At 41.1% G+C, this 144179-nt stretch overlaps 1 protein-coding gene across 1 annotated transcript; it reads left to right on the top strand.

Annotated features, from left to right (window-relative positions):
- Positions 1–27512: 27512 nt before the first annotated feature.
- On the top strand, positions 27513–138131 carry CRHR2 (corticotropin releasing hormone receptor 2). The gene is made up of 12 exons (XM_010561240.1): positions 27513–27630; positions 27773–27892; positions 63577–63662; positions 69994–70100; positions 86548–86665; positions 90960–91113; positions 94651–94711; positions 101695–101767; positions 118230–118315; positions 121510–121645; positions 123403–123444; positions 137686–138131. Exons 1-12 carry the CDS (start codon positions 27513–27515, stop codon positions 137824–137826), a joined length of 1242 nt encoding a protein of 413 aa, XP_010559542.1. The 3' UTR covers positions 137827–138131.
- Positions 138132–144179: the final 6048 nt, after the last annotated feature.

The raw sequence follows: 144179 nt of genomic DNA, 5'->3' as shown, positions 1-144179 counted from the left end.
GCAGACTCTGTGAACAATTTCATTTTTAAATGATTCCTGTCTTCCTGGAACTTTATTCAAACAAAATGTAGCTTTCTGGGTTTGTTTATGGAGGATTTATCTGTGCTACTTTACTGGAAAGGGTTTTCTCATCTGTGGCTAGAAGACTTTCTTTTTCATCCAGACTATTTGTACTGTGTTCATTTCTAACCCAGAAGCAACACAGGTCTTTTCTCAAGGCAATATTCATGCCTATTGTAAGGGTAGTGATCCTATGTATGGCCTGTTTGTGTGGGGGAAAGATATTCAGTGTTAAGTTGTTCAGTTCAAAACTTGGTAAACAGCAATTAACTTGACTACCTGGTTAGATTTTTCCCTTGGTTCACTCCTTATATCTGATTGGAACTTGTAGTGATCATGAATCTCTGCAGATCAGACAGGTGTGACCACCTTAGGCTTGCAGATGTTTTAGTATGGCTTTGTGTGCTGGTTATAATACCATCATCCTGATTTGCTATTAATACAGGCTTGATTGGGTAATTTCTGTTTAATGCGTGTATAGAGGTCACCTCTGTGAACCAGGCAGGTGGGACTGAACCTGGAGTTTCAGAGCAAAAGCTAATAGCTGAAATTAGAAGTGCTTAGGAGCCACTGCACTGTTACTGGAGGTCTTGTGGATTTATAGGCTGGGACTGGTCTCACAAATTGCACATCTGAATATTTGTGTTTACATGTAAGTCTGAGCTCCTGTTATTGTCAGTGGAACAGGATTTAGTTGCCCTTACATCAGTGCCCAGTGCCCTTTAAGATGCTTTAGGGTAACCAAGACCTGCAGGGCTGACAGATGTGACACAGAATCTACAAGAGACCTGTGCCCTCTAGAATAGCCAGTGCTGGCTAGAGGGATATCTCAGGGCAGTAGTGGCAATAGGTGCCTATGTGTAGCCATCTGAATCCTTCCTTAGATCTTCAATGACTGCACTAGATGAACTAGATGAGTTGAACTAGATGTTCAACTCAATCTAGATGTCCCTATACAGGCACTTCCACACAGGAGTTTCATAGAAATCTTCAAACTGAACACCATATAGCATGTAGTCTGCAAGATGGGAGTTAAATCCACATTTATAGCTCAAATGCATATATGAAATATTCTCTGACAAGGTGATTTAATCACAGATGCTTAGGCCACCAAAAAAAAAGTTATGAGTGTTTTGCCTTGCTGCCCCTACTGCTGAGTGCACACGGGCTGTAGATTTTGCTTGGGTGACTGTTGTTAATTTTTAGTAGTCAATTTCAATCAATCATTCTTTTAGTAGTTGAAAGTTTCATGACAGACAAGCATATCTGATAACTTGCTTTCTATCCAGAACTGCAAAGGTGAGGCACTCACTGCTCTAGGGGTTATTTATTTCTGTACATTGCACTATTCTGTTTCTTGGAAATGGAAGATTTGGCTTCATTACATCTCTAAATATCCCTCCACAGTAATGGCATGGCGGCAATTCTCACTGTTTCCCTTCTGATTTTCCCAGCAGGTCACATCAATGAGCACTTCCATTTATAATGATACTTGGATGAGCTATTCATTTTAACGTATGCTTTGCACTCTCTTGGCGTCAGCCTGCTGGCTGAAGCTACATACACTGCTCCTGCAGCTGCCTGTGGGGCACATAGGAATGTGCTTTCATCACATCCACGCAACCCAGTTACTGCTCACAGGCTTAAAGTTAACCTTGAGCATCAGCATTTGCATGATCAAAGCTCAGGCTAGACACAACCAATCTTCCTAGCGCTTCCTATTTTCAGATGTTGCAATAACACTATTTAAATAGAGGTGATGATGTTGGTTTGCTTTCCCAATGCCTCAAATGACATACCAGGCAGTCTAGCATTGCTTGCTTGTACTTCCCAAAATAAAGCTGACTGTGTTGTATGTTGTTGCACAATATATATTACTGCCACAGGTTCTTATAATTTAAAAAGTTGCATTTCTTAAGTCTGGTGCATTTCCAAGCTGAGGATATGGAAAAACTCTCATGTATTAAGAAACTTTGTAGACTTGTTGGACAACAAGTTCTGTGGTCCACTAGAGACGATTATTTAGAATCATAGAATTATTTAGGTTGGAAAAGACCCTTAAGATCATCAAGCCCAACCATTAACCTAACACTACCAAGTCCACCACTAAACCAAGTCCCTAAGCACCATGTCTACTTTGTACGTTTGCTATACAAAGAAAATATTTGTGATGGTTTGGGTTGGGTTTTTTTTGTTTGTTTGTTTGTTGGTTGGTTGTTTTTGTTTGTTTATATAGTTTATGAATGAAATATATAAACATATCTAGAGGTCCCCACATTTACCCTAGGTGTCCAGAGGTTGACAAGTTCTTCCAAAATTTACAGCAAAAAATCTCTAAGCTGTGTAAACGAGGCTGTAAAGTGCTCAGCTATTATAGTGACAAGAGCCACACAGGGAGTTTTGGGTTTTTTGGGGGGTGGTAGTTTTTTTTTCACAAGTAGCTATTGTTTCTCATCTGGCTATGTGTTGTGATTCTGCAAGTGAAATGTTTTAGTAAGAAGTTGCTGCAGTGGCTTGCTCCCATGAATGGATGCTTTTGCAGAACCTCAGGAAACTACCAAATGAAGTAATCTTGGCTTAGAAGAGGGACCAACTACACCAGAAGTGGTGCTAGTGATTTAGGATGTAATATCAACTCCCCTGATACCAGTAATTACTTTCCTCAGACTTCACATTATTCAGGAAGGTAACAACCCTCTAAACATCTTCATCAAAATGGTCTCTCAATGGCATCAGCTCTGAACTTTCTGAAAATCTGTAGCCCGTCTGTCTGGAGTCACTAAGATTTTGGGTATATGGGTCTGAGGGAGGACTGGAGAACAGGATTGCTGATGGTGTGAAGTCAGGGCAGATCCCATGATCCTGTTAGATACTAGAAGCATTTACAGTGATCAACCTGATGGCGTTGTCGTGGTGGTTCCATGCTGCCAGCCTGGGACACTGTGAAGAGTAAGGAAAGAGAAAAGTGAACAGTGTAAAATTTTAGAGGAATGCAAATAAGACAGGCATACCTCATTAAAAAAATACGTTACAGTGGGAACATGCCATTGAGTTTCGTTTCATATTTCAGAAGAGTGGCACACCTCAATCCTGGATCTGTCACTTCTGCATGATATGTTCTCAGCAGACTCTCGGTAATGACTGTTACAATGCCATACTTCATCAAATATACTTAAATCTTTGAATTTATACGGTTGGTACAATAAATACCATTTGCTGAATGTGGTTTCTAAATTAGATATAATTTTTTGTACACTTGGCAGATAAAAATATACTCTGTAGAACCTCTCATTTTGTCAAGTTCTACTAAACAGATGGAGTGCCTTTTCTGTTCACATGGAATCACGTCAGTGAATCTGGTCTTAAACGAAAACACCTCCTGTCCTTTAAATCAACATTTCTCTCTAGGTTTGTGGGTTGATGAGCCCTTCAAGAAGTGAAATAATGCTGTGGCCAATGTAGAGAGTAAACCCACATAACAATAGTGTTACTACAAACTGCACTGTTTGGAAGGATGGGTGGTTCAAGAGGATGTCTAAAATACATAGTGCTGGAGGATAACTATTATTAGGAATGGGAGAGACAGGCTAGAATGGGAAATTTTTGTTGTTGTTGTTGTTTCCGATTTCAGTAAAATGCTCAAGACCTTATGACTGCATGACTGAGTTGGCTATCCAGTTTAGGAATGAACCTCTAGATGTGCTCTTGTTGACATGCAGTAGTTTTCTTGCCTTTGTCTCCCTGCTTTTGACAAAATGGCTGTTTCCATGCTTCTTTTGGAGGAGTGTCCCTGAGCTGCACTCAGAGCCAGATTCACCATATAGACAGACCAAGGTGAGACTGGGCTCCATCCATTTCTTTGTGAAGCTATAATTGTAAACCTGTGTGTCTTAGGCCCCTGTGTATAAAATCATGCCTGCCAGCACTGTCTTACTTCACTAGTGTCTACTGAAAGCAAAAAAAGTGGGTGACCTTCTACCATCTATTATTAGTACGTGCTCAAAGCTGTTTGAGAATCCAGTGGATGGTCTGAGGAAGAGAAAGTGATAGGATGCTTCATACTTGCAGATGCATGGACTTGAATGAGAACACAGACAATGGGTCAGAGGTTCAGCTTGCATAAATCACCTATTGTAAAGTTGCAGCTGGCAGCTCATCCCTGCTTGTTTAGCTCTCAATTGCATCACTTGGTCAACCTTTTCTGAATAAACTCTTATGCATAGAACTGATTTGCCTTGGCCTCCAACCCTGAGGTGGGGACATCTTATTGTATAGTCCCCTGTATGAAAAAATAGTTAAGCACTAAAGCTAGTCAAAATGCAAAGCTGACCTGTAAAATTCCAGCTCTGTATTGTTCAGCTTTCTTATTCCATTACAAAATAAGAACTGTTTGATTTTTTTTTCCTCCAGGCATTCATCTTACTCATTAAACTGTCAAAGTGCGGAAGCTGGCTCTGTAAGGAAAAGATAATGGAAAATGTTAACACAGTTTATGTAAGCCACTAGGACCTGAACTGCTCAACCACTTCATGCTGTGTATATCTTTACTTGTATGAGAAGACTCATACACTGCAGTGATACACTCCACTGAGTAACGTTACTCATGTGCATAAACATGTTAGACAAAAAGTTTGTTTATGGATGCAAATATTTCAAGTGCACATACCCATAGCTAAAAGAGACAAATGAGAAACAGATTCCTACAGGTGTAAATGCTATGTGGTATCTCAACTGTATTAATGTGCTACAGGAACTGGATGTTGTGATTCTAAATAGCACAGCTGTAAAAAACCTTCTAGCCTATCTGTGGATTTGTTTGCCCTCCCTAAAACCCTCTGAAGAACACCACAGGGAACTGTACCATTGAAAAGCTCTGTCTTCATCCTTTTGAAACTCCATCTTGTGCAGATGTCCTTGGTACATAAGGCCAAGCATTTAGAAGCTGATCTCTTGACTGCTAACACTGTTAAATGCACCGAGGTTTACCATACCAGAGAAACCTTGTCTTGTTCATGAAATCCTCTGAGATGAATATGAAGGCTGGGAGAGTGCTTATGTGTCTCCTGTTCCTGTGTTCTTCCCTAAGCATCCACTTACGGCTACTGCTGGAGACAGGAAGATGTAGTAGGTGGACCTTTAGTCAGAACCAATAGGGCCGTTCTGGTATTTTTAAACAAGCGTATTTTTTTATTGGGTATAGAGACAGCCTAAGGCCCACTGAGCTGCAGATGTCTACTTTGCAATATCTAGAGTTACAGGAAATTAATCATACTCCTAAGAACCTTCTCTTTGAAAGTATCCCTGAGGTAATTTAGCAGCATGTGGAATACTATTACTTTCTGCCTTCTGTGTAAATAAAGGGGAAAGAGTTAATACCAGAAGGGAGTTATAGTTGCAATTTCATTATTAACCTGCTCAGAGAGACTGCTCGTGAGTTTATCACTGTGAATGTGGGTATGAAATCTTTAAATGAATCCTCTATGTGTAGCCACATTTGAGTGGGCATCAGGTCTTTGAAATTTGTATTAGCGAGCTGAACCCAAGATTTCTGGCTAAGGTGGGTGGCTTCTTATCTGAGCAATTCACTGTGGTTTTTTTTAATATACATATATGTATAAAAATATATACTTATATAAGTATAAATATATATAAATATCTGATTATGTTAAGAATAAAAAGTCACTGTGCTGAAATTGTTCTTCTTCCAGTAGCCACTGGGTGAACTTTGAAACATTTGTGTTCTAGGATTTTGGAGTATGATGGGTGTTTTTTTGCTGTTGTTTCTCCAGAAAAATATATCCTGTTCTCTTGTTTGAGTTAATTTAAAACTTTGCACAAATCTCCATTTTCTTCATGGATAAATAAACTCAATGATTTATGCAGGGTGCTCACCAATTTTTCCCCCCTGTTTCTCCTAGAGGTTTTGAATTCTTGAGTTTCAGATGAGTGAAATGCTATTGTAAATGCCACAGTTGCCCCCTAATGTGCTGTCATTTCTGCTTGGGAGAGACTGCCCAATTCACTCAGACCAGGCTGGTGTTCTCTCATGTTGCTTTGATTGATTACTGTTCTTCTTAATTTCTTATGAAGCCTTCTCAGATCCAAATGTAAAATTCTTAGCAGAAAAGATACATTTTTCCAAGTTGATATAAACCAGCTTGTTATGCTAGTTAGGATACAAATCTCTGAGATAAGTGATACAGAATTTCACCCAGTATGTGTACTTTTTAAAAAAGCAATGATTTTTTTTATGAGATGACAATCAAAATTAATATAGCTATATATGTTATTAGACTTTGGCTACTATTTCCCTAACCTGGAGGATAAGATTATATGACCATTTTCAACAGGGAGACAGAGAGCTCAGGGGCATCAGTGGAAACATGCACAGTAGTAATTATTATGCCTTCTATTTTTGTGTTATAATAATTAGATTTTCATCAATATCCACAAGAAAATGAAATAAATGTGTCCATTTTATTTGAGAAAACACACAGTTGAGCAAAAATGTATGCAGCATTACACAGTATCTGTTACTTTGTTTTTCTGCAATCCCTTAGTCCACAGATGAAACAAAGAAAGAATACTTGATTTTTTGATCTGCATTGCAGATTTCGGAGCACTTTTTAGCTCTTCATCTAATTTCAGGAGGCCTGACTGTTATGGATTATTTTACTTTAAGTCTACCATTTTCAGTTACTTCTTGTTTCCAGTGTTACAACAAATAGGAATATTTTGTTCTATTTAGCTTTCCATAATTTAAAATTTAAAAAAATAATAACGAAAACATTCTTACAGAATCCATGGAAATTGAGGAGTAGATATTTTTATCTCTGTTTTATATATGGTGAAAAGTTAAATGGTTTGCCAAGAATTCAAAGCCAATCACTGGAGGAATATTAGAACTTGAGACGTTCTCACTCTGCAGCCTGCCTGCAGTACTTGGTTGGTACTAAAAACATAGCAATTAAAAGTAAGCAGCTGACATTTTTGCATTGCAAAAGTTTTAAATATCCTATGGTAGCCTTGCAAGCCCACATGCAACATGAGAACTTTCTAATTGATTGATATAACTGTTCTTGCTTTTAGCTGGAGCTCTTATGTGTTGATATTTTCATTTGATCTTCTTCAGAGATCTTGGAGGCCCAAAGGTGAAACTGACACTTATAACTCCATGGAAAAATAAGGGATTAAATTTGGGTTTCGGTGGCTGGTGTGAAGTTCCAGGGAATAGAAGTAATGGTTTTAGGGAAGGGAGTGCTGAGGTGTTCACAATGAATAATTATTCAATGCCTATTGGAAACACACATAGGGCAAGTGAGATAACTTGTCCAAGATCACAGCGTTAGCTAGAAGTAGATTTGAAATTCCTGTCTCTCTGCCCCATGCTCTAATAACTACTCTCTTCCCTTATGAAATGTGGTACTTGCATATTTTAATGTAGAGAAAACAGGGTATACACATGTTAGCATGACACTGACAGTGGCTGGCACGTTACATGCTGTAGAAACACCTTTATGCCACACTAGCCCACAAAAGACCATGCCTGTCCTCTTTATCTGTTCCATGTATACAGCTCTTGATGGATATGTAAATGCTACTGATGGTTGTTCTGAATTGTCATGGTTGTTGGTGTGTTCATTGGATAAATATATTAGCTTAAGTAAATAATGGTCAACATAGACAAAACTGTTGTGGAGAGAGTAATAATGTGGGCAAGCCAACAACTACAGAAGTCTCACCTGATCATGTCCAGCCTTCATTTGATATATAAAGTTGGCTTTGAACAGTAGCTGGAAATTCTCAAACACCTGAAAAACTCCTGGCAGGAGAAAACAGAAACACAGGCCAAGTGACCTGAGTTAAAGAAAGCTGTTGAGTCACTCTGGTCCTGAAGGACCCCAGTGAACTTTTTCAGGATATTCTGGCACAAAACCTAAGAGACGGTCAACTGTGGGATTTACCTCAGAGAGAGATGTGACCAAACACCTCAGCACATGCAATTATAGAATTTAATAAGAGACAAAAATGCTTCTAGCCTTGTTACCATGACAGCCTTGGGTGTATAGAGCACTTTTCTTCCTGGAATCTCTTGGAGTGTCTGTTAATAAGCATCAGAAGTGCTACAATCTTAAGCTCTTTTTTTATTTCTCTTCCTGTCAATGCAGTCTGAATCAGTGGTTTCCTTCACCTACTATACTCTGTTCTTGGTAGCTCATTTGTCATGCAAACATGGAGGCTCAGTTCTGCTCCCTTATAAACAACAGTGTGGGCCAAACACTCTTTTCTCATTATTGTTTCTTGTACTTCTGTGGCTGCCAGCAGACTCCATCTTGGAGTGCCATCGCCTCTGGCTTCGGGTAGTGGAATACCTCTCCACATGCTTTTTTTCTCCTATACTTTCTTTATTATTTTCAAGGCCAAATTTAAAACATCTCTTGTTTTCAAGTGTTATTTTTTTATTTGACCTTTGTCCCATGATTGCATTATACCTTGCAAATAACAGTTCTGCTTTGTAATTACTACCCTCTGCCCTCTCCAGCTGAGCTACCAGAGGGTGGAGGAGATGTGGCCCCATTAGCTAAGTACTACCAAAGACTTTTTGTGGGGAAGCAATGTTTTTCTTTCCCAGGCTGTATTATCATGTTGAGTAATTTCAAGTCAGTGTTGTTTCAATTCCTTCTTCCCAGTGCTTTCCTCTTTATTTATTTTTTGAAATCAGGAGTAGTTGTGAGAGAGTGTCTGCTTGCAGATAGGTGTCCTTGTCCCTCACAACTCTGCAGCTGCTGCATGTGTTGCATAGCTGTACTTTATTACTCTGGATTGTGTGATTGTGATTGCCTGTGGTGAAATAAATTTGCTGTTCCTTGCAAGTGAAGAGATTAGGCTGAGCTGGTTCCTGATAGAGAGCAGAGAGGGTTAAGAGTCAGTGCTAATTTGGCAATTTCACTGCGTAGGAAGGGGCTGAGAAGTTGGAAGATGGATGGGCTATGTATCTTTCCTCTCTTCTCTAGGCTCTTCCTCTACTTTCTCTCCTTTTTCTTCCTGCTCTTTCACGGACTCCTGAGATAGGATATCCTATCTCTCACTCCAACCTCCTCTTTGGACCCGCAGATCCTCCTCTACATCCTCCTTGTTGCAGGTGTCTAGAAATCCCCACCAGTCCTTATTCATCCTTCTGACCCTGTCAAGCTCTTCGAAAGATGGGGGTGATGGAGATGAGATAGAGCAGGATCTAGAGCTGGGCTTTGCTCTTAAGATCAGGGCTGCCATAAAAAACTGAGAGATGTTAAGGTTTTCTTCTGGTGCCATTTCTGCACAAGTTTATTGGTTTAAGACTTAATGGAGAAGCAATTGTCATGAGATATTCCAAACAAGATTAAAAAAAAAAAAGTGCTTTTAAAACTTATATTTGTATTTATTGGATGCTATGTCAAGGTCAGTTTGAATCTGAAATCTTTTGATACATCTAGAAAAGCGGTATTTTCAGTACTTGTTAGCATGCCAGAGTATTTAACAACAGACACTCTTTATTAAAAAGTGTCAAGAAGCACTTAAACATGAACTTGTTAGTAAATTAAATATGACCTAGATTAAAAATAACAACACATAGTAGCAGAAAAGCAATATAAAGGTAGTAGTGAGAGTATGCACCTAAATTCAGTGCCTTTTCTTTCAGTTCCCCTAATGTACTGAGGGGTTCCCAAACACTAAATATAATTACAGTTAGAGTGTTTGCTGTTCCTGTCTGTTTAGGAATTTCCAACACAAATTCTTAAGGCAATGATAATATAAAATTTCCCATAGGCAAAAGCAAACTTAAAAAAACCTCCAACACTTAAATTCATAATAATTCTTTTTGCTAATAGATGTTTAAATGAGAATAAAACAAATTTTACCTTTAGGAAGATTTTTACTTTATAAGATATTGAAAATATTTTGGAAACTACTTTCAAGAGTATTAAAACTTTCAGAAAAGATAAAATAGACCTCACTTAACTGGCTAATTTTTTTATTAAAAAAAAAAAGAATGTTAGCCTGGAAGAAAAGCAGAAGGATGTTTTATTTAGGGTACAGTGGTACAGTCAGATAAGTACTTGTTATCACAGCCCATTTTTAAGAAGACATTTCTTCCCTCTCCTTCTTACATGCTGAAACTGATGTAGGCAAAGACAGTTAGGTCCCAGAAAAGACGGAAACTTCTCAGTCTGTGCTACTCTTATCATAACTGACCACATATATTTTTCAGTAGTTGTCTCATCAGTTGACAGCCGAGTCCAGTAAGAGTATAAAATATATGCAGTGAAGACCAAACAACCCTCAGGGGGATCAATAATAATCTTATAGCCTCTTCTTTTCCAGGCATCCATTGGGCATTGGTGGGTGGTGGAGCTCCCTCTCCAGCTCACCAGTTCCGTTCTAGACTCATCCCAGAGGAGAAACCTGCTGACTCCTAACACCATTTAGAACAGGGTGAATGTTTTCCTTTAATATTCCTTTCCACTCCAAATCATACAGATTTTGACTTTAGGAATGTGTTTAATTTCAATGATTACTGCCAGAGGAAAAAAAAAAAATACCTGGTTTTACATAAATGTAAATGTTTTCTTTTGACAAAGTAAAAACTTTGACATGTTTGGAAAATCCATGTATTAAAAAATCACATTAAATCCATAAATGAAACAAACCTTCTTCAAATCAATTTCTTTGAGTTATGCCTAATCAGAAAATGGAGAGGCTTGTCTGAGTAAATTCAGACATTTCCACACTTTAAAATAAGTAGGGTAAAAATCACCCTCCACTGTGGATGCCTGAAATTAGGTGGGATTAATTCTACCCCACTTGTTTGTATAATGAGGCCTTTTCTCTGCTTACATTGATTTCAGTGCTATTAAGGTATCATTAACATTTTCTTTCTGTAGCCTTTGGCCTGCATTTTTGGGGGTTTATCTCATAAACTGAATAGTAATTATCCAAGGAAAATTCTGTTCTGAAGAACTATGGGGTTCATTTAGGGAAAGCAGCAAACGCATTTCTCAGAATGGTCATAGAATCATAGAATCACTTGGGTTGGAAAAGATCTTTAAGATCATCAAGTCTAACTGTAAACCTAACACTGCCAAGTCCACCACTAAACCATGTCCCTAAGTGCCACATCTACACGTCTTTTAAATATGTCTAGGGATGGTGACTCAACTGCTTCCCTGGGCAGCCTGTTCCAGTGCTTCACAACCCCTTCAGTGAAGAAATTTTTTCTAATATCCAGTCTAAACCTCCCCTGGTGCAACTTGGGGCTGTTTCCTCTCATTCTATCACTTGCTACTTGGTATGTAACTTTTCTTTTCCATTGCTATGGGCTTCTGTGCTGCTTCCACAATTTGTGTACCACTAAGGATCATTTTCAATGATTCATAATGAAGGAATCTACTTTAATGGTGAAAAGACACCATTTTTTTATCATCAGCACACTGTGGTGTAGATTATGTAGTTCAGAAACATTTACTTCCTCTTGGGGTCACGAAGGTAGGGGCTATTCATGCTTTTGGCTTCTGAGAATTGAAATGGTTGTTAAAGTGCAGATAGGCTTCTTTGAAAACGTTACAAAATGCCTCTTTTAGCAGTAGGGAAAAGGACAATTTGAGTCACAGTATAAACACAAGGAGGGCTGGTTATGTTGCTGGAGCTGGGAGAGGAGGATGCGTGATATCTGAAGGCAAGAGAATAGCTTGTAGGTAATTGAACAAGGACAGGAAAGATGTAGGGTCTGTTTCTCACTTGTTAGGGCCTTGCACAAAACACTTTGCCTTCCTGGAGCAGTACAGTTCACCCAAGTGTCCATTGACCTCTCAACTTGTCACTAGTCTTTACAGACCAGTGGTGCAGTCAGTATAGAGAAACAGGCACTTCCAGAGGGGTAGTTCCCATTATGAGCAAATCATAGGATAAAATGAATTGATCCATGGAGGCATTTTATTCCTCTGCTGAACATAAATGGAAGGTTACCAGCTTTGTCTTGGAAACCTTAATTTTCTATACCTCACTCTCTGCAAATCCATGTACACTCTGTGTACGTAGATTCCCAGCTGCTTTCTAGAAGAATAGTTTTTCCTTTCTTTTTATTTTTTCAGCCCATTAATGAAAGCTTTTAGGAGACCAATGAGTTCTCATTTTCTGGGGCACTTCTAATCTCAGAAATGAAAACTCAAAGTCTGTCTTGTGGTTATAAATCATATTGTTATTGTTATTATTAATTTTCTTATTATGATAGTATCTAGAAGCTAAATCAGATCAGCATGTCTCTTGGGATAAACACTGGGCAGATCTCAACATACTCAGAAAGGAAGAGGTTTTTATCCTTTAAATAGTAAGAGTTTATAGTTGCTTGTTTGCTTCCTTCCTTCCCTTTGTATTTATTCTGGAAAGCATGGGCTTCAATGAGATTTTCTACTCTTAACTAATGCTCTTAAAATTACCTAAGTCCCAAACTGATGGGCTGTATTAACAGTAGAAGTGTAAGCTCTGAAAAAGAAAAATCTATTTTCTATGCAAATGGAATCTGTTCAGCAGAAAATCTGCACACTCAGCACATTGCAGTAGCTGGATATTTTTTGAGTGCTTTGTATGAATCTGGCATTTTCTCCAGCAATGCCAAGTTTTTAGTCCTGAGCAGTTCAACTCCTACTGGGTCCAGAAAATGGGGCAAAATGGGTTGTTTTGGTGCTTTGTTTAGCTGGTTAGTTTGTTACAGCCTCCCACATGCTTGATCACAGACCATTAATTTGTGAAGTCAGCAAGTGCAGTTATGGCCATTTACAGTATATACATATATGTATACTGTATATATGTATATATAACACACCATATATGAAGACAGCTATTGCTTCAGCTTTTCCACAGTGTGTTTTACTGGGCTGGGTTGTAGCATGAGACAGCGTTGTTTCCAAATTCAATTAATCTTAGGCTTAAAGCAAATCACAGAAAGGTCAATCTCACATGAAGGGTGTACAGCCTACTCTCACTCAGTGCTACAGGTGCTGAACACATTAAAGGCGCAATCAAGACACCTTTTCATTCTGCCTGTGCCCACAGTTGGGCATGAGCAGTTGTCAGCTGGCTTAAATCATTTTAGTTTGATCTCTGCAAACTCCTATGAAGAACACCAATTCTTCTGCAATATAGATAATTATCTGCATGAGTACTTCCTACTTCAAAGACCCTGGTGGTTATTTGGGGGAGCAGGACACAGCTACACATACCAATGAAAGGAAAAAGTGCACTTGGTCTCACGGGGCAATGCTGGTTCTGTTGTCTGGTTTGTCAAGGCCTATCCATCAGAAGGCCCCAAATGATGGCTAGTATTAGAGATTAAAAACCCAAAGTCATGCTGTTTGAATTATGTGTGAGTAAAACTGTGGAAGTTATTTCTAACTCATTGTTCACTTCTCTCTTAGTTGGTGCTATTGGTTGGTGAAAACCAAACATTTGTTAAATAAAGACACTGTGATTAGGAACAGGATTCTTATGTAGCCATAATAAAGATTGTCATGGAAAATTGTACAAAAATGAAAGCAAAAGCAAAGAAGGCCCCAGTGGAAGTGTTCAGCTCTCCACAAATTGAGGCTATTTTTACAGGAAAGATTTTCTAGGCCTGATTTTTCTTTTATATTCCCTACAGATGGGATTCCTGTCCCGCTGTTTAGACGTTTATAGTGCAGACATGTCCCAGTGAGCAGGTCAGCCCAGGTTGCCTTTATAGTTAATGGTAGGAAAGAGAAACTTTTAGAAGACAATTTATCTGACCCAATTTAAGTACCTTCTTTATGATGACAGAAATCATCCCGTAGAGTCCACTGACTGCACTGACTAGATCCCTCTTGACTTTTAGCAGAGCCTAGAGATTTCTCTGCCACTGACAGCTACTCTATAGACTGTTAAACTAAGACAAATGATCCCATCTGCATCATCTGTAACTGAGAGGAGAACTGGCCTGAGCAATGCCCATCTATCAATTCTTTTATGGACTACTTGGTTTATATTTTCTGCAGATATTGCCTCCAGCAAAGACTTTTAGGGAACATAATCCATAAAAACAAGTACACTTCTTCTGAAGAAGAGTGTTGTTTTCTTCTAAAAAATACAAATTGCTTCTTATTCTCAGAAGTTTCTTGTAAGGAGGTTATTAATTTTTATCTGAAGTGGGTAAAATGGGCTGTTCTTTCTGATGGTTGGACTCAATGATCTTAAAGGTCTTTTCCAACCTAAATGATTCTGTGATTCATCTCCATAAAGTAAGGTTATTTCAAATGAAACCATGGCTTTCTTGGTGTGGAGGAACACTCAGCTATTGATTTCAGTGGGGTCTGGAATTTTAACGTTAAACACACAGGACTGTATTGGAGGAATTACCTTTGCTCGTAATCAGAGGTGGAAAAAGAATTCATCTCACCTAACTTCAGATATGCATAGTGTAGACAGCTGCAATTAAGTCAGACACCTCAGGCTCCTCTTATGAGCAATTGCTACTGCTGTACCATTTATACATTTATCTGATTTAAATGGACACATTATAATGAGATGTGCCTGGTTCTTTCATAGGCTGTTAAGGGAGTCCAGGCAGTTAATCTTGCTGGCAGAGACTGCTTGCACATCCACGTGATATGAGTCTTCTCACCCGGAGCTTCCAGTCTTGTTTGCAGATGACCTACTGCAGGTCAAAGCACAGAAATATTATTATTAACTGTAATACACCAATGATATCATAAAGACCTTTAGGATAAGCTAATCAACACCTAAAATTTAAGGATCCCAACCATTTATTTCATTCAGGAAACTGCAGTTTTCAAAAAAGTCTAGGAAACTGATGTAAACTCCTGCTCCGGATTTTACACCTTTGTTCTTCTCCTATCTACATTTTCTGTCACCTGGCAAACTAAAAATCCCATGGAATTCAGACCAAGTTATTGAAGTGTAATTTAAATGACCCCTAGGGTGTTCCAGCCCAACTAGCTAATCTAATATTCAAAGACAGAAGCAGAGTTACAGAGGCTAAGAAAATCCATTTGTCCATTATCGTAGGTAGCTTTTCTGTCTGTGTTAGAGTATCTCAAAGGATCTGGGATAAAATGGTCACAGTCAGGACTGTTTATTCAAGCTGGGGTCCTTCTGGAGGTGGACATCTTCCCATGAGGCCTGTGAAAGCTGCTGTGCTCTCTGCATGTAAATAAAGTTCACTTTGCTGGGGTCAGGGAAAAGAGAAAAGAGATTTTGATTTAGGATATACCTAAGAGTTTGGCTGAGCAGTGAGTGACAAAGGTATGGGGCAAAACTGAGTGAAACAGGTCCCTACAGCTGGTTTTCCTCATGACAAGGGAAAGTCCACCCTTGGGATGGTCAAAGCTACTTGTCTTTTATTTTGACACTGGAAATACTGCCCTAAGAAAAGATTTAACAAACTATTCTGTTTATACAAGACAATTGAGCTTTAACTAACTCAGTCCTTTTGATCACAAAAAAAAACCCCAAACAGGAAAATAGAAACACTTTATCAGAAATTCTTAACTGGCAATAGTTTGTAAGTACTCATGGCAGCGTGGACATAGTGTGCCTCTGCCCATAGGGGAACGGAAAGCCTTACATGATCTCCTCTTTCCACAGGAGCAGCATTAATGTGAAAAGGATGATTGATCCATCAGTGTTTCCATCAGGAGCAAATTGAAACAGCCAGGGAAGTTGGTCTCGAGGTGGGGAAATAAGTTGGAAATCAGATGACAGAGGTCTGAAAGCACACTTACTTGAAAAATGAATTGAATTGTGCAGTGATTTCAGAGTGAAACGATGTGGTGATGAGGACAGACCTTGTTTTCCATCTCAAACCTGTAATCTTTTGTGCAGCTGACAATCTTGTGTGTAAAAGGAAATTTTCTGTTCAGTGAAATTAATCTCTTACTGTAGTGACATTTTTGCTGTTGAAGAAGAAGGGGCAGTAATATGCACTTTGTCCACATGCAGATCCTTGTATGAACTGGTTAACTCTCCTGTTTTGGTTGTTGGGGTTTTTTGTGTTCAAGTAACTATAAACAGGTTTTCTTTTATTATGTTTTAAAACTCAATCAAATGTTTCTTTTGCATTAATGGAGAATTAGGAGAGCCCTCCAGTGGTCAAGCAAAAGAAACCAACATTGCTCTGGCAGTGAGCCAAACAAGTCTAGAAACTAGGGGGAGAAACATGTGCTACATATTTCAAAGGTAGTAACTTCCAGTCCTGTTAAGAATGACTTATATCCTGCTTACATTGGTCCTTTGATCCAGAAGAATTCCATAGCACTTGACAAACTCTCTGTCTATCCCTGAATGAAATAGTATGTATTTATTCATTCATCATTTCTGTCTAGGAAGGGCTGTTTGCGTGAAGGGGAAAATACTTTAGGGATAAACTATTAGGTTTTATATTTAATAACTTTACAGGAAATGAACATGAAGATAATTTGGGCCTCACTGAAGTAATTCTTAGCATTCGGTCTGCAATAACTGCAGAAAAATCTTTTCACAAAAAATAATGATTTCTTCATTAAATAGCCCCCGAAGGCAAAGTTGTGATAACCAGGTGCTTGTTGCATGTAATATTGCTGTAAATGATGAGTCTGATGATTTTATTAGCTGGGGAAGGGAAGAAGTGCTGAAAAAGAATATCTTTTCCAGGCATCAGTCTGCAGAGTTTGACATCTACTTATGACAACTGCCAATTAGCAACATCATAAATGGCTACTGTGGTTGGAGGTAGGAGATTTTGAAAGGTTAATGAGGAGATTTGATGAGTCCATAAGAGAAGCAGCACTTGCTTAGCAATAAGAGGATAAGTTATTTTCTCTTTGCAATTGAGTGTGAGAGCATATGAATGACAAAATGTTTAATCAGAATGTTACATGTTTTCCCAAAACTCTTTCTTTAATATTCATTGGGATGAGATGTGCAGTTTACCAAATACAAAACAGATTAACACGTTATAGGAAAAGAAATCCAGCTGTGCTGTCAAGCAGATTGGAAGTGCCACACTTCCCAGGATTAATTTTTTGCTGCACCTGTTATTAAAATATCTATCTCAATATCAGCTATTTTATTTTAATTGATGACAGTTACATGTATTTTACATCTATGCTGAAATAAATCTATTTTAATGTTAGTGCTTATTTCAGTCTTCAACTGTTTTGCGTTGAATTCTTAGGGACTGATCCTTGGCTTTTGTAAAAATCCACTGTAATCAATGCTGATGTAACAAGTTATAGATTGAGCTCTCCCTATCTAAACACTTGATAAGAACAGAAAAACATTGGTTTTGAGGCTTTAAACTGTTTTCCAAGGTTTATTCTTACTGTGAAAGTTCTCATCCATAAAATGGATGCAGTTAGTTTACAGGTGGCTCAAAATGCATGTTTCAGAATGAAAGATTCTATAAGCTTTATACAAGACCAATAAAATTCAAGGGAAAACATAATATATGCACAAATATGTGTGCATTTTAACAAAGCAGCATTTAAGTCCTAGTTCAACAAATTACCTCTATTTACCAAGCCACTCAAACTCCTCCTTAATTCCTGAAGTCAGCGAAAGTTAGGTGTGGGTTTAAATTTAAGCAGTGTTTAAGCACCAAAGAGCCCATCAATGAAACTGAATTTGAACAACAAAACAGTCTTTACCAAAGAGCATATCCCCCAATGATGGGCATGCTTAGAATAAAACCCAACAAAACTAATGATAACCCTAATGCATATGTTTCAGTATTTTACAGTGTGTCACTATAATGTGAACAGGGCATTTTTATTACACAAAATTTTAAGCTGTGTGACCTGAATGATCTTAAAGCATTTTTCTATTGCGCATACTGTGCAACAAGTGAATATGATCACATGGGCTACTTTTTTTCAGAAACTGCTGTACGTGAGCATGAGTGTGTGTGTGTACAGTGGTTCCCCAACACAATTCATAGTACACAAGGCTGAATGAAATGGAGGTGTTTCTCTGCCTTCAGTGGAACTCTTCCCCATCAAACTACCTCTACGAACAGTAGTTAATATAATTTATCTTGTCACGATAGCTTAATGTAGGCATTTTTGTTTTAACTTTGAAACTGCTGCACTGCATGATTTGTCCTCTTCAGTTTATGCCTAACTTATATCTACAGCTCCAATATCCATCTCAGATATGTGCTGTGTTGGCAGGAGAGAGCTCTGTCTAAAATACAAGTGTATCTAACCATCTCTTGGGCTGAATTACATCCTACTAAATAGAATATCTAAGTGTTATTAATTTTCAAATTAAATGAATCATCATTCTCTGAAAGTGGCCATTTCCCTGGAGACTGTTAGAGAGCCTGGATACCTGGCTTAGTCTAGACACCCAAATTTGAGAAGGCTGAAATGAGGTGAGATGAATCCCTCTGCTGCTATGGACTTCTCAAATATCCAGCCTATACCTATGCAAGACCTGAGGTACCCTGTGGTACAGAATCAGAAATAGTGGCCCTGGTAATAAAAACGTCAAAGGGTAGTGAGTCAAGCTAGGGAAGAGATCTGAAGGGAGGTAGATGGATTTGTTATCCCAGGAGGTAGCCAAAATGACATAGATAGCAAGGGTCACTGATTCTAGACAGAGGCACAAATTAATGCTACAGAGATAATGTCCTTCCACCCATTCTGTTCTTTTGGGGCTGCAACCTCATATGGTAGCTGTTTGAAAGCGCTTTGCAAATCACAAATCAGGGAGTCGTTATTTTTCCTCAGTTATAATTGCCCTAATAATATTATGATAATCCATTTTCATGCCTAATCATTCCAGCTTCTGTCTAGTGTGACTGGACCCTACCTCACTATCTGTTACAGAATGATGCTCTTGAGGACTACTGTCTCACTTCTTGAAGTTGGCATGACTGCTCATGATTTCTTCCGTTTAATTTCCAGGCATTTTCTCTGGTGGTTGCCGACTGTCCTAGAGTCCTTATAATAATCAGCTGGCTAGCAGAGAGCTCCAAATCTATTATACAGTGTTTGTATTGTATTGGTTTCCTCTTGTAAATAATTACGTTAAATTTAAGACATGGAATCTCTAAGCATAATGATATGTTGCTAGCATTGTGCTAGTCCTATCATAACAGGACATTTTTATTCTCGGTATGGTTAAATGAAAATATTTCTGTTTGATCTCCCATGAAATGATAGGCCCAAACTCATGGGATTACAGTTGCCAAATGCTCTAGGGAGACAAGGTACTCTGGGGAAGAGTGGGGAAGAGCTCAGCAAACAATTCAATCTTTGTTCTAGGCATCTGGAATGGGATTCACTTGACTAAATGCAGACATTTACATCAGTCTAAGTTGTTATATGTTCCTCTTACAGACAGAGATCTACTCAGGGTATTGGATGGAACTGAGGGCAAAATTAATCTCATCCTAACATAGGTGATTACAATAGATCTGGTGAATTGTATTTTAAAAGTTCCTATTTCTTTCCACTAGCTGCAAAGGAAACCTAGGTTGATTGGCACCTCTGGAGGCATCTGCACTGGAGATACTGTGAGAGATGTGACATGTCTAGAATTTCTTTCCTCTCTGAGAGGATGTTATAAGCATAACAGTTCAACCAAGAGAAGAAAATTGTCAGGAAAGCTTCATTTGCTCTACAAGGCTGCTACTTGTGCTACTCTTTGTTTGTGTTTTAGGAGGTTTCCCACATTTATGAAGGATTCAAGTTTGGTAACATAAGGAATAAAAATCTATTACATAGGGTAAAGCCTAATAATAGTGAAATACTCTCCCTAGCAACATGCTGATGGTGGGCTTCTTCCCTTCTGTGGAAGGTCCAGTTTTTGCTCAGTCTAATATCCAGTAGCCTGAGTGGAGTGAGTTACATATTAGAAGACGAAATGCTTATAAGAAAATTTGTTATTGTTGCTCCTTGTTGAGTTTGACAATGGTGAGGCGCTTGTGGGGATTTAGAGGAGCAGTGTGCACTGATACTGTCCTGCTAGCTGGAATTCAGATTAAGTCTTCAAGGTTATGTGCCCATGCATACATATCTTCGAGTGAGATCTGATCAGCCCTTATAATCAATGGATATCTGAGGCTCTGTTTGGTTGCTTAGATACGGGTGTCCCAGAACATTTGAGATGCTTGAGGTCAAAATCCCTGGCCTCCAGCTGCTGCTTCAGAAGGGGTGGGTCTTCCCTAGGTCCTGTGTTTATCCGCCAGCCTCAAGTAGCTATCTCAGATATGCTAGAGTATCTCAGATGGTGCTGGATATGTATTTTTGGGCAGTTGAATCAAAATCTAGATCCTCCCTGGCTATAATGGCAGCTTAGATAGATACCTCATGAAAAGCAGAGTGTCAAAGCAATCTGAATCTGAGAGCTGGCTACTCTGCAGTGTTTAAATTTGTTACGATTCCCAGATTTTGCACCTGAGTTGGGCAGAGATGCCCAAAGGAGTACATAAGCCACTAGCCCAGGATCTCAAAGCCAGACTGCTGATGCTTCTCAGAAAAACAAGCAAATGTGAGTTGGATGGTTTAAAACTATGAGTTACAATACTGTAGCTACAATGCTGTATGCTGGGCAATAAAGGCAAGACCCATAACCCAAAGAATTAATTATCTTACTGCATATGTTAAGGTTGTTTAGGATGCCCCAGTAATTAGATCATGGCAATTTGGAGCATGCTGGTTTTGTTGGTGGGCTAAATCATTTTCTGAAGCATCTGATTTTGGTCATTGTCAGAGATAGGATACTGGGCAACATGATCATATGTTATTTCTACCTTGTTCTCTGCTTTCTGAGCTATATGATGTTTCAAAGTCAGTTATCATGTAGAGTGTCTGTGTGTTTCCAGAGGAAATGGGGGATTGACCTCTGAACATTTTATTACCCTCTACCTTTTCTTTCTCTGCTTCCTCCTAGCCTAAGACCATATGGGATGACTGCTCAGATCTTCCCAGCATGCACTGAAAGTCAGCACAATGAAGCAGAGTGGGAGGCAGAGAGAGCAAACCTTGACTGGCAGGTCCTGAATTAAGCCACAAGAAACCTTGTTGCCTAATGTATTGTAAGGAGGAGAGCAGGGCAAGACTGCTGATTCTATACATCTTATTTGGCAATGGTCCCATTGTACGTAACAGAAAGGAAGTGGGACCAATGAGACACATCATCATGGTCATCATTTGTTCAGATGTGACCTAACCCCTCTTTTTATTTGTTTTATTTTATTTGTTTATGCCATAAACAGAGGACCGGGCCATTGCCAGGCATAAATAAATGTATAAAATGGGTCCTTTGTGTTCTTGTATGTCTGTGAAGCGCTGACCCTGAATTTGACAGTGTATAAAATCACAGTTATTCTGGAATGCATATTTCTGTGCTCTCATATGGTAGATGGTGTTCTGCACATTCACCCAAAACACTTCACTTCAAAAAAAATAACATTGGCAGTTTATGAGTGTGTCAAGGTTGGTTCTTTTGTGTGTTCTTATAATCTCCCTGCAATGTCTCATCATTTGTCTCATGTAACATGATTCACTCGTACAGGTTTTATAGCTGTAGAGAATAACAAGTGTATTAATGTGCTGAAAGACATATATTAATGTGTAGCTACAAGCCATTTATTATTTATGTTGTTGATTCTTTTTACACCCACAGTAAATATTTTCTAACATCAATAAAGATGCAAAGATTCATCACCACAGACCTGCATTTTTTAATTTTATCTCTGCTCACTACAGCCATACTTCATTTCTAGCATCATAAAGGATGTCTCCCGTTTCTAACAAATGAGTTGACCAACAGAAACAAAGATCTGTATTTATCTATGTCTCATATTCCTCTCCACATACAACAATTTGCAACTCTGCACATGCTGTGTAAATTTCAAGTACATGCAGTAAGGACTAGATTTTGATTAGAAGGGTAGTACTCATTTGAGAAGTGGTTTTCTTTAACAATCTACTCATGTAGCAGAGTATAATTCATTGTGAGAAGCCATAGCATGATGTGGCAAAGATAGCTGTATATGACATTCCTATGGTAGTTCTAGAGGTGTACGGTCTGGGAAGATCTTTAAGCTGTTGTCAATCTCTTGCTGCTTGAACTGTCTTGCTCCATATGGTATGAGGCTGTCTTGTTCCCACTCTGAAAATTGTGCTTACATTCATTGCCGGCATACCTTGAATGAGAAGGGAAGATAAGTGTTTACCAGGTAATGATCATGTTGTCACTGCATTTGAAAGTGCAGTCAGATCAGTTTTGCAGTGCATGTTGAGAAGGAGGGCCTTCAGGTTTATGGTTCAGAAGCCACTCTGGTAAATTAGTACCTTCCTTAAAGTGTATGGTCTTGCATTCCTTACCTAGCTGAATAGTCCTACTAACTTTAAAGTCAGATGCTGAAAGATCATTGCAATAATTATGGATTACTGGGAGACATTTGTCAAACAGAAAAAGGAGAGATGAGAAAACACTTACTGTGCCATTTGAAACCCTCCTGCCTCATATTTAAAGGTAACAAAAATGTAGAGGTAGGCAAATGCAGAGGTAGACACTAAACTCCAAACTAGATCAGCTGGGCTGTACAATCAATTAGTTTATGACCCTGTCTTTCTGCCCTCAATCTTAATTCTGCCTCTTGATTGTCCTCTGGGGATTTAAAGACTTCATTTCTACAAATAAGACAGATGTTTCTTTCTCCTCTTCTTCCTTCTCCTTCATCTATCTCTCTGTCTGCCATTTTTCCATCAAAACCAGGGTAGGGAATCCTTTCTTTGAAATTCACCTCACTTTTCTTTCCCTCCCTGAGGATGTGATAAACATCATAAAGTGCTCATGGCATTTCACATGAACCTGTATTAACACCATAAGGGCCGGACAGAAGTGAGATTGAACCAGAAGGTGTTGTACTTGGCCTGCAGACCATAGCGCACTTTTGAATCAGTTATTTGGCTAGGTAGCTGTCTTGCTTATCTCACGCTCCAAACACAGATCCATGTCTGTGTTAACAGACCAATTTATAGTGTTAGATGATGAGTATGGATGTGAAATTACTTGGATTAAAGAGACCTAAAGAGCCAGTACTCAGACCGTGACTCCATTTGTTACTTCCATATTGGTGAGGTAAATCCCTGAAAGCCAATGGAACTGAAATAAAAAGGGTATTGGCGTAACCAGGTTGTTTGATGAGTGATGTGCATTTCTTGTCCTAAGCTTGTGTTGTATACCAGAAGAGATGGTGACTTGTGCCTAGAAACCATGAGCTTTTCACATCAATGGATAGGGAAACGGGTGATAAAACCATTACTGCAGTGGGAAAAGAAGGCTGGATGAGGTACAGTGGTCTTTTCTTTCTCTGACAAAGGGAAATGAGGAGAGAACTGGTGCTTTTTTTTCTTCTTTCCTTTTTCCTTTTTTTTTTTCTTTCTTTTGTTTCAGTACCCATCTTGGGTATTGAAATATATAGTGATCTCTTGATTTTGTGGAGGTTGAGTGTCTGGGGAGAAGAGGTCCCTCTAGCAGACATGACCAAGGATCAGTCGGCTGGTTCTGGAGGTACTGTCACCCCACACAAACACGTATGTTGGCTGCCTGAGTTGGCATAGAGCCGAGTTTTGGTGTTGCTGGTTAAACAGCACAAGGTCATCCTTGTTAGTCACTGTTAGTGGGGCAAACTAAAAGCCATCCTCTGGCTAATTCTACCAACCGTGGGTTGGGTTGGAGATAAGAAACCAGCTGTGTAACAGTGGTGCAAGGGCTGGCATATAAAAAGGGAATATTGTATCCCATTTATGAGCAGAGCTCCTTCCTTTACTAGAAGAGCTATAGATCACTTTGCAATATCTCTTCTGTAAAAGAGGTTTACTGAGCTGTGTGTGTGTTTACATGTTTATTTGTCTGTCTTGTTCACTTCCATAACCTTGCATATTCAGATGTTCTTATACTGATTGGTTGTGCTTATGTCTTGCATATGCACCCAAACACACCAATGAATACCACCACATAGAAACAAGCCTACTTTTAAGTTGACAAAGTTTTTCTGCCTGCCAAGTGCAATTACTAGCTTTCTTGGGTTACTCAGTAATTTTTAAGGTAGACCTCTGCTACCTAGTTACATGCATCATGGAGGCATACTGCACCAGCAGAGAATCAGCAGTGTCAGCAGCTACAATATTTCTGTCAATCTTTCATTTCATTGCGTTTGCTTCTTTTATAAAGAGCAACATTTTCACATCAAATAAGTCAAATTGACATGGTCAGGATTTGACTAGATCCAGCCAGAGAGAAACTTTCACTAAGTAGTTGATTGTACCCAGGGAAAGTTGCAGAAGTAGCTTTTCATCAAGAGGCTACAGTAGAACTGGGAAGGGATTATTAAAGAATGGTGCTAATTCATTGACTGAGGAACAATACATTATTTTCTTCATTCAGACTTACTCCTAGACAATTTGTTCATCACCTCTATATTTATTTCTGAGGTGGGTTTTTTTGGTTGTTAAGTATATGGAATGCAATAGTATTATCTGTGTGATATGTACTGCTTCTGATTTTCTAAAGTTAGCTGAACTGAAAAGAAGGCAGGAAGAATTAGTTTAGACTGAAGATTTTCTACCTCTTCTCACTTAAATGAAGAAATCATTCTCTTAATCCTGAAAAAATATTTAGTTTAATCCAGGGCTGTTGTTTCAGGTGTTAACCACTATAAAGAACAGTTTTGAAATGAAATCCAGCTTAGTGTTCGACTCTGTAATATCTGAACCATTTGAAAAATCTTCAAGTGTTTATGCTGGAAAATACAGGGCAGCATTTAGGAACATGAAACATTTACCACATTTAAAAGTAGTTGATTTTTGAAACAGTCTTTCTTTTTGTAATTTATTAAGTGATGGATTCCTCCAAAAATTCAGGAAACTCTAGTGCCCAAAGCCTCCAGCCAAGTTTTTGATTCCAGTGTGGTAGGTGCTGCACAAATAGTGTGATAAAATAGACAAGGCAGACAGTAGGTGAGAAATGAAGACTTTTGGCCAGACTATGTGATTTGTCCCCTGCGGAGAGGCAGCAGAAGTAGAAAAAGATTATCTTATCAGCATCCTGGACAAGTGCCCTACTCACTGATCAGTTCTGCCTCAGTTGAAATGGCTGCTGGGCTCAGTGATGCCATTGGGCACTGACAAATGCTGTCTTCTGAGAAGATCTCATAGCCATCACTGAGAGGCTCTGCTTGAGGAACAAAAATAAATTTTCTGAACTCAACTGCACTGTCAGAAAGAAGCAAAGGAACTTCAAGTGTAGAGTTGAAGATACTTTGAGGGATAGATGTCTGTGAATTGTTTAGAGGTTTAGAGCATCCTTTATCTCCCTCACTTTAAAGTTCAAGAAAAAGTTTTTTTTCCTTAAAGCCCTGGTTAAAGACAACTAGTATGTTGGTGGTGGTCATGTTGTGTGAATGATGCTAAAGAAATTTTCTTTCCTGCTTTTGGGGATTATAGCGATGCATGGAACAAAGACATCTCGTGGTGTTGACAAGGGTTAATTTGTTGAAATGCAGATTTCTCAAGAAGGGGTTGCAATTTTGGGAACATTCACTTGGGAAAGAGATCATGGCTCCAGAGAGAGAAACAGAGAGATGCAATCACTTGCCTCAGAATATCATGCTGCCTAGAGAGTTAGGGCACTTGTTATCTTCGTGGGGTTTTACATATTTAAAACAAAAATACTAATCCCAAACTTATGATGGCACTCTTCCCTTCTCCCCCCATTGCAATCTGAAAAAGTTAAAAAATCTCCAGATTTCCAGATGGCAATAGTGTCCTGGCTAGTTCTCTCATCAGCACATGTTGTTAATTTATTTGCCATTCTAACCCAGTGATTTTTTCTTTTTCCTTTCTTTGGATAACAAAACTCTTTTGGTCCTTGAAGAGTAGAAAATAAAGCCCTTCAATCTTACATATAAATAAAGGGAAAGGCCAGGCCATTGCAGGGTGGGAGGTAGATGTTATAGGAAATCCTATACCACTGCTTTGAACTCAGTGTAAGCACCATGTCCGGTCTAAAGCTGTGAACACACACTGTAAACAGGAGTTCATTTCTGGATCACTTTCTTTCTGTCAAAGCTTCTTTATTGTCCTTGCCTTCTGTTTCTGCATTAATCTCATATCCTGATGCAGAAAGTCAGAAAGGCTGGTTAGGTCTCAGCTGCTCTCCAGCATGTCCCAGAGTGCAGAACTTCACCCAGTTCCCATTGTACTGAGCTTTGATTTCCCAAAAGATGACCAACCACCTGAGCAGCTCCTTCCAAACTTCTTCTCATCCTTCCCCTTCCCCAGACCCTTCTCATCATGTTCCATAATGACCTCAGTTTGTCAAGCCCTTTATTCTTCCCTCTCTCCCCCCATCATGGTTTCCTTGCTTAGAGGCTCTTCCCCTTGCTTCTTGCATCAGTCTGGGTGCTCATCCTTTGTGAAATGCTTTCTCCCTCCTACCACTGGAAAATGAGAGTGGCCTTTTCTTCCTCGTCTCCTGAACGATCCTCCATTCCAAAGCTCTCCTCTGCTCTCTGTGCTTTGCCCTACTCTGCTGTCCACCCCATCCCATCTGCACGAGTGGCTAAAAGATGTGTTGCCTCTGTGCCTTGCTTCTCCCAGGCTGGGTTCCCAACCCTTCTCTCACTCTCCCCACTCTGCCTCTCCTGTGGGTCATTACTTCAGATTCCTTTGTTCTGATGCCTCCCTTCTATCAGACCATCTCCCTCATCCCAGCTTTTATTTCTTTTCTTTCTCAAGGCCTGCTCAGGATCCAGTACTGCAGCTACTGGACTGGCTCCCTTCTTCTCCCTCCCTGTCCAAGCATCTCTGCTTATCCTCACTTCCACACAGTAAAGGCAGGAATTGCTTTGCTTCACAAAAAGCAAGAGGAGTTTTTCATCCGGTGGCTTTTCCTTTTCTCCCTGGCTCTAATTTGCAGTATTTTTGCAAAAGTACTCATCCCCGAAGCCAACAATAAAACTCTGTGTGTGTGCGTGTGTCCGCGCGCGCATGTGTGTGTGTGAGAGAGAGAGAATGAGAAGAGGGAGGGAGAGAAAGCAATACAACAGTCTGGCAATGTGAGGCGGCATTGGAGAGCTGCTAGACCAGGGAAGCTGGCTAAGAGACGCAAACCCCTTACTCTGGGCTCAGCGTGATCCCATTGGTTCCTGAGCTGCTGTTTTAAAGCAAAGAAGAGCCTGGAGGATTGAACTGCACAGCCAGACGCAGACTCTCAGCCAAGTTGTCAGCACGCTGGGAGGAAGAGAGGCTCGCACACACAAGATTGCAGGGTGTCCGCAGCTTGATGTTCATTTGTTTCCAGAAAGGAAGAAAAGAGAGGGGAGAAAAAAAAAAAAAACAGAAAAGGGGGAAGGAGCCTGATCCAGTCCAGCAGTCCCGGGGCAAATAATGGATGTGACCATATCTCAGTTCATCTTAGAAGAATTTGATGTCAACTGCAGCCTCCTGGATCGTTTACAAGAGACTTTTTTAGAGAGTTCCTCTATCCCTTTCCTGGGCTTTAACGGTAGGAAACGTTACCTAGCGCAGGGCTCAGAAAAGCTTTATAAGTGTTAGGATTCAGTTTGCTTTGTGATGCAAAGTGTGTCACTTTTGTATTTTCTCAACTGCTTCTTTTTCCCTTTCTGTCTCCTTTTTTAATGCAAAAGGTCCGTACTGCAATGCCACCACTGATCAGATTGGGACCTGCTGGCCCAGAACCTCTGCGGGGGAACTAGTAGAGAGACCCTGCCCGGAGTTCTTCAATGGGATCAAATACAACACCACGAGTAAGTACAAACTCCTTTCTTTCTCCCACAGATCTGGTGTTGAGAAGGCGCCTGGGGAGATCCAAAATATATTTTCCATTTAAAAAAAAAAAAAAAAGAAAAAAGTGTTTGCCTGGGAATCAACATTTCCTCCACATTCCAGCCTGTATATTCAAAATTCCTGCCTGGAATGATGCAGATTTCTCAAAAGCACAGACTTTTGCACACCGATTCTTCTTTACTTAAGCGTATTTAAGTAGATCTGGGCAAAAATATCCTCTGCAGTCTAAGGAGAGTATACTGTGCTTTGTATGCTTGTTCATGTGTAGATATGTATAGCTGAATGTATTTGTAGCAGTGCTTCAGCCATTTGGATAATTAAAGATCCTTTGGCTTGTGAAGTACTTAGTCTTAACACCTAAGAACTGTAATTTGAAAGGACTCTCCCTTTGAGAGGCTGTTTGTGTGAACAAGGGGACAAACTGGGCTGGAAGTTGTATCTAACAAACAGAAGGGTGAGGTCTGGAATCTGTTTAGCAACTTCATCAGCAGTTGGCTTATGAGGCTGGAGTGGCTGCATCATTACTGCAAGGGAGACAGTAGAAGATATTATAAGGGAAATAATATTCAAAGCAAGGGAGCATGGGGGCTCCTTAGAAATCTCTTGGAACTGATGCTTTATTCTTAGAAGTAAACAATCGTGATGACTCACTAAAAATTTATTATTCAGGCTGTTGGACCCAGGCACTCATTTCCTTTTCCTTATCTGTCAATACTGTTTGGACCTTTCATTAAGAGTTTTTAACATATTAGTTCCAGGTATGTGTACCCACTTGCCTGTCGCTCATTTTTTCAGACTACTCAGTGTGCTTTTGACTGTGGGGACATTTCATTCTGTGTTTCACTCTGAACTGTTGCTCAGGTGTTAGTAGTCTAATTTTCAGGTAGTATTAATTTTGTGGGGCTAGCATTCTTATTAAGTCCCATAAAAGAATGACCCTGTCATCTTAGACCTTGTTTTTTAGCTTGTTGAAAGTGAATTTATTCTTTCCCCAGCTCTAGGTGTCAAGGGTCAGATAACTAGACAAAAGGTCTGTGTATTTGCTATGCAAATCAAAGCCCTCTTCCAGATTTGCTCTTAGGCACCAGCTTTTGTCATCCTTGACTTTGAGAAGAGTAAGGAAGTTACCTCAGAGAACTGCAAGATCATCCTCAAACCCTATATTCTCTGATCTGTGCTCTTTGCAATAAAATAGGTGGGAACATGCAAAGGGCTGGGTTATGCTGTCTTTGATTATAGCAGGTAGTCCACTACCTTTACCGTCTCGGCTGAGATCAGAAGAAAATTTCTGAGAATTAAGGACAGCTCAGATAAGAGCAAGTGTATCAGAATAGACCCTAAAAAAGCAGCCATATAAAAGGTACCTCAAAGAAGCATGACCTTTTTTTTTCCCATTTCCTTTTTTTGGTAGGGGATGTCAGTATTTCCACTGCCTTATTTTATTTTTGTTTCTCCAAAAGGAAAGTGAGAAGGAAAAAAAAAAAAAAAAAAAGAAATGCATTATCGATGATTCCTTGTTTATATCATAAACACAGTGGAGAGAATTTAAATGCTTTTCCTGTGCATGGAAGAAAAAAAATCTTGAATACCTCATTTTATTTTGATAAACTCTGTTAATGCTTTTAGTAGTTCATCAATGACCTGATTTAAAGTTCTTCCCTGATCCTCTTCTCAGTGGTGGCTAATGCTTGTATTACAGTGCTAATAAATTTTCTTAAATTCATTGCTCTTAAAACAATGGCATGTTAATTAAATTAAAGACTGATGAAAATATATTATTGAAATACTGAAGAATTATTTTGTTGTAGTCTGGGGAAGTGGACATTTTTCTCCTTTCAACATAAAATGTGAGTAGTCACATTGAGACAATGTATGTCTACAAGACTGATTGGTAGTGCATACTGGCGCCCAGATGTGGTAGCATACGTAGCTTGCAACAGAGAACTAAAGTACACTGAAGCCACTGTAAGCGGCTTTCAGTTGATTCTGTACTCTTCCATGTAGCTCCTCCAAGTTGTGGCGCGGAAAAGGAAGGGAAGGACTATACCGAGATTCGAGTCAACTTGTAAAACCAGTAGCTTCTTGGGCAATAGTAGTTGGTGATTAAGGCTTGGGAAAGCGGTAGGACAGCAGGTTAAGATTTGAATACAGAGGTGCAACTTCTTTTGTGATTTGAAAGATGTGGCAATTAGTACATGCAGAACATGTCCAAATTTTGGGAAGGCCAAATACTGACGTGGTCTGACTACTTTTACTTGCATGGTTTCACCAAGTTAGTTTGTGGGCTGACTAGAGGGCCATTTGTAATGAGACTCAATGTGCTTAAAACCTAGACTGTGCACCGCGTGCAGATAATGAAATAAGCACAGGAAACTGATAAAAAATGGGAAATGGTTCTTGCAAATTTCAGACGTGAATAATCCAGCTGCAAAGTGAAGGTTTGATCAGGAGATGGCTTGGATCAATGAAAGATTTCTGCCTAGGATCTGTCGTGTAATTTTGTCCTGTTTCATTTTGCATTTTGGTGATGCAAAGGGAGAAATAATGGTATGTAATATTCTACTGAACTGTACTGAAATTAGACAAGTTTAGAAAAAGCACTGTGCAATGCCTTTCTTCTACTAAGGGCTTATCCAGTTCTAGGTTGTAACTCCGCCATTTATTATACTGTCATTCATCCTGTGTTTGCAAGCTGCCATCTTTTAGGAACTATAGTGTATCTTTACTTTGGTTCTCTATGGCTGTGACTATATTACTCATTCTAATGCATATAAAATTTTTGGATCAATTTCAGTGATTCTTTTGTTTTGTTTTAGAAATAAAGATTTCAAAGATTCCAAGTTCCTACCAATTTCATAAAAGTAGCTCATCAGCTGGAGGGAATGAACCCAGTAGCATTCCCCATAAATGAAAGCTTTTGCATTGTAGACACTAGAAAATCCAGACTTGGAAGTACCCAAACTATATGAAAAACTTATACCAGACTCAGTCAAGCACAAGACGCTGATCCATGACAAATCAGGCAGCCCAGGTTCTGGTACTCATGGGGTTTCTGTGCCTTCTTGTAGTCTCTGTGCACATAGTGTATGGAATTCAAGACAAAATGCGACAAGTAGTTCACATCGCCACAGACGAGCTCATCAAAGGCTTTGGATGGACCTACCCTGGCTTGGTATCCATCTTGTCAACTGTCATGCTTTGATTGTTGCTCTAACGCAGAACCCCTGTGCTTGGATGGAGAATGCTATCAAACCCCGCAATATGCCAGCAAAGTTTAATGAGAGAATATTTGAGTCAAAAAACTTAAGAACAAGAACTGGTACGTAAAAAATCCCCTCCTTTTTGCCACTACAGAATAAACTGTTTGTGTAAAATATTTCTATTCTAACTGCAAAAAATTCCCGTGGTGATTTTGTGCCTGTGTCTGTGTATCTGTATGTCTCTTGGGAACTGCTGAGTGACTCAGATAAGTTTCAGCTGGATTCGTAACACAAAGTCTGTCAGTCTGTGAGTATTTTTCATCTCTGACATTTCGTTGTTTTGGTGATTTTTTTTCTCTCTCTTTATTTGAGAAATAAAGTTGTGCTGACAAATCAAGACCTGGTTACCCTGCAGTATGATTTGTGAATATAGGCAAAATATCCTTTGACCAAGGATCTGAAAATGATGCCATCCACTTACAACTTTGCAATTTTGCAGCAAAGCTTATGTATTATTCTCAAAGAAAAAAAAAAAGAAAAATGTATGTATTGGTGCAGTGCGTGGCTGTGCACTTGTCTCTGCTCAGGCTCTATATTTAGCTAAAGATGACAATATCATTGCTGCCCTCTAGATGTGTTTATGCCTTGGCAATGTGAAGCTTTTATTCTTGTTTTAGGAAACAGATTAGTTCACTTATTAGGATATCCTGAAGCTTGCTTAATTCAGCAAATGGGCAGTAATGAAACTCTTTTTGCTGCTTGAAAAAAAGTGGTGGTACATGCAAGCACTTACAGCATGTTACAGGCTAAAGTTTGTCTACTTTAACTCTTTCCTTTCCCTACAAATTGCCCTGTGCAATGGGGAAATCCAAGATTAGATGTTCGACTGATGGACGATAAGTGTTGACTCCTGTAGCCTTAGCTCTCTGATTTGAGTTTGTCTACAACAGCCAGTGCAGCAGAGAGATATTCTATGGTGAGACTTGTCTGTCAGGGGCTGCTCAGCTTGGTTTGTGCTGGTTGCAGGTAGGAGGTGGAATCATTGGAAGGTCTCCATCTTGCAGATTAAGACACGCAAATCTACATATTTCCAGGTAGGTATCAACAGCTAATTTAAGCTGTAGTACAAGTTAGTGGAGCTCTGATTGATACAGGGGATGAAGCCTACAGAGTTACTCAGCTCAACCTAAATGTACAGATCAGTTCAGTAGCCCATGCAAAAGTGCTAGTGCCATTTGATATGTCCAGGTATATTTTGCCTGGTGTATAGTTCCTGTTTCGGAGGGCCCAGGCCTTGTGTAGGTTTGTGTTAATCTTCCAGGCCCCATAGGTGTTGCAGATACTCTAAGGCAAATGATACGATGCCTGTGTTTAAGCAGCTGAATTCATCCTTGGGTGACTGTCGAGCTGAACTGAATCCACACCTGGAGATTGGGGTCAGACTGCTTTTGTGATCAACAGGAAAAAAAGGTCTCTATAGCTCTAACTCCCTCTCTGCGAATCTTACCCACCCTCCCCCCCCCCCCCAGGTATAGGAAAACTCTTTGACTGAGATAGATAGCCACTTCAGATGAGTGTTTTGGGTACTGCAAAAAGCATCCTCATCTTCTCCAGGGACTATGCTGCTGAAAACAGGCACATAAACACTGCTAACCTTGCATTGATGGGGATTTGGTGCCTCCTTGCCTACTTCTTCTTCTGAAGGTGTGTACACCATCTTTTCCTTGATGGCCGTGTAACCAGCTGCCTTGGCGAGAATGATTTGGAGAGGGTTGGTGACTTAGCAACTGGGCTGTTGTTCATATGGATGGACATGGGAGAAAGAGCCACTGGCAAAAGTATCACAGTTGTACCTATTCATATGGCTTACTCCACTCTGAAAGAAAAATCCCTGCAGTTCTTTATTGTCTCATCTTGAACATGGGCAAATGATCTACAAAAGATTGCTGAGGGAAGGGTGAAGAAGTGAATTAATAGCTTTTCTGTTTTTCATCCCCCCTCTTTTGAAAGGGGTTAAAGAGATTATTTAAGTTTTAAAAGAGCAAAAGAGCTAATTTTCATAGGTCAAACAGCCATTCTTTTATCAAGATCTAACCTCTGCTGCTTTTCTTTCTGCTTAATTATTGTTCAAAGTTCTTCTGGAGTGATGACTTCAGCTTGCATATAAAACCTGAGCCTTGCTTGGAAACCGTTGGTCACAGAGTCTTGTTCATACTATATGGGTAATACTTGTCCTGATAATTACAGAAATGTGCACTTTTATGAGTGGCTAGCTTAGAGGCTCAATTAACATTTTCACTTGTGTTTTTATCTCATGTATTTTAGTGTCTTGAGCACTTCTGTTGATCCCATTCACATGACTGACTTACTTTTTCCTCAGAGGTTATTCTGGCTTGATTTCTAGAGGGCGCATTTTTGAAAGCTGTCCCTTTGTAAAAGACAGAGACCCTTTATGCTCTAGTGGCCTTTCATCTTTACTGGAGAGAGAGAGATAAAATGCCCATCAACACAGCCTTGTCAGCATGAGTGGTGATTCCTAGATGTACAGCTGGATGCAGCGAGGAGATGCAGCTGAGGTGTGGGCTGGGGAAAAGGACAAGGTGAGAGGAGGCATCCTGGTCTGAGAGGCAGCAGATGCTAAGAAATTCTGGTGCACTGCCATTTGGATTCAAGGGCTCTTTATATATTTAAAACACATTTCTGAAAGAAGAGTTTCAAGATCAAATACACGACTTTCCTTTTTTGTTAGGCAATGCATGCGTGTTTTCAGACTCAGAAAAGTACTACGAAGCCTTAGAACTAATCCCACCTCATCCCTCTTCTGCAACCTTGTTAGATGTCCAGAAGGCTTTTATTCCACTGGACTGTTTAATGACAGAAGGACATTTGGGGTAAGAACAGATGTTTTGTAGCCAATTTTAATTACGGACTCACTGCAAAAAATCTGTTAAAAAAAAGAGTCTTCTCGCAGAAGCCATGTTTTAGCCATCCTGGGGTGACCAACACAATATTTGTCAGCTAGAGAGTTAAGAGTACATGAAAGTTAAAGAAAGGAGACAGATGAGAAACAAGTAAAGCAGAGGAAAAACAAGGCTGGAATTGGAATTCTGGGAGAGGGAATAAAACATAATGTTTAAGCTCATAAAGCTTCTCTCCGAGAAGACCAAATCTGCAGTTGATTAGGCCAGCTTGACTCCAATAGCATTGTATCCAGATTAAGATTCAACCATCTTTGTTCATTTTCTCTTGCTAGTTTAGGTTGAATTCTTCCACAGATACAGCAGTGGGAGGTTCTTTTTATTTCAGTGCATGCACAGATGGGAGAGGCTTTACTTTTTTTCCTCAAGTTTTTATTTCTTTTTTCTTTCTGTTGTGAAGCATAATTTGTGGTAAGAGATCACTCTGATTTTGCAGTTTGGAAGAAGAGTGTTGAAAAACATATTTAAAAGGAGGAATGAAAATAACCCATCTTTCTTTCTCCCACTACTATCATCCTGTGAAGTGTGATTTCTTCATTGAGCACAGAATAGAAGTTAATTGCATGTATTAAAATAAGAAGATTGCTAATGTTACTTCGGTCATGTTCAGGGTCCTTTTCTCCAGCTAATTAAACACTAATTAGTATTTTTGTTCTTCACTAGTAAGTTATGAGGTGGCTTTGCTATGATCCTGTTGTGTCTGATTGGGATTCTCCTAAGTTTAGGCTTGACTTTTGAGGGAGACTTCACACATTTCCCAGAGCCAGGAATTCCTGCTGCTATTCTGCACCAAGCCCATCTGATCCTCCGCTGAAGTCAATCAGACCTGAGAGCAGTAGCAGGAGGCCCAGTCTCTTGCTTTGCCCTTCAGGGGGGCAAACCTGAACTTGTGGCAGAGGGGTCATCACCCAGGATTGCTGGAAAAAGTGGCTTGTTGCAGCGAGAGAGCAATGACAGGTCTCTGAGAGGGCTCTGAACCTTGTGGGCTTCAGCAAACACAGGGTTGCCCACATTATTTTTGGAGGCTTCCATGACCCTTTCTCTAAGGAAGGTGCCCCATCCACCTCTCTGTCACTTGCATGAGATAGTGAGCTGTTGTCTAAGCTGAGAGCAACTACCAGCTGGCAAACAGATGGACTGAGGTTCATTTTCTTCCCACAAGTTAGGAATTAGAAGATACTTGCAAAATCATGTGCTTCTGGGGCCAGGGAAGGAGTGGAAGAGGGTATGGCTCAGGAACATATGGGGAAGAGAAAGAATTAAATATAACACAAAGGGAGACAAAGCAGGAAATCCTCATCTCACAATATCAAAATGAAAGGAAAAAGTCCCACCCAGCTACATCTAGTGTGGGGACTTTCTTGTGGATGTGGGATTTCTTGTTTTATTCTGCTTTATGACCCATTTTCTGTCCAGCCAAGCTGTGGGAGGTCTGAAACCCTGCTGGGGAAAGTGGAATGAGGCTGTTCTCTCCAGTCGCTGAACACCTGAGACTATCTGCGATTCACTGGGTTTCAGCCTCTGTGTTTATTGTCGCAAAACCTTAGGTAGAGTGTCACGGAAGGAACGGTCACCCGTAATTCCTCCTCTCAGCCACAGGGTGTCACTTAAAGTGCAAGTAAAGTAAGTGTCCACAGGCATCTGCACCGAGTCACTTGGGGGTGGAAATGATGGATTAGGTAAAAGAAAACTGGTGTGAATAGTGGTCCTGGACTTTGTCCTGCTCTAATTACCGACAGTGCTGCCTCTGCAGCTTCGCCGTCCTGCTGGGTGGTAAAAGAGACTGTTGTGGTTTAACCCCAGCCGGCAACTAAGCACCACGCAACCGCTCGCTCACTCCCTCCTGGTGGGATGGGAGAGAGAATCAGAAGGGTAAAAGTGAGAAAACTCATGGGCTGAGGTAAAGACAGTTTAATAGGTAAAGCAAAAGCCGCACACACAAGCAAAGCAAACCAAGGAATTCATTCAGCACTTCCCATCGGCAGGCAGGTATTCAGCCATCTCCAGGACAGCAGGGCTCCATCACGCCTGACGGCTACTTGGGAAGACAAACGCCATCACTCCAAACGTCTCCCCCTTCCTACTCCTTCTCCCAGCTTTATAGACTGAGCATGATGTCCTATGGTCTGGAATATTCCCTTGGTAAGTTGGGGTCAGCTGTCCCGGCTGTGTCCCCTCCCAACTCCTTGTGCCCTCCCAGCCTCCTCGCTGGTGGGGTGGGGGGAGAAGCAGAAAAGCCCTTGGCTCTGGGTAAGTGCTGCTCAGCAGTAACGAAAACATCCCTGTGTTATCAACACTGTTTCCAGCACAAATCCAAACCATAATTCCATACTAGCTACTATGAAGAAAATTAACTCTGTCCCGGTCAAAACCAGCACAGAGACTTACCAAAGTGAAGTAGGGACAAAGACACAGGGGAGGAGAAGGTGGAGGGTGTTCCACAAGGAACCCTACTGTCCCTGCCTTTGCAGAGCGCTTGCTTGGGAGCAGGTCAGTGGCTCAACGTAGGTGGTTGGTGGTGGTTTCACTAGGGCTGTTCTGAAAGGCTAAAGGAAGGGAAGTGCTAAGTTTTGTTCCGAAGCAGGTGTGTGTTATGTTAGAAGATGTGGAAGCTATAGAAAGCATAATATAGCCATTCAGGGGCAAAGTAACTCTATCAAAGAAGCTTAAGCAGTCAACAAGAACCTGCATTTGGATGATACAGGGATTCCTCCTTGCTGTACACACCATGTCCGTTGCTGTACTGCTACCTATTGTATCAACATGATCTCTCATGCCTGAGTGCTGTCGCCTGGCAGGGACTGTTAAATTCTCCCTGTGGACCCTCAGGTACTTGACAGATGCTCTAGGTGCTCCCACTTAACAAGAATAACAAATAGGTATATTAACAGTGGGACAGCCGTGACTGCTGAACTTGCCTGTTGCACATGGGAAGGGTGTTCTGCAGATCAGTAAGTCCACTGACCAGTTTTAGATTCTTTGTATTTTCCTCTGTGTTCTTCAGTGACATGGAAGTATCTTTGCTCTTTATGTAATGGTGAATCTTTGCAAATTCTGTGGCTCGGAAGACTAGCACTTTAAGCCATGTCCTGGTCCGGGTAAAGTTCTCAGACTCCAAAAGTCATGCAAGACTTTGCTCACAGTCTGCTGTCCTGTGAAATGGAAACTCTTACTTAGTTTTGGACCCCAGCATTGCTTATGACTTGACATCCAGATTAGAATAGCCATTCTTAGTAGCTTGAGAAGGTGATGAGAAATATGGTTTCCCATGGAAATTGGAGGAGAATGCATTTTTAGTATATATTTTCCTTTTTCAGTGCAGTTTCATTCCCCTCAGATGTTATTCATGGAGTTTGTAATTGGTAGCTCTTGGAACTAATTCATAAAATCAATAAAACTCGGATTGCTTTATACTGACTTCTTTGTCTGCAGTGCTGGAAATAACAGAGGGCCAGATGCTGCTCTATATGAGACTTGTGCAATGAGAAGCAATACATTGAAGCAAATGATAGGAAGAGAAACTCAGTATTTAAAAAAAAGGCAGAAAAACCCTCCAGATCTCATGAAGAGTTTTCCCTGGGAAAACGGAAAAGAAAGAACCATTCCCAATGAACTTGCATTGTCCAAAACCCCTTGTGGTTAGAAAGCACTGACCATACAGTGACATAAGAATTAATGCAGTTCCTTATCCTCCTGAGTCAGCCAGGGAGCAAACAGACATTTAGAAAACAGAAAATGTGTTATGGAAATGAGGCAAACAAAGAAAATAGGAAATTATTTTGCTAGTGCATCATCACCATTTTAACTAAACTTAGATGTGAACTCCTAATGATTCTTTTTCTCATGGCTAAGAATTTGAATTTAACTTAATTATTGCTGAATTATTCCAGTAATACCTGAAACATCAGCATTTGTGTGTTTCAGGATACACGATGAGCAGTCATTACTACTTGCAGAATCTCCAGGTTTGCCACATTGATTGCAGCTTTAATTTGCAACTAGAGCAGCTAATGCAGAGTTCGGAAGCACAGAGTATTTTCAAGGATACTAGTTTCTGTGTTGATCTTAATACACTTGACCAACCGAATGCTTTGAGCTCTGCTTGGAAACCAGTGGGGACAGCAGGTGTTTAGTTGCTGGAAATGGATTTCTAGGTATCATAAACTGGGGACACCCTATTCCTTTCCAAGACAGAGTAAAAGGCAGGGGATGGTGGGGGTGATGAGAAGCAGGGGCACTTCAGAGAGACCTCCCAGTGTTAGGCTTGCATAGAGAAAGCACCTAGCAGGTTGCTGCCTGGTAGGAGTTTCTTCTGTCCCAGGAGCTATGAGGGGAGAGAGAGAGAGACACCCTGACTTGGGAAGCCCTTTTCTTCAAGGGCTTATGTTCCTGTTCTGAGAGCTCCTTGCCTCAGGATGTGGATGGTGACATCTTTGGTGGGAAGTTGCAGGGATTTGCACAGTTGTGCACCTGTCCTCTGAGTGGCATGGGACTGTGTGGGAGCCAGGTAACTCTGCTACCTGCTCACAAAACCTCTGTAGAGTGAACTCCTTTCATTCTTCCTTACCAGCTCTTTGTACTAATGAAAGCCAGGATCCCATAGATCCACTTTTGGTTCATTTTGGCCATCTAATCTGATCTGAATTTCCCACTTCACATAAACCTCATATATAAACTCAACCACTTGCCCCATTACTGTGCCAATAGTTAACAAATGTCCCCCTTTCATTAGGCCTCTCTAAAAATGAACATTTCCACCTGTCAGCTGGCAGCACTGCGCCAAAGCTGACTGTGACTAAGGAAGCCTTCTTTGCAGCACTAAAATAACAAGGCTTTCGGTTTGTTTTGTTTGAGAAGTGAGGGAACAAAGTTCTATTTGGATCTGCTTTCTGTTTCAAAGCCTAAGTCTCAAAAAGGACAGGGATGAATCCAAGTGCAGCTATGGTGGTGCATTGCATTGCCCAGTCCCAGGGAGAGAGGCTGTAGCGGTATGAATACTGAGTTTTGCTGCTGCTCTTGTTCTTTCTTGGGGAAGAGCTAAAAGGTCACCACAAAGGTCTTATCTTGTAATGAAGTCATCCTTATCCATCTACAAACCCATTCTCATCCTGGACTTGTCTTTTTCATCCTAATCTGTTCTTAACCCCTTCATCTCTCCTGTATTCATTGCACGTTTCTCATGTAAAATAAATTCCAGCAACAATAATATTAGTAGTTTTATTCTTACTTAAGCACTTTGTTTTATTCCTTCAGTGAATGCTGAGGGCAATAGAAGGGTCTCTGAGCTGAACCGGAGATGTGAGTGTGTCAGAAAAGCACAGGTGTCATAGTGGTGTGTTTCAGTTTATAATGGCATGGGAGTACGTAAAATGCTCTCCTGTAACTAGAGATATGATAAATAATAGTTGGATTTTTCAGCACATGGGTATAAAGTATTTCCTGAAGATTTCTATTTTACTGATTCCCTGTTAGATCTCAGCTGCAGATCCATGACTGAGTTACTGTGATTACACTAGCACACAGACAAGCAGAGGTGTAACACCTAACCACACTCGTTCCAATTACAGAGCCTCAAGAGAATTTGTGTTGTTATTTTTCATCACTTCTTCAACTGGTTAGATAACTGCATGCCTCCTGTCTGCCTTCAATGCGTTACCTCTTCTAGGCTCTCTATCAAAACCCCAGTGCCGTTTTCTCATTCCCTGCAATAACCTGACTAGGCACAGAAAGTACCATGAATGGGGTAGACACATGAATGAGTCACTGATGCTCTGGGACCATATGGAAATCGACTGCGTGTTCACTCAGCTTCTGGTAAACCTGAGCTAAAATTCACCTTCTGAAATCTCAGGGAAAGAAATTGATTTCACTGTGGTAAGTCAGTTATGTGTCCAAGTCCGTAGGCTCAGGAGTAGCTTTGAAAACTTTACTCTGATTTTACCAATACCTTCTGGAAACAAAGTGTTTCTACTGATTCTGAGCACTGAGCTGAAGAAGTCTTTGCTCGGTGAAAATAAACATGGTGTGGCAACATGATATATTGCAAGTTGGACTAGATGAACTCTGCTGCTCCTTCTAACCAGCATTTCTGTGGTTTTATGATAGCCCTACAGATTTCAAATGGATCCTTCAGTCATCTCTATCACCAGTCTTTTGTTATTCATGGACACCTGTGACATGGCACTTAGTGGTGGTGGGTTTTAGTTTCTAGGACACTTGAGCTATAAGCAGAATATGAAGAATTGGTATTACATGATGTGCAACAGAGTGAGAATAATCTCAGTCTCTTGTTTTGATTCCATATACCTATTGATGTGTAATGTGCAATTTTTCTCCACCATTTTACTTGTTTTACTTCATCCTTTGCTTGCTTTTAGGGGAATCAAGTGAGAATCACAGGGCACTGACCTTTGTACAGTTGCCTTGTTACTTTAATGAAAATTAGCTGGAAAAGGCAGGGCTAATTGCTTTGATTTAATCCTGAAATGTTGATGACTCATTGATGCCTCATCAGAAAAGCTATCTGCTCAAGGTAGAAGGACTGGATAAAAATAGGTTCCTTGAGATGAACTTAAGCAGTTTTAAGTGCTGGAAGTTTCAAATGTCTAGGCCCTAAGCACTGCATACTGCTTGCTAGAAACTTGAATTCTGACTTTGGTATCTACATCCTCCTCTACCTCGGGGTAAGAGAAATAAACCTGCTGCTCAACTCTCAGAAGACAGCACCAGTGATTTGCTTCAGATGTCCCTCTGACAAGCCTGGAGATGCAGCCAAGCAGTGAGCTTAACGCCTGATACAGAAGCCCTGCCACACCTGAAAGATGGCACTTTCTGAGACCATCTGGGAAATGTGTAGAACAATTCTCAGAATTAAAAGTTTTTTCATCTCACTGGGACCAGCTGGCTTCCACTGCTAATTTATTTCTCTTCTGCAATCACAAAGGTTGCAGGAAGAGTGGAAGTATGAGGAAAAAAGGATAGAGGAAGAGCAGAGCATCAACCAAGCAGACTGAGAATAAAAAGGGAGGTTACTGGTTAAGGTGAAAGTGAGCAGAGACAGAGACCTTGTGCCTGGAGAAGAACGTAAGTTAAGAGTCGCTGTGGGAATGGGTGAGGGTGGAGTTCCTGCAGAAGACTTTAGTGAACAGGTTAAGTGATTTAAAATGTAGAAATGCCATTGTGCAGGAGCAAGACCTGGTAGTGTAGCATGGCAAGTTGTGCAGAGGTGAGAAGCAGCAACCAGCTCCTAGACAATTAAGGACAAATTGTTGTGAGGTTACATGGAAAGATGGCATAATAGAATACAGGTGGGGAATTGCTCAGAAGTTAGTGCTGTCAGAAATGCAGTGCATGAACCCTGACAGAGGGATGGGGCAAACATCAGGAGACATGCAGAAAGCATTTGTGGGGAAGAACTGGAGTGCCATGCAAGCTGGCTGCCAGCTGTGAGGCAACAGGTAAAAATCTGAGCTGCCAGCAGGTGAGAGAAGGGAATTGTTGGTTAAGTACCAGATATAAAGAATGAGTAATACATGCTGTACTGCATTGAAGGCAGGCAGCATAGAATAACAGACACAATTACCAACAACAGTGCCACCAGAGTCTCTGAGCAAATTAAAACTCAACAGAAGAAAATGTTAGAGCCAGCGTATCTGTCTTGTAAATGAAAAGGTGATGTGCAGCTTGATTTTTTTTTTTTTTTTTTTAGCATGTTTGGCCTCAGCACTTTCTCTCTTTCCATGCTCCTATGGGAAGAGATGTTCATAGACTAGTTTCCTTCATGATCTTTTCTTGCTGTCTCTCCTCTGGCTTTCTTGTTCCCTGAGTCAGTGGGCAGGCATGTGACAGGACTGCAACCTTACATTAGAACTACTTAGGTTCTGACTATGTTGCCTTGAAAGAGCAGCTTTCAGTGTGAATGCAAAGACTTGCCTGACCATGGCTTGCATTGATCCGTCTGGGACATCACTAACACGTCGGGTTGTTCTGGTACCCTGCTGCAGTCAAGAGACAGCGTTTGTGGTTGTGCCAGTTTGAAGGGGATGGGACTAGGGTGGTTTCAGGCCAAATGCAGCTTGTAACTGTCAAAACAGACAGTAAATGAGACCTATTTCATACTCTGCAACTGACCACAGGCAAGCTGCTTCTGTCTACTGTACTTTGGTCTTGCCCTTTGTAAAGTAACTCCAGTAAATCAGGAACTCTGAAGCCTTTCAATTCTATGAAGACTTCTCTGCTGCTTTTTTGGTTTAGAGTGCAAGAAGTTCCCTGTTAGTATGGTACCTCTATTCCTCAGTGTCATTAATTTCTTTGGGGCTGAGAAGGACAGTTTTGAGGACAGAATCTGTGTTTTGCAGTCCTTTATAAGAGTTTTCATACAAAGACTTTCAGACATACAAAGTGCTAAGCAGGCAGTTGGATTTCAGTATCTTAATATTGTTGTCTCCAGCACTCTCTTTCAGCAATAAAAATCTTCTATTCTCAGCCCAAAAAAGTGAACTGAATGGAAAGCATCCCTTTATGTGGTCTGGGAAAACAGGTTATTGTAATTAACATCTTCAGAGTTGCAAAAATATCCATGAGCTTGGGTATTTAATCTGTGTAAGTGATTGCTACAGTTACCAATATATTTCTGTGTTTAACCATATGTTTTCACAGCTCACCTGTATCTCTTTATTTTCATGCCTTATTGTCTCGGTGCAGATCTGCTGGTCTGTAGCACCTGCGATTTTTCTGTGTGCCAGAGGAAATGCTTAGTTATCAAAATCATGTTTATTCAGCTATTCAGTGCTCTTCTCTGCAATGCAGAGTTGTTTCCTAGGCTACATTTGCTAGTATAATACATATTCTGTTGTCAGATATCCCATCCAGTGGATTTTGCCTTATACCTTGATCCGGTGAAGATAAATTATTGAACCCTCCTGCTTTATCAGTGGAGATTGTCTTCATTTTCCATAAGCTGAGTTTAGTTTTTCAAATATTTTTTTCCTCAAAGCACACTTCAAATACATCAAGCAACATTATAGCACAAAGGAAGAAGAGGAATTCAAACTCTCAGGCAATGATGTGAGAAAGTATATTAGAAGAAAACAGCCTTTGATCAGGCTCTGCATTGCCTTTTCATGCTAAAACCAAAGTAATGGTATATGGATTCTCTGAAGGCTTATTGTCTGTTTGATATCAGCCCCATGAATGCAGTTGGAAATTGTCTGTCTGTGAGCAGTGCAGGTGTATGATAGAGGGTCACGAGGGTCTGGGCAGCCCACAAGCATAAGAAATGAAGTGGTAGTGAAACGAGTAGCTTAACTCTGGTTAAAGAAAGTGCAGAATCAGGGTTTATACTTAAGTGAGTAAGTAGTAGAAGGAGAAACAGAGCTATTGTCAGGACGAGGGGGGAAAGAAGAAAAAAGTAAAGAAAGCTAGGAATGGGGAAGGATTAGTTTTTTACTGTGCATTGTGGGGCTCTGATGCATCAGTGGGTCTGGCATAGCCTCCTACAGAAGCTGAGGACTGTCTCTAACTGTTCATCCCACACCGCAGCTCACAGATGCTAATCTGTTTATGAGTCAGCTTCTGACTTGCTTCAGTTCACAGCAGGTATTTGCTATAAATCAGTGTCTTTTGAGTGCCTCTAGTTAATGGTCATCTCAGCTTTCTGTGCTCTGGGACAAGACAGACAGCTAGAGCCAGTCAGTTTTACAGTTGCAGTCCTTATCCATGAATGGATGTCATTAACTTTCCCCTCTGTTCAACCTTCACAGCTATTCCCATTGCCAGCAATGACTGAGATGAGCTAATTACACAGATTATGCAATTTTGCTCTACATAATACATATAATTTTGTAATGAAGGAGTAGTGCTATGTAGGAACAGTTCATATAAACCTGCCTTTGACTACAATGATCTGGCAGGAAGCTTTGCAAGAGAAACCTTGCATAAAAGAGTTAAATAAGAGTCAGATCACTGATAGGAAAAAAGATCTCAAGACATTTCTGTGTTCTTCTGGAAGTGCTAATATATCCACACAAATGTTTTTTAATAAGTAGGTTTCAGCCTCAGTATTAGCCATGTCCTGAATGCTTAGACGAATCTCATGAATGCATGCAAATGTAAATGATGCTTTGCAGTTTTAGAATAATTTATTTCATTTTTTTTCAAGATCAGGCAAGAGATTTCTTTGTTTCTTTGTTGTGTTACTGTGTTTTGTTGTCGTGGTGTTGTTTACTTGTTGCATTATTGTTTGCTTCTTCCTGTATGGACCAGATTGTTGATGATTATTGTTAGTAAAAGTTACCTTCATTTTGCTTGCATTGTTGTGGTGCCTAGGGATCAGATCTTTTTTTGGTAGGCTCAACCATCAGTTTCTGATGCTCTAGCCCAGCTAGGACTAAAAGGCAGAGTTGTCAATGCTTGGGTATGCTACTGCAGTCTCACTGCCCAGTTTGGCTTGGTTATATTCCCATCACTTCTCTGTAAATACTCCCTACAGTCATGATTCTCATATAGCTGTTTCAGTAGTGATCTCTGGCTGTATTTTAAGCCAGGTGTAAATGTTTTAAATTCAACACGTGGTCTATAGCTAAATACACTAACTGGTTTCTAGTCTCAGAAAACAATTGGGATTCAGTATGCTGACTCAAAGATATTTTTATCTCTTAACAGCTTAGTGAAGCAATATGGAGAAATTCTCTCTTCCTGCAGCACATATCCTTTCCCAAAATAGAGACACCAGACTAAATTGATTTGTTATTTTTACTTGAAATTCTAGGTTGGTTTTCTTCCTTCAAAGGTTTTCAAAATTGATCTTTCATTGAAACAAACTCACTGATCTGTAGCAATTATCTTCATTTGCTACAAATATTTTTAAACTTTCCTGGAGTTTCTGGTATCATGTCCTATTTAACGTGGTCCTTAAGATTCCACAGGGCTGTGAATGCTGAGCGTATGTTTCTACCTTCTCTAACTTAGCTCCAAAGATGAGGCTTTTAGTTTTCAGTCAGTCTGGTGCCATCAGCTGATTGTCAAGGGACTGTACCATGACGCCTCCAGGCTTTCCTTCACTAACTGCTCTCCAGTCAACAGATCTTGAGGAACTTCAGTTTCCACTGTTTCAGCAGTATTTGTGAATCCATTTCCCTCACAGTTATCACAAGGGAAGTTGTCTTTTTACACTGCTGTTTCCACAGGATATTGGAAAGGGCAGGTGGTAAAGCTGTGGCTGTTCAGGATTTTTTTTTTTCCCTTTAACCAAGTAGGACTCTCCTAACGGCACTCTGTCACTAAAGGAACTAGCACTGACATACAACTGCATGAACTGCTTACTTCTGTTGATCCAGATGTTTCATCTGGCTATAGAATGGAGTGTTTTGAAAGCTGCAACAGTTAAGGATGTGTTAGTGCTACTATACGGCCCACAAAATGTATTCTACAAATGTATTATGTGTAACTCGGTCTTTAAGTTTTGAGATCAGTTACTTTGTCAGATCACGAACAACAGTATTTCAGGATGGGAAAAATGTGTAAGTGGAAAGCAAGTGGTAAAAAGAGAGTAGGTAGAAGGATTTAAAGGAGGATTTGTAAACTGGCTGTGGTCACATGTAATCAAATAGCATTCTCTGCAGTCTGAAGCATCCTGTGAGTAGTTTTCATAAATGATTTTCAGTACTAAGATAACAGGCACTTGAAGTAATTGGTATATGTGCACTGCATTGTAAATGTATTTAAACAGAGATAATGAGCTATATTCTCTTAGACTGAACTAAATCCTAAGTAATTCTCTGAAGCTAAATGTTTCTTCCTATCATATTCTGGATGAAGGATGTACAATCATTTAACAGCTAATTATAGTGATTAACTTAATTTCACAGATGTTGACCAGAAGAAACTGTTACCTGATGTATATTGCATCTCCTTCATGTTTCAAAAATAACGAGAACAAATTTTAGTTAACATTGTGCTCTTATCAGAAAGTCTGCTAACCTTCTTCTGTTGATTGATCCAAAGATAAATTCTTGTGCAGGGGAAAGGAAAAGACATTTTATCCCAAACACTTCATGCGTAATTACAAAAAAGAATCTTCTATCTATATAATGATTTAGATTCTATTTTAAGAGGAGAAGAGTTAAAGGCTAGTGCATCAAATGATCTCATTTTATATGATATAATTAAGATCAGGTTATTGAGAAGAAAAAAATTCTTGGTAATGATTTCCTTTAAAGAATCTTTAATGGGAACTACTCCGGGATGTTGTAACTGTGTAAGTGACACTAAAGTTGTCTTTCGCTCACTAACATTTCATTTGGGAAGTGTTATGCAGCAAATCTCTCTTTTTAAGTTACAGCAGGTGAAATGAAGGTTCAGCTGTGAACTCCCTAATCTACGTTTTTGTTATGGATAGGTTGAGCCTGGCTGTTATATGAGTGTCAAGAGCACTTATGTAAAAGCCATCCTTCCCTTGGTGTGCTTGCAGTGATCATCACTTCTTTGGGAATGCAGGTTTGTTCCATGCTGTGTGGGTTTGATGGAGGCTAATGGCAACTCTGTCCTGGAATTCGTTATCATCAGCTGTGATCTGTGACTGGTTTTCTTTGTTATGCTATTTGCAGTCTTCTCACTGTCTGGCTTGGAGCCTGCACCCTACCTCCAGTTTCTTCTTCTTATACTGTATCTTCATAACCTTAGCTCATAGAAACTTAGGAAAGGTCCTGTTTTCAATTGCATGTGAGTACGTTTGACAGCACAATGAGGGCCTGGGTCTCTGAGGCTTCTGCTACTCTAACTGAAGTTAGTGCTGTACAAAACCTCCAGATGCCACTTCAGAAGAAAGAATCTAATTTGGAAGACTCAAAATGTTCTTTTGTAGATATTAATCCATCGCTACTCCTGCTAAAACCACAGAGGGACCAAAGTCCAGATTCAGGAAATATTAACTTCTCTTCTGTAGCTACAGCTTGCTGCATGGTCACCCTAGGTGACCCTGCCACATCACACCCTTCCTGAAAGAATGTACAATTCCATTTAGATTTTATTACTCTAGAATTCTTCTAGGCTCGATGCTAGAAAACTGTAGCATTGTACTTGCTGAACCTCAAGATCCAAAGTAAATTCTTGTTTGGAACGTATACATAAAGTGGGATTTATCTCACTGAATTTTAGCCATCTCTGAATGATGATTAATCTAAGCCTGTCTTCTGAATTCTATTTCTGGTCAATAGAGAAAGATGCATAGACCAAATCACCCTTTGGACATGTCCATCTTTAGTAATAACTCAAGAAGGTTCCACATCTGTACTGCTTCTATGATTAAAAGCAAGTACGTGAGGAAAGCCTATTTTACCTTGGCTTGACGATGGGATAGGCTGCTTGAATGGACTTTGAGAGCCATCATTGCAATGCAAGCAAAAGAGGGGCCTCATAGAATTCTTTAGGCATAGTTTGTGACAGCTAATTAGACTGCCTTGCCAGACTGGCTGAGATGCTGGAACTTAGAACTTAGTACTATGGATCTTTGTACCACATTTTGTTACTTTTTAAAAAACTTTGTTCCTTTTCTTTATTCCTCTCCTTCTATCTTGTCTAGAGATAAGGTCTGACCCACATATGGAATTGTATGCCTTCAGGGGTGGCAAATGTATTACTGAAGAAAAAACTGCAGGTCTTCCAGAAGGTCTTTGTCGTTTTGCATTACTCTGTGAAAGGGAGATGATAGAGCAGTTGGAGGTAGACTGGGTCTCCCTGTTGCAGTGTTTTAAAATAAAATTTATAGAGTAAAAATGGAAACAAACAGTGTTAGAGTTTAATAGAACATCACTTAGTCTCTTGAGGCACTGGGCCAAAATGAACATTTCCAATGGAAACTGTAAGTGACTGCTTATTTTTCTTAGAGAAGAGTCTTCAGGATTTGGATGCTCACTTGTGCAGAAGTTTTATGTTGCACTGCAGATTTTTTCATGTTCACATGAAATTAAAAGTAGGTCCAAACTGTCAAGTTAACATACTTTTCAACAATATTATATAGCTTTTCTGTACTCCAAACATAATGTGCACCTGAAGTACCAATTTTGGACACAGAGTATCACCAACCTTCAGTTTTCAGACACCTCAGTACCTGTAGGTGACACATAACTGGCTCTGAGAAGTTTGCATAGTGGTACCTATTATATAGCTCTCTTCTGGTGGGTGATTGAGTTAATTCCAATGGTGATCAAGGACCCACAGCAGTGCATGTTTAGAGAGCATATTCTCTTCCACCACAGGTTTGGGAGCACAATTTCTGTTCTCACTGTACACAAATCCATACCCCTGTTTACTGCAGCAGTTCCCAAAATTTCCATTGCCATGGAGTCTCTGTTGCCTTTTGGCTCTAAAAGGCTGCCCAGATGCTTCTCTATTACCTTGACTCTGGTGCTGGAAGAGAAATACAAGGACATCGTCTCTACAGGGTAGCCATGGTCTTTCCCTGAGGCAGGCTTCCACCAGAAGGTAGTTTGCATTCAGGGGATTGAATGCACTGTACCATTGTAAGGATGGTTCTTGGCCTGGTTTGAAATCCTGATCCTTTTCATGGTGAAAAGTGTTACAGACAGCAACAAGATCGCATGTATATGGGTCTTAAAAAGATGCATGTGATGATGTTGAAGCTGCCACAACGCGTTTGCCAGGCTATGGTGAACCCAAAACCATGTGGAATGGCTCTTAGATGGCCTTTCCTAGTTGAAATGAGCTCAGGCTCTTAAGATTCATCAGAGAGCTTAGCCAAGAAATGAAGCTGGTGAAATGCTTTTCTTAGACTGTCACAGCATGCGCTGACAGCACCCATTATATGCTATAAAATTAGAATAGACTTTAAAATCTTTTTTCTCCCTCCCATGCCATTTCAAACCCCAAAGAGACGATAATTATCAGGTGATGATAAAGCACCTTCCCACATAACAGCAGGTTTTCCAAATGAGCAATGCATTGCATTAATAAGGTTATGCCAGGGGAACAGCCTCTTTTCCTCTTTTCTACCTGCCTAAGCTTTTGCAGATTATTCATGGTCTTCCTGGCCAACATGTGATCGCTCAGCTCTTCATGCACAGGGGGGTTTCTTCTGAGGAGAAAGATCACTTCTGTGCGGGGTGGGAGATGTCTTGGGGAAACTGGACTGAAACAGAGACCAAGAAGTGCTGTAGACAGTCCCATCTTGCACTCAGAGTGCCAAATGCGTATCTTTGATCTGCCTTTTCTGTTTCATAAGGTGGTGTGTGCATGAAAACAACCCTTACAGAACAATATGGTCCTTCACAGTTCCCTCAAAATTAATCTCGTACTTTTCCGCTTCCTTTTTGATATCACTTGCAAAACAAATTTCCTGGTATCCGTCCAGTACTAGCATACATTAGATGAAATATTACTTCTCTCGGGTTTCTGATCTCACTTAAATTTTTGACACATGCTGTCCTAGAAGAGAGGATTGGCACATGATTCATCTTTCATGCTACATTTTGGGAAAGCATGCAAATGCAGCAGTGTTTACAGCAATGGAAGCGGTAATACAAAGTGTAGGAAGCATGGTTTAAGCAGCTGGTGGATTTTCAAATTCATGCTCTAATAAGTAGGTACATTATCAATGTAGCCCATAGTGTAACTACAAAGTCAGCTAATGCCTGTCGCCCTTCTTACCAGATAACACATCTCTTTGGACACAGTGTTCTCCATTGCAGTGCTTTGCTCAGTTTATGTTATTTATTCAATAAACCTTTTTGCACTAGTTTCAAGGGTGGAAAGAAAAAAACTGATAAATGGGGAGGCAAAACTGGAGCTCAAGCCCAGTGCTCTTTAAGGTAATTTCTTTAATGAAAATTTCCTGTTCCTCATTGTGACCATGTAAGAAAGATGTGAGCTTGGTATTGCTTTTCTCCTGGTAAGTGTTTTCATGCAGTTGTTTTTAAATGTTATTGTGCTCCCCAGTGAGAGAAGGGTATTTATAGGGAGAGACAATCAATAGAAAGTGTAGCGCTATTAGTAGCTGTAATAGGACTTTATGCTTAGAATTACTGTTGTATTTCCCTGTATCTGCAGGGACTTTACTTTCCCATCTCAAACAAACCTAATCTGTGATAACCTGTCACATCAGCAGTCATGTCCACAATCAAAATTCAGGCTCTTGGTGTTGCTGAATATTTTGCTCATCCTATAAGATAGTATGATTATGGGGGATTTTGGTGTTAAGAAGAATCAAGCTGACTGCACAGAAATTGGGACAACTTGCCCATTCTTATCCCCTTTTTGGAGTTACATTTTTAGAAGGAGAATTGTAGCTCAGCCAAATGGGCTTATATCCGCCAAGAAGCATCTGGAATTTTTATGCTCTTATATCAGGTTTAGTTATGAAAGCTGGCAAGCTTGACTTTGGCAAATGGTCATCCGTCTCGTGCTTGGAGTCTTTTTTTTTTTTTTTTATTCTTGTAGACAGTCTGTTGCTTCCCTGAACTCCCCTGCTGGATATTTAGGCTTGAAGAAGACATGGTGCTTTCTGGCAACCAAACACAGCATAAGCCGACAGTAGCGTATGTTGCATTTTTGTCCAGACATCCTAAGACACGCAAGTGTGACAGGATCTGTCTGAATCATCCTGAAGACTGTAACTTTCTAAAAGGCAATGATTCTTATAAAATGCTGGATCTATGATCTGCACAAGAGTTTGACATGAAAAAACAACCATCAGAGAAATCCCTGTAAATCCGAACAACTGTTCTGATTCCCGATTGATGTTACTGTGGTATAGACAAAACCCCAATGCCGACTCTGCAATAATCAGGTTTTGTAGATCCTCTTGACCTTTTAGCAAGACTCATTCCCTGTGTCGTGTGTGATATCTTTCCTTGTGTTCCTGGGTTGCTCTTATTTTCTGAGGGCCCTTGTCTCTTCTGTGTGTTGCTTTCCTCTCATGGCCTCTGCTGTTGGACTGAAGGTTTCATCTGAATTCCATGTCAAAAGGTATTTGAACTTTACCAGGCAAATATCACATGAATGGGCTCATTTTGGAAGCCAGTCCCATCCCTAGCCATCACCTCCTTCTTTTCTCAACCACCTTTCTCTTTATTTTTGCAGAGCTCTGGGACTAGGTCAGAATTCCTGGTGAACATTGACTCTGTGGTCCATCATGAACCATTCATACAGCTGCTCTGCTTTGCTTACGTGATTGCAACTCAGATTTCATAAGGTCATCAAATTCCTGAATAAATTCCAGGCAGTGAAGGCTCTGTGACAAGAACTTTTCTCCCCACATTCCCACTTACCTCAGCAGAAATTAAACTAGAGGGAGGCTGCACACTGGGACTCATTTACCTCAACAGGCTATACAAATTGTCTTCTTGAGTCATTTGTCATAGGAGAACTCCAGCCTTGGGCTCCTTTCCCCTCTCTCCCACTATTGTGTTAATCAGATCATAGTGCTTCTCAATTCCACAGTGTTTTACTACTGGTAATAAAGTACAGTTACACCTCTCATTGTCATTGCCATCTCTCTGTGCGTTCAGTAATTATGGCAAGTGACTAATTGAATTCTAAATTTCAACTAAGAGGCAATTACTATAAAGATCAAACATCATTATCAGCCTGTGCCCTGACAGCCTTCCAGAAGGGGGTTGGGCAGGGAGTTTCATAGCTCTGTGCTCTCCTAGTCTATCAGGCTGAGAAACAAATTGTGCTTCAGCCTTGGGTAATGACTTTCCTCCTCCAGACTCGGTGCTTCGCAGAAACTCGCTACCACTACAGAACAATGGGAGAATTAATGACCTGTTGAACTAACCAGCAGGGAGAACCTTTTCTTAGACTACACCTTTCTCACTCATGGGGTTTTTTTAGGTATCTATGTAGGTGGAAGTTCCCACATGTTCTGGGCTGTAGAATTTTTTCCTAGTAATTTGTGCATGATCCATATGAACACTAGTTGGATGATAGCCTATGTTTCTTAAAACAATTACATCATCCCGACTCAAGTGAGGGAAGTCTTTAAAACAGACATAGGAGTGATTGTTCCACATCAAATTACAGGCTGATCCAGGCCAATATTTTGTTTAGCCCAGACACCTAAATTTGGTTGTCTGTATGAAGGTGCTTATATGTGCTCTAGGTGATTAAGTTCCCTCTATTGCAAATATAGATTTAGTCAATGAGAAGAAAAATTCAGCTCCGTAAAGTAAATGGCCACTGATCAGCTGAACCTGTCTAGACTGTGCTGGCTGCAATAACTAGGGGTCAATTCACTTGCTTAAACTTAAGAATTTAGTATTATTTGGATGGCCTGGATTGAGTGGATGTCATGGACACCATGGGCCATCTCAAATAGTGCTGGATGTCTATCTAGCAGCATGTACATTATAACCTTCACTTACATATGAGCATCTTCATCATGACATCAGAATTTATATGTCTTAGTCTTGAGCTCAGTTTCATATGTAGAGAAGAGTATAAGAATAGGACAAGCATGAAGAAAGACTGCTCTAGGGTGCTGTTTTAGTTTCCAGCAATCCAAGTTTCCGTGACTTTGCTGAACTAGAAGTGATATCTGTGCATGCTAAATGAGGGACAAATGTTTAATCTTTCTTGTGTGTGATACCTGGCCTTTCAGCAAAGATTAATTTAAATAGGTGCGTGTGTGGAAATGTTAAGCCCAGCATGAATTTCAGACTTTTATTTTGCAACAGTTTTTGGGGGAGTCAAATAAATTGTGGTTTCTGTTCAACTTGAATGAAGAGGTTTGGTTTGGGGGTTTTTTTGTTTGTTTGTTTGGTTTTTTTTTGTGCCGGCAAGCTGGTGAAGGGAAAAGGTGGTAACCTGAGGAATAGTTCAATACAGGTTGCTTCATAATCTCCCTTTTTTATCTTTCTGCTTAAAAATACATGCAGGCCTGAGCTGAAAACCATTGGGTTCTGTGTGCATTCATATTTGCATATGTGCTGTCTCAGGGAATTAGCTGCAAAGTGCCAATAGCCTTGAGAGTTTGCAGACTCACCCTGCATCTTCATCTCAACTTCAGCACAGTAACACAATATGGAAGAAAGTAACCTCCATTTGTTTCAAAATGATGAACTTTGCACAGTATTACAGGGTATACTTTTAATTTCAGGCACTGCAGCACTTTTTGACAGACGCTAGAAAGAAGGGATTATTTTCCTTTTTTACCCTTCCTTAGTGCTTTTGACACATGTGGCCCAAACTCTGTCACGTCAATCAGTATGAGGAAAAAACCTGTGCACCTGCATGTTTGTGAAAGCAGGATTAACTGAGCATTTATCAAATGGTAGTGAGCCTGTTCAGTTTCTCTGTCTCACCATCTTCTTGGTGTTCCCTCAGCTGTTTCTGTAACAGCATGGTCCTGGCATTTCAGAACAAGAGTTTTCTTGATTACAAGACATGAAATAATTTCCTAAGAAAATTAACAGTATATAGGGATAATAATTAGAGAAATAAAAAATAATTCTGTTTTGTTGAATGATTAACAGGAGCTGTAAGGACATGTGACAAAGAAAGCAGCTTCCAGGATAATTCCCCAATCTTCCTTCTGAGGAGTGATTGTTTTGGGAAAGGGCAACCATTTGGGGGTTGCCTGCCACTGTCCACACCTCAATCCTGAAACAGTTCAAAATGAAGCTTGAAAGAAACAGAATATGCACTATCAAAGAGATGTATTTTATGAAACAGTTTTTGGTAAACCTGGAGGAATGAAAAGAGTAAAAAATATTGCAAGAAGTTGTGTTTGCATTTCCTGAGGTGAACTGTGTGGCATTGACTTGCAAGGGATTGGAAAGTCAAAAAGAATGTGTACTTTCCTTTGTGTGTAGTTTTATATTAACAGATATTTCACTGAGCAAAGTTGAAAAGAGGCACTTTTCTAACAGCTTTGCGCAATTCAATCTACGGGATCTTTCTTAAGGTGCTACAATGGCAATGCTTGCTGCCAGGCAGCCCCAGCCGAGGACAAGAGTGACCTGCTGAGCACAGTGGAGATGATACATCAGAATCAGAAACTCTGGACTGGAACCTACTTAGGTCAGTCCTGGGAGTTCAGAGAAAAGAGGTAGGGGCACAGAGGTCAGGCTGTGGGTCCTGGAATTAGCTGTTGTTAAGAAGGTGAAAGCATAGCCCAAGATCTAGCCACAGCTCAGCAGTGAGGCACGTCTCAGAAATGAGAAGCAAGGGAACAGCTGGCTGGCCCAGGAAGGACATACATGTGTGATCCAGGTCTCAGTTTGGTTTGCAGTGAACAGGGCAACACACCAAGTAGGTTCCTAGCCAATCTGTCTAGGAGGCAGCCAGGCGTTGCCTGGAGAAGATTTAATAAATGTTGATTCTTGGACCTTCACTTAGGTGAAAAATAGGAGATGGAGAAAGACATACAGAGAAACAGAACTGTATACCTTGGATGCCCTTTTATACTCCTACAGTCTAGCAAGCATTAAACCTGCTCAACTTGTCTAAGGAAAGTTGCGTTCAGAAGTGCTGTATACATAACTGAGAGGGTCTGTGTGAGAGTGGGTGCAAAGGTGTGGGCAAGACTATAACCTTTATCAATAAGGCTAACGGAGTATGCCTTGGGGTAGAAATCCAGAGAAATGTTTTTCTAAACTGAAGAAGTCTGGAGGACTTCTAAAAGGTTCTGTTCCTTCCTTTGCTTTTGACATGTTATATGACCTGGGTGAATCATTTGAGCTTTTTAGCAGACAGGAAATCAATACAGAAAGTGAGCATAATTAGACTGCTTGAGCTTCTCATAAAGCATTTTAAGACTTCTTGGCAAAATAAAACAACAGAGAGCTGAGCAAAGTTTCTTACGTGCTTGAAAGCCTGAGGAAACATCAGGTTGGTGAACTAGACAGAGTTGAGGTCAGAAATATTTTTCTAGGGGAATATTTTTTGCCTAAAGTATTATTTATCTGCCTTCCAAGACTCTTCCATAAGTGCATTATAATTCTACATGAATGTCAAAAAAAATCCCAACCATGACATCTAAGAAGACCTCTCTTTTTGCACAATGCTTGGCTTTCAGGATGATTCTGGCTGATGTACAAAATAATAAGCATTGGTTGGATAACTGTTCTTTCCTCTCCTTATTTTTGTCTGAGTATCCCTCATTCACAAATAAAGTATGTGGAGAGAGATTTTTCTTTTCAATCTCATGGACGTCTGACTGCTGTTACAATTATACCACTGTCACTTATGATTTCTAGAAATAGCAAGCAGTGTACTGGTGCATTGTGGATCCTACCTGGCTCTAGCTTGTCACTGCAACAATCAGAAGAAGCCCACCAAAGAGGAAAGATGGCACATGAATAAATAATTTATAGCCCCATGATTCAGCCCCTATTTTTAGAGGCTTGCTGTTTTCCTGAGACTTTGGAAAAGGGCTAAGAATAGTATACGCATAAAGTGATGTATCCTTTATGCAACACAGGTTTTTTTCTGTCTCATTTGATCTGAATACTATGAAATCTGAGCAGCCAATCTAAGGAATTTATATCATGCAGTTCCTGGTGGATTTACTGGGGATCATGGTGGATAAGTACCCAAGAGAAAAATTTTTGCTTAATACCAAGTAAAGTGTCTTATTTTGGACATTAAATGAATAAAAATTATTTGGAGGAGACACTGGGAAAATCTCGCAATATCCCAGTGATTAGGACACTCTGAAAGGAAGGAATCCATTGAACTGTGTTCAAGTTCCTCTTGAAGTCCAACAGTGGAAGGACCAAAGTCGAAGTACTCCATGTTGTGAGTAACTTAGGGGCTACAATGTTCAACACTGGAATGTTTTATTTTGTTTTACTTCTGTGTTCTTTGAATTTTTCTAAAATTTTTCTTTTTGGAGGGTAAAACCTAGGTCCAGTTTGCCAGACTTAACAAGTGTTTCACCCCAAAAATGTGTATTTCAAAAATAATTTATTCAGCTCAGAAAATGTCATCCAGCTTTAAGCCTGGCACTGAGACAAGACAGGTTTTCTCTACTGTCCCTTCTAATTTTAAAGGCCAACATTTCACAGAACCTATTTTAATGTTGCAAATGTAAGGAAAAACCTCACTTATTTGTGCTTGCTTTCCATTGGCAAACTTTGCATAAATACTTCTATGTTGGGAGCACCATGTTGGGAGCTGCTCAACAGCCTGCTTTGCTGTGGCCTGAAGCCAGTGTAGCAAAGGACTGGTAAGATGTGCTGAACAAGGCTAGTTGCAAGTATTCTAAAATTACAAGGTTGAACTCTGGCTTGTGGTGAATATGCAGGTTTAACCTACCTGGAAAAGGAAGGCAAGTTATTCAACTTGGTCAGAGGGCAATGCAGAGGCAACAAGAGTTTTAATAGTTGTCTTAAAAAGGAGGGGAAAAAAAAGTTATTTAGGATATCAGCAAAAAAATTGCCAGTGGAGAGACTTAACAGACTGTCTGAAATAGTTTTACAAAGCAATTACTAGAAATTCTTAGGGCTTACATTTTTTAATCTGGACTGAACAAATCCTGTTGGTAGGGAGGTGGATGACATGACCCACTGTACTCTTTCAGTTGGTTACTGCATCTGTGATTCTCTGAGATTGCCATAGTTACTACTAACTCCACTTTCCAAAACTTTGTATTTTCTAGGGAGTTTGTTCAGTGGGGGTTCTGGTTTTCTGGTTGATGGACCCTTCATTTCAGCTTGGCTGACAGCTAACATGGATCAGCAAGCTGCCAAAGCAGTCAAATACCCTTAGCTGTGCACAGCTCAGAATTTAACAGACTGTGTTTTATTTATTTATTCATTTACCTATTTATTCCCTTCACTCCAGTAGCAGATGAACTTGTCTCAAGATTATAGGGTCACTCTGTGTGTGTGGGATCCAGGACCAGAGGCATAAATAGTTAGAGAAGGCAGATTTCCATTTTAAAGATGACTGGAAGTTTAAACCTTGTCAGAAAGTCATCTACATGAGACACAGCAAGATGACTAAAATCTTTTTCAAAACCAGCTTAGTTCCAGTTGTCAAGGACAAGATCCATTACAGTAGTGCTCGCCTGCCGTGTCTGGAATTGTCTTTCACCCACTAATGACTGGAAGGATATGGTTACTTCCTGATGGGAATTACATCCACTTACCTTTACCTTGTGCTCCTGTCTCTTGTTTGTTTCATCTTTTAATGGCCTTTTACTGACTAAATACAAGCCTGCCACCAGGCCAATCTATACAGATTGAGTTACCGCTACCTGAAAGGCTTTATGTTCTTCAACAGGGTCAATTAAAAAAAAAAAGAAAAAAAAAAAGTCACTTATCAAATACTCCTCTTTGTATATTCCGTTTGGAAACACAACATCATCTGCTGTTAGAAATAAAATTAAAGTCAAGGTTTTACCTCTTAAACTGACATAAAACACTGAACCTAAGCTGTGTTTTAATGTTGTTCCAGAGGATAATAGTGTCCTGTTAATCACAGAATCACAGGATGGTTGAGGTTGGAAGGAACCACTGGAGGTCATCTGGTCCAACCCCTCTGCTCAAGCAGGGCCACCTAGAGCCAGTCGCCCAGGACCATGTCCAGATAGCTTTTAAGTATCTCCAAGGATGGAGACTCTGCAGCCTCCCTGGGCAACCTGTGCCAGTGCTCAGTCACCCTCACAGCAGAAAAGTTTTTCCTAATGTTCAGATGGAACCTCCTGTGTTTCAGTTTGTGCCCATTGCCTCTGGTCCTGTCACTGGGCACTGCTGGAAAGAGCCTGGCCCTGTCCTCTTTGCATCCTCCCTTCAGGTATTTATGTACACTAATAAGATCCCCCTGGAGCTTTCTCTTTTCTGGGCTGAACTGTCCCTGCTCTCTAAGCCTTTTCTCACATGTGAGGTGCTTCAGTCCCTTAATCATCATGTGGCCCTCCATTGAGCTCTCTCCAGTATGTCCATGTGTCTCTTGTACTGAAGAGCCCCAAACTGGACACAGTACTCTGGAGGTGGCCTCAGCAGTGCTAGGTGGAGGGGAAGGATCACGTCCCTCGACCTGCTGGCAATAGTTTACCTAATGCAGCCGAGGATACCATTTGCCTTCTTGCCAGCTGGGTAGCCCCCAACATATACTGGTGCACGGGGTTGTTCTTCCCCAGGTGCGGGACTTTGCACTTCCCCTTGTTGAACTTCATGAGGTTCCTGTCAGGCCATTTCTCCAGCCTGTCAAGGTCCCTCTGGATGGCAGCATGACACTCTGGCTTTATCAGGCACTTCTCCCAGTTTGGTGTCATCTGCAGACTTGCTGAGCTTCCGCTCTTCCCTATCATCCAAATCATTAATGAAGATGTTAAACAGGACTGGACCCAGTATTGATCCCTGGGGTACACTGCTAGTCACCGGCCTCCAATTAGACTTTGTGCCACTGATCAACATCCTCTGGGCCTGGCCATTCAGCCAGTTTTCAATCCATCTATTGGTAAAGCTTTTGCAGCTACTCTCTGTGTGTGTTTACTTTTGTTGCCTGGTGTTACTGGTTATCAGTATTTTAAATATAATCTTCATGTAAGCACTTGCAGTTTTGAAGCAGTCAGTCATACTGAATACTAAGACTTATCACAGTCATCCAAATTCAGTGGTTTCTAAGTAGCAGCAAAATCGCAGTTGGGATGACAAATGTTGGCTGTTGCTGCTCCATTTGCTGGTTAGACACTGAGGTCTTTTTAGATGAGTCTCTAGCAGTGTTGTTAATAAAGTGTAACATGTTGGGAAGGAATTCATTTTGCATGAGTTCAGGTAGCTAAAAGTCACACTACTGTTCTGGGATAAAGGTCCCCAAGCTTAATTGTGAAAAACTGCTCACATCCCATGCCAGTTTTCCGAGAACTAGTCTTGTCATACCAGTACTGAGTGGCAGGGATGCTGAATAGGGTTATGGGCAAAGCTGTAAACAGAGTTTGGAGGTCTCAGCCCTCATCAAACACCAGCTATCCTGAGTGTGAGGAGTCCTTCAAAATGAATAAATAAAGTCTGCCAGCTTCTCTCATGTCCTTCCATGTCAGATCAAAATCGTTATCCATTATTAGTGGTGTATGGGCTGTTTGGGGATGCATTGCTCAAATCTGGGTTGATCAGCTTCTCTTTATTTAAACAACAGATATGCTGGGGTTTCTTAAAAATCTTGTTTACCCCAAAACCAGGCTGAGTTGTGATTATCATGATCTGTTTTTGGATAAATGCAACACTGTATTTTTCTTCTCCATTCAAGGAGCTTTTGATCTCTGCCTTGGAATTTCTCTCTTGCTCTTAAATGATTATACTCCACTAAGAAAAGATCAAGTTCTATATAGTAGTGTGTGCGTGTATGTGGGTATGTATGTACAAGCATATATGAGTGTAGTTATTTGATTGTTTCTCGGACTTTATTCAGAGAAGAACCATAAAAAAACAGACTGAGCTGGGCACGCCTTTCCCAAAAGCTGGACTCGTGGAGATTTGGCACCATACTGCTTCCTACGGTATCCTCACCACACTGCTCATTCCTGAACGCTTACCAACAGGAGGTCATTTCTGAAGACCCTGTGAAATCTGCAGTGGTAAAAGTTCCCTGCTTGCTGAAGGGACTCTTAAGGACTATTTAAGCTAAGGGTGAACAGTGACACATTGCTAACAAAGACTTTATGAAGCGGGTTGGAACAATTTTGTTTGCTAGGACTTTTCAGCAAGCATTGCTTTTACGATAGCTTTGTACATCGAAGAGTCCCTGTTCCTGCTATGGGTGGCTGGTTGTAGAGAATAGGGTTTCCCAGTTCTATTCCTGCCAATGCTTTGTTATAGTCATGCTCAAATCTTTTACCTACCTCTTTATGATGTGATACAAAGTTTTCCAGAAATGGAGATCCCTTTCACATCACCTTAGAGCCCATGAGAACTGCAAATGTTGGTACTTCCACTGTCTTTGTGTATGTGCATCTATATTGTGTATGGAGCTGAAATGTTGGCTGGTGCATAGAATCAAGGTCTGGCAATGAGCTGTCAAAACAGCAGCCACCACTGCAAACCAGGAACAGTAGTGGAAAGGATTGCAGTACGCTGTCTGAGGGGGTCTAATTGCTGCGTTTGACTCTGGGAACACTGCCATTGCTGTCATCGGCTTTATTGATAGGAAATTACTATGAACAGCATGACTGAATCAGTCCTTAGAGGAAATATGAAAATGCACATGTTACGCTGGCTGGCCTGGAGGGGACGAAATACATTTAATGGAAGCTAGCAACCTGAGTGACAGTCTGAGCCCTACTGGATATTTCTTTCTATTCAGGGAGTTCCCTTTTACCTCCTTGCCCATCCCCTGAACTGATAGTGAAGCAGAAGCAACCAAGTGCCACAAACATTGCTAATAATCTACAACAAAAGGAAATCAACATTTTCAAAGAAGAGGCCATAGACTGAAGCACAGAAATTAATATTGGATGATGTGTCAAAAGCTATGTGTAAAATGGCTGTGTGTTTCCTGTGTCATCATGAGTCATCTACTGCTCAGTATTCTTTTGCATGAAGATTAAATCTGCTTGTCCGATTGTATTATATGAGTGCAAGGGCACGCAGAGCACAAATAACCACAAGTTATAACTTCCAAAAATGTCTTTATTTTGTGTATCTGTTCTTTAGAATAAGGAAGGAGAAATTATAAGAAGAGAAAGCATACTGAGTTCTTCAGTATGCCATTTGTCTAAGAAAATGAAAATTGGCACAATTTTTATTTTTTTTTTTAACTAGGAAGAAAAGAAATAGTGCTAATAGCTCTCATTAGCTATTGTTGCCCTAGAAAGATCATGTAACTGTTCTTTTCCTGGGTGTTCATTGTCTGTTTCTACAATGGAGTTCTCCATCGTGACTCTTCCATTTTCTCCGTATTTTTTCAAGACAATCGTTAAGAAAAACTGCACTTAATCCAGTCTCTTTCTGTACACAGTGTTTTAAAGCAAAGGGCAAGAATGCTTCTAGCACGAAGCACATTAATCCCAGTTCTCACTGGAAAACCAGGTGAGAAGGAATATTCTTCTGCATGTTCAATCACCAAAGAGATCATAGAAGTCTCTTGGTAAGATCACTGACTTGGTTTCCCTCTTCTCTTCCTTTACTTACCCTGAAGCTGGGGGACACGTATCTTCCATCGCTGTCTTTCATAGAACCAATGTATCTGTCATCTTTTTGGCATCTCTTTCCTGCTTTTATCAGTGCTACAACTCCACGTGTCCCAGTGTCTCAGTCTGTCGTTGAGTCCAGTGTCTGTTATTGTTTCATCTTCTCTGTGCTATTTTTGACAGTAAGTAGGGATGCTATGAAGCAGCTGTTTGCTGCTGTGAAAAAGTCTAAGATGATTTTTTCAAGTTGCCATTATTTTATCCAGGATCTTCTGTGCAGAGATACATAAAAGCACACAAGAAGTTCAGCACATGCCAGATGTTACTGTCTGTGAACGCAGTAAGCCTCTGTCTGGTGCATATGCAATTGGTCCAATGTTGCCAAGAAATGCTAGACTCACTATATGCCATGGGATTCATCAGTGCATGAACAAGAGCTGCGTCTTCCAGATGCCTGCAGTGAGGCTCTTACTCTCTAATATTACCTCACTCTCTAAATCAGATATTTCTCCTTTAAAGCACTGGGTAGAAGATCTGCATTATGTTAGTAAAATAGATGTATGAAAATACATTCAGTATGATCGGAAACTTGTTTCCATGTGGCTATTAGAACTAATGCTGTAAGACATTTGGAAGAAAGAAAAAAGACCTTTGCTTTGGGGTATAAATTACTTATGACTACTAGAGTTTGGAATGAGACATTCCCAGAAGTCAGATCTACTAGCCGCTTTTGTTTCCGAGAAGTGGCTGATACTGGAGGAGATTCTGGACTAGAGAAATTCAGAGTTTGATTTTATCCTCCTCTCGTTCAGATACTCACCATGTAAGAGTCCGGTGTGAGAACTCATACACCCAGATCACTGTTTCGCAAAGAACTGCTTTGATGTGGGTGTTGTATAGGATTCCTGCATTTGCACTGAAAGAGAGCTCAGAGACACGTTTTGTGGCTCCTAATATTCTAAGTGGAGGGGTTACACAGCAAAATGGAGGTGGAAAGGGATGGCATTTGTTACACTCGATCTTGCTTTTCTGATCATGATCTGTTCTCTAATAATTCTTTTGGACAACAAATATGAGACACATTTATCCTTCTGAAAAGAAGGTTTTAATGAGCAGGGAAGATGCAGGGCAGGAGGCAGAGGCATCGTGGCCTGATAAGGTAGAATACATGGTTTGTGATGGTTCACAGCTCTGCCACGGTCCTGCCAGGTCATTTTCAGGAAGTCATGTACACACGTCTTGCTTCTGTTTCTGTACCTGTAAAATGGAAATGACAATGAGAAGAGCAGAGGAAGAAGTTAGTGTGGATGAGGGGAGCACTCCTAATATTTGCTTTCTTTTTCAACTAAGAGCAATGTTTGAAGGGAGCCTTGGGGTCAAAGGGGTCTTCTTTCCCTAGTTTTGACACTCCCCCTCTCTTTCACCCAACTTCAAGCTATTCTTGTTTTCTGTCAATTTCTCATCTAGAGGGAAATCAGAAAAAGAAAAGTGGTTTTCCTTTTGCATGGGTAAATAACTCCTTGATTCAAGTGCGCCTTTCCCTCTCAGGTACTTATGTAGACCCAGTTGGACATTCTAAGTGTCTCATATTGTTGATTGTGTTTGTGGTCCCCACGCCTGAGCTGGAAAGATACGGCAAGGGAAAGGAAGAGTCAGAATGAATAAAACAAGCGTTTCAGATGAGCACTACCTTGGAAGTGGGATTCAACATCTGATTAAGCATCAAAGCTTCCCACTCAGTGTCTGGAGAGTCAGACATTTTTTGCAGAGACTCAAAATCAGCAACCATTCTGCACAGAGAGCTTCAGCACCGGCCAAAAGGAGGGACCAAATACAAGGGTTTTCAGGGATGTTAACTTGGATCCAATCACCTGAATCCCATTCAGACCTGGTCTCAGAGGAAGGGCGTAAAAGATGCCCCGAGATATATTTAGCTTGGGATGTTGAATAATAATAAACAGAGCAGTGAGGAAAGAAGTCTAATCACCTGTGTAGCCTTCAGGGGAAAATTGCACAGGAAATGGCAGTCTATACCTGATTCTCCAGTAAGAGAGAGAGAGAAGTGTGTGAATTTGTAAACTAGTGAAAGAAACGGAAACTGAGGTCCTTAACCTTTAGCACAAGTTTCTGTAGTTGACCCAAATGTTACCAGTTATTTTATTTTATTTTGGCTATGTCACTCCAAGAAGAAACAGTCAAAAAGTGCAAATAGACAACAGCAATATGAAATTCAGTGATCTGTATGGATGTGGGATAAATTGATTTGTCTTGTGAATAATCTGCTTCGTTGACCTTTTCTTAAATCTGTGAAATTGCTAGGCTGTTTAAAGTCCAGCACAGAGTGTTCATCTCTCTTTTATTTTGGTCCATACCAGGAAATGCCTACAGAGAATGCCTGGGCAATGGGACATGGGCTTCCAAGATAAACTACTCTCAGTGCGAGCCTATTCTGGATGACAAGGTCTGTATTTTTCCCTTCATTCTTTTCAATGACATTTCTCAGTGTACATGAATGCAAAGCTAAGCTTAAGGTTAACATACTAATTTGGGACTTCTGACACAGATTCCATTTCTGTCTCTGCAACAAATCCTCCCTGTGAATTCAAGCAAATCACTTGTCCTCTCTCCATATCCCCTACTCACATGTTTTTTAAAAGAGGATGCTTTATTATGCTCTGTCCCTGATGATATAGGTTTATGCAGATCCTTCCTAGCTTTGTTCGGAGCCTACAGCTGCTACAGTAAATATTAGTAATAATGACAATAAGACCAAAAGCTTCTTTGGCATTGAAAAATAAGCTTTCACCAGCTGATTCCACCCTGTACCTATCAGTTCTGAGGTCTCATCAACAACTGGCCTTTCCAAATCTCAGTGTCATTTTTCCTTCAGCAAATATGTAGCAGCAGACAAATACATAAAAAGCAGACTCAGGTCCCAGCTGTCTTTAAAAGATTGAGCCAGTCTTGCATTACATAGGAGTTTACAGAATGAAGTTAGTATATAGGGTTAAGCTCCTTCAGAAAGGCAAGCTATTATGCCAAGTCCTTTTCTTGTCAAATGTCTTAGCTTTTCTTGGAGGTGTCATAGACATTCATCCTCACACAGTTTAAAACTTCAAGCCTTTTGTGCCGTGTTCTGTTTCTCTTCCTCCTGTTTTGAGTGCTATGGTGGGACACAAGCACACATAGGCTTCATGCTGTCTCTCTGCCAGGGGTGATTTTCCCCTCTAAAAGCCAGGGTGGAGCCCAGCAGCTCAGGCCTCTTTGTGTTTTGGGGTTCATTCTGTCATTGGAGTTGTGCCATGCCAGTTGTGAACAGAGAGGAGGAAGACAAGGTCTCACCTACTGAGGGCTGCTTGCAGAGCTAATCCAGATTTAGTACTTGGGAACTATCTGGACTAGTCCAGTACCCAAAACAGGCATGATGTGCTTTGGCTGTGGCCCAGCATCCATCTTGTAAGATCCATGTTGTTGCTGAATGTGGGCTTTGACAAATGAATCAGAAAACAGATAACTACACACCAGCTGCTGAGGAGTGCCTGCTCTTACCCGCTGGCTAGGTAATTTGGTGGTAACTCACCCCCACACACCTCCATTTGCTAGAGGCTTCTAGAAAGTAAGAAAAAATGTACCAGTACAGGACTGCCATCCAGAGGGACTGATACACATTCAAGGTGGTCTAGCGTAATGGAGAGGCTCTCATGGCAATTTAAGCTGATCTAAGTTGGGACCACCCCAGTGCAGCCCCTCCTTTCATTTCTTTCCCACTGAAAATGAAAAACTAACTTTTTGCTGGGTTATCTTTTGGATAAATTAGTTTCCTAAAACATCTTATTGCATTATTGCAGGTGTGCTGGGGCCAGCACAAGCAAGGGGATTGAAAGCGTGGCTGGGGTTGAGGGGGACAGAAGACCATCTCTGGAATGGATCTGCACTTCTGTGAAACTACCCTCTTAAAAATGAACAAGAGGGGGGGTGTGTAGCAGCCAGTGCTGACTTAGAGAATGGGGAATAGAGCTGGGCGAAGGCTTCAAATCTTTGATGGGATTTAACTGGTATGGGAAACCTGAGCTGATAGTAGCAGTCTGCTGTACCAGCTCAGGAAAATGCTGCTGCATTTTAATGACACTCTTTGTGTGTTTGTCCGCATGACTTGAACGGTTGCTATCTCTGCACAAGCAAATACCGAGGAGTTTTATTTGAAGAGGCTGGAGAAGTGTTGTGACTAGAGGACAGGATTATTTCCTTTACTCTGTTTTTGCTTTTAAAAACTTTGCAGCTATGGTGATAGCTTAAAACTTCTTAAATAGCATGTTCCTTAAACAGATGAAAGTGCAGATGTTCCCCCACCCTTGTTTGCAAAAGCTTAAAAACTCATTTATTAGATCTTTAAAGATTTGTGACAAGCTTTGCAAATATTAATATTTGTGAATATTTTTGAAATCTCTACATAATGCTCAGTGTTACAGATGAATACTTGGGTTGCTTTGTGATCTCAGAAAAAAAAAAAGAATCCCCACAGATTTCCCTAATCCTCCGTTTTGATTAAAGGTGAGATGCAAGCATACATGTGGGTCTATTGTTATTTATTGACTGATCCTAGCAGATGCTAAGCATCAGCCAGGAGGTATGCCCTGTGTTCCATGTTTATTTTTAATACAGAAAACAACACTGCTTTCAAGCTTGGCCACTCACAGCCAGAATGCTAGACTTACATGGTTTGACTTCAAATGCGGTGATTGATACATGGGACAGGAAAGCAGGACTTTTCAAAATCAACCCTGTGACCAGTGCTACATGCTCTATGACAGAGTGCTGTTGGTAATATAGCGAGAGAAATTCTAGTTTTTTTCAGCTGAGGGTCAGTCTTAGGGGGCATAAGCTCCTGTAACACACATTCACTGGATTACATTAATACATCACTGCTTTACTTGCGGCCAAGACCTGTGGCAGTAGCTGATAAAACTGTGCTCTGAGACTACTTTGCTCCTAGATTCCCACTTTGGCTGGGATCTAGTTGCCTGCATGTAGTTACACGGTGTAGTTTAAAACGCCCCAGTGTATCTCCATGCATGTCAGGTGTGACATAGGCCTTCTGGAATACCTGTGTCCTTCAGCAGGAGCAACTGGAGGTCAGTCATTGGGACCAACTAGGAAGCACAGCGTGTCCCGAGTGCACCTCAAGGGGCACTAGATGCCTGTGTGTGCATAACTTTCCAGCCCATGCTTCAGATATTGGTTTAGATGTTGGGTAGATACCCACATGTAGGTGTCCTAACATCAGACTGAATCCCATCCTCTGAACAATCAGTTAGCTCCTTCTCCAGGCACAGGAATCAGGTACAGAAATCATTTTGATCCAACTGGCTGTTTGATGGCATAATGTGTGACAAACAGAAAGCTTCTACTCAGCCTGCAAGCTCCTGTGTCAAAGAGACCTTTGCTGCGTCTGGCACAAATCTGTGCTCTTAGAAGACAAATGAGAGTCTCAGGCAGCAAAAAATACATCTTAGTCTCCAAATAGAACTATAAATTAGGAACTTTGGTCTTGTCTATGTGGCCTGTGGCAGCTGGATCTGAATTTGGTTCTGCTAATGTTCTGAGGTGGCTTCAAGCTGTGTAGCTGAGTTAGCACCATGCTGGGCTTAAGCTAATGTATCCTGCTTAGGAGCACAGTCACATTAGCCACAGCTACCCATCTTCCAGCTGGCTCAGAACAGGAGAGCAATGAACTCAGAGGCATCTTGGATGACAAAGATACTTCCCAGTTGCTTCTGAAAGTCTTTGGAGAGGAGATGTAGTGTCTTTAAACTGTACTGGTGATGAGATCATCCTGGCAACAGGAAGAAGTCTAAAGTGACTGAACTGGGAATGGAGTTCAGAGCCTCAAAAGAAGACGTGCTCTAGACACTGGCAGGACCTCTCAGGAATTTCTGTTAGAGGGAGAAAGATCCTTGTCATCTGGATTGCTAAGAGTGCTGTCATTAGGTGGTTATTAGTTCAAATCATTAGCTGATTTGGTTTGGATAGGTTAGCAGTCACGTCCTAGCTAAAGCAAAGGAAAAAGTCCTCTAGACAGTATGTCTCCATCATTAGCCTGAAATCTGGCCGCAGGGAGCCCAGTGTGCCTTAGATTTGCAAAGCCGGTGCAAGTAAAGACATAAAGCTGTGCTTCCTCAGTTTACCTGGTAGAAGCTGGCTGGAAGATAACTCTGCACTGTCTGATGTAACATGATTGTCATGCATAAGGTACATGAAGAGGACTCCAGTGATGTGACCTTCTGTGGTGCAGAGAGAACAGAGTGTCCAGACCACCTCCTTTTCTATCTCCTTTCTAATCTAATGACCCTCCTGCTAAGCCTGAATACGATTAAAATCTGCATTTCAGTGAAGTGAAACATCTTCCTGGAAGCAGAGAAATATTGGGTAACAGTATAAGGTTGTTACCATTTTAAATGTTTCAGTCTTCAAGAGGGTGAGACAGAAAAGAGTTATGCAAGTATTTAACATGAACTGAGCTTTGGCCAACACATGACTGATTCTGGGCACGTGTTTTTCAGCCCCGAAGGTGGTGTCTCCAATTCTACCAGAGATGCAGATTGCATGTAGGCTGGTGGAAAGTGATGTTGCCACCCTGTCAGCTTAGTTTTTCATAGGCACTGAGGCAGTTCTTGTTTCTATGATATTTGAATTTGCCTTCAGGAAACCTTGTTAGTGTCAGCAACACAAAAAATATGTGTCGTGCCTGTTTTTCCTTCAGCATCAGTGCATCAATGAGGAGCTTAATTAATATTTTTTTCCAATTAATTTTCTCATGTTTTGAACCTTCTTAAAACTCAAGTGAAGTTGAAGTAGTGGTTAGGAGCCAAAGGAGGGAGCTGAAGGGTCAGATTCAAAGAGCAGGATCCTTGGCCTGGGAGAAACATTGTCATCTTTCAGAAGATTTCTAGCACTACATGAGCAATTCTGGACAATGCTCTTAGTCATATGGTTTAGGTTTAGGTAGTCCTGTGAGGAGCAGGGAGTTGGATTCAGTGGTCCTTGTGGCTCCCTTCCAACTTGAGATATTCTGTGATTCTATGAATTAAGCAGGAAAGTAAATAAGCAAGGCAGTTTGCCAGGGCACTAGCTGAACAGTACAACATTGCATTTCAGGTAGGCACATCAGGTCAAGTGTGTTTTCTTCCCCTTTAGGTGTCCCTGTGACTTAAGAATAAATAAAACTCAGTGTGGAATTCAGATCTTGTAGGTTTGGGTTTTGGGTTTTTTTTCTCCTCAAGGCTATTCAGCAAATGGGCCTGCACATGGGGAAGTTTATTTTAGGGGATTTTATAATAGACTTAAAAATACCTTACATGGTTGAGTTCTATTGAGAAACAGCACATTACTCCATGTGCTGAAGATATAGGCAGGTTTCATCACGAAAATGATTCCAAGAGTGCTTGCTCGATCTCTGGCAAAGTGCTGGAAGATGCTATCTTCACAGAACAATGGAACAGATTAACTACAGCTGGTTGTTGTAGTTTCATCCAAACATCCATTCACTGACAAATTCCTTTGACTGGAATAAAATGTTAACGGAAATTATTAGAAAAAATGAAACAAAGGAAGTCCAACCAAAATTAGAAAACTGATGCCATTTGTAGGATTTTACTTTTATGTTCTTATCACAAGGGAGGAAATTTAGGTGGTTCATTTTCAAAGGTCTCCTTCTGAAGGAGGACAGCATCCCAAAGTGGGGAAAGATCTGTTTAAGCTGAAAAGAAACAAATGCCAAAACTAATAAATAAATAAATAAGTATATTTTTTCAGGGGGATTTATTCTTTAAGTAGCAAACCTCTGTCAATTTTTAACCAGCTTCAGTATTTATCTGAACAGTGTTTTTCTACTTCTTCCTATCCATCAGGCAAAGAGAGGAGATGCTTCTCTTTTCTCTGAAGCCAGCAGCCCACCAATAAAGAATGTTCCAGTTACTTCAAGGTCAAATTTTGGTCACATCACTAAATTCACTGATTTAGGTGGGAGCGCTTTTGTACTTAATTTTTTGGTTGTAGGATCAAGAACCTACCAGTAATCTCCCCAGCATCCTAGGAAATAGACACTAATACATTAAGTTTCACCACACTTGGGTCGCTGCTAAAAACAACAGAATCTCTGGTTCGTCAGGCTCTCTCAAAACTGAAGGGACACTACCAGATTCCAGCTCTTTCAGTCTGCATTGGTTCTGCCCTCAATTTGAGAGATAAGGATCGTAGCTTGAAAGAAATATACCTCAGAGAAAAATCGGCCCATATGGAAAGGGCTTCTTATTTATTCTTACTGACAACTGATTTATTTTTGTATGAAAACCAAACCATTTGAGTAGGAAAGTAGCATAACCCGGCATATTAAGATCATGCAGTTTCCTAAGAAAATAATGTTTTATAATTTTTGAAACTGTGAGAAGATGTGCCTTTGGAAGCTTTGTCACCCTAAAATGACAAAGTTTTAAAATAGTGTAATAATGAAAGTAAGAAATCCTGAGGAAATTGCAGAAAAAAAGGGGGGGAAAAAATGGTTTTGCTGAGATTTGTAAGAAACTGTGGACAAATCCCAAACTGAAATGAAACAAAGCCTGTACTTCTCTGCCTGGGCAGCATGTTTGGTTTATACATAGGCATCAGCCCTGCGGCTATTATATCATTTTAAAGTCAAGAAAAGTAATTACTGTTTCCTAAACTGATTAACTGTTCCTTAATGTCAGTGCTTAGAGAGTCATGCTGATTTAATCATGTTATCTCTTTACCTCCAGAGGAAGTATGCGCTCCATTACAAGATTGCTCTCATCATAAACTACCTGGGGCACTGTATATCAGTAGGGGCCCTTATAGTTGCCTTTATGCTTTTCTTGTGCTTGAGGTGAGTAATCTGTTTGCATGCTTCTAACTTGGTTGTGTGTGTGACACTTACCGGGTTACTCAAGCCCTCTAATAACACTGTCCAGGTCATGTTTGGTCTTGAAAAATGGTCATGGCTTTTATACTCCCAAGCATGCACATGGTTTCATTGACTGATGCATTGGATGAGCTGTAATGGTGGTGTCTGTGTGTAGGACCTAAAGTCTACTTGTATTCAGGAAGAGAACTGTACGTGATTTATTGATGCAGTAAAAAATTCAGTGAGCAGAGAGTGCTTCATTAAGGGAAACCGGGATTTGAGTGTGTCAAGTTGCAAGTTTTGAGGGCAAGTTTTCTTTTTTTATAAGGCAGTGCGTGGTAACATAAGGCATTTTTCATTCCCTGACACATAATGCCCAGATCTAGACCAAAGGAGATAGAATGAAATCTTTCCATTTTGCTTTGGGTTAATTTCATTTCATTAAAGAACTTCAAAGTTTTCTTAAATAACAAGAGAAACATCTTTAGAGGAGCTTTATCCCCACCAGTGCTCATGAAACAATGAATGCAAATCAATGAAACTGCATAGAAACACTTCCCTTCCCTGGTTCAGTGGTACAGAAGGGAGTTTGTCAGGTCAAATGGATGTGTCGGTGAAAGAAAGTCTATGAAGAAGAGTTAGGGGTACAGGGAGAAGAGAAAGGACAGGAGGGAAGGAAACTTAGTGGAAAGTAATAGGCAGATGTGCATCAGTATTGTATGTACACAGCCTGAGTCACAGGAATATATTTTAATAGGAGTGGTCTGGTTGGATATTTCTGTATTATTTGTTGGATTACCTGACTAGTATTTCTGTGCTATTTGTGCTGTCTTGTCTAGAAGCGGAACCAACTGCACTAAGTGCTATGCAGTGATAATCCTTGAGTAGCAAAGGAGAAACAGGTGGAGGACCCCCCCGCCAGGATTACAACATGATGATAGACACTGACCTAAATGAAAGAATTAACGCTTTCCTAGAGTGGAGCATCCCTACAAAGTCTTATGCTAAGCCTTCCTCTTGACCATTCCTAACAAGAGGGTCTTTATTATAAACAACAGGAATCTTCTTTCACCCCAGCATCTATAAACAGAATAATCAATGCTAATGGGAAGAAAAAAAAAGCTTAAAATGTTCAATGGGAACATTTATGGTGCATCAGTTTAAACTTCCATTTCAACCTTTTTTACTGTGCTTGTAATGCTAATTCCCATAGTGCTTGGAGACCTGATTTAATTTACACCAAATAAAGAAAGCAAATTATTCATTGTAACTATATTCCCTGCTTTGATGCTGAATCTTTTATAAATGCTTGAGTAAATAATGCAAAAACAATTAGATAATATGGTATAAATGTATCCAGCTTCTAACACAGAAGTAGCCTAGCTGACTTCTTTCAAATTGTTCTTCTGGTATTTAAGATTTGACTTTAAGATTTAAATTTTACACTCAGCTTCAGCATTAAAAACAGCTGCAGCAGTTGAAGTCCTTCCCTGTACATACTGTGAATTAAGATAGTCCATCTTTTCAAATTCCCACTGTATCATGCAAAAAATACCTAGTGTCCAGCCAGCATTAACCAGCATGAGCTACCTCAGTGTCTGCAGAGTTACACCGGTTTTCAAAAGTTCTAAAGATGCTCCAGTGACGGCAGTCCAGATTCATGTTGCATTACAGATTTCCCCTACGCAAATTCTAGGTTATGCACATCTTCATCACACTTGCCTCTTCAAAGTGTCCCAAGAACAAATCAGTTTTGATAATTGAGTCCTATTATTTGGGGCTTTTTTTCCCGTTTTATTTTGGATGGAAGATGGCATCTACTAATTGGGTGAAATGAGAGAATTAGATAATTCCTGGCTAAAAAAAAACACTAGAAGACCCTGAAGGTTAGATCTGATAGTCCCGCATCTTGGCCCAAATTAGAAATCTGTCGGTTCCTTATTCCTGCCCCACTCCACCCATCTACGTCACTCTGTGAGTGCCTGCTGAAGATGAAGATAGAGGAGACCTCCGGGAAGGCTCAAGTTCTACAACTGCTCCTTATTTTTAAGCTTCTCACCCATCACCTGCTTGATTTTCCTTTGCTCTGTCAGTGTAGATGGAGTCCCAAAAGGAGTCCTGTCTGAAAGAAGAGGCTGGAGCACACCTGCTGTATTGGAACATAACTGCTAGGAAGGCTGTGGGATCTTTGACACTGGAGGTTTTAAGAGCAGGTTAAATATCTGGTTGGCATGGCAAAGAGTATGGCTTTGGTAATCAACTAGTGAGATGGGTGTTCTGCTTTTGGCGATGAGCTTCGCCGTTACTGTTGCTGCCCCAGCCCAGGTAGCTGCTGCATTGATGGGAAGCTTAGTCCTCAGTTGTGCTGAAGTGGGAAGGGGGAAGAACTGGATCTAGTCCATATTCTTCCAAATCTGTCCTATGTCATCTTGTCCCCAGCTCCTGTCTTCCTCAGTTCCTTATGCAACCCTCTGTCCTCCATTCACAACCCACCCTCCACACCAGCGGAAACGTTCTGCTGTCCTAAACTCTAAAGAACCATACGCCAAAAGATATCCTGAGGGTCAGAAATCTCAGATGTAGCAGCGACTAATAAAATCATTGGCCATCTGTGTGTGTGCTGCCAGGAGACCCCAACACAACTGGGAAGAGAGGAGAACTCAACCAGGGACTCCCTTTTACTGTGAAGACCTATTCCAGCCTTGTTTTCTCCAGTTCTGTCACATATGAGCTAGTCCTTCTTTCTTGGCTGTGCAATGAAAAATAAGCCAGTAAACATTTCATTTAGCACCTAAATAATAAAAAGTGAAGCCCAACTTACAGGAGAGGGCTTGATTTTTGTTGGCATGCTGACTGAATGGTAATGAGTCATTGAGATAGCTCCTAAAGATCTAAGTAAAGGACAGTTCCTCAAGGTCTGAATGTAGGTGGTCTTAAAAGTGTGAGAGCCATGCTGTCTTTACAATGCAAAACAAAACAAGCACACAAACAAAAATAAATATGTGCCGTAGAGCAGCATTGACCTGCAACGCAGGATCTGGAGAGATTTGCTCAGGGCACTTCACAGGGCATTGTTAAATGTATCTGCACTACGGTGAATCTCATAATCTCTGTGTTCTCATTAATAGTAAAGGTTTGATCTGTCCCTCAGGTGCACACAGGCAGTTCCCGCTGACATGGTTCTCATCATCTCGCATAATCACATTCTCACGCTAGTAAAGTAGAAATTTTCCATAGGAGGAATCCTGCTATCAGTACGATATCAATCAAGCTGAAGGGGAAAAAAAAAAAAAAAGGCAAAAGGATTAAAACACTTCTTTTGTTCTTTTGAATCATATTTTTTCTTTACTGTTTCTGATAATGCAGAAATGCAAATTACATTGTCCTGGCTTTTTCCTTGTTATTGTGCTGTTATACCAGCCTCTGAGGTGGAATAAGAGTCCTTTGTAAAACTCCTGACTTGTTATTAAACACTGTGCTGGCAATGGCCAGCAGTGACCTGACTAGATTCAATCAGATGTTTTATTTGTGCAGTAGTGACCGAAGGAGGAGTGTGAGAAGACAGGTATTTGTTCTTGGAAAGATGTAAGTCCCTGCTGATTTTTTAATCCAATAAAGAAGGATGGTGCTGAAAGGAAGGTAGGCTGAAGATTAAAAATGACATGTTCTTCTGCACAGGTTGCTGGATAAAGGCAGTTCTAAATAAAACCAAACCCACAAATATTGGAATAACATCTTTTGTCACTAGTATGGTGGAAATGAAAACAAATTGAGGTTTTGAGGGAAACTTTGCTTTCCTGTTGCTCCTAAATTTACCTCTTTTTATTTCCCTTTTAAAACATCTGATTTTTTTTTCTCATAGGCCTGAGGCAGAGTCTCCTTTCTTTCTCGTGATTACAGCCAGATTTCCTAAATCTCACATACTTTTTCTCCAAAAAGACTGAAACATTTTTTTCTTGAAGCAGCAAAGTCACTTTTTTCCCTTTTTTTCTTTTTTTCCCCCTAACTATCTCCCAGGGTTTAGGAGAGGAAGATCTGCTTTCCTTTATCCTTCCCTCTTCCAAGATCCTTTGAACTGCGTTTCGATCTTCAGTCTGGCGTGCAGTTGGTGAGACTGCTGCTGCAGGCCTCTGTTAGTAAGAACGGAAGAGTTTGATTAAATGATTTGTAGCAACCTGTCAGAAGACATGTACAGCAGGTTTCACAGAGCAAAGTGATCTGACACCTATCAGAGCCTAGATAGTGAGGATATATCAAGTGGGTAGGTGATCTGCACAATTAGTACTGGTTTGCACTTAAAAGTCGTGTGGTATCTGATGTGATTAGAGCAGAGCAGACTCTGGATCTAAGGCACAGTCCTCCCATACATACCTTTCTGTCGTGGAGCAAGGGGAAAAAAAGCACGTCCCAGGACAGGGCATCAACTAACTGAATTCATGAGTTCATGTTAGTGCTCCATTTCCCCCTTCATCTCCTGGCTTGCCACCTAGCCTAATTAAGTCTATTCCATCTGCCACTTAGCATAGCAGAGCCTTAAATAATGATTCAGGCACATGGCATTTTTTAAACTTCATCACCGGTAATTGCAGAGCATGTGTTTCATGGATGCAATGGCTGTAGGTTTGGAGACAGCACCCTGTCCCACCCTGTAATAGTCCATAGTAAAGTTCTCAAAGCAAGGCAGGAATGAAAGTGATGGAGCTCTGTAAATAAGCACATGTGCAATGAGATGGTCTTCTTTGAATACAAAACATCTGAAGTACCTGTACTGCCTGAAACCATGTGAAGTGTTTCATCTCACAAACTCAGATAAAGGACAGAAACTCATTTCCCATTGATTAACCTTAGGCCAATGTCTTTGCTTCCCACTGCCTTTACACACCTCCTTCTCATATTTGTATGACTTGTTCTTTAGACTCTTTGTATGGAGCCTACCTAGCGCAAAAACCACAGAGAGCAGAGCCCTCATGAAGTCCTGGAATAATACCAGTAATTAAAAGTGTGCCCAGAGAGCTATTTTCTTAAAAAGTGGAAGATTTCATAAGCTGTATCTGAAATAGTGGTATTGTAGCCTAGCAATGTGAAGGCTGGCAAGGAGTGTTATTGCTGCCTATAAATACATCACTGTTGGATAAACATTAGAAACTGAAGAGCTACTTACAGTCAAGGACAATGTCGGTGCAAGAAGAAATGGTTATAGACAGTCTACAGATAGACTTGTGAGTGGATATTAGAGGATGATTTCCAGGGCACAGAGCGGAGGGGTCCAGGAGCAATATAATGAAGGAAAAATTTAACTTGGAGTTAAACTAGAGTTTCAGGAATTTATGAGGGACTTTCACTCAATGACTTTCTTGACCTGAGGTTTGGAAGGTCAGGAGGCCACTTCCTATCCTGCGCTTGAAATACGTTCCTAGTGGTATATTTCTGTCAATGCCAACATTTTAGCCGTGAGGCAGTGTTTCTGGAGATGGATGCTAACTTGGTTAAATTCTGGTAATAGAACTGCTCTGTGCAAGATTAGATCTATGTTGACTGACTAGCTTGTCAGTCTGTGCTCTGTTCTCCTTTTGGTGGTGATGGAATGGGTTTGGGAATGGTGGAGCAAGCCTTGCAACTTTTCCAAGGTTTCAGAGGAAGGGAGAAAACAAAGTTTGGTCTTTACAGTTTAGATATGAATCATGCTCAGGAGTGCATTTAGTTCAAAAAAGAACATGTCCTGAGTCATCTCTGAGAAGGAAAATCTGAGATGTTTTCAAGCCTAGGTGTTTAGAGTTGCCCACTACATATGCACCGGCGGGTGTTCAAGTACTAAATGTTCCAATTTCAGTTTTCATCCAAGGAATTGCTCATCCACATCCCTCACTAACTCCACTGTAGCTGTTCAGCACCCAGCCACCTTCTCTTCTGTCTAATCTAAAAGATGAATACTGCTGCTTCACGCTAGTCTGTCAAGTAAACCAGAGAGACGTGGAAAATCCCTGATTTGTGTCACCCCTAAGTGGGCCATGTGCACTCCTGCTAAATGCGGACTGCCTCTGCATGTTACGGAAACAGCAGCTTCCTTGGGGAAGCGCCCAGGTTGAACCACTGGAAACATTTCCGCATGCACAGTGAGCACCATGAGGCTAATATTTAGACCCAGTACAAGGATGAATATTTGGAAGGAGCAGGCTATGAATGATCCTATATGGTCTTTCCTGAATTCCTGGCCAAATACTCAAAAATAATGAAATATTTCACACCATGTTTTGGTGGAAATGAGGCCAAGGAGAGTGTGAACAGCAGCATCAGTGCCTCGGACTTTCTTCTTTGGTTTATCTACACAGTATCTGCAAAGGTAGATAATTTAATAAACATTGTGAATTGTATAATTGTATTAAAAGCAAGAAAAACATAACCCCTGAATTCCCTAGCTGGTCATTTAAATTAATTTTCTCTCAGATTTTTTTTAATAATCCCACAAGGGGATTATGAATGAGGACATACTGTGCACTCTTATATTTCCCAAACAGTAGCTGTAAGCCAGATTAACCACTATCTACTCTCCGCGTCCGGCTTCTGAAGTCCTAACTCTAATTTGTGCAATCCAGCTCCAATGGCCACTCTTCACAGAAAACATTCACCCTTCTACAGTCTGGACTGATAACTACAACCTGTGTCAACAGGGCAATGTCTTAGATAAACCCCAGAGACCTGTAGCTACGTACTGTGCCCTGCTACTCTAAAGCTGGTTTGTTATGGTGTTCCAAAACCTGAGCTGGAAGGTAGCTTCTGCTACAAAGATACTTTACAGTCCCGTTTCCTGTTTGGTTCAAAAACGATGTGACATCTGACCTCCATTTAGCAAAGCAAATTAGAGCAGATTCCTAAATCTTTTTTCAACCAGCTAAACCACAAGCACATGCTGTACTAAACCAAGTCAGCTGTATCAGACTGTCATTCCTGTGAAAATAAGGGAGGAATTTTCTTCAGTGGAAGAGCTGATTGCACAGTCAAGATTGGAGCTATATTCTTAGACTGCAGTATCCAGTGACTGGGTTTCAATTACCCCATATTTAACCACATAGTTCTCAGGGGCAACATTTCTCTTTGTACACTGACTAGGAACAAAGCACAGGCTGATGTCGTGTCCTATAGTTATCCATACTGTTCATCGTTAGCGTGCCCATGGGTAGTTGCAGAGGGCCATCTTTACCCCTGTTCAACGTGCTATGCGGCCAGGCAGTGCTGGGCACAAACACTGACAGTGAACACCATCAGTCTGGTCCTGTCCTGGGGCTGTGGTCCTGTTCTGTGTTGTGTTGGCTGCATCCTTCCAACCCTAGCAATATCAGTGCTTTAAGCCTTTGTGTCTAACGCAGGCAGAATGCCCCGTGTCCTGTGATTAAAAATTGGCTTGAAGGCAGAAGAAAGAAGCTTTGGAAAAGGCTTAGTGAAGCACAGATGGTTCCACAATGAGTTTATTTTTAGGGTCTATGCACACCCTAAGCACTAATGGAAGCTGCTGCTTCTCTTCACCTGAGCATTTCACCCCTGTCCTCGTAATAAAGTTGTTATTCTCTTCCAGGCTTTTGCTCTTCCCTTGCAACTGCCCCTTGCATTTCCTGTGGGAATATTTATATTCCCCCAGGCAGCTGCCACCAAGAAGCTCATTTTCACTGCCAACATCTCCAGCTGCTTTTCCCATCTGTAAGCATTAGGAGTACCAGAATATATGCACTGATTGAACATGAGCATGCGGGGCAAACCATGAGGACCTCAGGGGAGGCCTCCATGTGGTTGAAAGCAAATAGACTATGACAGGCACAGAGCCTGGGAAATAACTTGCTGTTAGGTATTCTTCCCACTCCATGCCATTTATGGCTTGTCCATGGGCTTTGGCTGCCCTAGGAAAGACTAAAGGGGAAAAATGTTTTTTTAAGATTGTCCATGATTCTCCTTCCTGCTTGTTCAACAGTTATGGAATGGGAAGGACTCCAGCAAAGTGTGCTTAGATTTCTCCTGCAGACTGTTTTCAGACAGAATTTGGGACAGCAGTCTTAATTGAACATCATTATTAATGGAATACTACATGAATTAATAGAAGGTTTCCAAGCTTCTTTATTAAAGTTATGATTTGCAATTATTTCCATGCCGATGATTCAACTAATTCAGCTAGCTTTCAACCATGCTGGCACATTATGATGATTGCTAATGTTAATTGCTTGTGTCATGCTTTGAATCAGAAAATAGTAGCTCTGCACATCCCAGAGGAAAAATACCTTTTTATGGGTAAAGCAAGAAGAAAAAACATAAATCAACAGAAAGGCTACTTTGAGTTTTACCAGTGCTATTTTAGAAACCCTTTTATAGAGCTCCATTTCTGAATCAGTGAGGCCACCTGTACAGAAAGAGTTGATAAGATTTTCTGCCTTTTCAAATCTCAGCATTTCCCAAGTCAAAAGAATGGATTTTCTAATTCTCTGCTTTCTGTATCCAACCACACAATTAAGGCCATTTGACAGAAATAATTAGCAGAGTGTGCTTTCTTTACCAACAATGAGAAACTCTTTCTGCCCACCTCTGCCATAGGCTGCAGTCAACTGCTGGTGAATTTTGCTTTTTTTTTCATTTGCTCCTTATTGTTCCTAATGTGGAAGCCCGGTCATGACACCCTGCACACCGAGCAGTTCAGGATGCTGGTGGTGTGATATCAAGTCAGGGAATGACATTTGGGCTTGAAACATGGTCTGTTCTCAAATCAAATATAGCGGTCATTATGTGTAATTTCCCACCATACACCTGGCTTTTGATTTACTAATTAGGAAGGCCAAAGAGAAGTATGTTTGCTTTCACCTTAATTGCTTCTTTGTGTCTAACCTCCTGCTGCAGAGCTGAAGCTAATGATTTTATGGGGCTCTCTGTGTGTGCAGTGAGTGGGAGGCATGTGCTCCCAAATCATCTTATCTGGTTCTGGCCAGCACAACCAGAGACATACTCTGGGACTCTCCGCTCACTGGAACACACACATTTTCCTGTACCATTGTCGCCAAATTCCTGTAAATACAGAATCATAGAATAGTTTGGGTTGGAAAGGACCTTTACAGGTCATCTAGTCCAACCCCCCTGCAATGAGCAGGGACATTTTCAACTAGATCAGGTTGCTCAGATCCCCATCCAACCTGACCTTGAACACTTCCAGGGATGGGACCACCTCTCTGGGCAACCTGTTCCAATGCTTCACCACCCTCATTGTAGAAAATTTCCTCTTTATATCTAGAATGAATCTACCCTCTTTTAGCTTAAAAAACATTGCCCCTTGTCCTATCACTACATGCCCCTGCAAAAAGTCCCTTTCCAGCTTTCTTGTAGGCCTGCTTTAAGTACTGGAAGGCTGCTATAAGGTCTCCCAGAGCCTTCTCTTTTCCAGGCTGAACAACCCCAACTCTCTCAGCCTTTCCTCATAGGAGAGGTGTTCCATCCCTCCGACCATTTTTGTGGCCCTCCTCTGGACTCGCTCCAACTGGTCCATGTCCTTCTAATGTTGGGGTCCCCAGAGCTGAACGCAGTACTGCAGGTGGGGTCTCATGAGAGTGGAGTAGAGGGGGAGAATCACCTCCCTCGACCTGCTGGCCACTCTTCTTGTGATGCAGCCCAGGATACGGTTGGCTTTCTGGGCTGCAAGCGCATATTGCTGACTCATGTCCAGTTTTTCAGCCACTAGTACACCCAAGTCCTATAATATATAAATACATAAATATTTATATGTATTATATATAATATATAAATCTAAAGCTAGGTACTTCATAACTCAGTCTCCTGTGAAAATATGCTGTCACTTGCTACACTCTTCTGTCCAAAGCCTCACATCATTAGCCTTCAGGCAAGTGGCTGTACTCTGAACAATGACTCCTGGCAAAAAGTCCTGCCTGCCTGACATGAGGACACCTCTGCCCAAACCAGCAGGAGGAGTGGCACAGCAGCAGGACTCTTGTGCGGCTGGCCCTCAGCAGAAACTTGCCTTGTCAGAAGCAGTCGTCTGGAGGTGACTCAATAGCAGCAAAGCACTGGCTCTTAAGAAATCATGAGGAGCCAATAAACCCTTTCATTTACAGAACTGAGATGATTCCAGTGGCAGTATCTTTTCTCCCTCCAAGTCAGAAACTGTAAGCCCTTCTTTTCTCTCCTTTTCAAGGAAATCCTTTTCCTCTGTCCGCCCCTTCACTCAGTGTAACAGAGACCATCTGCATGTGCCTGTCTGACACTACTTGCTGTGTTTCAGGGGGATATTTCAGGCCCAAAATCTGCTGTCAGGCACAGCCAGAAGTGAAATTGCTGCATGAACTGTGCTACTTCAGGAGTACATGTTAGAGATACACTACCAACCACTCCTCCCAGCTTGCTCCCACAGCCCGTGGGACTAGCAGTTTCCTGCTCTCCAGTTCCAGGCTATTCCTATCCCTCCTCCCTGCAACTCCCAAAGGACAGGAGGGAATGTAGTTTTGAAAAAAGGCTCCTCATCCAGCCCTTGAGAGGGGACAAGCAATCAGAGAAAAGGAACCAACATAGACAAATGTATTTTGCTGTGAATAACAGCTTATGAGCTCTTCCTTCCATCGTGTTAGTAGAGTAAGCCATGGCCTGACCTCAGTGAACATAAACCACAAAAAGAGTTCAGTGACTCCTGTGAGGAGTTGGGGCCACCAACAGGGTGATTTAATGTGATTAAATGTGGTCTCTGAATCAGGAATATCTTAAAACCTCTGACTGCCAGAAGCAAGGAGGTAAGAGCAAGGAACAACTAACAGTCTACCTCCCCTGTTTCCCATACTGTTTCCCAAACTGTCTGGTACTGATCACCACTGGGAACTGAGTCACAGTCTACATGGCTCATTGGTCTGACTGAATATAGAAGTTCTTATGAGTTTATGCTGTGGCCTCAATCTTTAAGTCTGTTCTGACTGAATTGCTGCAACCTCTTTTCTTATTCCTTCCGTCCATGGAGCCATGCACCAGGGAAGAGTTAGTAGAATAGTCCAGCCAAGACCTTGACCAACACTTTTTGTCTGAAAAGGATCAGGGCAGGAAACAAATAAAGAAAAAGGCTCTTTAATGGAAGCCTGTAGCCTCAGTTCATGGTGTCTTGTGATGTGCCAGCCTTCAGGCTCTGTGGGATGGTGGCTTGTGGTGGTGTTCTTGGAAGCTGGGCTACACTTGCACCATTCAACCCACATCAAGGGTTGTAAAACAAGTGGAAATGGCATAAACAATGTTACCTGACATGAAGATGAATATGAAACTTTCTATGATCTGATCCTTTAGGCTAGGTGACTTTAAATGGCTCTGTAACTCACAACTTCTTCCTAGCGATGCTGTAATAGTGTCTGAAGCAGCAGTTCAGCACACAGTCCCCTCATCTCCCATTTCTCTCCTCTCTTACATGACCCTTTGCCCTCTTGAGAAGGTAGCTCTCTGCTGTCTGTGCTCTCATTTTCCTGATGTTGTCACTGCCACACTCTCCAAATTGTGATATGTCCCTACGGAGGTAAGAATAACCCCAAATTTCTTAGCTTCTGAGTTGTGAGGGAATGCATTCATGCCAATCACTTTGACTCTAAGAAGGCTCAATTCACTAACTTGTAATACAGCTCAATGTGTTTCAAATCGCACCTGCCGCCAGGTACAATGTGATGTGAACTCCTTTTCAGTGCTGCCTGTGAGGACAGTTATTGCTCTTTCTGGAGCACAGACTTGCTTGCTTTGTCGCTCCACAGAGTGAAGGCAGTAATTAATCAAGGAGAAAGGAACTGTGGAGCTCATTGTCACAGAAGACTTTTACGACTGTTTAACAAGTTTTCAGAAAGGGACAGGTCATTTTCATGAATAACAGGTGTATTTAAATTTAAATTAAGATTTATAAATTTAAGCAAGCTTCCATCTACCAAGAGCCAGGAAGAGACCTGTGGAGGACAAATTACACCTGTGAGTATTATGAATTTCTTCCTCAGGCTTAGAGATGAGTGAGTATGACAAGGTCGGCTTTGTCCTTTCACCAAACATTAGCTGTGCTGCAGGGCTCCTGTTACTCACTAGCTTTGTTGTCCAATTTGGGACATGTCCTTCATTCACTGTCCACCTCAGACTCCAGTCTGGCTACACAGATAAACTTTATGCACAGGGTAAGCTCCTGAGCCTAGCAGAACAGTCTCATGTGAATAGTGGCTGAAGTGAGGGGACCCTCATCTCAGTCAGTATCCCTTTAGATGCTTTACCCACACTAAATTATGATAATAACATTCACCAGCAGTGCCTGTAAATGAGACCAGCTTTCTCAGGTGGCTGGCAAGAAATCTTTCCCTTGTTACATCAATTGACTTAGCTGCAGTCCTCCACTGCTGTGCCCTGCAGCCTCCACACACTGTATTAACCCTGCTGTTTCTCCCTCCCCGGTATGAACCTGACACATTTATTTCTTAAGCTTTTCCTGCCCTTGGCTATGAATTGCATTATTGCCACAGTGATTTCTGCGCTAATAGTAGTTAGGAGACAGAAGCAAACAGAAACCATGTGCTCTGGGCTCTCTACAAACAAAAACAAACTTTGAGTCTCCAGTTGGGCTCTTACTAAAAGAAAAGGAAAGGGAAAAACAAAAAAACAGGGAAAAGGTTAAAACCATTCTGTGCCTGGGGTCACATCACTGCCTGAGCCATTGAGAAACTCTTGCAGCACTTTCAGACGTGGGTTTCTCAGCCTGACTATACTGGTGTTTCCATTAAAACCCTAACTGCTATTAACACCAGCAGAGTAGTGACCCAGACACCACAAAAGCAAATCCTGCCCCTCACCTTTTTGTGCTGCTTTGCCAAGGCAACAATGTGGGGAAAATAACTGGGGAGAGACTGCAGCCAGAGAAGCAAAATGCTTGCTCTACAGCCTCTTCTTGTTCAGTGCTCTGTCAGCCCCAGACATTAAGCTTTTTAGCAGGCGAAAGCATCTAGTTTACCATCCGTGCCACACACAGAGCGTCTCAGAAAGGGAATAAGGCCATGATACAAGGTTGCTGTTACCCAAAGTATGGCTTTTGCTAAAGGCACTGGGACATGGGAGCCAACTGTCTCTGTTTCACGTCCAATGCATTATTTGACAAGGCTTCAGGCTTTATGTTGATAAATTCTAGCTGCTGGCCGCATTTATACTTTACTAATTTTACACCAGGAACACATGTTTCCTCAGCACATGTGGCTTTTTGAAAACAAGGAGAGTTTTGATCATAATTATCTGTAGAACTTGGGAGTTCCCAACACGGACCAGCCCCTCTTGCTCTGGGTCCTGAACAGACATCACTAAAAGTTTGCCTCTGTCCCAAGCATCTTGCAATCCAAACAAAAGCCAATGGCTCGATGCAGACTGATGGGCAAAGGAGACAAAACAGTATGAACCAAGAAGTAGTAAGGAGGGCAGAGATCATGCGGCCAGTAGATGCTGAGTTTGTCTTTATATTCCAAAACTCAGAAAAGAATGTTGTTTTGATGACTAGGATCCTACTGGGGGGGGCGGGGGGGAGAAGCTTTTTTTATGAACTGAACCAAAAAGTCTACAACTATTTATTTGATCCTATTTTCCTCTATGGCCAGTCCAATGTCCTGCTGTAAGTCTTGTGGGAATAAGGTTTCTTCCAGCCAGATTTAGTGATTTTGCAGCATGTGGGATGATTAAACTACATCTAAATGGAGGCGTGCAGCAAGGATTTTTTTTTCCACTCCTTTATCTTCTCTTTGACAAGAAATACATTTGGGTGGCAAGTGTGTTGGATCTGTTTTGTTGTTAGAGCTCTCAAAAGCAATTAATTTTTTGTCAGTAACTCTACGGTTTGACCTGAATTTCCTCAGTTTCTAGTCCCCTGCCTCCCTCTCCCCCTAGAAGCAGTGTTTCAAACTCCTTCCTTAATCTGCTAATCCTTAACCTGAAGGGAGTGAATAAAACATCTAGATGAACAGCAGCTGCAGGACATTTATGTGCAGAATGATCAACAGGGAACAGACCTTAATAGCGTGTTTCAAAGTCTGTCCAGAGCCAGATGGGTTCATGAGGTTCAGCATGAAAGGCAGTAGATGTTGCTTGCCTAGTTTCTTTGAAAGCCTAACCGTGAACCTTTGCCTTTTGTTAGAAGTGAAATTTTCAAAGTGAGGCATGTCTCTGAAAAGTTCTCTGGTAGCACAGGTTACACTGAGAGCAATGCTTTGGGGTTTTGTAGCCTAAATAAAAGTGAATGGATCTGAGCAGCTGGAGATTTGTTTTCCAAATTGACTCCAGTCATGAGTCACCGAGGCTTTCAAAACCAAATACCAATTTCTTACCTGGAGCCTGAGTTGTTAAACTCAGAAGCTATTTTAACATTGACTTAGTAGGGATATACCTCTGAGCATCTTTCTGTAAGTTGCAGGATCTCGTGTGTGGGAGGTCTTCTATTTGGTTTTTTGCTGGATTGCTGTGAAATGTTCAAGAGATTTGTGAGGCTGAAGGACATAACAGAATTGCTTCTGGCCCTAAGAATGACTAATTGAGTCCTAGGAAAAGTGCAGTAAGTGTTTTATGATAGCAAAATAGTGTTTGTTATTAAGAAGTCTGGCTTGTTTGTCACGCAAAAGACCTGAGGCAACAGTAAAGTTGGATTGTGCCTTCTCTTTTTGCTGTCACTGGGATGAGCTACAGTCAGTTACAGTTGAGCAGGTTTGAGAATATCACTTTCTGTGTTTGCCCCATGTTATTTGACAGCTTTCTTTGCAAGCACGGAGACTGGTACGACAAATGCAGAATCCTAACCTGCTGATCCTGGGAAGCGCACTGGCTGTTTGAACCCCTGTAGAAGTGATTTTAATAACTGGAGTGGTTTGCATTTAGCTGAGAAAGGAACATTTAATTGAAGAGTCTGTAACTGCAAAACTGCAACTTGGCACTTGCTTTCCTTTACCATTTCACAAAGAATGAGAAGACAAATCATCTTGTCTTAGATGACTGAATCCAAAATGAGTAACTTTCTGTCTACCTTCAGTGATAGTTTGGTTCTGGCATCAGCACCATGCACTGGCTGTCTCCTGGAGCCTTTTTCAGCAGCAAGCACTGTTTAAGATATCCTCTCTTCTTTTATGGCACTGTGTTCCAACTTATTGTAGCTTGTATTTCACATTGTGCTCACACTTTACATTGCATCTGAATGGTGGCTGGGGAAGGACAAAAACCAGACACAAATATTTTCTGGTGAAGGAGTATATGCAACTCTACCTTGTTTAAGAAAGCTTGGTACAGCCAGCTAAGCCCAGGACTGAAAACCAGGCAGTCCATGCTCTCCTATTGCATTCACGGGTCTGAAAACTTTGAACTTCACACAGGTGAGCCTGTTCAAGAGATTAACCAAATGTAAACTATTCCAGTTTTGCCACTCCAGCACAGATATTTGTCACCAAATCTTCTTCTGTGAACAATGCCACAGACTCCAGTGTTTAGGGGCTTATCAATTGTAGTTGTTCTAGGGATGGAGTGGAAGGGAGTAAAAATTATAACCAAGGATGAAATGACCACTTGAATATTTGAGTCTTTCCAGTAGATCCTGTTTCACTTGCTTGAACTGATTCTTGTCAAAGGGAGCTCCTCATGTCATCAAGACAAATTGCTGTACATGGCTTTGCAAAAGTTATGATGTGGTTTCTGGAAGAAATGTTATGCTGTGGTTTCTTCTTGAAGCATAGATTTTGCCATCCTCCTGTTGCTGTTTTCTATTTATGTCATTTATTTGTGTTGTGACTACACTGCAAAATCAAAGTTTTGCTTTGGCACTGCCTGTGCAATTTACCCTGAGATCCAGAGAATGGGACCAGACCCAGATATGCTTGCTGGTAAAGATGTAAGCTACAGACAGCCTCAGAGACTCTTATTGCTGACCCATTGGACAGACGAACCTCCTGTTTCATAGTGTAAGAGAGGTAATGGAGGGTGTTGTGGTTTAAGCCCAGACAGGAACTGGGCACCACAAAGCCGCTCGCTTACTCCCCCCAGTTTATACACTGAGCATGATGGTCTATGGTATGGAATATCCCTTTAGCTAGTCTGGATCAGCTGTCCTGGCCGTGCTCTATCCCAGCTTCTTGTACACCTGCTTGCTGGCAGAGCATGGGAAACTGAAAAATCCTTGACTTAGGGTAAGCGCTACTTAGCAACAACTAAAACATCAGTGTGTTATCGACATTATTCTCACACTAAATCCAAAACAAACTGTACCAGCTACTAGGAAGAAAGTTAACTCTATCCCATCTGAAGCCAGGACAGAGAGGGATAAACCATGAGGAATTTTGCAAGTGAACAGAATTAGCTTGTTTGTTTTATATAGTCATTAACATGTATGTGTATATATTCACTATATATGATGATTTAAATGTATTTCCCTGTTTAGGAGTATCAGATGCCTGCGGAATATTATCCACTGGAACTTGATCACCACATTCATCCTGAGGAATGTGATGTGGTTTCTGCTTCAAATGATAGATCACAACATACATGAAAGTAATGAAGTAAGTGCGTGCTTGGAGGTAGCATGTCTCTGTCATGTAGTTTGGGGGCGGGCAGGGATGCTGAATTTGTTCATCTGGTAGAAATATTACAAATGACACCTATTCATTCACATGCTCAGAGTGACTTTCATATCATTTCAAAACGATGAAGAAAATGAGCTTATATTTGCTACATTTTCATTTATTTCCTCATTACTGAATATCAAAGGGTTTTTTTAAAGTAAAAATCCCACCCAAAAGCTTCTCTCATATCTTCATTGACCATAAATACTTCCCAAATTTATACACTGTGAGACACAGTATTGTGCAACACACTAAATGTGGTTGTTCTTGAACATTTTTGTCAGAGCATCTTGCAGTGATGTGCACCTGGATAGGGAAAACATTCATTCCAGAGGGCAACATCTCCATGAAGAGATGGGAACAGAAATAATTGATTTAGCTGTTGAGGCTCTGAGTCAGCTACTTTGTCTGATGACAGTGGGCACCTTGCTGCCTAGAGTCACTGGGACTCACAAGAAAATAAGAAATAGGGCCTGAAACAGTACAATTTTTGCTTGTTGATATCTTTGTGGGGTTTTTTTACAAAATTCCATTTTTCTTCCAAGCCCTTCTTCACCGTGCTGGCCTTGAGCATGAAGTTCTTTGATCTGGGCTGCATCCAGCAGCAACTCCCTGTCACTGAAAGGGATGGCTCATTCCTCCAGGGACCCAAACGCTTCACTCCACCTCCTGTTGCTTCTTTTGCACTAGCTCTGTTCCTTTTCTTGATCCCTTGGGGAGGACTGAACCCTCGGAGACTGAACTCACTAAACTGGTGGAGAATTAACCTAGCTAACAAAAAGGCAAGGAGGAGTTTTCTGCTGGCATAGCTACCTAAGTCAGCTTTCTGATGGGTGATTGGGAGTCAGAGACAGTTCAAGGGACCAGACACATCCACACAATAAAAAATGGGAAGGCTGAAGAGAGCAAGAAGTGGGGTGTCTTTTTTGCATGGCATTGAGCACTCTTGAGGAATACAGCATGTCACTATGCTCCCATTTCTTTTACTCTCCATGTTATTTCTTGTTCACTCAAGTAACTCCCAGCTGCAGATGCTTGTCTGAGTGAGGACATTGAATCAGTCGCTATGTAAGTACTGTAATGCCTTCCCCCTGTTTAGTCACCCAGCAACCCCAATAATACAAGGATTTTGGAGTGGATTAAAAGCATCCACTCCAAAAGAAAAAGCATTTTTCTTTATTTTGTTGAGCAATAATTCTGCATTTCCTTCTCAAGTAGTCCTTTTTGATAGTCCCTTGGCAGGGTTTTTTACTGTTCTCTTTCTCTTGTAATATTCTTATAGTGGAGTATTCTCCTTTGAGGGCCGTCCCCTGATATTTACCTCCGTAATCAAGAAAAAAGTGTGCTACAAACACACATTCAAATACATACACAAACACATCCCCCTTCATACTCTCTCTTTTTGGAAAGCAGGTGGACTAAAGCGCCTATAGGTTATGAGTTGGATCCATAGCTGGTATCAGTCAATGTGGCTCCACTTATGTAGGAACTGGTCCTGCAGAAATTGAAAACCACCCCAGGAGCCTGGATATCCATTCATTTTAATGTCAGCTGCGCACTCACCATCCTTGGTTAACTTTTCAAATGTAAAATTTGACACCTGAACATTAATCTTACACTTTGGGAAAACAAATAGAAAAGTCATTAGTACCTAGATAAAGAAGTCTATGCATAACTCTGTATTATTATTCAACCAGATGCTCCTTTGAGAAGATGTAGCTTCTATTAATTCACTGTTTGCTTTGTCTGTGTTTCTGACATTTTCAGACTACGGAAGATGGTGGTATATGAGTTTTATTGTTGACAGTTTTATGTTGTGTGATTTACTCTCATGACAATACTGCAAATCTTAATACAGATTTTTACAGTTATTTAGGAAAAATCAGTTGGAGTCAGGCACTCAAATACCTTTTAAAATGTGACCACAAAGTGCCAAGGAAAATATAAACCTGCAAATATAAGGACAGATCCTCACATGCCTCAGTTTTCATTAACTCATCCTTTCTCTGCAGAACATTACAGTCTTTTTGGGAATGTGCTTTATGCAAAGTTAGTGATAACTTTGTTACGTTCTTATTGTGGTATAAGTCAGAGTCAAAATAACACCACCAAAATCAATGGGAGTAACATCACTTATGCTAGGATGTGATCTCTACTGTGCTGATCAGTGGAGATCATTTAATGTGGTTACAGAAGCGTCAAGGACTGAACATGGAAACATTTTGCATGAAGTTATAGTGCTTATGTTAATAAATCAAGAAGGGGAATTGCTGAAGATATCTGGAGCCTAATGGTGGATACATGTGGGGATTAAGAATCCTCGGTCAAATAAATGAAAAGGTATAAATTAATGAGTTCTGCTAATTGGGTTTATTATTCAATAATAATAAATCCACAATTCCAAAAGGAATTGCTCAAAATTCATTTTATTCTGGTTTCCTATGGAAACGATGCAGAGGGAGATCTCACCACCATTATGTGTATGTGTCTGTATCTGTCCCAGTATCTTCCCAATCCACCAGCCAATTCCACTCAGTTCTGACACAGGAACAACAGGCTCAGGTATAACTATTTTTTACAGTTCTTGTGCAAATAAGCAGCTGTGGAGAGGATAAAAACTGTGTAAGTGTTGCAGCTGAGGGAGAAAGGGGAACAAGAGTCTAGACATTATATCAGAGAATTTACATGAGATTGAGGCCACAGGGAAAGATTTAATTTATACCTTTGAAAAATTGAATGTGAGACTAAGAGTCTTTGGAAATCTAGTCTTACTACTTTGGGGGTCAGTCAGGAATGGAGCCAAAATATTTGTTTGGTGTTAGCCAAAAATAGGGGATTTTTTTGGTTTGTGGCTTTATTTTCCTTTGCTTAGGCCAAAAGGAGAAAAAAAAAGAAACTTTAATTTGGTTTAAACAAAACTTTCAAAACAAAATATTTCATCTTCTTCTGAGTTGTTTTGAGTTTTAATCCTATTTTAAAGATGAAGCCAATCTAAATTTCAAATCTTAATGTAATAATACAGAAATGAAAGCTTTAACACATCCAAAAGATTTCTTCTGTTTATTACAGCTCAATAAACAGAAGTGATCACAACTTGTGAATGGGCAATCATTTTGTAACTGTGTTTCTTCTCCAATAAATTCTTAGTCCACAGAATTTTGCTGGATTTGATAGTGCATCTGCTGGTCTGTTGACTGCCTAGAGATCATCAATACCTCATACATATGAAGTCTGAAATAAAATTAACTGAGGGTCAAAAGTTTCAAATACTGTAGTAGAGTTAATTAAAAGGCTGGAGAATGGTGAGACCAAAATGATATCAATGAACCCAGCTAACATAGGTAATTAATGTCAAGCTTCAGGGAATACACTGAATGCCTGCTGGGTCAGAAAGAAATTTTCCCAGACTTCTGTGTGTAGCACTGTGGAAATTACCATCAGCAGTTACTTGTGATTTATTGATGTGATGTTACCATCTGCCTCTCTATAGCTAATTGTGTATTCTATAGCTGTGCTTTCACTGCGCTGCCATTAGGAGAAGATGCCTTTACTGATACATTAAGCCTGACCAAAAATTCCTGTGGAAGCTATGGCAAAATTCAGAGGTGATGTGTGCAGTGATGTGACTTACAGACTGAAGCACTAATGGCAGGAATAGAGGGGATGAAGTAGCTGATAAAAGCCTATCTTTAAAGTAAAATATCTTTTTTCTAAATGTCAGCAGTGCTCCTTCCCTTCAGTGGAAATGAAGTAAGACTGTGACATTAACTTCTATCTTATATTTTCTTTGCATTGCTTAGCAGGTGGGTTATACTGCCTAAGATATGTTTAGACTCTTATGTCATCTTTGGATATGACCCTAGGCTATGGCTGTACCTCTCTGAAAGATCATCTGTAGTCAAATGACTTGCCTCCTCTTGTCTTCTTTCCACACAGCTGCTTCTTAAACTGCTTGCAAACTGCTGGTGTGGACGTGCCTTATGGCCTGTTAACTTTCCAGACATGCTTAGGTACAGGAGATGTTGTGATCAAAGCCAAGCCCCGGCAGAAAGTCACAGACATAGCTGTGGGTTCCTGACAGCACCTAACATGTTGTGATTCCAAGTGACATGTATAAATCTGCATCCCATGAATGAATTCTACCATTGATTTTTAAGGGAATAACAACATACAGAATTTTTTAAATGTTCTCACCATGATTTTAAAATATTCTTTTCTGTTTCCTTTCCAGCCCTGGTGTCGATGTATTACCACTGTCTACAATTATTTTGTGGTGACCAACTTCTTCTGGATGTTTGTGGAAGGCTGCTACTTACACACCGCTATAGTAATGACTTATTCCACAGATAAGCTGCGGAAATGGGTCTTTCTCTTCATAGGATGGTGTAAGTGACGTGTGTGTTTAAAATGGCTTTACGTGGTACCTGGCCTTAAAGTGATAAAGACAAGAGTAGCAAGAATAAACTTTAAAAATACCACTGTGGTGAAATCTGACATTCAAACCTAACTTTGTCAGAACAACATGAAATCAGGTTTAGTTGTTCGCTGTGGCGCTGCCATAAAGCTAATAGGTTATTGCTGGATTTACCTTCTTCATTTAGATCCTCAGGCACCTGTTGTTAAGGAAAGAAAGAGAAGTCCCAGGCTCAGCATTTTGGGAATGCCGCAGTTCATACCACATCCCTTTCACTTTGATCGGCAAAGCAGTGATCACAACCCCTTATACGCTGCTGCTCAACACGGCATGAAACAGAAAAGGCACTGTCCATGCCCTATGGACCCCTCAGTCTCAAGAGACACTTCTAAGTGAGGAACTGACTAGAAGAGAAGCCTAATTATCTGCCAGTCCAACTTTACAGCTGTCTTTTGGACTGCTGAGGGATTTGTTTCTAGAAAACAGCCTTTAACAGAGTCACATGGCATCTTTGTACTATCCTTGTGGCTACTCAAAGACAGAAAAATAGGTCATTGCATGCCCTGTTACCTCACTTCTACGGTGTCAGCCCAGGCCAGAGCAAAGGCTGCTCCTTTTCCGTAGCTGCGTCAACATAAGCTGGTCCATCAGTACCCTGAGAACCGACTGTTAGAGTAGCAGTCCTGCTAAAAAGGATATAGGGCTTGTAATGGATGCAGGCTGAGTATAAGCCATCAGTGCCTTCTCATCATGAATAAGGTAAAACACATACTGGGCTGCACTAGGAGTGTGGCCAGAAGACTGAGGGAAGTTACTAATACTTTCTACTTAGCTTTGGTAAGGTTGGCTTTGGAATACTGTGGTCAGTTTGGGGTCTTTTAGGTCAAAAGGGATGTGGAAAAACTGGAGATTATCCAGTATCACGTCCAGTAGAGGACATGACCTGTAAAGTGAGGCTGAAGGAGCCGAGCTTGTTTAATCTGGCAAAGAGGAAGCTAAGGAGGGATTTGTTAGGTACCAAGAATGATAGAAAGGATAATTACAAAGGTGACGGAGCCAAATTCTTCTTGGTAATAGCAGATGTTATAAGAAGGGGACAATGGCCACAAATTGCAGACTGGGAGGTTCCAGTTGGACATTAAGAAAACAGAAAACAAAAAGGTAGTGCAACACTGGAACACATGACTTACTTAGAAGCTGTGGAATCTCTGACCCTGGAGGTATTGAAAATTCAGCAAGGCTAAGCCCTGGCTGAGATGAGCTAGTCTTGATAGTTCTGCTCTGAGCAGGAGGTTGGACCAGATACCTTCAGAGGCCCTTTCCAACCAATATATCCATGATTTGAATTTGGCCAGGAAAGGTTTGGCAAGACAAACCCCATGCGGACAGCTTGTTCGCTTGAATGCAAAATCTGAGGTCAAACAGAACTAGTGAATTTAGCAGTTCTTTTCTGTTAAAAGAGAAAAGGTGGAAAAAAGTCACAAATATTCTCTTTTCTGAAAGTAGAATGACATTTTTTTCAGAATTGCCTCTTCCTCTCAGAACTGAGCAGAAGTGATTGAGTTGCAGTTCTGAAGGCAGAAACAGCCTTTAAAACAAAATATGTAATTCAATCCAAAATCAAATGGGAGGAAAGAGGAGTTGTAGTAGAAAGAAAATATTTATGTGGGGAATTGATTCAATTTTTTTTCAATATTTTTCAGTTCTGTCACCAAACTGGAAAATCAGCTGCTCACACAGCTCTCACAGACGCCGTGACTGGTTTGGTCCCTAATATTTTCCCTCCCTACCTCTCTCAGAGCCTTCTGGCTCTCTGATTACTAATGTAGAAGTGGTGTGAGCTGAATATACCTTTCCTCTCACCCTTTTGGGTGCTTTCTGGCTCTGCTTTGCCTTCCCATACATGATCTTTTACCAGCCTCATTCTCAAATCCCTTTTCTTCGCTTCACAAGAAAAAGAAAGATGTTTTGCTCTAGGAGAAAGGACATGGCACATTTTGTCTGTTCACACCTAGCAAGAACATGGGGGAAACAAGTGCACCAGACCTTGTGAGTCAATGGTGAAGAAGCTGGAAGACAGCACAATCACTTGAAGGGTACAAAAGCCACGAGGGGTGGTGGTGCAGGAGATCAGAGCTGCACTATACTTTTTGCTGAGGTTAAAGATGACCATTAACCAGTTCGGTCCCTTCCCTACGGTGTTGTGGTTCTTTCCACTCTGATTCATCTCTTTAAAGGCTTAATTTCCCACAGAAACAGCAACAAATGGGAGATTAAAAGGCAGTGTTAGATATGAGGATGTGCTGACTCCTACATGAGGGATTAGGTCATGTTGAATCTTGAATTCACCTTAGAGTAGCAGTGATTTCAGAGGAATGTGAACCTGGAGGGTGGAACGAGGGATGGAGCTGGAGAGGCTTGTCTTGTTTGGTTTTGCCTGAGTTGACAGGTTAAAGGTAAAGGGGAAACAGAGAGGGGAAACACTCCTCCTCCAATTTTGACATCAATACAGTGTTTGGTTGAGGAATGCCTGGGTGAAAAAGTTCCTGTTTCCCCCAGAAGGTCTGTGTCAAAAGGCCAGCTCCACTTACTCGTCCTCACTTCCAGTTTCCTGCTCCAGCAAATCCCCCTGAAACCGGCTGGACTCTGAAGGCCTGACACAAAACAAGCACAAGAGCAAGGCTCTGGACATGGGACTGGTATAACAATAGAATTGGAAAGGAGAGGATATGGCACTGCAGGGATATTTAAGTGTACAAACACACCTCATCTGCTGCAATGAAGTTGCACTACCGTAGCACTACCGTAGCACCTTCTGGAGATAATTGAGAAAGCAAGCCCTGTGAAGCAAAATGCATGGCTTTGATGAGAACTCACATGCAGACACAGAGCACACTGCATATCGTAGGTAGAATGTTACTTATAAAGTTAAGACTAGCTGGATCCTTTAGAAAGGGCAAACAATGAATGAATTCTGACATCGCAAGATATCAGAAGATTCTTTCTCATAATCCTGTTTCACAAGGAAGAGTCAACAAAAATGCTGAAAATTTTGAAAATGGGCTTCATCCAAAGAGCCCAATAAATTTACAAGCTTCTTCCAGCCTGGGAAATAAAAATCTAAACACCCACCTCCAAGTGATGTCTCTAAGGTTTTGCTATATCAACTGCAGGAAAATTAAAAGGGACCAAAATTGCCTTTAAGCCAGCCAAAACTGATCTGATCACTTATATAGACATATAGGTATATACGTGTGTTTGTTAATAATTTTTTTAACTTTTGTTACTGGCACTAGAGTTTTCTCTTTTTGAGATGATCTTTTTTTTATATATATACATAGAGGGGTCTTAGAAATTGTGACATCTCCAGTGTACCAAGATAGGACTACTTGTATTTAGAGTCTTCCAGTTCATTAACCAAGAGTCTCCTTACTCAAATCTGAATCTACATCTGTATCATCCATACATATATGGGTTGTGATTAACTCCTGATTTTTCGCTGTTGCAGGTATTCCTTGCCCAATCATCATTGCCTGGGCCATTGGCAAGCTATATTATGAAAATGAACAGTAAGTGATGTTAACATTTATGTTTATGTGGCTCTCTAAATAAATTAGGAAATGCCTGCAGGTTGAATTGCTAATTTAGAAATAAGGCTGATTGATAGGAAAGAGGAAAGGTCACATCACCTCCATCCAAATCCAGATCATCTCAATTTTCGGAGCACTACTTGAGTCAACTCCTGAAAATACCTTTCCCAAATATCCTTGGCCAAGCCCTGAAGCTCTCATTTGATATCTTTTTACATGGTTTACAGTCAGGGTAATCTCCTTCAATGGGAATTTTGCTTGAGTAAGACCTTGGTAAAAACTGCAGTTGAGTGTTAAAGGATTTAGCCTTCTCAGTGTGCAGAATTCATTTGACAGTCTGACAAGAATAGTCTTATGGCTGGCATTTTTGCATTTCTGTTTCTGGCTTTTCCAATTGGAAGCGGTTAGTACATGAAATTGAAAAATATGGGAGATAAAGAGGCATCTGTGTTTTGGGAATTTTTCCCCCAAACATCAATACTGGTCAGATATAGCTCAGCTTGTAGTTTTCAACTGGTGTTTGGATCAATGGCTATTATCCGTTAAAGCTCCCTTTCCTAACCTTAAAAAAATTCTTTTCTCTATGAATCTGTTTTTCATATGACCACACTGTTTGTCTATCTGTAGTGCATCTGATTAAATGTAAAAGTGCCTACCTTGTAGGTGTCTGCACCTGCACTAATCTGTGGTCTCTTTATGATCAGCGATGATCAGTCAAAACAGTAAATGCAGTCTGGGGTGCATTTCATCTCCTCTGGAAGGAGATGTCCAAAGTAGGTTGGATGAATGAGACTTACATGCACTATTTCTCCTGACTATAAGGGAGATGGATAGGATGACTGGCTGAGCTTTGGGCATCCATGCTGTAGGCTTGGGAGGAATTTTGTCATGCACTACTAAGTTACTCTTCTCTACTCCCCATAAACTTTTGAACCCTTGACCAATCTCTCTTCTGTAGCTTTAATGGTGACTTTGAAGGTGATAATCTAATTCCCAGGAGTTACACATATTGGCAATCAGACAGACACCCTTTCACTGAGAGATGTGTGATTTTGTGTGATTCCATCCTTGCCCACAATAATCATACAGGAGAATTCATACTGTAGTCTCAAAATGGCAAGAAAAACTTCAGTTGGAACCTGTTCCTTGGGTGTCCAAGTCAATCAAGCCTGGAAGATAACCTCACATTACCAGATTACCCTAATTTCTATGTTCACAGACCTTCTTGTTTCTAGCTGAGTCAAGGATCACAACATTCAGGGTCTGCTTCATGGTCAGGTTCCTTGTAGCCCTTACCTTGCACAAGCCAAGGCAGCATGGCAGCTGTCCCATTGTGCTGAAGTAGGACTTTCAGCTCTAGAAATAGAGCTGAAGGAACTAGTCAGCTTAAACAACACAAAACAAAATAACCAAAACTTCTGTCTTGAAACCTTGAGAGGCAAAACACCACATGCTTTAATAATGGTGATGCACATTAAACATGCCTGTTGTGAGTGAGTTCAACACCAAGGTTTGAACACCTCACTTTGGAAGACTGCTCATCGCTCCCAGAAGAAATAATGGAAAGTAGGACCCCTGATAGAAACATGCCACAACAACTGGGATTGCACTGCACACAAAGTGGATAGATGGAGAAACCACTACATACTTTCACCATCGTTGTATACCCACAAAGTGAATGTGAAAGAATCTCTCTTTGATGTATAATGGATATGAAGAAAGACATGACATGTTTACATAGATATGTGTGCCACCTTTCACCAGCGAAGGTGTAACTGGCCCAGATCCTGCACTACAAAAGAAAGGGGGACACAAAATACAGTCAGCAGGGCAAGAAAGACAAAGTGATCCTATTTGGGATGCAGAATATCCAGGCTGTTCTGTTGAATCTCTAGGCTCAAGCTCTCTGCCTTGGGTGGATTATCAAATGAAGCTTCTGCTTTTAAATCCATGTCATGGACAAACCCGTACACTCTAACTTATATGCATAATTTACCTCACATGCTTACTGATAAGGGAGACACCAGGTTACTCTTGGCCAACCCAGACAATTACACCTAATGTCTTGGGATGTCTTCACCTTTCTGTCTTTAATGCTGGTGTTTGCCTCGGAGTGAAACATTCACATACATCCTCACTGCACATCATAGCCAATCCAAATGTGTTGTGCATTGAGAAAGTGCAGAATTTGGCTTCTGCCCACCATAGTCACGGCCTGGAGCCTCAGTGTTGTGCTTGCTTATTGTCAGTGGTGGGGCCAAGATTCATGTACTTTGCTCGAGAAATCAAGACTGGATGCTTCAATAGTGCCATTCCTTTGATCTAGCACATGCAGCCAGGCAGGCAGGCAGAGCTCTTGTAAATGAAGAGCTGGTAAGGGCATTAAGCTGTAAAGCAAAGGCTACTAAACGAAATCTGCTTTTTGCATTTGTAGAAATGTCATATGCAGAGGAGACTCAGTAAACAAAAGCAAACGAAGCAAAACAAGAGATGCATAACTTGCTGAGGGCTTGTCAATTGTCATAAATATTCAGTCATCTTCTCAAGCATTAAAGTATGTGAAGCTTCAGATAGTGCCTGCTCACTGCCTCCTGGCCTGAGGGAAGGAGGAGATTCTGCTAAACAGTCAAACTGAAGCACATGTAGGAATGCACCTCCGGTACCTGTGTGTGAGATGTGCACATGTGTGTATTTAACTTACTTATGGTCTATTCTCCTTTCCAGTCCATCAGCCATTGGGACAGTTCAGACTAAACTTTGTGGCATTTACAAAATCCTTTCTCTGTTCTGGGATGATATAGAAATCATGCCTTTAATTTGAATTCTGTAAGTGTGTGCAAATATAGACAGATGAGATAAAAACTAATCCTTGGCTTTGAGAAATAATTGCTGTCTGGATAGTGGAGTATCTCTCATGCGAGGAGAGGCTGAGAGGGTTGGGAGCGTTTAGCCTGGAGAGGAGAAAGCTCAGGGGGATCTTATCAATGCTTGTAAGTATCTTATAGGAGGTTATGAAGAAGGTGGAGCCAGACACCTCTGAGTGGTGCCCAGTGACAGGACAAGAGGCAGTGGCATAAACTGAAACACATGAAATTCCATCTGAGCATCAGGAAACACGTTTTCACTGTGAGGGTGGTAGAACACTGGAAGAAGTTACCCAAGGAAGTTGTGGAGTCTTTATCCTTGGAGCTACTCAAAAGCCAACTGGGCACAGCTCTGAGCAACCTGCTTCAGCTGACTCTGCTTTGAGCAGGGGGTGGACTAGACAATCTCCAGAGGTCCCTGCCAACCTCAGCGCTTCTGTGAAAACAGGCTGCTCTCCCCAGTCAGCCTAGCTGTTATGCTCCATTTATCTTGACCACTGAGGAAATCATGTGTTATTCCCCCATGTGGTTAGACCTAGCAAACTGGACACATGCAGAAAACATGTACTCCCCTGCAGCTTCCAAGACTGTTTGGGTATCCCAGTGGACAGCCCAAAATTCAGGACAAAATGCAAAACTCCTCTTCTTCATCTGAGTATGCATTTCAACTGTAACTTAAGTTGTTTGGAGGTTGAACTGGAGTTCAAGTTATGTAGCTTATAATAGTTTAAAAGCTCAAACTAGCACACAGGAAGAATGTTAAGAAAATGCTTCAACCAACTTTTTCATTTTTTCATTTTTGTACTTACTAGAGACCGTGTTCTGCATAGTGAGACAAATATAATTGGTACTGTGGCAAATATCCTGTCTAGGGTTTAGCAGTTCTTTAGCAAAATCTGACAATGCTGAAAAAAGTACTGTTAAGTCTCAACAAAAAAACTGAAACACATGATTAAGAATTATTGTAGTCATTTCATTGATGGACAGTTGGTAAGGGGAAGAACATTAGTAAGATCTAATTAACAATAATGATAAAACCAGTGGTGGGTTTTGTTATATAAAGAACTATCAGAGAACCATGAAGAATATTAATTAGTGCTGTTCAATAGAAGTGTGTTTACATATCTGAGTCTAATCAGAACTGTCTTCCTAAATTGTCCTCTTCAATATTCAGGGAGTGTTTGTTTATTCTTTCAGAGGTAAAAAAGAATTAAAAAAAAAGAAAATGGCTTTTATTTCACACACATGGAATTAAAATTATGAGGCACCAAGTAATTTTCAGTGGGTTTGGTTTCTCTTTTTAGTTTTAAAGAAATGTGCAGTGCTGATCTTATTGCAGAAATAATGGCTTATGTTGGATTTAAAGTAAGAGTTAAGATGACAGGCAGAAAAGTTTGCAATATCTCAGCTAAGGTTACAGTTAGACTGTAAATATGAAATACAGCTAATCAAATACAGACATATGTAATGTCACTGGCAAATATCTGTCCTCCTACCCCTACTTGCCTGATTTAATGGGTATATTAGAAATGTTTAGATTACAATGTAACAGATCTGTTTTATAGCCTAATGAGATGAACACCATGCTAGAAAAGCTGCTTTTTTCCCCCCACTAAGTACAAAAGGAACCTGTAGCATCAAGCTCACTTCTAGATGCCTGTGTTGTAGAAGTCTACCTTTGGCCACAACCTTGTTTCCTCAAATTGTGTGAAAGTGTGTATGTACACATGATGCTTCGCTCAATGCAGCCTTGGTCTAATACTGGGCTTCAGATAATAAATGTCAGCATTTTGCTCTTCAGTATGGGCTTACAGTTAAGCAATATTTAAATTCCAAAGAGCAATGAACAGCCCTTGCCCTGGAACCTCATTTGTGCTCTATCAGCTCTGCTCTAAATTCTCCGCTGGCTTTTTCTAGCCCAGTAAGTTCTGCCACATGCCTCAGTCTGCTTCTTGTTAGTCCGTCTGCCAGATTCCTCTGCTAGAACAGCCAGCTTCCCAGAAACTCCTGTTCTGATAGCTCTTGGTTCTCTGAGTTTCAGGCAATAATGCCCTTCAAAAACCTCTCTCAAATGTAGGTCTTGCAAGTTCTGGAGCGTTGTGTTTCCTGCCTTGGCATATCTTGTAATTCATTTTTCTTCATATCTTTCCATCTCCTTAACGAAAAACAAAAAAAACCCAGTTTAATTAATTTAAGGCTGCCCTAGGGATTCTTCTTGGATGATAACTTGGGTGGAGGAAGTACCTTATTCCAAGTCTTGCTCTCATCACCAAATTTTGGAAGATAAGTTGCAAAATAATCGATTTACAACAATTTGCAGTCAGTGCACCAGGGAATAACAGACATGTTTTATATTTATAAAATATTCAAAACTCTCATTCATTTGGAACTTAAAAGATGTAGAAATTGAATCAAGAAAAGGAAAACAATTGTGTGATACTGAATTGTGTTTCTAGATACTTGCTGTGTACCTCAACATTTCTGTACAGTCAGCTCAGTAAGAGCATTTTGCAATGGACAAACAGCTCCTTCTGTTTTAGCAAGCAACACATTTTGGAGAAAGGCTTTGGGGGCATTATGTGATTCAAAAGAATTCCATCTGAACCATAGCTTTCCTTATCTCAGTTTATTTGCCTTGAACTCATGAAGTCATGTCTTACAGACTGCACTCTCTTTGAAGCAACAAGCATTATTTCTTGAATACTTGTAAAAGTGCAAATCTATATCTGTCTCCGTGGTGTCCTTGGCTCAGGAATTACCCTTGGTTTTATGTCTCCAGTGGCACTAAGCTTATCTTTTGTCACAAGGCAAACACAGGAAGGCATAATTTTTGCTGTGTAGACTTGGTATGTGGTAGCCACAAAAGGGAAGAACACTCTCAGATTCTTGAACTCCAAAATCTACTTCCTAAGGGATCTGGAGCTCCAGTGACCTAAACCTTAAGGCATTATGATAGCAAAGTAGTCTCTGTTTGGTGGAACCAGCATCCAGACCATGTGGCTGTATCTGCAATATTAAATTAGCTGGGCCTGGAATTGTTCCTGGGGCTGGAGTCCAAATAGCATGGAGTAGTTCACATCCATATTATTAAACCCTCTTGGCCTCCAAATCAGAGTAGCTGCAGTTTGTAGAGTATTGGGAATGTCCTCTGGCTAACTCTAGCTCCAGATTTGCTCCCCAGGAATAGTTTCAGAGTTGGCTATTGTTTGGCCTGGGCCAAAACTGCACCAAGGAAAATGTAATGGTGTAAATGATTGAGTCCAGACCTGAGCCCAGTTTCTGATTCATTTACTGACATAAATATAACTGATTTATTACTCTCAGTTAAGAGAATAAAGTGAATGTTGTATGGGTTCCTGTGAAATCACAGGCTTAGTCTGTTGTATAACACAGCAGGGTGAAAAAGACTTGTAATTAGTGGAAATTAAAGTCAAGCCAGCACTCAGTCACACATGACACAGCCAGGCTCTCTGCTAGTTTGAGGCCCTTCAGTTTACCTGTGGTTTCACCTAACCTGAGTCGATTTCCCTTTGGTAATGTTGGATCAGGTATTTGCTAGCTTCAAATGATGTCTCTGTCCTGTATGCTGGATCCAGCTTGGTTCAAAGCCAATGGGAGGAACTCCTTATTCATCCAGTACCTTACTTAGACAGCATTTCTATGCAACTTGAGACATATTTGATGTAAGTAACAGCCCTTACCTTATGGAATTTAAGTGTCTCTGGGCACTGCAATAGGTAACAGATTTTTTTTCTTTACACAGAATATTTCTTTTGTCCCTTTTTCAGACCCAGCAGGACACAACTTCTGCATCCTTCTTATAGCACATTCTCACATTTCTTGGAAATATTTACATGGGCAATAGCCAAAAACATAGTGAGAACATGATTGGTCAAATGGGAGGGGAAAATGGGGCTCAGATCTGTGTCCAAAGAAAAGTGCAACTTTGTTGCAGAAAACTCAATCATTTGCCAATTATGCACATGATTAAACAACTCAGGGAATAAAGGAACATCTCTCTGTGGTGTCCTTGATATTACAATCTAAAAGTGCATTCCCCTTTATAAATGATTTTCTTATTTGTTTTGTTTCTTACAGATGCTGGTTTGGAAAAGAGCCAGGGAAATATATCGACTACATATATCAAGGGCCAGTGATTCTTGTTCTTCTGGTAAGCATGTATGTGAGTGGAAGGACACTGCCATCTCCCATTGAGGGATAATTTGATAGGCATCTGTGATGTTCTACATCTACTTTTATATAAAATAATTGCAGTGGTCTGTTTCCAGCTGTTTCCTTGACCTTAGGCCATTCTTTCCTCCTCCCTCTGTAATGCTGTTTGCCTTCCTTTGTACAATGTTTTGAGGTGTGAGAAAGAAAACTTCAAAAACAGGAGGTATGTTACAATATCTGCTCATCCACTTAGGGTCTTGAGAACTAGGGCAATTCCATCATGCACATTGATTAGAAAAATATAGGAATCATAGTAAGGAATTGCATCTCCTTGTACAGTCATCTACATCTTCTACATTCCCATCATTGCTGTGTATTTGTTTGTTAGCTTTCCTGTTGTTAAGTTTCCTTCTCAGTGCTGCCCACAGTTAACAAGCTGTTTATCTGTTTACCCAACGCTCTGTGTCCTGTGCCAACGAACAGTAGGCAGAGGAAGAGGGAAGCTCATTCATAAACCATTTTGAACCTTCGACAAAAGTGCAGTGATGCTTTCCCAGAAAATACTGGGTGCAAATGGAAAAGATCAATGCTGTTAAAAAGGACAATGATGAAAAACCCGATCCTACTATTCCACTCCCTTGCAGTAAAAGCCACTTAGGAAGAAGGCAGATGTCCTAACACAGAATTCACAGGGCTCAGTGGGTTTCCCTCTCTTAGGGAACCAAGACCTGGTATAGCTGTCCCTTGTGCCACTCCAACACCTTTGGAGAAGGTGCAAATGCTCCAGAATAGGCAGCCGCTGCCAGCTTTTTCAAGGCTAAGAAGCCTTGTCTTCTCACCCTGTCAGTGCTGTGCAATTCATGTGATTCAGCAGGAAAAAAGCATCTCTGTTGCCTAGGAAGCCAGCTACTAATCTGAATGTTTCCTAACCTGAAATCAGGAGAGTTAATTTCTGTGTTAATTGTTAAGACGCAGCAAACACATCACATTGTGCGTAGCTGAAAAGAGAAAAAACATCATAGGAGTCTGCTTTTATGTAAAAATTCTTTTCTTTATGTTCTAAGGAGAGAAATACAATCAGTGCGATACACGCAATATAATAGTGTGTCACCAAGGGAGACATCCCAAAACCACAAACAGCCTCGCAGTAAATTGACTCACTGATACAGAGACTAACTCACAAACAAATCCTATTTAGACAACACAAGGCAGCAGGTTTGCAATACTCAGAGAATTTAGTTTCCACATCATTGCCTAGAAGTCTGTGAATCTGTGAATCTACCATAACCCCTTTAGTCGACAAGATCTGGAAAACCTTTGGATGGCATCTCTGGCAGATACCATAGGTAGCTTAGAGTCATGAAAATAACTGTTCTCCCCAGAACAGCACTTTCTAGTCAAAGACCCCAAAGAGGCACACAGAAAATGGAGGTACAGTTGCAGGCTGCCTCTTTATATACAGGTCATTATATCTGCCTCTAATTTAGAGCAGCCTTGAGACCCCTCTAAACTGAGCCAATAACTATACTGCCCTGAACTGACAATGTGTATTGAACCTTTCTACGTTGGCCTGCACTTGAGCTCTAATTAAAACACAGATGAGATAACAGTAATTGCACTGTGGGGTGGAAAGCAGCTGATACAATTTAGAGAAGTAACATAAGGGCAAGCCCGCCCTTCCCTTTCCTTATTGTTACTCCCATGAGAAAGCACTGCTGGGTGAGGAAAAGAGCTCTCTAGAAATAAAATCTAAAAGGCAAATCTGAAAGCTCCTGTTGCAATGCACTCCTGATTGCTAAAATGTGCCCCCTCCTTTTTTTTTTAAACTGACAGTTGAGTCTTGTGTTTATAATTAAAATACACAACTCCACAGTGTGTTAAAGCAGCTTGACAGGCTCATTTTTTGATCCTTATGCGAATAAAATCAAATTGTATATAATGACTCAAGCATCACTTATTATTATTGGAGTTACTGACCCTTTCAAGGCTGCCATGAGAGATGCTGGATCAAGAGCACTGAAGTTTGACATCTGCCATGTACTCAGGGCAACACAGTCAAACATCACCCCTCCCAGTATGTCAGTATGCCTCTGCCTTAACATAGATGGGGACGAAGTGCTGCTTTCCTCTTCCCTCCAGTGAACAATGGTCACCCAAAATGGAAGGCACAAAGATTTCAAAAATAGTACAACTCTGTGACCTCCTTCAGTCACAGCTAATGAGTTGGATATGAACTAATGAAGAATTGAAATGTTCAACTGAAGTTCATGTTTAATGAAAGAACATACAATTCTGTGAGACCCCAGTGTACTGCTGGAAAGATAGAGACACATGAATGTTACTAGAAGAAATTAAGGTTATTTCCTAAAGAGTGCTCACACTAAAAGCTAGAGGTCTAAAAACTCCATCAAATTACAGTTCCTGTCTACATGCAAGCACTTAGCCTGTGGCAGTTAAAAATGGTTTCACCCACTTTACTTAGTTAAGAGCCAAGTGCCCAGTGTACAACTCGGCTGAGGTTTGGTTACCTGTTAGACAAAGGTAGCATCATTACATGCTCAAGAGGCACCATTATACCAGCCAATGGCAATCTGATTAGAGTGCTGTGTTGGTAAATATTCTTAGTTCCAGAGGGATAAAACCTGCCTCTAAAGATGCCGAGTCTCTTTAAAAGATAGGAGGATTTTGTCTGTCAAAAATTATTTCCACTGGTTTTGATTTCTCATTTTCTTGCCTCTATGCATTGAACTGCTGCAGCATAAGAGAGCATAACACCAAGAAACAGGTCATGCAGGAGTTCTAAGTCTCACTGGAAATAAAGATTGGCGAAAAATAAAGCCCTTTGATCATGGTAGCAGTCCTCAAGTCCATCTTTAAACCATATTATTCTCTGTTATATCTCAGGGTACAAAAACTTTGAACAATTCAATAGAGAGATTTGTTTGATTGCTTTCTAACTTGTCTTTAGAAGAAACTTGAACACTGACTTGGGCTGAAAACAGGGAAACAATTTCAGAGACAATTTCAGAGGCAAAGGAAACTGGGTATAAATGCTGATCCTGCATATTGGGCGAGAAACCTGTATTTTTATTGACAAGAAATGTGAGGCAGAAAATGTAGGTATTCATCCTTCTTTGTTTCATTCCTGAATGGATTTTGGCTTGAACATCTTGCAGGAGAGATCTAACCATTCAGTACATTGGATGCTTTGAAATTCAATTTCTGATAGCACTAGAAAAATACACTCTGTTAGGTATTTTCTCTTCAAATTAGTGGGTTTTTTAAAATTCTGGTATCTTTCCGCAGAGTGGCATAGCCAAGTTTTAATCACACATCCCTCTCTGAAGGTAAAGAAGGGGCAAAGGGTTGGAAATACATGTCAGGGGCCTGAATTTCAGCCTGTTTTTATTAAGAAAAATAAATTGATTATGTGCAATTTTAAATGTAATCCCTGTCAAAGAACTGGTGAACCATGAAAACACACCAAGATCAGAGGACAAACCTCAGAAAATAGGCACCAGAGGCAGTTAACTGAGCTGGTTTTTTCTCAGTAACTACTGTTGTGAACTGACCCCAGGTATGAACTGCTCTGCAATATTTCTCAGAGCTAAAATTTTATTAAATTTTCAGTTTTTCAAACAGGCAGATCAAATATTTAGTTTTTGTCAGACCTTACATTCAGCTTTAATAGATTTTTTCCCTTGTGCTTAAGAACCGAACACTTTTGTAACCTCTGCTTTTTGGGTCTCATTGAAAATAATTCACCACAATCAATTAACTGCTGGCATAAGTGGGTACATGAGCTGATATGAAGACCTGGAGTTCACTTCTGTCTCTGCCTTCATCAGCTATTTACTTTTAAACAAGTTAGATTTGCTGCTCTAGGTCTCAGTTTCCACAGCTATAAAGCAAGCTTAATGATACTTATCTTCCTTTGTAAAAGGCTTTGAGATCCCTGGATGACAAGTACTGTAGAAGAGTTAAGTGTCCTTAAGAAGATGAGCTTGTTCTTACTGCAATGTGGAATTTTGCTCAGGAGACAGCTGACACATGTGCTGAAGTGGTCTTTGTGATGTGCTAATCATTAACGACATAGCATTTTTGTGGGGGCAAGATCAAAGCTTGCCCCAGTACTCAAGGTCTGACCACACTAATGGATTTTTTGTAGCAGCATCCTGTTCTCTGTTCTATTTCCTTTTTCTTTCTCAGTAATTCCAAATATTTTTTGTTTCCTTTCTTGAGTACCACTGGGAACTGAGATGAAGTTTTCAGGGAGCTAGTGTAATTCCAACATTTCTTTTGTGAATGAAAATACCCAGAGCTCATAACTCTTCATGTAAAGTTAAGATTGCTTTACTTCCCCATTGTGCTACCTTCATATCATGTGATTTCATGTGCCACGTTATTGCCTGGTTACTTAGTATTGTGAGTCTCTATACAGCTCTTTGCAATCAGCCTTTATTTTTGCAATCCTGAGTAGCTTAGTGTCACTAAAAATCTGTCAGCCTGGTCTTCATTCCCTTTTATAGATCACTGAGGTCTGTGTTAAAACAGCACAGATCTACCAGTAGCCTCTCTCCATTGAGAAAACAGACTATGTGTGTGTGTGTGTGTGTATTCCTACCCTTTCTTTCTTATATTTCTATGTATAATGCTCTTCCCTCCAAACCTCTAACAGCCAAGTTTCTATAGGAGCCTTTGGAGAAACAAATTTGAATTCCTTCCAGAAACCTGAGTAGACTGTCTGCTGGATCTCCCTTGTCCCCATGCTGACTCTTTCAGAGGACTTCACGAACCATATAATTCTTCCCCTTTACACCTCATTTCTACAAATGCTTTTCTTCACAGTGCTTGCAAAGAATTTGTCCAGCTCCAGCTCAGTTTCAGATTATGGGATATAACTATATCTTATATCTAGCAATCACTGGCTGATGTTGTGGAAGACCGTGTCATGGAGCAACTTTCAGTAAATATCTGAGTTTGTTTAGTTTTTCAAAACCAAGACTGTGGAACAATATGGTGTTTTTTTATAAGTATGTCACAGAGGAGAGTAGAGGTACTTAAGCATATTAGTATTATTGACAAACAGGAAATTGTCATAAGTGACCATTAATACGTTTAAACTAAATTAAGAAAACTTCTAGCATTCATAGAAGTAGGCTTAATTAGCTGTCTTCTAATAGAAGTAAAGGAATAGTAGCTATTTAACATTGCCCACTTGTGCAAAGGATGCTTCAATACAACTGTTTACAATAGCTATAGGACTTGACTTAATAATTCTTCCCATCCCGTGTCCTAGTTTATCAGTGTAATGATACTGTACAGTGTTCACACATTATTTTTTTTTCTTGAAATGTGCTGCTTTCTGCTTTTGCGTGATTATCCTAACCCCATATATGCATTTACACTTCTGAACAGTAGAGCTGTCTTTCTGCCATCCTGTTACATACATCTTTTTCCAATATGTCTTTAAAAGTATTGCAGGTAGGGAAAATAGGTTTATTAAGCAACTTAACCAATATTTATGGATTCCATTCCTTTCTGATATTGTCCAATAGATAAATAGATAATCTTTATCTTCAGTTCCTTTTGCTTGACTGTAACACTCCACTCAAAATGTTGCAGTCCACATTGCTAAAGTTCCTTTCTTTTGATCTAAAAAAGTCATAAAGGTTTGTTCACTTGCCATTTTATATATGGAAGCATTGCACCTATGTATGTATTTATATGCATTTCATATTTGTTTTTTCTGAAAAGCATTCCCTAGTTCTGTGCAAGCATCTTCCTTGCTGATATAATTGCTTCTCTGAATATTTTCTTAGTTTCTGCTGACTCTTCACACTTATTCTTCCAGTTCTGCATTGCTCTGTTCAGAGACTGAAAATTTTATTTTTATTCTTATTGATATATCTTTTTCATTTTCCCTTCTCCTTCCTGTCTGACTGGCTTATGTTTTTTCTCAACCACTGGATTGCTGATTAATTTAGTTTTCCTATTGATTTTTTAAAATTTCTTTCTCTTTACAGATTCCCAGTTCTTGCACTGCTACCAAGGTTGTAGTTCATGGCCTGCAAACTGTTGACATCCCTGAGTTTTTCTTGCAAGACATTTATCATAATTTTCACTGATTTGCAAGCATACTGTCATAGCTACATATAGGATAAAGATAATATGCTAATTTGATTACAGTCCATCCAGAATTTATCTCCAGTTCTGCCATCATTCCTATTACTGTCTTCCTGTTGTTTACATTTTGTAGCTGTGGAGTCAGTACTGTCAGACAAGCATCCAATACCATGTAGCCTCTTACAGTGCCTCTTTCTTTCTATAATTTCTAATTCTGTTTGTGAGATGTTCCACAGCCAATAAGAAACTCATATAACCAGCAGCAGTTTCCCAGAAAACTTTCTCCAAAATTCATCCTGTCAAGTCACTTGGAATACTTTCCAGCTAGGAAATGACATTCCATGAGTGAGTGGCTGGACAGTTCCTCTTTGGAGGAAGACTATCTCTTGAGTTTTGTGGTTCTTACTGTCAACACATGGCAACTTGAACTTGCCAAGCCTGGGGAACTGCCAGGTGGACTATTCACAGCAGTATGCCCATGGTTTAGGCTGTCATGTCATCTTGGTCATTTTCACTGTGCTGATGTGATGAGTTGGTTGCCAAGGGGCTACCACTCCCTCCAGGCAAGAACTCTCTGTGTGCCAGTGTTATTTTTGCAAGGGTATGTGTTTACTGGTGTTGCAACATTAAGTTTGTTCCTGACTTGTCAGGTGAAGTAGTTGGAGAGAAACCCTGTTGAGTCACATGTGATTAGAGACCCTATGGTAGTTGACTTGACTGGGGAGTGACCTGCAGCATTTTCCTTTAACAGAGCTTTTTGAATACAAGATGTTTCAGGAGAGCCAGAAGGACCAGCACAATAGTAAGAGGATCACAGATGGGGTTATAAGATTGCAAAAGAGGCTGTGGACATGTTCATGCATGATGCAGGGCTCTAGTGAGGAAACAGTGTGATCCCAACTAGAACTGGGGTTGTGTTTGGACTTGGGTTTAGGTGTCAGTGTGAGCAAAGTCAAGGGTCTGTGTGCTGATGTGTAACGCAGACATTAGGTAATGAAGGTGTCTGTTCATTTACCACTCTCTCACTTCCCCACCAAAATACAACTCCATCCCATACAGTCTTCAGGATGTGTATAGTCCTGCTCTGCTTGCCTGAAGAGTTGGTCTTTTACTGCTGCTCTAGGGAGTCTCTTCCACAGCGTCCCTGATCATGACCATCCACCACATTATGCCTCACTTTTCTTAATCACATCTCATTGTCCCTGATCAAATAGATAGCATTTTCCAGCACTTCGCTGTATACCAAAAGCAGTCATTGTGGTGCCTGTGACCTTTGAAAGGGAAACTTCTGTGATCATAGAACGGTTTGGGTTGAAAGGGACCTTAAAGATCATCTAGTTCCAACCCCCCTGCCATGGGCAGGGACACCTTCCACTGGACCAGGTTGCTCAAAGCCCCATCCAACCTGGCCTTGAACACTGCAGGGATGGGGCATCCATAACCTCTCTGGGCAACCTGGTGCAGTGCCTCACCACCCTCACAGTAAAGAATTTTTTCCTAATATCTAATCTAAATCTACCCTCTTTCAGTTTAAAACCATTACCCCTCATCCTATCACCACACTCCCTGTTAAAGAGTCCCTCCCCATCTTTCCTGTAGGCCCCCTTTAGGTACTGGAAGGTTTCCCCAGAGCCTTCTCTTCTCCAGGCTGAACAACCACAACCCTCGCAGCCTGTCTTCACAGGAGAGGTGCTCCAGCCCTCTGATCATCTTTGTGGCCCTCCTCAGGACCCACTCAAGCAGGCCTATGTCTTTCTTATGTTGGGGTCCCCAAGGCTGAATGCAGTACTGCAGGTGGGGTCTCACGAGAGTGGAGTGGAGGGACAGGATCACCTCCCTTGACCTGCTGGCCACACTACTTTTGATGCAGCCCAGAATGCGATTGGCTTTCTGGGCTGTGAGCGCACATTGCTGGCTCATATTCAGTTTTTCACCTACTAATATCCCCAAGTCCTTCTCTGCAGGGCTGCTCTCAATCCACTCATCGCCTAGCCTGTATTTGCGCTTGGGATTGCCCCAACCCATGTGCAGGACCTTGCACTTGGCCTTGTTGAACTTCATGAAGTTCACACGGGCCCACCTCTCAAGCCTGTCCCTCTGGATGGCATCCCTTCCCTCCAGCATGTTAACTGCACAACGCAGCTTGGTGTTGTCAGCAACCTTGCAGAGGATGCACTGAATCCCACTGTCGATGTCACCGAAAAACACATTAAACAGTGCCGGTCACAATACCGACACCTGAAGAGTGCCATTTGTCACTGCTCTCCATTCGGACATCGAGCCATTGACCATGACTCTTTGAGTGCGACCATCCAGCCAATTCCTTATCCACCAAGTGGTCCATCCATCAAATCCATGTCTCTTCAATTTAGAGACGAGGATGTCATGCAGAACAGCGTCAGACACTTCACACAAGTCCAGGTAGATGACATCCATTGCTCTTCTCTTATCCACCAACAGTATAATCCCATCATAAAAGGCCACTAAATTTGTCAGGCACAATTTGCCCTTAGTGAAGCCATGTTGGCTGTCACCAATCACTTCTTTATTTTCCATGGGCCTTAGCATAGTTTCCAGGAGGTTCCACTCCATGATCTTGCTGGGTACAGAGATGAGACTGACTGGCCTGCAGTTCCCCAGCTCTTTCTTTTTCCCTTTTTAAAAATGGGGGTTATGTTTCCCCTTTTCCAGTCAGTGAGAACTTCACCGGACTGCCACGACTTCTCAAATATGATGGGTAGTGGCTTAGCCACTTCATCCACCAGTTCCCTCAGGACCGGTGGATGCATCTCATCAGGTCCCATGGACTTGCGCACCTTCAGGTTCCTTAGATGGTCTCAGACCTGATTTTCTCCTACAGTGGGCAGTTCTTCATTCTCCCAGTCCCTCGCTTTGCCTTCTGCGTCTGGGGTGGTGAGGCTGGAGCACTTGCCGGTGAAGACTGAGGCAAAAAAGTCGTTGACTACCTCAGCCTTCTCCATGTCCTGGGTAACCAGGTCTGCTGTTTCCTTCCGGAGAGGGCCCATATTTTCCCTAGTCTTCCTTTTATCACCGATGTACCTATAGAAGCTTTTCTTGTTGCCCTTGATGTCCCTGGTCAGATTTAATTCTCTCAGGGCTTTAGCTTTCCTAACCTGATCCCTGGCTGCTTGGACAATTTCTCTGTGTTCCCCCCAGGCTACATGTCCTTGCTTCCACTCTCTGTAGGCTTCCTTTTTGTGTTTGAGTTTGTCCAGGAGCTCCTTGTTCATCCATGCAGGCCTCCTGGCATTTTTCCCTGACTTCCTCTTTGTTGGGATGCATCGCTCCGGAGCTTGAAGGAGGCAACCCTTGAATATTTACCAGCTTTCTCAGGCCCCTCTTCCCTCCAGGGCTTTATCCCATATAAAGGCCCTTTCTGAGAATCATGTCAGGAAGTATGATAGAACAATTAAAACAAGACATTAATAAACTGGCTATTCAAGGTCAGGATGACAGTATATAATGCTTCAGCTAAAATGACTGCTCTGATGCCAATATGGGTTACTTAATCTTGGGGTCAATTTTACCACATTGCATGAAAATGCAAAGTCTAAATAGAATAATATTTACATTTCCTGGGAGTGAAGAGGAGCGAACATTCTAGGAAGCACAGAAGTAAAAGCTTTTTGTGAAGCACAAAATAAGAAAACCAGCAGAAATGAGCAAAATAAATGCTAGTTGCCCATTAAACTCTCAAAAGAGAAGGCGAAGATCTTAATGACTTCCCATTTAAACTCCTGAGCTTAAGGAAAACTGCAAAGAAGCCTTCAGAGTCAGCGTTCCCTCTTTTGTGCATCTTGGAATATTATGGCTATTTCATCTCACTAAGGGAGATAAATTTCCTCTCAAATGGAGTTTGTTTTTTTATGACAGAAAATTTTTATGACTGAAATCTTTCACTGAAAAGTTTCTTTTGGTTCAAAAGAGCTTCTGGGTTTGGATGTTCAGATCATAATTGATCAGTGCCAAAACAGATGGTCCAAATGCTTTTTGGATCACTGGCTTGTAACTCCATTTGGGGGCTCTGAATTTTCATTTCTATTTGGAAATGGAAACACTAAACTTCCAAAGCCCTGGCAAGGTATGAAAACTACTTCTTTCCCATCTGTAGTTGGAGAGGGTCTTGTTCCAGCAATAAGGATATTCTTAGCACATCATACATATAAGTAAGATAATAATAAGCTGGTTTATTCTGTCTTCAAGACCTCACCTTTGGACTGATTTTATCTATCAATAAATATCAAGGGAAAAATCCTTGGTACTATTTTCCATTATGAAGCAGAAAACATGTATAAAAAGAAATGAATAAAAATATCAAGTGAGATTAAAAATAAATAAAAAGGATGCACTCCCTGTCATCATTCTCTTAAATGTCCATTCATCAGTCTCCATATATGGAACTGATGTGTGGGTTTTGTTAGAGCTGTCCAATTCTAAGAGAAATTAATTTGTTGACACAGTCCTCCAATAATAACAAGAAGAGCCTTGACAAATAATTCTGTACTTTGCTAGATATGGTACAGAGGCTCTTTTCTAGGAAAACTCACTTTGCAGTAGTAAGATCTTTCTTCCTTTGAAATGCTACTATATATATATATATATAAGGAATAGACACCAGACGCTTCATCTTCTTTGCTTGTAAATCAGAATCAATCTGGTAGTCACTAGAACTGTATGGATTCTCTCCAGCTGAGAAAATAGCTCCATTTTCATTTCAAAGACTTAAGCTTTTTCAGGCTGTGTGCAGCAGCCGGTTCCCTGTTTGACTCCCAGATTGTGTCTTCTGTCCTGAATGAACTCAAGCTATCATCCCTATGAGCTGTGGTATCAGACCCAGTGTGGACAAACGAACAATAAAAATCCATCTGATTATGCAGTGAAAATTGATCTTCACATTAGACCTCTCTGAGTGCTACTAAAAGGTCTACTGAGCCAAATGTCTTTCTGAAATGAAGGAATGTTCTTTTAAAAGAAATCATTAATATTGAACACACTGAAATGTGTTTCTAGTAGGCAAAACCAGAAACAAGTATTTTGATTTTACCATATTTGCATTTTTGCCTTGGAATTTTTTGCTTGCTAAGCTCTGCCTTTCAGAAGTTATCCTATTCAGGTCTTAAAGATCTCTCAGAGAAACTTTAATAGAGACAAAAGGGAACCCATGATGTTGATGCCTCAAAACATTTTTTAAGCTTTCATATAATATAATGTCACAGATTCTCAGTAGATACAGCCACATTCATTCAGTGGAAGCTCAGTGGGATACCCGTGGACAATCTGAAGATCACTGGATGATTTGTGTGGGCAACTCGTTCAAGTCCAAACACTATTTATCCAAACCCACTCATTTAAAATATGTCAAATGAACCACTGTTAAAAAGTGCCTCCCTCTACTGAATATAAATAGAGCCTGGGATAACCAGCTGCCTAGAAGTAATCTAAAATGAAATTATGCCAATTTCAGCTCCTTATGCTTTTACTCTTCTTATCCTCACTGTGTGATGGAATCACTGTATAGGCAAGGCCAAGTCACTTCACTTTTCTCTCTTATGTAGCTGACCTAGGATGGGGAAGAATTAGTTATTCTTTTTCCTGAAGAAGCCTGTGGGATGAAGCCAGTAACAGGAGCTTTGTGCGTAACAAACCAAAGGCTGCACTCATGTCCTGTCCTGGTGCGATGACAGCTGTGGAAAGTAGCTCTGGGCACAAGTGGAAAACCAAGCCTTGAAAGAGCTGCATACATTATTCATAGATTCCAAAACCAGAAGGAGATGTGAATGATTTTTCTAACCTTACTTTATGCATAGAAAAGGCCGTAGGATTCTCCTGACCTGATGATTGTCTTTGCATCCCAGCCATCATCTCTTGGGCTGATATATAAGACGCATTTTTCCTGTACCTTCCAGCCAGCCCAGGATGCTCTACTTCCCCTTGTCCCATTTATCAGCCCTTTTAAAAAAACAAGACTCTGGTTTGCGGGGAAAGATGGACCAAATTTTGACGTTACTTTTTTCCTGCCCTCCTTCTCTTGGAACAGGTTTCTCTTTGCTTTTCAAGCAAATATATTTTCTTTTCAAATTTTCCTCCTTCCTCCTCATGAACTGCTAAAGTATAGTACTCACTCACAACGGGTGTCATAAAGGTGAAAACAAGAGGAAATTGAATTAATGGATTAGACCTATTCAGGGAGGAAAAGCTCACTGAGGCACAGAGATGAGTCTCTAAAAAGTCCTCAGAGTTGCCTGTTGCTGAAAGCTAGGACTGTGTACTTGGGCAATGTCATCGAGTATTTGTCTTCACACTCTTTCTTTACACATCAGGGTATGCATGGTGATGAGATGACTGGGTGTCAGGTCTGACATTCGTCCTTAGGTGACTATCAGGGCTTTGACAGGCATTTTAAATGCATTTTATTAAATGTTAGCAAAGTGTAATTGTGTGAGCAAATATCAGATCTGGAGTTCAGACCAGTTTAAACTTGGGACCGTCCCTAAGAATCCAGAGGAGTTTGGATGGATACAGGTTTGCTATTTACAGAACAGCCATTTATGGGGATCAGAACAGGAAATAAAACTCCCAGGTCTGAGTTTGTTTCTGCAGTTACGTAAGGTGGAATTTGAGATCAATGTTTCTGGAGCCTTGGGTGAGCAGTGGGACAGATTTTCTGTTATTACTGTAGCACCGAAGTGCCAAATGGGTTAAGGCAGCCAAGCATTAGCCAAAGAAGTCTTATTCTGTTCCTTCATGCTTTTCCAAAAAATCAGTGTGACTTTGTATTCACAGCTGTTCCATTGGGAAATGTTAAGACTATCAAGATAGGATTTATTTAATCTAACTCAGAGGAGAGATCTTTTTGGCTAAACAGATGCATAGTACCTTTTCAGATGCTCTATCAGCCCCACGTGGGTCTGGCAGAGAGGATACAGATCCTCTAGAAGGCCCGTGCTGTTTGGGAGTAGTAGTTTGAGGTCAGGCAGGATACACCATGGCACCAAAAATGGCTCTCAGTGACTGTGTTTAGGCAACTAAATGCAACCCTGTAATACAGCCCTATAATATATGCCTTCCCAACAGGTCTGCCTGTGTAAGTTACATAAAGAGGCACCTCAAAGCAGGGAGAGTCATCCCATGCTGAAATAAACATCTCAAATAGACAGGAGGAACTATAACGTAGAAGTAGCTATTTTTCTCTATCGGTTATTTAAGGAGCTAGTGGTAACTAGCTCAGGGGTAGATCTCTACCTTTGGGCCATCTACAAGACTACTCAGTTTTATTGCAGGCATGAGAACTAAAGCATTCCCTCCAGCGTTTGAAAGATTGCACAGCAAAGGAAAACTTTGGGAGAAAGACAGAAGGAAAACAGTGTAACAATAAGATGTTCGCAAGACCATCCACCTTGTTTTCAAGTACATGACTACAAACATTAATGGAAGAGGCAGGGTGACAGTCACTCTGAAATGCAGACTTGAGATACTGAGTATGTCCTCAGGTGGATTTTAGTGTCTGTCTTAAGACCCACAGGCTCGAACACTGCCCAAGTGTCTAAGGATATGCAGCATATTCAATGCAAGAACTAGGAAGAGGACTCAGGGTGAGTGGCCGATGCCCCTGTTCTGGCCTCAGTGTTCCTCTCTCCTAGAAAATATTATAGAAATGTCCCTAACAGGCTTTACTCTGACACCTGGGCAGCTTGTTAAAGTAAGCACCAATGTATCTACCTTCCTATTGCTGCTGTAGACAGTTGTGGTCTCTTACCAGCCCTGTGTCACACGTATCAGTGCCACTCGTAGGCCTTAGCTATGCAAGAGTACCTCAAATGCTACTGTGCTGTGTGCTTGGGTAGCTGAATTGTCTCCCTGAATGTGGCCTCCATGGGGATGCTCAGCTTTTGGTGGTACCCAGCACACAGTGATCTTCAGCTGAGGCAGCCAGTATTACTGCTGCCAACGAGCTGAACAAGCCAGCTGTCACTGGGGATCAGTGCAAACATATCTAGGTGAGAAGTATTAATACATCCTTTTTGTATGTCATCATTGGTTTCTTTCTGCAACCCTTGGGTAGGGGGAGCTTAGGGGAAAGAGTGGGAGAATGAAAAATTGATTTATATAACATAAGAGTATTTCTAGTGAGGTAACTCCCAAACTTTTCAGCTAGCAATTCTCCTTCTGGACTTATGAATCACACTTCTGCAATTTAATTTCAGAAAAGATCAAAATCCCTAATTTTTCTGTTGCAGCCTGTGGCAATTTGAATTTCCAGTTCCCTGCTGTCACATCAAAGTAGGACTCATGAAACTTGAAATGCTTTCTCTAGTCCATTTCATCATGTTAATCCCATGTGATTAGTCCTACTTATATTTGGAGCTTGCCCTTGCCTAAGAGTCTATAATTCCACCTGGCACCCTCCATTACGATTGCAAAAGTGGCAGGTTTTGGATTGGTGCCTTTTTGCATCCTTAGTAGAAGTAACCCAAACCTGGCTCTGAGCTGATGAAGAACCTCAAGATTTCATAGCAGAATTTCAGAGGCAGAAGTTTTGTTTCTGTGGGTGAAGGACACCCCCATTCACCTCCCCCTCAGTAGAGACTGCCTGAACATTTCTCTTTCTGTTAATGAGGAATGGTGCAGTCACCAATGTGAGGAGTTGAAGATTCAAGTCAAACCAGTGGTATGAAGCTGGTTTTGTCTCTAATAAATAAAGTGAGAACCAGTTGACTTCAAGCTCTTAAATATTACAAAGACAATTCTAGCAAGAACAAATACACAAACTGCAGTGTTCTATTTATTTCTTATACTCCCTTAAGGCCCTGCTCTGCTAAGAAAATAATTTCAAAAAATGTCACGTTAACTCCTAGAGCAGCATTTTTGCATCTCACGTAATAAGTGTTTAATGTACATGAGGTATTTAAAAGACATGCAGATATAGCAGTTAGGCACATGGTTTAGTGGTGGACTTGCCAGTGTTAGTTTAACAGTTGGACTTGATGATCTTAAAGGTCTTTTCCAACCTAAATGATTCTATGATTCCCAACAGTGCCAGTCTCCCAGTGTCTATTCAGGTGTTTATTGCACCATTTGTTATAAACAATGTTGCAGTAACCACAGGGAATGATATGATGGATGCCAAGATACTGTAATCATGGAAATATACCACAGTGCACTGGAAAAAAAATGAGTATATTTTAAGAATACCTTTAAATTGGCAGCTCTGCTACAGCGTTCATAAATAGTTGGAAGTCAATCGCAGAATTGTTGCATTTATAAACTGCAAAGTGCCAGGAGCCCTGGGACTCTGGAGATGCATGTGAGAGAAATATCTTCCCACAAGCTTAGGTTGTGACCTCAGATTTCCTGAGATAACAGTTCTGTAGTTCTGACAAGTGTACGTCACCGACAATTTTGAGACAGATCGGTACGTTGTAAGCTACCCTACTTTATGTGTTGAAAGCAACCCAAAACTTGCTCCTAGGTGCCAAATCCTTCTGCTGATCACAGTCTACAAATCAGAGTCAGTTTTTTTCTTTCCTGTTTACACTGAGAGGAAACTTATGTAAGAAACTCGCTAGCAGATGCTACAACAACAGTAATTGGAGCAAATCTCAATTCTCAGTGGTGAGATTGTAACAGAAATAATAATTACCTAGCTCAGCAGATTAAAAGGGGAAGTGGTAAATCCATCATCTCACCTTTAAGACAGTGCAAAAAACAGGCATTTTTCAGGTATGATTCATCTGCTTTGTTTTAAACGTCTCTTTTGGAGTGCAGTGTATAGCCTCCACTGAATATAAAGGGAGTCCAGTGTGACTAGCTCACATTCAGATCTCTGCAATGCAGCCTTGTACTTTGGGTCTGGAGGGCCCTACCTCATCGTTACAGCCTGCTGTGGAATGGGAGAATGGTTTCAAACGCCTGCCATATCAACGCAGCACAGTGCTGCCAAATACTCTGTGCAGGGAGCCTTGGATGAGCTCAGCCACAGACAGATGCAAATAGACGAACAAATCCCACCCTTAGTTCCTTGTGACACCGAGGAAAGGAGTAAAAGGGAGTATAAATAAGGTCCTTGCTGGGACCATTATTTTTGTACTCCATTTTCATTGCAGTTTCGAAAACATTAATAGCTGTTGGATATTTGCTGCATACTCTGATATTTCTAGTAAACTTCTGAGTCTGTTGCAATCAATGCTAAAACCAAGAGGCTGTTTTCAATCAGACTGGAACTGCAAAATGTGCCTTTTAAGGCGTATCACATCCTTTAAGCCATTATTTGACTCACTGGTCTTATTTTTCCCTCTCTCTTCCTTCTTTTCCAGATAAATTTTGTATTTCTATTTAACATAGTTAGGATTTTAATGACAAAGCTGAGAGCTTCAACCACTTCAGAAACAATACAGTACAGGTAAGTCAGCTGATGCTTCTTGCTATTTCTGGTGTTAATAAAGAACCGCCTTGCCTGCCCTGTCCTTGTCCCACCTTTGTCTTTCCAGATGCCACTGTTGATCTCAGAGGGTGTCTTTCTTGCCCCTTGCGCTCATACAGTTAGGTACACAGTATATATTTTTGCAGGCTATCCGTAAAAGCGTGCCTGCATTTTTTCTGTCCACCCCATTTCAATGTCCGAACAATGCAAACAGCCTAGGTTTACAGGCACAGAGACACATGCACTGCTGCAGCCACCAACCTCTTTCTTTACCTCCTTCAGGCTTGCACATGCCCCAACACACACATGAAATTTCTCCCTTCCAATGAAATCTGAAGGATTCAATTTCAAGTGAGGATAGGAACCTTATCAATTTCTGTACGTACACAAGCATATGTATTATTCTATGTAAATATATCATAACTCCTTTCACTGATGACTAGACCATTCATTCAGCTAATCTGGAGAATCAGTGAAAAACTGCTCATTCCCTACTAGATTGTTCCTCTGTCCCAGTCCCTAGCTTAGTCAGTGCAGAACACTATAATATCAATACTTCCCAATAAATCATGTGCATATGCATATTAAGATCCCTGTTCATAGTAATAGCCTAGCAGAGCCAGAAGTAAAAGAAGAGCAGAGCTTGGGCCAGAACTCTTATATCATCTCTGTAATCAATAGCAGTATCATTACTGATGATTACTGGGTGCACAAAGGTATTTACAGTAGGGTTTAATGTTCTTTTTAAAGCGAAATGTATGGGAATGAAGGGCAATTGTGGCCCTTCCCTTCAGCTGGTACCAGCATTAGTGTAACCACTCAGGGGGTTGCATCATGGACCTGATCCTCAACTAATCATTACCTTTATATGGGGTGGCTTCTCAGGTATATCAGTTCCCCGACCTGGCTGACTCTGCAACCTCACAGGCACTAGTGTGGCAGAAAGGAGAAGACAGGAATGTTTAGCCCAGGGCAGCAGAAGGAAGGTGGCCTGGCCCCTTCTGGCAGCAATATGGGCTTAGATCAGCCTAAACAGTCTAAAAGCAAATTCTTAGAGATCAGGAGATGCTGCATGCCCTTCCTCTCATAATTTGCAGTATCTTGCAGGATGTTTGGAGCATTTATGGACAGACAGGTCCTTACACTGGGAAATAGCACAGGTTTTGTGGAGTAAGGTTCAGTCACAATCCTCTAAATCATTTGTAGATAAAATCTCAGTATATCAAGCCGAGGCTTGAATCTTGATGTCCTCAAATGAGCCTGCTCTTGACTTTGGAAGCAGTTTTGCTGCAGTAATGGGGTTTTGTTATTTTGCCTGATTCCTTCCTTTTACTCCAGTCTCGGGTTTGGGGACAAATATGAAGTTAATGCAGTGGTCTGACCTTCTTGTTCAGACTCTTCTCTGCACATTTCCTGAGAAATGAATACCCCTTTTTCATGCTCAAACTTCATGCCATAAAACTAAAACTACAATGAAAAAACACTGATTCAAATCTCAGTATATTTTTCTCCCTGCCGCAGTTTGCAGGGAGCATTAGAGATATTATATTCTGAGGCAATCTAAAGTAACTGCCTTCATCCTTGAAGAGATGACAGTGATCTTATCCTTGCTACAAGCTCTGTGAGGGAATCTTCTTTTTCACAGCCTAAATAGCAACTCTAATAATGCCAGGAAAGCTGAAGCAAGCCTTGCTACTCTAAAGCTGCGTGGTGCAAACATTTGTTAAGCAAGTATTAAACGATATGGCAGCTACTTTGTTAAGACTGTTGTGCTATCCTGACACTGGCAATGTCTTTCTGCTCCCCCACCTGCCTACCTGCCTCTCTTTAATCTACCTGTTACAGCATTATACAGACTTAGCAAAATTGCAGTCTTCTGTGTTTGTAAAGTATCTAGCACAAGTGCTGTTCTGCAGCTGACATCCCAGGACGCTATTATAGGACCAGTAATAAAGATTAGCCCCTAATAATTCTTTTAATAATTACTTATGCTTCATTGTGTGCTTGTGTGCATTGTGCTTGTGTATTATTATAAGACAGCCCTAAACAACTGTGTTTGGTGTGCAGGTGTTGCAGAAAGACAGCGAGCATTTATACTCCAGAGAGAATCAAAAGATAGGAGTAGATCAGGTCTCACGGGCACAGCATTCCTGCCCTGGTCAGCAGCTAAACTGTGTACTTACCACATTACCCTGAGGTGTAAGAAATCACTCACTGGGGCTGCAGAGAATCTCAAGGCTTCAGCCTAATACAAGCCTCGTTGATAGGACAGAAACTGTCTGGAGGAAGACAAGTGAGAAAGGGAGGGATATAAAAAGGTTTCCATTTGTCTCCTGGACTTCAGGGTGTGGGAACAAACAGCAGGATTCAAAGGCAAATGCTTTCGCAGAACATGTTTCTCCAAGTGATCAGGCACTGGTTAGAAAGTGTTAACTAGCAAACTCACCTGTGGCTTCACAACCCAAAGTGGAGGCTGTCACTCTTTCCATGCTCCTCTGCTAAACTCTATCCAGCCTTTCAGACATGGGATCCCTTGGGGTCCCTCTTAAAAATCCTCTCCCAAGCCCTAAGAAACTTGTGTTCTTCACTGCCTGAGGACGCTAGGAGCCTCCATCTGGGGTTACACAATAAGCTGGTCACAAACCTTGGGACTGTTCCTGTGCAGGCAGGCTGAGAAGGGTCTAAAACTTGGATGGCCTCCCAGGAAAAAGCTCAAATTATTTGGCCATTGTGCAAATACAGGCTTCCACTGCTATCACTGCTCTAGCAGCATGCCTCAAGAGGTGGAGGTAGCCACAGGGAGTACTTGTGTTCCCTAACTCCATTCACTCGTGTTAGGCACTGGACAGAAGTTGACATATAAATTTCTCTCTTAAAATGCTTTTCCTTCAGTGACTGTACATACTGACAGCCCTGAGCAAACGTGTCTTAGGCTGTCCTTTGTTTTCTTCTCACCCTGTTTGACATGTGCAGGTGCTGAACTGCCTTAAGGAGGCACCTAAGTTCCCTCTCTAGCTGATGTAGGTACTTCACCTCCCTCTGAATTGCTCTGAGACTCATCCTCTCTCTCCACTAAAGGAGTGATTTGTTTGGATTGGGTCAATCTACTGTGGTTCACATAACACCGTTGTTCTTTCTTGTGTTCACTTGTGGTTTTTGTTTCCTGCCCACAGGAAGGCAGTCAAGGCAACGTTAGTTCTTCTGCCTCTGCTAGGCATCACCTACATGCTTTTCTTTGTCAACCCTGGTGAAGACGACATCTCCCAGATTGTCTTCATCTATTTCAATTCCTTTCTGCAGTCCTTTCAGGTAAGAGAGCAAGTTTACAGATGGCATCAGCTGCTGCTGAAAGGATTCTCAGTGCTTTTCAGCCATGAAACTTACGGCAATGAAGTCCACGAGAGAAATGTTAGTTGAAAATAGCTCAGCTTTGTTCATGCTTCTGTAATAGATATATAAGCATGTCATATGGAGTGGCGATCTCCTCTCAGGTGTGTACTGGAGGGATTCATCTCCCTTAACATCAGCACTATGTTTGGTCTATAGCTACAGCTCCTCACCTGGGCTCCATCTAAAGTCAATGGAGAGAGAGACGTTTCATTCTATCCTAAACTGCCTGAGAGAGGATGATGAATCACCCTCCCAAGGCACCTCTCTCTTCACAGAGCACACAGAGAGCTGAGACTTAGACTAGATGTTGCTAAAACAAAGGGAAACAACTCCTACCTGTTGGGCTCATTTGATTAAGATATTAGCTATATTGCCCAGCCTCTCGCTCCAGCTGTCCTGCAATGGTGCATGCACTCAGCCATCACACTGTACCAACTGAGAACTCATACCCTATCTCCTCCCTCCCCTGAATTTAACAGAAGTTCTGCCAGGATGTAAAAGGCAGTGGAACAGGAGTAATTGCCCCAGCTTTCGTGATTTGGCACAAAACCAAAAGTGACTGAAGACCTGGAATGGTGTTTAGCCACACATTTCTGCTTAGGTGTGTCCTACAGCTTTACCTCTGCTTAAAGATCTTCTTGAAGTAGGGTGGAACTATGTTTGACATTAATGTTTTACCTCTGATATCTGCAGGAACAAGCACTGTGATACCCAGGGTATCAATACGAATATACAGCACACACACTGTCAAGCCAAAGCTAGGGTTATGGATTGCAAAAGTTTTGAGCTTTGGATTACCGGTTTTACCAAATGCATGTTTAGCTTTGAAACACAGAGCATCCCGCCAGAAATTGCAACTGAACATCCAAAATGAAAAATGTCCCTGTTAATCTATGAACGAAAGAACTTTAGCCTTTACCGGTGAACCAATCCACATTTTTCATTCCCTAAAATTAATTGTATTTTTTATTTGCTGATGCTCAATATCTCAAAAAATTCTACACTGCTTATTTTATTGTTAGCGTTACGAAGAGATATGTAAGAAAGAAAGCACAGTGACTCTCCTTTATGGTGACAATAATTACAGTCCATTGCTGAAAGCAAAATGGGTAGCATTCCACTCACAGGTTTAGAGATGAAAGTGTCATCCTCCTGTCATCTGAGCTTCCATTATAGTCATTACGATCTTTGCAGTCATTACAGGGGTCTAGTCACTGCTGTCAATAGATTCCACAGAGCAATTCAGCTCAGATGAATGTAAGCAACCTGATGATACACTTGCCCACACCAGACCATCTAAGGCCATTTGACACCCCCCTGTAAGTGTCTGAGACATCCACATAGAGCTGGCAGGCATCACATCGCACCTCTGAGGGTTCTGTGCCATTTTGGGGAGGCAGCTGGAAGCTGCAGTTACACTTTAGCACAGCTGAAGTGGCAGTCCCCTCTATCAGTGGAAGAGTTGTCTAGATTCTAGCTCTCATGTCTCACCTGTGAGCTGCAAGACACTTCGTATTTTCTCATGAAGTTGTAGGGTAAAGATTTCATCTGTCTAGAAGTGGATGATCTCAACAAGATGATGGTTTTGCTCAGGATGATCCCAGGATAAAGCTCAGTCCCTGATTCTGTGTGTTAAAATACTTACCTAATATTTGACTGCTTTCTGTTCTTTCCAGGGTTTCTTTGTGTCAGTATTCTACTGCTTCTTGAATGGTGAGGTAAGTAGTGTCGCCTGCTGTCAGTGTAATTAGTTCTCGGGAGGTAGAACTTACTTGAATGCCTGATTATAGAGATGAGATGTTTTCACATGGTGTCACAGTCCCATCAATCTGTTGCTCTTGCAGAAGTTTCTGTTAATGAGCATTTGAATTTCCCAGTCCTCTTTGTAGGTGTCCTTTGTTCACAAAGATTTATCAAATTCAGGTTATTACCTGGGAGGTCAGGGCAGAGGAAAAGAAGCCTTCTCAGATTATAAAATTTTTGTTCTTCATTTTAAGACTTCTTTGAAGTTTCTCATTAATTACAAATACAATTTCTGGGCATACATGAGCATTACTTCTGAGCTGGCCTCTTGTTAAGGATATGCTGCAGGTGACCCATTTTTATAATGGGATTGCCATGCTGAGTTGAGTGAGTTAGTTTTCCTGTGTGGATATCTATCTCTGAGTGATCAATGCCTGTTGTATTTAGAAAAGAAGGTTGGGGGCAGGATTGGTGGTGTTCCACAGAATTAATTTTAGGTACTGCTAATCAAGCAAGAAATGTTTCACTAATATCCCTCAGTGTTTGACTTACACCCCAAAGTGTGAGAGATTTATATCTTTTCCCCTGCTTACACTGCCACTGTCTCATTTACCTGCATTTAAGTGTGTCATCTTTGTCCAGTCAGAATTTGTGTCTCTGCAGAAATTAATTCCATGTCTTAATTATTCCTGCTGTATTGGTATATATTTTGTTTGTGCTGCTTCTTAATTTCATTGTGGGCTACTAGAAAGAATGGGCATGTCTTCTCACCCAGCTGCTCTGCAATATTTTATATCCTTCAGCCAGTGAAGCACCAGGTTTTGGTTTTGTTTTTTTTTTCTTTTCTTCATTTCCCCTCTTCCCCACTAATTCTGAGGTGATGTTAACAAGAAGCAACACTGCTTTCTCAGGTTAGGCACATGCCACTTTTATATACTGGCAGCAGAGTGTTCTCAGTTCTCTTTCCAACTTTCCTTCAATAGATTCTGACAACTCCATTTGCCTCAATAAATAGGGAGGTGAAATCTTCCCCAGAAATACAAGCACCTTAACTGTGGGAATACAGTTACCTCAAAACCTTGCCATATATCTGAGTTGCTCATGACGATACTTTGTTTTTGTGAGCCGCTGTGCTGCACAATCTGATGAGGTTAAAGGCACCAGAAGTCTGGCATGTCCCTTCAGTACTACTTGTCATATTCATCATGTTTACACTGTTAATGCAGAAGGCAAATCTTCCATGTAGACAGCAGGCTTTTTTCCTGTCTTTTTTTTCTTCTTTTTTTTTCACTGGTGCCACAGTGAACATCAGGGGCTGGAACCCAGGCCACATGATTTCATAGTCAGTCAGGACTTTGTACTACCCTAGTGCACTTCTATTTTGTGTACTTGGGCGAGGACCAGTTGGCTGTTCATACCAGGATTTCACTCTTTTGGCTGTTCTGGGATTCTTTCAGCTGTCTGGTAGTGTGGGAGAAATATCCTCTTCACTAGAGCAGTCTGAAGTTCTCTCTCCAAGGTCATGAGCCAACTTCCCGTCTCCTGTAACTTAAATGAGCTCAGACATAATCAAGCTTGTTGAAAGGCAGGATGATTCACCTCGTGTACTTCTATGCCTTGATGACAGTCTATTGGCAGATCTGGAATGATTTCCATAACTGATTTTCCCAACTGTATCACACTACTATTACAGTTGGAATGGGCATTTCTGGGGGAGTCAGTTCAAGGTTAAGATACCCAACTTGGTGATGTAGGTGATCTTGATTCATTTCCCTAAACAAAGATTTCTACTGTCACTTGAGAGGCTATAGAGTATCTGAGGCATCCATGTGGGTCTACCAGATATGATACAGGATCTGTAGAAGATTCACACCTTCTACTAGGAAGTGGGAAGCCAAGTGGGCTACAATGGGGCTTCTCAAATGGCTCTCTGTCACTAATTCGAGCCAGTCCATACAATCATTTTCTTCTCTCAGACACCTCTATTTGCTCTCCTGAACAACTCTAGTCTTCACTGACAGTATGGACTAGCTCTCCACTGACGATTATGTATGCCTAGATACTCTGCTCACATGTTGACACCTACAAATAGCTGAATTTGTGAGCAAAATCTTCCATGTAGCCATGTTTACATCTAACGTACAACTTCCACTTGACTAGCTAAACCATGGCAACTCCCTAATTACTTCTTTGAGGTATAACATAAGTCTAAACCCCCCAAATATTGCAGTATTTTCTATTTCAAAACTGTGAAAGAACTTTGGACTCAAAGTACTGTGGGAATGTTTTTGAAGTATCATAGAGGTTTTAAAGGGTGACATTTCCTGCTCTGCTCTAGCTTCAGCTTTGCACAGCTTAGAAACAAGTAGCAAATTCAGTGAATTTTCAGAGCTTTCTGGGTCTGTAATCATATTGTCCAGAAAAAACAATTGCATCTTACAGTATACTATTATAAAAGCTCTCCCTTGTGATAGTGCCTATCCTCCGTAGATCTCCACATACATAACGCATTCTAAAAAGAGCTTATGTTTCCCAGATCACATCCTGAAGGCTACATCACAGCACATTGCAGAAGCTTGCAATAACACTGTGTTTTGCCTCCTTGTGAAGTGAGAGGTCTGTACAGGCTACGTTGCCAACTGAGGCGTATATGAAGGCCTCAGTTGTTAGCATAGCAAAAGTGTGTTTTCTTATTGTAAACTTCCATGTCTAAGCAGTGAAAGCCATACTGATTTACTGCTCAGTTGGATTTGCAGTACATTGTTTTCCTCAATTATCTGCTGTGAAACAGCCTGTATTTATTTCTTTAGTGCATGTAAACAGCATCACATCAGAAGTACAGAAGTACCAAAATACCATTTGCATTCTCTTGACATCAGTTGCTCTCAGAGAGGCATCCCTGATAGAAGTGGTGAGGAAGATAATGCCACTCAATCCACATGAGGTACCAGCACTCTTGGTGAGATCCACAGCAGATTTTGCTCTAAAAGAGGAAAATAGCCTGTAAGTAGTAGCCTTTCAGTAGCCTGAAATCTTTATAAGTATCACTGAAGCCTTGTGGAATTATTATCTCTTCAGTGAGTCCAATATTCCTGTCTCTGTGATAGATGGGCTGATGACTTGTTATCTCAGAAGGTTTTAAATACTTAAGGTTTTCCGGTTATGACGGAGTTGGGTTCTTTAATTGCATGTAATAGTCTTTAACAGGTTATTCATCCCACACAGTGCCAGGCCTGCTCTGAATGATGACACAAACAAAAAGGCTCGAAAATCTGTTAATTTAAAGCTTTAGTAATGGTCTGATCTCAGCTGTACCTCCACCACTTCATATTTGATACAGATGCCACTACGTACTTGCAGACTCCCAATAACTGTCTGTAGTAGAGCTCAAGCAACATGGATTGCAGTTGAAAGTTATCAAAGTTTCTATCTTTTTGTCAGTGTTCTATCTCTGAAGTTTGGCAAATGAAACAGAAAAGAGTTTTTTCTCTGTAACATCTTGTAGCCTCCCTTGATTTAAACAAACATGTCCTTATGACTTAGAGTGTTTCTCTTCCTATGAGTTATTTTGCCCCAAATCACAGGAGTTACACAGCTGTGTTGCTTGAATAGATCTGATATTCTAGTGGAGAAGGCAGTGCCTCCAGCACTCAAACTGAAGATGGCACCTTGGTAATACAAGATATCACCATAAAAGGTCTTGGTCCTGATTTTGCAGTGATTTGGTCTGACAGTTCAGCAGTGGGATCACTGAAAGGAAAAAGTGAAGCTATTAAATTGCAGTCCTTGCAAAGAATTTCAAATGGGATGAGTTTATTTCCTTATGCTTTGGAGCGGGCATTTGACCTGGGAATACAAACATCTCCCTTTTCCTCATTTCCACAACACAATGTTTCACACAGATCTTGGACTAGCTTTGTTGGCTGCAGTGAGAATTAAGCCTATGGGCCAGGTCTTGAGAGAGTGTTTATCATTCGGGCCCCTCTACTGGAGGTACGATCCTTCAGATTTTGAATATGAATGTCTTTCCAAGCCAACACATTATACACAAGTTATTCCAGCGAACCTAAGGAGAAGAAGCAGTTTAGATGCCAAGTTGACCGTTTTTTACGTTTTATTGCTTCTGAAAGGTTTTGAAGCTGTTTTGAACAAACTGTGTGTGCCATGGATGGGCATGAGAGGCCGTTGGCACTTGGCTCATATTAATTTGTCTAGAGACTTTATGGAAAAAGAGTTGTATTTTTTGGACACAGAGACTAGCACTAGGGGGCAAAAATATGCAAATTTCATTTAAACTGAGCGGTAAAGAGCATCTCTGGTCTTGCAAGAAAATTGAGGATGAGAGGGTTCTGACAATTTGTTACGAAAAATGGCATAATGAAAAATATGTATGCATTTACGTTAAATGCCACTTAAAAAGAATGAAAGTAAGTTGTGAACTTCTTTTTCAATGACTGCAAAAATCAAGATGCTCCCCAGAATTTTTTCTATCAACTCACAGATCACAAGTCTGAATTTAATTTCACATAACAGTGGATTAAAAAAAAAAAGTTTAAGATGGAGTTTTTTGGAACAAGGATAGTTACAATTGCTTGAAACTGTGCTGAAGAGAAAGCATTTCCACAAAGCTCCTGGTTTTATTTTCATATCCAGGAAACTCCATCTTTTATTGCAGTTCACTAAAAAATGTTTAGGTTTCTTTAGGTGATGAAATTATTCTACCTGGATCAGTTTGTTTATAACAAGATAATAATGTTTAATCAGGGATATGCTTTCATGTTATCTCATCCTTATGTAAGTTTGCATGAGAATATAGATCCATAGAAACCACTAAATCATCTCTTCAGCCACTGTAGTACAAGCCGATTAATTCAATCCAGTAACTGAGCTTGATAGCATGTGTTTAATTAAAGCCTGTCCTTTGAAAGGGTATCATCTGGTGTGGGATTCATCTCACATGGTACCTCTGATTTTTCAATGGTACCTCTGATTCTCAATGATCTTGAGAACTGAATGTTGGATAAAAACATCACTATCCTATCCAGGTCGCAGCCAGACCTGAAACTGAAAAAAGGCGCAGTGAAGGTTATAGCCTTTAGGCATATGTAGAGTAGCCTTATAATTGTTTGCATGATATGAAACCCAGGAAAAACATTCATTATAGTTTCAGTACCAAAAGAGGCTCACTGTTACTAGGCCAGTGAAGACAGTTGTCACCTTTGGCTTTCCATAGGAGAGCCTCAAGGAAAGACAACGGAAGGCAATAGTGACACTCACTAGAACTATAATTGCTTTTTGTTGATCTCTAGGCTCACAGCTCACTTGGGGGTTCTTCATACTTTTTTCTCTAGGGTCTTCTTTCAGTTCTTTAGTATGCACCTTCTGCTCACAGGCAAATGGGTACAGCACTCCCAGCATTTCTGTTCTCTCTTTGACTGATTCCAGATAAAGCATCTTTAAAGGAAGATGAATCTTCCCTCCACTTCCCTTTCTAGTGTGGTATCTACCTTCTCAGCCAGATCTCATTGCTAATGATGGCTTTCTCCTGAGAGAAAATAAAAGTATTTCAGAGAGAGGGGAAAAGTGCATTTATAGTGTTTCATATTCCAAATATATCTTCCAGTATGGCTGTGTTAGCTTTGGTCTTATGGCTGCTGTTTGCTGGAGTCTGGAGGGGAGGAGGTCAGATCTCAGATGCTGCAGCATCTCCCAGAAAAGGAAATAAAATACTTCTGGCCAGCCACTGGTAAACCTCCAGAGGAACAAGAACTTCACGGATAGGGCTGGCTTTTCTCCTGCTACCTCAACAAAGACATGATGGAAACAAGAGGATAATGGAGGAAGGATCCCTGCCTCCAGGGAACACCTATCCTTGTAATTAGGTGCTTCATGTCATTTCCTATAACCACCAGTGGTGATGCCTCAGAGAGTTCTGTGATCCTAGGAAACCGTAGCAACCATAACGGGAGATCATAACACCACTGCACCATAACAAGGTGCTTCTGAATGAAGGTGACTGTGTGTGAGAATGACCCAAATTTATAAAGCGATAGTGCTTGGTGAAGGGCTAGACAGAGAAGAGCAGTCTCCACTATCAAACTGAATGAAGGGAACAAGGGAAATCCTGATTAAACATGGTGAAAAAAAATCATAGTGAGGATGTTTAGGCACTGGAAGAGAGGCCCAGAAGTGGTTTGAGATCTCCATCCTTGGACGTACTCAAAATGACTGGATGAGGCCCTGACATAATTTCAAAACTGGATAAAATTTCTATGCTGGACTTGCTTTGATCATGGCATTGGACCAGAGGCCTTCTGACGTCCCTTCCAACCTTAATTATTCCATAATTCATGAATCCTATGTCCATAATAAGGTGGCTGTCCTTCATTTCTAACCGTGTCCTGGAGGGATGCATAAGTAGCAAGGCCTGTGTCTGAAATCATCCTGCAAAGCATGAATTCTTAGCTCAAGCAGGCCTCAGATTCTAATATTATCTGGTCAATAGTGATAATCAGCTATGAATTAACATTTAAAATAGAAAGCAATTAGCTGACTTGGAGAGAAACCATAACCAGAGAGGAATAGAACAGGTTACTTCATTAGACAGCACTGTAAATTATTCTCACAACAAGGTGCAAGGCAAGGATAAATATGTTGGGGTTTTTTTTGTGTTGACCCTTTACCCAGGCACCATCTGTCTCTCAAAATCTGTTAAGCTCAAAGTGGCTTACTTTGATCTGATCATCTTGCAAGGCTATTCATTGTAATTGCCAGCTATGAATCACCACCTAAATGGTTAGTCATCCACCTGCCCATCAATCTAAGCAGACGTCACATTAATCATTCTGAACCCAAAGGACATGCATTAAGCGTTCCTTCAAACCACTGAATAAATATGAATATGGGGGTGGACTAGAGGGCTAAAGTTTAATTCCATCTCCCACAATGATTGCTTTCTGAGCAAAGGTGCCCAAAAGTGCTAGTATGAGTACTACTCCTAAATGCCCCTGAGGATGCCTGGTCAGTACAGAGTCAACTGAAGGGATCAAACCTTCCCTTTGGGACCACCAGGCAGCAGTTCATTACAGGACCACAGTCTTCTCTCAGTACCCATCTCCCACACCCAGACGTGTTCTGGTAGAAAGTCACCTTCGTTGCTGTGACTCCAGTAGGTCGCTTCAGACTGAGGTCCTGCCAGAGAGAGAAGAATGAGAAATCCAGGCACGGTGAAAGGTAGCAACTGGTCTGAGGGTCCTTCGCCACCCCACCTTCCTTTTCACTACACCTCTGCTGTTGTGAGCGTGACTCCAAAGCGCTCCACAACAAAATCACAGAGGCTTGAGGTGGGCTGATTGCATTCATGGCCTTCCTCTCTAGTGGTTAGTTCTGGTCCTTTGTGGCCCAGAAGAAAGGAGCAGCATTTGCTTCCACCCCAAAATGTGTGCTGAATCTTTATAACTAGTCAGAACTGTTCTAGCTTCTCAAACAGTTATATATGATAAAAAAATTGCACTGTTGTGATCTTAGAAACAAAACTTCAACATCCCAGCCTGGCAGGTGCTGCAGAACTATCCACCTGTTACCAGGTCGTATGTAATTGCTGCCAAAGACTCCAGCAAAAAAATTAATTGCAGACCAGTTAAGCAGGCTAATTTTTTTAGGGAGAAAAAGAAACTCAACAATGTTCCATAAAATAGTGGTGTGATGTAGGCTATTGGTGAAAAAAAAAGTTCCACCTGAGCTTCATTTTTGTTTCCTTTGAGCCTTGCAGATTTTTTTGACTACATCCCTTCCCTACCTTAGGAGGAGTAAACACTGATACGGCATCTTTATAGAAATGTTTGATTCGATTTTTTTATCTAATGGCAACGTGACCATCTTTGGCCTGAGAGGTTGGCTCTACTGGGAGTCTTGTAAAGCCATACTAGTAGGGCAAGAGCCGGCTCTAGGACATACATATAGTTGCTCAGTGATGTACTTTATTAACAAAAAACAGACAAAGACTCACTCCTATCTCTCTGAGAGTGTTAGCATTCCTCGTCTGCAGATCCCCAGGTCTGTCAGTCCAGTGGTCGCTGTGCTTAGGCCATTCTGTTTCTTTGCTTCCACTCACGACTGCACTTAATCCTTCCAAGGATCTGGAGAGGCTTGACCCATAGGCTTCTTCACAGCATTTACTATTAAATCCAGCATTTACTGTCCCTCTGCCCTTGAGGGACACCCTAATCCTTTGAAAACTTTCAAGGTATGATGTAAAGCATCACCTTACATTAGTTTAAGTTCTATTATGGAAGGGACAGGATTTTTGCCCCTAATATTAGACATCTAATACATACACATATGCAGTTGAGCTTATCACCCTCAACTTCATTTATAGGCAATGATTCACCCAAATGAGGGTAGATTTCAACTGTCCTATTTTAGTTGTCTCTTTTTGATGAACTGTTGCCAATACCTTATGGCCTTTCCTATGTCTCTACTGGATAGAGAGAGAGGCCAGGGCTTCAGAAACTACATGAAGGTGGACTACACTGCAGAGTGAGACACAGCGAGACCAGTGTCTTGAAATTTAAAGTCTGCATAGCCAGTTCCCTTTTGCTAATCTGGACATTGCTTGAAAGTCCCTCTTGCTCCTCTGTAGCTTACAATAAGATTGAGTAAGTCTTCATGAACTTTTCCACAATTTGTACTGCCATTCATAACCAAAGATGTTTAGAGTCCAAAGTTATTCTCCAGTTACCTCCAACTGCAGCACAAAGATCTGAAACATGGCACAAAGGTGCTTAAAGTGTAGGTGGAACTTGATGAATTCATCACTGAAACCTATTTTCATAGAGCAAAAATCAGTCTGTTTCAAAGGCCATTGAGATCTATATAAACCTTTTTCATTTATTTCATTTGCCTTTGGATGAGGTTTTCGGGGAGTAGAAAGTTGCATATGAGCAAAGCAAGAACTTAATTAGGGTTATGTAGTCACAGACTACTGAACACCATGATTATTCTATAGTCGGAGATAGGTATTCTATACGTGTTGTCCCTCTGCTCCTCACTTGTTAACACATTCACGTGAGAGATGTTCTCTGGGGACAGAGTATGGCAGCATCCCAATAGTCTTACTTCCAGCTTCCATTACCATGACAGGTCATTTAATCCTACTCATCTTATCAGACCTGTCCTTTTTACCTACATTACTACTATTATAGTTCAGTATTACATCAAGAAGCCCCACATGAATGGGCCCCTTTGTTCTAAGCACTGTGTAAATGGATCAAGCTTTCTTCCTCTCTGCTAATAAGACATGACATTTCTTCCAAAACCTGGTTTTTAATGTCGCTAAAGGCTCTTTCTTCAGTCCATTTCTAATTGATGGCTACAAGAAATTAGCCAGCAGCCAGTGTCTAGCATTAGTAATAGCAATACAAAATTGATGTCTATTTTATCAAAAGCAAACCTTTTCTGCATGTTTTCATCCTTCTTTCCGTCTCTTTCATTCTTTCTGTTGTTCTTCTGAGGAGGAGGAGGAGAGGTTTTTAACTATTTTTATGATCAGATGTGGGGTTTAGTGATTTTTAGGTGTGAACTGAAAGTTTGAGAACTCCTTGGTTAGGTGATCCAATCAGGAAAGAAAAACTATCACCCACTGACTTCTCTCCATCCCATCACCTGAATTCTTTCTCTTGACTGTTCTAAAGCAATCCTGCTGAGAGCAGTGCCCACACTCTGTAGGCACAACTATGCTGGTAAATCGGGTTTGAGCACATGTTCAGAAACTGTGATTATTCACAGTACGCAAAGTACAAAGAACTGAAAAGGGTAATTCTGAGAGAGTAACTGTTTGCAAGAAAAAGACAGACCAAGGGTCAACACGGAGAACTGAGCTCTCTGCTCAGCAGCAGGGGTAAACTTTGTCATCTCAAGCAACTAAAGTTACATAGAGGTGAAGCTGATAATTTGTATTCCCGGGGCTCTTTGTGAAGCTTTAACCACTGATGATAGGCTGTACACATCTTTGGGCTGTTACAGGCAAGTGCTGTGAATTTCAGGTCACAGATGTGCTAATGCTGACTCTAGGACATGGTACTGAGTCTACAAATGTTTAATGGATAGAGGTAGTTGCTCTCATGGAGATTAAAAACCCGGTTTGAAGTTGCTATTTTGCTTTACCTTTTTCTATTACTCTTCTGCTGTGTAATACCTTTTTTGGTGTCTTTTTTAACATATTATAGCAGTCACAGACGGTTTTCTTTTTTTCTTTTCTGACTTAAAGCTAAGCTAGCATTTTGTTTCTGAGCTCAATTGTAAGAGATAAATTTGAGCTTAACCTTTTCTGCTTGCGCTTTGGTCCCATCCTAATTGCAGTGAATTATTCTGTCATTAAGAAATGCTTTCAGTCACCCCTATAAGTGCAGAGTCTATTCCATGTGCCCAGTCCATTAGGAATGGCTTCAGCTGTACAAGAAGACAGCATTTTTGTTACTATTTTTTATCCTTTCTCAAAGCTTGTAAGCAAACCATATCATAAAAGCCATTTGGACAACTGCTTGTTTAGACTTACATCTTTATCTCCAGGTGACTCTTTTTGACTTGATTGGTTTGAAGCACAAATGATAAATCTAATCTGGCTTCACTGGCTGAGTAAGTATCTGCTCACACAAGTTGCTCAGAAACACAAAAAGCCCACCGGGTGACTCCCCCTTTTCATGACCCAGTGAAATGCTGCTCTAGGAGAACCTGGGATATAAGAACTCACAGGACTGCCAGTCTACTATTAACGTCTTTAGCAAAGACTGTGCTGTACACAGAGATTTACTTTCTGCTTTTGCACCAGAAATGAAGAAATTCACCTCTTTGAAGGACTTAAGTGGATCACAGGCTCTCTGAACAAGGGTGAATTTCACTCCAGCAGAAAGGGGGTAAAACTTTGTCTAACAATATCTCAGCATTTGGTGTCATCTGGGCAGAAATGAGCATTTGAGAGGCAACATCCCTCTGCAGACCAAGTCCCATGTTCTTCACGGGACAATTTCCCATGGCAGTGGTTACCCCTCTGACACTTGACATGTTGCTTATACCATTTGCCTTAGGTGCCCAACGTTTAGTTAAGCTGGTTTTGTACTCAGGAGCAAGATGGAACAAGGACTTATTCATTCCACATATCTAAGTCACCTCCTTAGGGGAATCATGTCTCTCTCTCCATTGTGTATTGAAAGCATAAATAATTGGCCAAGACTCAGTATCAAGCTTTCAGACGAGATGCATCTCCCCTTGTATGTACTCTGGCACATGTATTTGCCTTTGGGTGTATATTATATCTCCCCTAAATCCAGAATCAGAAATATATATCCCTTTGCCACTCCAGGTAGAACCATGATAGGTTTGCAAATAGTGGGCATCCAGGAAAGTGCAACACCATGACACATCTTTCCACTGTTTCTCATGTTTCAACAGGAGCCAGTGAGATCAGTTTGATGAGACAGTGAAAGTCAGCAGTCCAGGCTGGCTTCTACTGTAGTAGTATATGACTGTCAGCCCATCCTGACTCTGGCTATCTCATGTAACTATCTCATTTAAACTGACCAAACCCCATCTTGAAACTAGTCGAGGCATGTTGTACCTACTACTACATAATGATAGGCTCTTTCAGAAATCCCCTGCACTGTTGTTTAACCACATTATTCTCATTCTCATCTCAAATTCATTCATGATGATCATACTCCTCCTGGCAGTGCTGTCTTTTAATTTCAATTCTTCTTTCAGTGGATGTTCACTCTTTCCCTTCTCCATGCAAGCAGTCCTATTCCCTCATAGCCTTTATTTTTATGGGGTCTGTCCCTGTCCCCTCCCACCCCCCATTAAGGTAAAAAACATTATTTTATATTGAAGAAAATCATTGATTCAGAATCAAAAGAAATAAACCCAGTTTGTCACTCTCCTCACCGTACTATAAAAATCTGCATCTACTTGTCTTGAAAGTCAGATCACACATAGCTGAGAAAATAACTAAAGAAAGAGATCCTCAGGTCCAATTTGCCCAATCTGTGCCTTCTAGAAGGGCTCTGATAGAAAACCCACATTTCCAGGTTCAGGATTCCCCTGACAAGGCACTAAGGAGGGCAATTGCAAAACTGTTTTCCAGGTTGATACTCACAAACCTGAAATGGAGTGTATTTCATGGACAAAGCTAGTGATGGGAGGGGATTTTCGGGTGACAGACCACAGCACTGCAGAATTTCTAAGTAGTAATTCTACAGACTATGGGTCTGTCTAAGTCCTTGAAGGCCCACAAAGAAATGGGAGAATTGAAACCATCTGAGAGAAAGAGTGCAGATACCCCCTTCCCATATCCTCTTTATGAACTGTTGTATGTTTTAACCCTCAGGCCATAATTCCTGTTCATCTAGGACACCTAATACTGACAATTTGTGGTTTGGGTGAGAAATACCTCTGCTACTAGAGCTCATCAACTCATTTGAGCACCCATTAGATAGCATGTTGGAGCTCATCTGAAGTGGTATTGGGGAGTGTGTGTTCCTCATGTTTTGAGTAGACATCACGCTGTACCTGAAGACAAGCCCCAGGCTTTAAAAGGAATGGAGAAAAGCAGTGGCTGTGCACCTTCGGACAGTTTGTTCCAACACCATCTTCCCTGCAGTCCCAATGGTGATTATAGATACACCCAGGATGGCTTTGACCTACCTCGCTCAGGTGCTGATAGCTGAGAAGCTGTGTCAGCATGGTTTTCATACAGGCTGTGCAAGCTCATCCCAGCACTTGTACAGTTGCCATGGTAGCTGATCCATGTTGAGGTCTACTCTACAACAACATCACTGCTCTTAATACCCAAGCTTTAGCCTGCCAGGGTAAAAATGGGGATAAGAGCACTCCTTTACTTTTGAGGGATGCAGTGAAGATAAGTACATTACAGATTGAAAAACATTCAGAGTAAGATATCAATATTGTCTAAATTTAGCTAAATTTATAATCCAGACATCTAAAACAGAGCTAGTTGTCTAGACTCACTTTATAACTAATAAAAGGAAATAGGTATTTTTCATCTGACCACAGTATCTGGCCTACTGTGGACATCTGCTTTAGGAGGAGGTAAATCATACCCTTTGACCATACTGACTGGCTCTCTCTTGGTCAGGAAGAGAGCTATGGGTCAGAGAGCTATAGGTGTAATATCTACATTATGTTATTTATGACCCCACCTTCTAAACAAATGTGGTTTTGGCAAAGGAGGCTCTGGATTGATATAGAGGTTGTATGTAAAAATGCTCTTTTTTCCAAGCTGACTTGATTTCAGGTTGGCAGCAAAATGTCAACATCCTTACCAAGTGCCATGAGTACAATTACTCATTGACTGTCCAAGAAGCTGAGCCCAGATTCATCTCACCTAATTTTGTAGGCTTACCTAGCTGCCTAGGTTAGGGGATCTGAATTGCTCTTGTCTCTACAGTAAGCAGAGATCAACAAGAATATCCAGAAATTGGTCTAAATGTTTCATTCTAGGTTCTGACTTTGAGACTTCTCTGCCAGTGATTTGTCAGCAATTGGCTACAGTCTATGTTAGCAGTATCTCAAGCCTTCCCTCCCACTGTGTTTGAGGCTAGGATTCCTGTCACTTGTCTTTCTCTTGCTTATATACATATCTGAGATAGAGTTCCTGGGTTCTCTCTATGGTCCATGCAAAAAAATATGCTCCTAAATTTCAAGATTCATCTGGCCTATTTGTAAGCTCCTGCTTGAGGATGCCCTTCTGTTGACTGTAGAGTAGCTCTCCACTGCCTATACCAGATTCTCACAGGGTCTTGTGTGTCTGTGTTGTAGACATAAATGTTTAGTTAGATGATCTGTGATTCTTCATGTACAAGGGAAGCAGGAGCAGCTATAGCCCCTGCGATAGGTCTCTCTAAGACCTCCATCAGGTGCTTGATTCAGTTGCATAGGCATTTATTGCCATTTGAAATGCTCTGGGGTATTTAAGAGATCAGATATGAGACATGAGATACGTGAAACCCATGCTTTTCCCAGAGTGCAGTACCCAAGAGAATACCAAGTGAACTAGATGCCCATGGTTAGGCAGCTGAATCAAGTCCTGCATGTTCCAGTGGCTTGACACGTATCATGATTTGTCTCAGTGCTGTCTAGAGTCCCTTTACAGAGGACACCTGAGTATTCTAAGTGTTCATATTCTTTCCTTTTTTTTTCACCAGGTCCGTTCTGCTGCCAGGAAAAGATGGCACCGCTGGCAAGACCATCACTCCCTCCGAGTGCGTGTGGCACGTGCCATGTCTATCCCCACCTCTCCGACACGAATCAGCTTCCATAGCATCAAACAGACCGCAGCTGTGTGATATGCCCTGCACAAACACGCAGCACCTGGTGGCCTTCAGGGTTCTTCTTTCTTCACTCTCCCCAAGCCCCTTTCTTCAAACTTTCTTCCTTTATTCTGCACTGCTCTCTTTCACAATGAGGTGCCCATCATGTTTTTGTGGACTTTCATCTCCCGTATTTGTGACGCTGCTTTAAGGCAACCAGGCAAAAGCCTATTGGAGTAGGTGGTGGCAAAACAGATTCAAAGAAGAAAGAGATTCAGCACAGACTGCACCTTGTGGAAGTTCACAACACAAAGTGTCAAACAGCACACTGGCAGGAACAATCAATTTTTTTCTCCTTTCTTTTTTTTGTTTTTCCCTTCTGTATTGTGGTGAACAAAGACTGTTTTTAACATACTGCCTATCTCACCCTGTACATTGATTCCCAATGATTTCAACAGTTTGGTGTATAGATAGCCCATCTCTTGTTTCTTTGTAAAAATTTCTTCCCTGCAGAACTGTCGTTTAAGAACACGTGACAGCAAGAAAAAGAGCATCTGAAAGTTGGTGTGAAAAATCCAAATTTATCTACCTTCCCCATTTCTCCCTTTGATAGGCTGGGAGTTGGCCAGGGCATCGCTGGACTGTTTAACACAGGGCACGTTGCCTTGCAAGAACCATGCCCTGTTCATACACAAAATTTTGTAAAGGATAGCAATATCTCTAGATAGCTCTACAAAATATCCTTATTCCTCTTAGCCCCACGCTTTCAACACAATGTAAGTAGCCTTTGGAAAGTCTTTGGTTTTTTTCAGCTAAGAGGATTGCGTTGGGGAAGGACAACAGAACATGTTTTCTGGGTTTAAAAAATATAAAAGGGAAGGACTGTAAAAATAATAATGAGAAGAGGATGTTTGCATTATGAGGATAGTGCTACATGCTGCACAAAGATTATCGAGCATTTTGAACTAGAGCAGATGTATCTACTGGGCTTTTTATGTGATGTTAAAAAATTCTGTATATTTTCAATAATAAACACTATTCTGGGTTGGTTTCAATAAAACCGGGCATCATTTTCTTTACTCTGGAAAGGAAGAGGACACCTATCTTGAGAATGTTTTCGTATCTAAGATCAGGGGAAGAAATCCTGTTTGATAATGAGCCAGTAAGAAGAACAACCTCATGATAAGATCTGAGCAAGAGGGCATTTAAATGCAAGATGAATTTCCTCCCTTCTCAGCTCATGGTGTTATACTGGATCTCTGTCCCTCTGCACTCCCCTTCCCCCCATTGGGCTTTGCAACAGCAGAAATTAAAAAGCAAGTTGTATAATATATTCTCCATCACCTATATCTTATCTCACCAGTGCTGGAGTAATTTGCTCTTTCCACTCTAGCATGCTTATTCTGAATTTTCTTCACATGTTTTAGAGGGCTTTCCAGCACAAGCTGGATTTAAATCTCCAGTTTTAAATTGGTCTCTTTCTAGTTTTCAGGACTCCACATGGCTGGAAAATATCTTGGAAGACACTCATGTTAATCCTCTGCTTTTGGAGGCATCCTGTCCTAACAGCTCGATCACATTCAACTTTGAGCTGATTGGCAATGCACAGCAAATTTAAATTAACGAATTAAAATGTTGTAACTTTTCCCTCTCCTAACTCTTATTTGGATTCATGTGCCTCAGTGAGATAACTGAGGGAGGAGAGAGAAGAGAGATTTGAGATTCTGTCTAGTTAGACCTGTCATCTCTGCCAAAGAGGAGGAGCACAGGGAAGAGTCTTCACATAGCCTTCCATGTGGCATGCCAACCAGTATGATAGATCCCAGCATGGCAGAGATACAGATAAGATTGGAAATGTGCCTGCCTATGCCACTCACTGCTGTCAATGCCCTGAGTTCTGCAGAGTGATCCAGACCGTCTTCATGGTGGCTGGGAAACAAAAGTGTCTGATGAGAGAGGACTGTGTCAGTGCTTTTATTCATCGCATGCATCACAATAGCGATGCACAGCCTCCTGGCGTTTTGTATTTGAAGGGACAGATATATCTACAGGTTAGAAATCCGTGGATTGGGTACCACTGTGTTTGCTTTGTCTCTAGGCCAGTCTGGGAAGAAAAAGGGATTTGCAATGCAGCAGATACTGTCAGAAATTGCAGATTATTGCTACCAGGAGTGTATTTTCACAAAAAATAAAATCCTTTTTCCAATTAGTATTGGCCCAAAGCAGAGATTTTCAGTCCTCCAGCACTGGGCCCTGCTTCAAGCCAGCCTGGTGGACGTACAGTATTAATGGGATACTGCTTATGTTAATTTTGAAGTGATTGCCATGCTAACATACACTATCTCTACTTGTTTTGCCATGGAAGCTTTCTGAAGTCTGTCGTGCCTGAGGTACTGAGAGCCACGACCCATTTTCTCTAGAGCACTGTGATGAAAAACCAGCTTGAATTTCTACCATCAGCCTTGTAAGAGCAAGATTTCAGGCCATCCCCAGAACAGCAAAAAAAATTATTTTCAGCGTGGCTTTTTTTTGTCTTAGCAGAGAGTGCAGAGCAGGGGAGAATGATGGCCATAGATAGGTGTGTAACTCTGAACACAGCATATTTGGGAGGGGTCATATAGGCCAGAATTTGAGAAAAAAAGGCAGGGTATTGGTTATATCAGGCAGTCCTAGGGGGTGACTGCTTTGTGGCAGCTAGTGGAAGGAATATCATTTACACCAGCTGAGACCGGATACATGAGGCTCAATCCAAAACTCTTCATGTTATATACAGTGAGCTCTAGCTTTTCTGCACGTGGCTGCCCTGCAGGCAACGTGTGACTAGTTTGTAGGCTGCCTAACCTGTCAGTGGGCACCAAACCCTCCCGGTTGGCAACAAGAAGTGAATATCTGTGTCCTGGAGCTCATGTTCTGGTTTCTCTGGAGCCACAAGCTGAGGCACACGATTTGTGGGCCCTCTGTATTTGCAAGGTGGTCACCATCAGTCTATTTTCTAGGCACAAGTTTCAAGCCTCTGGAAGGACTTTTACTGGTGTCTGTAGAATTGGTGTCAGGCTCACATTTGCCTTCTCAGTATCCCTTTCTGGTTCCCAATAAAGAGGCAATTTAAGAATTGCCTTTCCCTTTCTCTCCTCCACATCATGGACCAGGCAGACCACAGGGCAATCAAGACCTCCTGATGAAAGCTGCCATAGAAACAGGGAGTGGTAAGTAGCCTCCATGGAAATAGTGCTTTGAAGGCTGTTTCTCTTTCCCCCAAGCTATCAACTGATCAATATCATCCTTAAGTTCACCTGTCTGCCTGTATCCTTCATTTGGTTTTATTAGGTGCAGTAAGATCCTACTCAATACCATAACTACGAGTCAGTATAGCCCATGTTAGCTGTGAAACCAACCTGCCCTTCACATTTCAGGGTTGAAGAGCTAGGATGCATCCTGCGTTTTCCTCACTGCTGTGGACATGCACCCAGCTCTGAAGTACACGTGCCATGAACAAACACAGCAACACTTTCACTGAACTGGTTTCTTCTCCCTATAGTGGGGTATATTCTTTTTCTTAATAGACACAGAAGACAACGTTGTGGGCACAGCTGCATCTGCCCTTGGAGTGCTTAGCCAGAGTGACTGACTATTATCCTTGTGCTGTGAAGCCTGCCTTTTGTCAGAAGAGACTTCCCAGTACTGTAGGGAAGGGATCATCTTAGTCACGTGTGTCTCCATGACGCCTAGCACCATATAGTTCGCAGCCACAGCTGGAGTCTCAGGAGCAGTATAAGTAACCAGGGTGACTGTCACTGGAAGGGGGAATTGTCCTGTAAATGGAGCAAAAGTATGATCTAGGCACAAGATACTATTCTTCCAAAGACCATTCTAGAGGGACTCACTTGACTTTATGTAGCTCTTCACAAGTCTCAGCTGGAGCTAGTTCCTTCTGTGATCATTGAAGAACTGCTCGATACAGTCAATGGAGTCCAAGGTATGAATCATCTGATCCTCAAGTAGATGTCTATGGGAATTGCACCCAGCACCTATTTTTTCCCTTGACCTTAAAGGCCACCTGAGTTACTGGCTTTTGTAGAGACAGACACGGTGCAAAATTTGATAGCATGCATCGCACACCAGTGACATGGACTGGGATATTGTAGCCAGTAAGAAACAAGGGGGTGGTAACGAGTCCTTTTTGTGCTCTTCACAAAAGCTACAGAGTCCAGGTACCAGCACTGGAATTGAAGAATTGCCAGATCTGTCTAGCCCTGATCTAGATGCTGTTAGCCATGCGTCTTTCTAGTCCCATGGTGTGCCTACAGAAAGAAGTTAGTGTTATCTAGACCCTGTGAAGTGGACAACCAAACTTTTGAAGGACTGTGGTGTAATCCATATACCTGACCTCAAATCTATATTGTCCAGATCAAATCCAGACATCTAGCAGGTCTGAGTAGAAAAGAAATTTGGCAGCTGAAGAAGTGAACTAATGTCTCCGACAATAGACATTCAACCGCAGGGTTTGCTTTCACAAAGTCCTTTAGAGCTTAGAGTCATTGACCTCACAGTAAACCACTGGAATATATGGATGCCAGGGCACCAATGTTGTACCGGTGTTTTCAGGGCTATTTCTGGGATGCCCTGTTTTCCCTCACAATAAATATTCACTAAACATTTAAGATCAATAAATAGATATATACACCTAAATGTGGTCTCTGTCTCAGTAAGTCAGGTGTCTGATCTCCCATTACACTTGGTGCATACCTAAGCAAATTGTGCAGTGAATTCTGCAAAGCTCCTTAGCTGGCATTCAGGAGGCCTCTGCTTCAGGAGGAGCTCTTGGCCTCGCTGGATGGAACACAACTCTTGGCCTTGCTGAAGGCTTGATTCAGTTGCCTAAATGTAGGCTTCTAGTATCATTTCAGATGCCCCAGGAATCCCAGCTGCCTTCTAGTTGTCAGTCCAGAAAAGCAGCTGTATGGCCTGTGCAGATGTCCCACTTTCTCTAAGCTCTTTCAGATGGCAATAGACACTTAGGGGTGTCTTGTACACTTGTACACTTCCTCAGCTACTTCTCTGATCTTCCCCTAGGGAGAAATCAAGTTGGACAGGGTCAAGTCAGCTAATCCAGGATCCTGCAAATAAGCCTCTCTCAGCTACAGACAGAGTGTAGGGAGACCTAGTTAACCAAGGAAGCGAGGAAGGACTATGGTGGGTTTTCTTCCAGCCATGAGTTCGATGCAAAGTGTGCTGAAGCCAGTAAGATCTGCACTGCCTAAAGAAATGAGGCTACGAGGGGCTCTCTCCTTTGTCTGCTATTAGGCACGGTTCAAGGGTAAAAATATGATACTCTTTATTTTACTAGTACAAACAATTTGAAGAAGATAAAAATAACCTTTTTGACTCTGCAAGTTCTCATCCACAGGAGTTTGGAGGATGTTCCCAGTTCACGTAACTGATAGCAATGATGATACTCTTGTCTCTGCCGTACTGTATAGTCCCACTGGTGGAGAGCTGACTTCTGTCATCAACATTTGGCACATCCAAGCTGGGATGACAGAACGCTCACCATTCCTCAAAACCCCAGCCAAGGTGGCTGCTGATGCCATCCAAAGGCATGGTGTGGGATCAAGTCATGGGGCTGCTGAGAACTGAATTCATTTGAATTAAACTATTTGGAAATCATCCCAGGAGAAAAATACCTGAGAGCAAAACAGATAAGCAAAAGCTTCCATTTTCCCTGGTTAGCCTTTGATAAAAATGCTGGCTGAGCTGGAGGTGAGCTACACACTCTCATCTCAAGAAGGCAAGCATTTCCAAATTTGCATTGGCACATCCGAGTAAGCCTATGGCTGCCTAAGGCACCCTTCAGGGGTCACCCCAGCTCAGAGACCAAAACCTTGGCTGGACAAGAGGGCAGGAACAGGAGCATGTGGGGAAGCGCTGGCCTAGGTGCGCTTCTGGGCCAAGGTCCCTGGGTTTCTACAGGGAGGAGCTCCCGTCTCTGATGACAAATTTGCCAGTCAAACCCAGCTTCTTACCTCATTTTCAACTACACCTTCACAGGCTGGAGCCATGTCTCTGAGAGAGTTGTCTCCTCCCTGCCTTCCGCACCAGCCATGTCCCCCAGCAGTGTTTGGCCTCCAATGGCACTGTCCATTCCCAAGGTCCGGGGGGGCTGCGAGGGATTTTCATGCTGTCTTTTAAGAGTGACTTAATGATTTGATGACTATTCAGGATACCTGTGAGCAGAGCTACCGAGGTGATCCAGGGGAGTCCCTTGGCCTCATGTGTCCTCTCAGGAAGGTGAGGACCAAGTGGCTGAGGAGCAACCCTGTGGAAAAGCACCCAGGGATCTCGGTGGATGATGAAGTGAAGCCAAGCCAGCTGTGTGCCCTGGCAGCAAA

Source organism: Haliaeetus leucocephalus, unplaced genomic scaffold, assembly GCF_000737465.1.
Source record: "Haliaeetus leucocephalus isolate CR32 unplaced genomic scaffold, Haliaeetus_leucocephalus-4.0 Scaffold0, whole genome shotgun sequence".
Taxonomy (NCBI): Eukaryota; Metazoa; Chordata; class Aves; order Accipitriformes; family Accipitridae; genus Haliaeetus; species Haliaeetus leucocephalus.
Note: the sequence above shows the minus strand (reverse complement) of the source record. Positions and strands in the feature narration are given on the sequence as shown.

What these genes read in the sequence shown, in the direction of transcription:
- CRHR2 (XM_010561240.1), top strand. Translation starts at nt 27,513, where the DNA reads ATGGATGTGACCATATCTCAGTTCATCTTAGAAGAATTTGATGTCAAC. An exon ending in CCCTTTCCTGGGCTTTAACG is followed by an intron (nt 27,631 to 27,772) that starts GTAGGAAACGTT and finishes TTAATGCAAAAG; the next exon opens with GTCCGTACTGCAATGCCACC. An exon ending in AGCCTATTCTGGATGACAAG is followed by an intron (nt 63,663 to 69,993) that starts GTCTGTATTTTT and finishes CTTTACCTCCAG; the next exon opens with AGGAAGTATGCGCTCCATTA.